Source organism: Pholis gunnellus (genome assembly GCF_910591455.1).
Source record: "Pholis gunnellus genome assembly, chromosome: 8".
Taxonomy (NCBI): domain Eukaryota; kingdom Metazoa; phylum Chordata; class Actinopteri; order Perciformes; family Pholidae; genus Pholis; species Pholis gunnellus.
Genome location: NC_136534.1, coordinates 26,702,454 through 26,846,632, shown reverse-complemented (window position 1 = coordinate 26,846,632; position 144,179 = coordinate 26,702,454). Strand labels below are relative to the sequence as shown.

Here is a 144,179-nt window from a genome sequence, read left to right as displayed (position 1 = left end):
GTCCCCAAAAAATCCTTTTTGACCCTCCCTGATGAACAAGAACCAGAGATACTTGAACTCCCTCTCTGGGGGGGATCAGTCCACCGGGGAACCCCTTGAAACGTTCTTCATCTGCTCGAGGCTTTACCGATCTCTTACTATGTTACTTTATATCAAGAACATAGGACCCGAGGAACAAAGGGACGACCCCTTTGCAATAAGGTTGTTTCCTTTTCGAACATTTCACTAAAACAAACTCCTGCAGGAGGCTGGCAGGACTCTTAAACACTGGCAATCATTTGTGCTATCTACATGGAAGCCGCTCTGTCCCAAGTGAAGGAGCTCAAGTATCTTGTTTACGGGTGAGGCTGACATGGAGCGTGAGATCGGCAGGCGTCGGCAGTATTTACGTGCCGCTGACGGCAAGAGAGAGCTCAGCCGGAGGGCAAAGCTTTCGATTTAGGTTTTCCCCGGAACACTGGTAGGAAGTAAACCCAGAACACGCTGGAGGGATTAGATATCTGGTCTGGAGACGCCTCAGGGTCCTCCAGCAGGAGCTGGAAGACGCTGCTGGGGAGATGGAGGGTCTGGAATGACTTGCTCAGCCTGCTGGCACCACAAACCCAACCCCCCCGATAAGAAGCAGCAAATAGATGGACGTCTCACAGATCTCTTCATGGAGGAAGTCTGGTCTGTCACCAACTTATAAACGCAGTTAGAGCAGATTTCTGCACGGCGTGTCTTTGTAGTTCGATGCACAAATGTGATTTCACACTGTAGCGCGTCGGGCTAGTCAGTTAGCCGATCACAGCTGAACCCTGTGTTTCATCAACACGCGGGTTCATTTCATCTTGTTAAGTACGTCTAAGACCTTAGTGTGAAACCAACGGTAACGTGAGCGACGCCAACGGTAGTGTAGTAGTGACACCAATAGGATGTGAAATACAGTATGCAAACACTGGGCCATACACAGGCATAAATATCCCACAATGCAACGCGATAGCGACGACAGCGTTCATAACAGACGATGACAGCTCTGTAACCTCAGTAACGCTTCGATGTTGGTGTAAAGACTTCACTTTGCTTGGCGTGAAGCAGAAATATATATTTTTGTTGATGTAGTTTAGACTTCACGATTCCCACAAATCATCCTTTGGTCACGTTAGTTTGGCAGCGGTTACCATGGTTACGCATTTTCCAAACGGCGAGGAGGCTCTCAGGAGGCGACGTGGTAATCAAAGCCGAGTGCATCAGGAAAGATACATAATGAGCTTTATTCACACTAAATTACGTTGAGCAGTGAGAGCGGGTTCAAACTAACCAGCTTTGTGTGTGTGTGTGTGTGTGTGTTTGTGTGTGTGTGTGTGTGTGTGTGTGTGTGTGTGTGTGTGAAGAGGCGCAAGTAAACACACTGCTGAGAGTCTCGTGTGTCCTGACTTTGTGTTTGTAGAGAGAAGTTGGAGGTTTTTCCCGCATTCACTTCAATGGAGTCAAGAGTTTGATCACAGAGCAGCACCTAGTGGACGTTAGAGGAACTGCATTTGAGATACACTTCCGCTCTGACGTTAACACTCTTTGCCTGCTTGATACACAGTCTAACAGACTGCGTTCAGTAGCTACAGAGTGTTGGACATCTGTTGTTCTTTGTGAAGGACGTGTCCACCAAGTTTTGGACAGATCGCTTTCCAACTTGTTGAAAAATCTTGCAAAGATACAAACAGATGGTTGAATACTGGGAGGATGGTACATTACAGTGTTTTCTTATCTGTAAATTTAAAGGAAGGATCCTGGAAAGGAGTTTCGTAATACTTTTAGAGATGGAGACAGTGATCAGTTGATGTAATTACAAACATTTTAATAATTTAAAGTATTTCAGTCTGTGCATTCTGTTCAAGAAGAAAATAATTTCCAATAATAAATCAATATTTACTTTTCTTACAAACCTCACAAAACTAACTCACTCAAATATCTGATCTTCTGTCCTTGAAAATATCAAAGTACATCTTATTAATTATAAATGAAATTATTAATAGATTACAATTAAAATACCAGAGAAGTTAGAGAACTATTTCATTTGATAATAGGGCCAAAGTGAACAAGTTACTGACAAAACCACAAAGTCAAACTGTTTTTAAATAACACATTTGTTTAGTTTCACTTTATTTTAGCTCGATTCATCAATGTTTTCAGGCTGGATGACGCTCCTCCATTAGAATGGATATATATATATATATATATATATATATATATATATACGTATATAGATATATAGTCTATATATACATACATACTTTGAGTTTCCATGTTCACACACCTCTGCACACTGAACTGAACCTGAAGTTTTCACAGAGATGTTAGAATTGACATCCAGACCGAAGGCCTGCTAATGTTAGCACGTTAGCTACAAGAAGAAGCGAGGAGCAGTGAGGGCATCGCCGCTCTCTCCACCTCCTCCTGAGGGAGTTCATCAGCTGCTCCTCCTCCTGAGGGAGTTCATCAGCTGCTCCTCCTCCTCTCTGCTCAGGATAAATTGGGGAGCGGGTCAGCAGGTGAAATGGAGGCTCTGGTTTTATTAGCACTGAGCCACTTAAAGCTTCAGCTTCAGAGCACCAGAGAGTCAAGCTGCGGAAACACGACCTCGTTCACTGCATTCAAATAATATCAACATCTTGTTATCACTTTAAAGTGTTTCTGCCCAGTCTATAGAAATGATAGAAAACATGTTTCAAATGAAGCCGTTAGCAAACCGTTAGCAGGTTTAGCTTAGTAGCTGAACTGCACTGGTTATGTTTGGCTAAAAGACCAATCTTGTGTATTTCAGCGACATTAGCGCGAGCTTTGAAACGCACGCTTTAGATTTTATTACAGGAAATTGAACTGAATGTAATATTGAATCACTGACGGTCCAATGAAGCTGCTAGCAAACTATATATCGCTGCTAAACTCCAAAGATTTAGGTTGAAACGGTTCAGTTTAGCAGCTAATGCTGAATTCATTTGGTTCAGGTTAGCGCTCGGTTTAGTTTAGTATCCGTCGTTAACCCGCTTTAAGTTACTCAACAGTTCAGTTTAGTAGTTAAAATAGTGGTTTAGTAGCTAAAGCACATCTGTTAAAGTTAGCTCTTTAGTTTAGCAACTAAACCATCCTGGTTCAGTTTAACAGCTCGACCGCTTTGGTTAAGTTTAGCTAACAGATCTTAGCAGCTAAAGCACTTTGTTTTAGATTCAAATCTTTAGTTTAGCAGCTCAAACTGTTTAGTTCAGGTTAGTTAACGGTTCACAGCAGCTGAAGCACTTTGGTTCAAGTTAGCCAGCGGTTCAGTTCAGTAGTTTATAATATAACCTATAACATACTAAACTAAGAGTTAAAATAAGGTTTTCACAGCGTTTATAGATTAATATTTAATATCATAGTATTTATGGTGTACTTTGCTGCTTTGGCTCCTGCAGAAAGTTGTTAAGATATTTAATTGGATCTTTCGCTCACCTGAGCTGTCGAGTGTCAGACCTCAGGTGTTCGAACACTAATTGAAGGGTTCAGGGAGAGACCAAGTGGTGGAACAGGGAGGGGTGTTTGAGGTGCGTTTAGCAGATTGTTTATTCCTCTTTGTAGCGTGTAAAGCAACGTGAGGTCATTTAAGTTCAGCTAATGTAGATTTTTAATGTATGAATTGTAGTTTGCGCGCATTTAAAATGTAAAGTCAGAGTTACACACCCCCCCGGTGGTTATATGTGGTACGGTCCAGGTCAAAGCCCGGGTCAGGCTATAAGAAGCTTTGTCTTATTTTTTGACTGAAGTCATGTTTGCTGTATGTGTTGAGCGTTACCGTCGGGGGGGAAGAAACTAGATGTGGCGGCTCATCTTCCCACAAGATTAACATTTTTATTTCAGGTCAGTTTCATTAATAAATGAATAAATCCTCTCTTGTCACAGCTGCTTTTTCTTGACAGATCAGCCGTCAGCTGCTACGAGGCCTCGTCGACCTCGTTAACTCCACCTGACGCAGGTGTACACACACACACACACACACACACACACACACACACACACACACACACACAGCTCTGATAATGCAGCTGTGATTGATGAAGTGAGCAAAGCAAACACACATGAGATCAAAGAGATTTTCCATCTCGAGACAATCTGCTGTACAGCAGCAGAGAGGGGATGATGTGCTCCTTAATAAGCTGAATATTATGCTGTTACGCCATTTTATTTCATTTAAACATGAAGTCTCTCCAAGATATTCTTAGATCACAGTATACGGAGAACTTCGGAGATTCAGAGCATTAGTGGCTTTTTCTTTAGCATTAATTTAAACATTAACTTATGAATTATTATTATTAGCATTGAGAAAAGGTGTAAACTCAGAGAACACAGCGTCATCACAAATATGCGTGTTGTTTAGTTCTCAAGCGTTAAAGAGTTCGGAGAGGATCGAGACAACAGGTGTTTCAGTTAAACAAGTGACAGATATTTAAAATTGATTGAAGGCTATTTACAAGGACACTACATTATAAACAGTTTATAAGACTGTTTATAAGAAGTGGACGTTTTCGTGGTGACGTCTCTCGTTGGTTTGTGGAGTTTTTGAAGCCTCGAGTTCAACGGTTTTGCCGCCGCCATCTTGTTTTTTTTGCAACCAGTGAAGAGGAAGTGACCATATCTGGACTGAGGAGGAGTGACGTAGAGACGTCGTATACGTCTCTGGTAGAGACCTGTCAATCACTGTGTAGCCCCGCCCCTAAAGCATCCCCTGCTTTATGGTCTGTTTGACTCTAAATGGACCATCATTTACTAAATGAACATCATGCTGTATTGAAGAAGACTTGAAACTAGAGATTGAGATCATAAACTCATGTTTACAATGTTTACTGAGGTAATAAATCAAGAGAGAAGTAGAGTCATTTTCTCATAGACTTCTATACAACCAGAGGAGTCGCCCCCTGGTGGACACTAGAGAGAATGCAGCTCTGACACTTGAAGCATCGGCTTCACTTTAAAGAACAGGAGGTTACCGCCTGTTTAAAACCGAAACCTTCCTGTTTCTGTCGGCCTTCTTCTTCTTCTGTGGTTGTAGAGTCACAGCTGTAGCGTCTCTGTGGTTGCAGGTTGAAATCCTCCCGGCTCTCTCAGAGTCAGGAGCTGCCGACAGCTCAGCTTGAGTCTTTTTATTATATCTCGCAGATAAAACTCAGAAACGTCTCGGCTCTCCTCAGAGTCACGCTTCCAACCGGGCTTTCACTTTAGTTGCATAGCAACAGAGAGCCGGAAAGAGAGACGACTCGAATCGACTGAAGCTTTTTGGCTGCGAATCAGATTTTCCCAGCAGCCTCTTTGGCTTTCGACAAAGACCCAAAGGTGCGAGCTGTCACTTCCTGTTTGGACTCGTTGATCTGACGGTTTCAGAGACTTGTGACCTTCTGCTGCCTCAGAGTCTGAACACGAGGCGACGACGTCACGGCGTCAGAGGAGCATCAACGCAACGAGTCACGAGGTGACGACGGACCGTCCGACGCCTTAGACTTTACTGTGGACTGTACTACAACTTAGAGGTACATATTGTACTTTATACTACATCTCAGAGGTATATATTGTACTTTTTACTGTACTACATCTTAGAGGTACACATTGTACTTTTTACTGTACTACCTCTCAGAGTTAGTTATTGTACTTTTCCTTCAGTAAGGTATTGAATGTAGTGGAGTACTCTCACAGTGTGGTATTAGTACATCTGAACGGCTGAATAACTGTCCTCTCTGTCTCCCAGCGGGGGGCGTCTGACTCTCCCGTTACATCACAATGAGAGGATGACGAGGGTAGTGATGAAGACGTTTGTCTCACTGTGTTCGTCCTCCGGGGTTCAGTGTCTCTTCTCTCTACATTCTGTCCTCACAGGTTGATCAACACTCTGAGACGTTTAGTTGCTCACTGGGGAGCAGATCTGCCTCTAAGCTCCGCCTCCACGCCGAGCAGATGATGGCAAACAGGAAGTGAATAAATCATCACTTTTGACACAACATGAAGTGGGATGTGAGGTGTTGAGGCTCAGAACGGAGACGCTTTGAGCTCAGTGATGGATCACCCAGCAGCTCGCTGACGGAGCGTTTAGGACGCACACACACACACACACACACACACACACACACACACACACCTTTCTGAAGTCTCAGAGGAGATTCAGGCGACCTCTGACCTCAAATTAGAACCATCTCCAAAATCAAACCAGTCGTCTCTCATCCTGACCTGTAGAACGTCATTCCTGCTTTTATCTTCTCAAGACTCGACCGCTGTGACCCCTCCTCCTCTACTGTGACTCCTCCTCCTCTACTGTGACTCCTCCTCCTCTACTGTGACTCCTCCTCCTCTACTGTGACCCCTCCTCCTCTACTGTGACTCCTCCTCCTCTACTGTGACTCCTCCTCCTCTACTGTGACCCCTCCTCCTCTACTGTGACTCCTCCTCCTCTACTGTGACCCCTCCTCCTCTACTGTGACCCCTCCTCCTCTACTGTGACCCCTCCTCCTCTACTGTGACTCCTCCTCCTCTACTGTGACTCCTCCTCCTCTACTGTGACCCCTCCTCCTCTACTGTGACTCCTCCTCCTCTACTGTGACCCCTCCTCCTCTACTGTGACTCCTCCTCCTCTACTGTGACACCCCTCCTCTACTGTGACTCCTCCTCCTCTACTGTGACCCCTCCTCCTCTACTGTGACTCCTCCTCCTCTACTGTGACTCCTCCTCCTCTACTGTGACTCCTCCTCCTCTACTGTGACCCCTCCTCCTCTACTGTGACTCCTCCTCCTCTACTGTGACCCCTCCTCCTCTACTGTGACTCCTCCTCCTCTACTGTGACCCCTCCTCCTCTACTGTGACTCCTCCTCCTCTACTGTCAAGTACACACGATTCCATCATGAGCAGCACAGTGATGCTTCATTTACATATCAGAGGAAGAAGAAACATCGTTTTAACTCTGTGTCTATTCTGAGAAGCTACAGAATGATATACAAATGTATTATAAGTTTAAGCTATAATAATACATCATCAATATTCTGAATGAAATATAGTAATCAAATAAAAGTATTTATAAAGTATAAATACAAATATTTACCTAAGTATAAAGTATCATCAATTAGAAATACTTAAAATAAAGTACAAGTACCTCAAAATTTCACTTAATTCCTTTCTGTCAATGAAAATTAAACAACCATCCAAACAGGAAACAGCTGTTTTTCACAATAAAACTTCCTCTGGTGGAGTTTCTGAGGAGTTGTGTTTGGGTCACCGAGCAGCTGAGGCCTGTCAGACGGTGAAAAGGGCAGAGGAGACGACTCACCGTCTGTCTGTCTTCCTGTCTGTCTTCCTGACAGACGTGCCCTCGAGCAAACACACCTGAGCTCAGTTCACCTTCATCACGGGTCACATGACTGGATGATGTCATCACGAAACACTGTCTCTGAGACGTTTATATTTATACACCACTCAGAGTATTAATACATCAGAAGGGTTAATACAGTAGTACTGTGAGACAGACAGACAGGGAGACAGACAGAGACAGAGAGACAGAGAGACAGGGAGACAGAGAGACAGGGAGACAGAGAGACAGAGAGACAGGGAGACAGAGAGACAGGGAGACAGACAGACAGGGAGACAGAGAGACAGACAGGAAGCCGTCTGTTGTCATCTCTAACTGAAGCTTCGGCAAATGCTGTCGACTCTCATCCAGAGTCAGACAGCCGGAACACACTTTGTGTGTGTGTGTGTGTGTGTGTGTGTGTGTGTGTGTGTGTGTGTGTGTGTGTGTGTGTGTGTGTGTGTGTGTGTGTGTGTGTGTGTGTTAAACAGTCACCTGATACTGTCGACACGTTTCCAGACTGTGGAAACGTTTACTGAGGTAATAAATCAAGAGAGAAGTAGAGTCATTTTCTCATAGACTTCTATACAACCAGAGGAGTCGCCCCCTGGTGGACACTAGAGAGAATGCAGCTTTATGACCCAGACCCAGAACACCCTGGAGGGGTTATATATATTATATATATATATTATATATAATATATATAATACTAACGTTTCTACTCCGCTACATTAGCGTTAGCTCGCTACACATTCATTATAGGAAGATAATTACATTCTGTGAACTCTTTATTGGACAATAACAACTCATCGTAAATTCATTCTTTAATTCACAGTAATTTAACCTGTTTATATGGATCATACGGAGAGATTTCATTAAGTATTTGGTGAATTAAAAATATAAATGATCTTGATATTTTTGACGTATTATTGTTGTTGCTCAGTAATAAAGAGAATTTATAAAAGTATCAATATAATCCTCATGAAACACGCACATGATGGACTGTTCATTGAATCTTTAAATATCCACTTTACTGTTTGTATCTGATGTTTCTGCATTAATGTGTTCATGTCTTTTAATTCTGCTTCACTGAACTCAGACCAGCCGGATGAGGTCTCGTTGATCAGCGAGTCCACAGGTCGATGCTGCCGCCTGGTGGCTCAGTGCGGAACTGAAGAACACAAGAACTGAGTCTCCAGACAATGCTCGTCACCAGCATGTCACATGACTGAAACTTATACATCAAATATATATATATAGATGTATATATATATATATCTGTGGAAATATATCATGAAAATATATATCATGTCAGACACTTTAAAGGAACATTTCCTAATATTTCCTTCTGAAGATAATTATTATTTAATGTGATATTTTCTTTCTGTCTTCTGGAAACACATCAAGATTCATAATAAATAAATGTGTTTATTGATGAATCTGCTAGTTAATCACAAACATTGATCATCTTTAAAAACGTTTTATATCAAATGTTGTAAAGCTGCAGCTGATGTTCTAATAAAGACCTTCACTGTTGAATATTAAACTTCTAACTTTCCTTTAAGAAATATTTCACTAAACTTCACACAAAACCTTTTATTGTTGTAAGTGATCGTCTGTTCAATGCTGTTTCATATTTGTCTTTGTTTATCATAACTTTATCTTCTTGTTTTAAAAAGACATCATTTATAAACATTTTAATAACTTACATGTTTTAAAATGAAATATATATATATATTATATATAATATATGTATATATTATATATAATATATATATATATATAATATATGTATATATTATATATAATATACATATATTATATATAATATATATCTAATATATGTATATATTATATATAATATATGTATATATTATATATAATATATATATATTATATATAATATATATCTATAATATATGTATATATTATATATAATATATATCTATAATATATGTATATAATATACATATATTATGTATAATATATATCTAATATATGTATATATTATATATAATATATGTATATATTATATATAATATATATATATTATATATAATATATATCTATAATATATGTATATATTATATATAATATATACATCTTTGTTGTAACTGAGGCTTCTGTCCAGCAGGTGGCGACGTTTCATCAGATCAGATTCTTCTGAGCAGCCTGGAAACCTGCAGACAGACTCAAACACCAGCAAGACCACCAGCAAGACCAGGAAGACCACTAACACCAGCAAGACCACCAGCAAGACCAGGAAGACTAGTAACACCAGGAAGACCACCAGCAAGACCACTAACACAAGGAAGACTAGTAACACCAGCAAGACCACCAGCAAGACCAGGAAGACCACTAACACCAGGAAGACCAGTACCACTAGTAAGACCAGGGAGAACAGTAAGACCAGTAACACCAGGAAGCTCATTAAATATGCGGAACCATTTGATTTAGACCCTTCATCAGAAACTTCATCAGAACATCTTTATGACTCATAGAGTCAAAACTGACTTTTAAAAATTTACATTTCAATTATTTTCTCATAATTTAGACTCTGGACTGATAAGTCATAATAATGTTTTGAAGTGAAAACCTTTTTTTACAGAGTTAATTACTTTAATGTTTTGTCCTTCGCTGCTCCTCTTTTCTTTAACTTTCATTCAAACTGAAAGAAATCAGAGCTGCATTCTCTCTAATGTCCACCAGGGGGCGACTCCTCTGGTTGTATAGAAGTCTATGAGAAAATGACTCTACTTCTCTCTTGATTTATTACCTCAGTAAACATTGTAAACATGAATTTATGGTCTCAATCTCTAGTTTCAAGTCTTCTTCAATACAGCATGATGTTCATTTAGTAAATGATGGTCCATTTAGAGTCAAACAGACCATAAAGCAGGGGACGCTTTAGGGGCGGGGCTACACAGTGATTGACAGGTGGAGAATTATTTCTGTTGAGTTTAAATATATGAGTTCTGATATCTCGACAAACATTCGTATCATATCAAGTTGATATTAAAAGGTTCTGTTGATGTGAGAGCAGCAGAGCAGCTGCTGAGTTCAGGAGATGAAGCGGCCTCGAGGGAGAGGCAGCATGACTCATACTTCCCATCATGCATTCCCCTCCTTCAGCCAAACACACACACACACACTCTCTCTCTGTAGTATGTGTGTGTGTGTGTGTGTACTTTTAACAAAGTCTCACCCCTGAAACTTGTGATGTATTTAATACTTCTACATCATAATTCAGTCTATAAAGCATCTATATATATACATATATATATATATATACATCACATTAAATATCAATATTTGCCACGCTCCTTATTTTATTGATATTATTTATTTAATTAGCAATTATTTGCAAGTTTATTGTCTTTTATTTCATTTAATTTCATTTTGTATTTGTTTTATTTAGTTACTTATATGTAGGCCTGTCTGTTAACGAGCCTTGAGTCTGTAATAAAATGACGGTATTACTGATGTGAGATAAAAAGTGTTGAGGGCGTGGCCACGTTGAGTGACATGTGGGCGTGGCCTCGGCGAATTCACAAGCTTGATTAGTGATCAGAGGCAGGTGAGGGGAGTTAGGCTGATGAAGAGGGAGGCAGACAGGTGAGCTGAGTGAGCTCAGTACATCATGAAATATGAAACTGTTATATTAGAGCAACATTACAAATAACCAAAAGACAATGTTAGAAAACTTGGAGGAACTTAATTGATCATTTTGAGGCATTTTTTATTTTTATAGTAACAACTTCAAAACGAGCTCAATGGGCCTGTTTTTCATGAAGTTTATACAAATTCGGATTAAAATTCAAATCAATCTTCAGTGAAAAAATGTCTCCTTTTAGCATCACAATGCTAATATACTGTGTGATTTAAACAGTTATCTCAACAATGTATTCTCATCTCTACCATGTATTTACTGATTTCTTTGTGATTTTTTCATTTTTAGACGTGCTATTTGTAGTGTTTTTGCATTTAAATCGTTTTGTATGAACATGCAGTGTATACACACACACACACACACACACACACACACACACACACGTGTCCCATGAGGACCTTCCTCTGAGTGAAGTCTCTGCACATCAACACTGACTGTAAACACAAGGAGAGCCGTGGTGTTTGTTTCATCCGCTGCGATGATGTATGTTCTCATGACGAGACTGTAAATAAACAGAGTATTTCTGTATTTCTGTGTGAGTCCAACGAACTGGAACACGGAGAGAAATACTGGATGTTCAAACCTGTCGTCAGCATCAGACCGCGCTCTAGTCTCGTGGAAAGAAGCTAAAAAAATCTTGTGAGTTTAACAAAATGTAAAAAAGTGACCACAAAATAGACCGTTAATTTCAGCTTCCTACGATCAAATTAAATACCTTACTGTCATTAAATGTAATACATTAAAGACATATTGAACATCCAATTTCAAATAAAATTGAATAAATTTAAAGACTTTTCTAAGATTTTGCAGGAAAAAGATTTGAATTACCTGATAAAGTTATGAAACACGAAGCGTTGCTTCATTCTTTGTGTTTGGTTCAAACATTAGTGACGGTAAACGCAGAAGGAACAACTAGAACAACTACTGCTGCTGTAAAAGAGACGTTCTTTGCCTTTCTTTGAGACCTCAATATTTAGTTTAAAGATATAAATGTTACGTCACATGTGGAGCTCCACAGGGCTCAACCTTTGGACCCTTGATCTTTCTACTTCTATGTAAATATTACAAATTGGGAGTTTTAACATTAAACAATAAAGTAAAGTAAAGACTAAATCTATTAAATTTGGAATTATATTTGGAGCTATGATTCAAAGCCAAACCACAGTAACATATTTCTGATTTTATAGTGATGTAAATGAATGAAAATTGGTCTAAAGTTACACTACCGTTCAAAAGTTTGGGGTCACTTAGAAATGTCCTTATTTCTCAAAGAAAAGCACTGTTTCTTTCAATGAAGATAACATTAAATTAATCAGAAATACACTCTATGCATTGTTAATGTGGTTAATGACTATTCTAGGTGGAAACATCTGGTTTTTAATGAAATATCTACAGAGGAGTATCTGGAGCATCACATTTGTGGGTTGGATTATACTCTCAACATGGCCAGAAAAAGAGAACTTTCATGTGAAACTCGCCGTCTGTTCTTGTTCTTAGAAATGAAGATATTCCATGAGAGAAATTGCGAAGAAACTGAAAATTGACATGAAATTGTCTGGGTGACCCCAAACTTTTGAACGGTAGTGTATTTTGGATTTATTTTATTTTAACTGCAGCTTTACTCTGGATAAGTGCTAGTTTTAATAATTTTTAAATTACAGGAAAAATGAAGCTCAAATGAAGATATTAAATATTGTTTTGAAAATGTACTCTTTGTATGAGATGATTAAACCTAAACACCTAAATGTAGACGTAAAAGTCTTTATTGTTACATTTTTGGTGACTTGTGTTACATTCCACTGACAGTTTGTTTTATTCTATTTATATTGTCTGTCTTGTGCCAGATTGTGTTATTTATTTTATGCCGGAATCAAAATAAACCCATTTTGGTCACATTTAGTACAAACTTGAAATTAGAGACAGAAATGGTGCAATGAGCTTTTAATTTACAACATGCAACAAAATCACAACTTGTAGTTTAAACACACTTTTAAAAAAAAATTTAGAAAAACAACAACAAGTCAATGTGAGCTCTTTGTGATGTGACTCATAATAATACTACTACTGTGGACTAAAACACAATAAAGCACTTCATTTCTCCACCTCGTGAGCACAAATCTTAAGACACACCTCGCCATTTTAAATATGGTTCCATCGTCTTCAGTTCGTTTCACTCACTGAAACCAAGTCGACCCTTTTAGCTTGCAAATAGCAGATTAATCTGTAGGCCGATCTATACGTCAACGGAACATTAAGGCACTTTGGAGGAAAAACTAAATCATCTGAACTGTAAGGGCGTCTGAGTCCACCTGTTTTCAGGATGATGCTGGAGGTTTTTTATGTTTTAGCTCAGTAGCTAGTAGCGCTGATCCAGAATCGTGAATGGACATCTCACAGAACTCTGACATTTCAGTCACTTTGAGGTTTGTACAATCCGTTGTGGGTAAAATGTTGAAAATACAAACTCACTGGGAGGTTGTTGATCATCTGCACCATCGCTTACTCGCCGAATGGTACACAATGTTATTTTTAAGGTGTTAACAATGATGCTAAATGGGTGTAAAGTACAAAAAAACATGATATACTCTGACTAAGAAAGGTTATAATCAACACAGACTACTGTGTATAAAATCAATCTTGGTTCCACACGGCCCTTATTGACTTTAATGAGACCTTTTTCGGTTTGTTTGTTTTGTTGTATTTTTACGCCCAAAGTTGAGCTTCAAAGTTCAGTCTAGACCTTAAACCTGGATCTCTCGCAGCAGATAGATTTATCCATTCAAACTGTTTCCTCAACGGCTGTTTTTGAAGGTCAAGCATGAACTTTGAAAATTGATGTTCAAGCTACGGACCAGAAGTCCTCACAGTCTTTAGAAGAGATCGGAAGATCGTTTGATCCAATCGAAAGGTCCAGAACAGCAACTGAATGGACCTTGAGGTTGAAATTTTAAGAGTATAAATGTGTGTTATATTAACCCTGAAACATAAAAATGTCTGTTCTAATAAAGTCAATACAAACCAGATGGACTCAAGACAGAAATCCAACGTCGCCTTCAGTTAAACATGGCTTAAGTTACTTTAACGGAGGTGACCTTTGTCTCTCTTTGTTACTTTTAATCTATCTGAAAAGTCTCTGAGCAGATTTCCGTGAAATGTCCTTCACTGATCATAATGTGTCTCATGACAGTACTGGATCAATGCTTAAAAGCCGTCAAACCACAGACCAGTTACCATCCAACTGTATCTACCAAGTGGACAAACAGTCGTACATCAGGTCACTTTGCAACGGTGAGAATAAGAAAATACATGCACGGCAAAATATATAATGTAAACAGTCTGGTTTGTTTTCTTTCGGCCTGAAGTCAGAATGAATCTTTGATGAAAGTCCGACTGACTGACGGACAAATTCACTCTGGTTCCAAACTAAAACCGTCCAGGCAGCACTAGAAAACCCAACTTTAGGGTCAAACAATAAGGGAAAAAAGTGACCCAAATTCGATACCGAAACTGGATGCTGGGCAGATATTGATGGAAAAACTCGGTATATCAAATGTTCATCAATAGAATCTTAAAACAAATCAAAGCTCGCTGACTAAAGCTAAAAGATTATTTTTGTCCAGTAATACTTAACAAATTCCCAAATTTACATTGACATTAGATTTGATCATTTAATTATCAGCAGACCTTTTTATCAGTGCATCTATAATGAAATAAAACCTTCATTTGTAAAACTGGTCCACACCAAAAAGATCAAATACAGTACAGTGAAGCAGCAAATACAAACAGCATGATGTGAAACACCTTGGACCATCACAACAAGTCAAAAATAAACAATGCAGCAATGTTTACTTTGTAGGAAAACAGTTTTTGATTAGTTGTGACTATAATAAGATGTGAAAGAGCCGTATACACTGTGTGATAAAAGCGGACAATCAAAGAGAAGACGTGTTGGAATATTTGGCTTTTAATTCAAAAATGGTGTTTCTCGAAACACACTGTGAGACACGTCGGTGGTTAGCCACCGGTTTGAGATATTTAGGACTGCTGCTGTGAGCTTTCACGGGTCCACAATAACTGGTAAACAAGACCCGACCGTTTACAAATCATAGTCAGTCTAATTTAGTAGCGCAAGTTTCCAATATTTCTCTTCATTACGCTAAATATAGTAAGCTAGCGAGCCGCGTCGAACGGACAATCACATAACCAAACCAGCCTGATTTTAAAGAAAGATGTGACATGAGCGAAACCTCTTAACACCGTAAGTGGAGTTGTTACTGGTGTAATATTATATGCAAATCAAGATGTAGCATGTTTTCTGTTAGTTCAATATACAAATGGTTTATATGAAATAACCACATGGATTTATTTGTTCAATCCTGTGTGAATTAAATACTTAACAAGTGAAAAATAATATGATCTTCTGAGAATATTGAGTTAGAATGTGCTTATTATCAATTATCAATCAATTATCCAGGTGATTGTGCATCGCGATATCTCGATGTATATTTTTCTGGTTAAATAGAAGTCCGAGTAGGGAGAAGGTCAGTGTGGACGAACGGGTCAAAACACGGGACTTTCACCCAGGAGACCGGTGTTTGTGTCCCTCGTAAAAACCAACAGTCAACGTTGAGTTATTTTTAATTTAGTGGGCTACAAATGTAATTATTTTAACCCAAAACCATGAGCTTTTCTTTCCTAACCCTAACCAAGTAGTTTTGTTGCTTAAACCCTAAAAACGTAATTTTGTTGCCGATAAATTGTTTCTCTAGTTTTAGCACGTTCGTGCTATTACCATTAAATGCGCTGTTAAGAGGCCGTGATCATTTCACGTGTTTCTGTTGAATCAAACTATCCTAAAAATAATGGATGGAACATTTTTTGGATTAAGCACCATTGATGGAAAACTTTTAGAAAAAATAGAAAAAAGTAGGTCTTTTTGCTAACGTAAAATATAAACTTACAGTACATTTACAGTAATTTAAGCTTATCACTGGCAGCAGAGACAACCCTAATAAACAGCATGAATTCTACAGCGTAGTTTATGATTTCGATAATTTATTTAAATTACTTAATATATTTTACCTTTTTTTTGTTCTACTTTCATCTGACGTGCTACAACGTTTTTAGATTTTATTCCACGTAGCTCACAGTGGGAAACTGATAGACCGCCGTCATCACACAGTGTGTAGAGCTTTACGAGACGCACCAGAAGTAAGACAATAATCTGTATTTAAACGCGTTGTAATTTTTGCCCGTAAACCGAAACTTCCACACGGTTTATAGTCAGAGTTAAACATTCGATTGTAATCAGATTGGACGAGAATCCTTCAATTCTTCACTCGGAGCAGCTTCAGAGGAAACGTAACACATTCAGTGTAAAACCCCGAAAGCATCGCACTTAAGATTTTTTTTGGCATCTGATCAACAGTAAGGCAGTAATCTGAGGGTTGAACGTCTCTGACGTGAAAGCAGAGTTCAGCTTCACATCATCCAGAGGTTTTTTTTGTTTGAAGAAATGGCAGGAAGGTTTCCCCACTCGATCCCAGGCCGCGCTCGATTTAATTTAAACATGACTTTTTTAATTCTACAAACATTACTCGAGAGAACCACTGCAGCTGCAGAAATAATTTGATTGGTTGAGTTAAACCACAACTTTTCCTTTTAACTGGTGAACTTTAAGAGCATGAAAGAAGTCTAATTCATATTTAAATATGTTTATGGGGCAGCTAACGTCCTCAACTAGATACATGTTAAAATCAGTAGCAGCTGACTTAATAGTAATTCCGTTTAAAAGAAAATTAAGTAAAAATAGTTATCGTGGCTAACAAACAAGCCTGCGTTGATATTATCAACAATGTTAGACTAGAATTAGCTTGTTAGCTAATGCAAGCACAGAATTAAAATGAGTAAAATCATTTTTAACACATATTTCAGTGTTTCAAAGTTGTTGCTAGGTTAGCATATTAACTTCTGTCTTTGTTAAGAGCTTATCAGTCCTTACTATCAATCTTCAATCGATAAAACTTCCCTGTTAATTTGAAGTCAACTAGTTAAATTAGTCAGCTAAACTTGGGGAAACAATTTAATATTATCAAAAATGGAGAACGAGTTATGCTAGCATTAGCTTTGCTAGCTAAATGCTACAACATAACTTAAATTAGCAGGAATAGTTTTAACTCATTCATCACGCTGCTAATGAGCTAACCTACGTCAGAAAACTAACTGTAGGGAGAAAACAAGCTAGCATTAGCTGACTAGCTACTTTTGTTTTTGGATATTAAACCTTTTGTAAGTAACTTGGCATTAAATGTATAAGTCATTATCTTGTTGATTCTGATTAAAGTTACGATCTTTTATTTGGTTGCGTGCTAACATGGCCACTTTTGTTAGCTAACTAGCTATAGCTAACCTGCTAGCTATAGGTTACGTAACATGGTTAGAACCTAATTTTAAAGTCTGCAGCAGTGCGCTTCGTCACTTAGCGATCAAATGTTCAGTCCATCAGAAATGTTTGTAGAACTAAAAGACAAACTGCATTCTAATCACTACTTTGAACCACTTGTGTTCTATTTGTGCTCAGATACTAGAAATCTACGGAGCTGGAGGACCATACGATGCGGAAATCTGTGCACATAGATGAATAAAGTGTTAACGCTCACTAAATAAAGAGCACAAATCAATCAAAGTCAGGCAAATGGGGAAAACACATCAACATGTGTGGATAAAGTGAGATATTTTGTGCTTTAACAGTCAAAGTGACTCTTAATTATTTTCTACGCTGGATATTTACATTTTTTTATTATTTTTCTGACGCCAGTTATTAGTTATTGTGCTTTCATTCAACTGGTATGACAATTAAATAAAGCTTTTTTCAAATCAATTATAGTTTTGCCATTTAATCTGAATGCCAGACGCATACTTCAGTATTTTTTATATTATCTGTGCAGATTTCTTATTAATCTGTAGGCCTATATACATTTAAATGATTCACATATATGTTTAAATTCATCTAGAATTGTTCCACACGTATATTTTATTATTTTTTCACGGTTTATTAATCCATTTGTACATAATCGGTGTGTTGGTTTTATTAATCAGTACATGTGTGTTATTAACTCATGCTTAGGTCTTATTAATCCGTAGGCATGTCTTCATCGTATCTTTATTTATGTTGTTAATAATTAATCTGCACAATGTTTTGTTAAACTGGGTTCAACTTTTATCAATCCGTACATATACATGTATTTACCGTTGTGTACGTTTTAAATAAATACATACATTTTATTAAACTATGTGTGTTTGATAAATCATTAATCCATGTGTACGTATCAATCCATACAAAATCCATGGTTTCTTTATAAATATTGATGTTTTTTTAACAAACTTTATCAATCTGTTCCTGTGTTAAATTAATGAGCGTTAAATTTATTAATCTTTGCAAACAGATTTCCAGTAATTTCTTTTTACCATTTGACCCCCAACTCCATAGAAATCATAACCACATTATTAGTTTAAAGTGGACTCTACTGATGTGCTTTCTCAAAATTCAGATTGAATTTAAATTCAACATTTAACAGTTTTTTGTTACTTTCTGTTTTTAAAGCACCAAGGACAGTCGTGAATGTCCCGTCTGTGAGAAAATCTGCACCGCATGTTGTAGTGAAACTGTAATAAATGGCGTCCTTTGATAATGAACTCATGACTGCTGATTGATTTAATGGAAGTTAATGTGAAGCTTCACACCCAGATAAAGAATATAATGGTACCATTAACATCTCAAATCAATGGTGCACTTTATTTTTAAAAACAGTCATGAAATTACAGTTTGAAGGATATTGTTGGTGTTATTCATTTTTGATATATTTTTATTGTCAACAAATCTCGTGTGCGGATTAAAATCCTCACTACTGTCTTGACTTCCTGTCTCAGCTCAAAGCCCATTGGTTCCTACTGAAGACGTAAATCTTTAACAACACAAATAGTTCCATCAGTTATTTCCTAAAACAGCTGGAGTTTTCAAATCAGACAAACGGGAAGAAATAGCACATTTTTTCAGCGGATTAATCCATATTTAGTGCTCTAGTGAGTATTTTGGTATAAACCTGTTAGCAGATTAATTCATTGTTGGTTTGGTTCTGCACATTTGTTGACAAATAGGAAAAATATTTATTATGACAGCACTTATCTTTAATTACAGACAAATGTTGCATTTTTCCTTGATTTTTGTGTTTGTTTGCATTGTTAGCATGCTAATGTTGACTTTTGTTTCAATTCACAGAATCCGTTAGCATGCTACTGGTTTTATATTTTTTTAGCACACATTAGCCCCTGAGTTATGTCATTAGCATGCAAGTTATTTCCTGTACATTACATTAAACATTAGCTTGGTAATGTTTGTTAGCACACTAGAATAATGACAAGAATATTTTTTGTGTGCTAGCAGAAATTAGCATAGCAGGCTAACAGGGCTTTACTGTGCATCTTGTCATTGGTGGGCATTTAATAAAAAGGATTTTATTAAAGAAGAGATTAATGCGTCCGTGGTCCAGACTGCGTTTAGCTTTAGGAATTTAAAAAGTAGAATAAAAAACGTTGGAATGAATGAAATATTTTATCAGGAATCGAGCAAATCAAGCTAGTAACTGTAAACCACCGAAGAAGAGGCGACTCGCGACTGCGGCTGATTTTGGCGGGAAAATCTTCTTGATTGTTATTTTGTTTTTTTATGGCACACAACAGGAAGAGGGCGCTGTTCTTTTAGAGCTCACGCTGCTTCAACTTGTCTAAAAAAGCTTCTCTAAATACTTGATAAGCAGGAAAATTAAAAACATCATCTGTTGATACACTGATGGTTTAAATGTGACTTCAGAAGTCTGAGAGGGAAAGTAAATGTTTTCTGGAGAAATAACTACTGTTTACTGTAAAGCAACAGCTGGTCCTGGATCAGCTGTTCCATTACCTCTGTAGAATGAGTTATAATCCAATCAGGTTGATTATCCAGGTGGTTGCTAGGCAGAAACCAGGACACAGCAAACTGCCGTCACAGCACAACTGGCTCCTTCATGAAGGATCACTTCTTACACTGCTGCACCTAAAGGGAAGGAGGGAAGGATGGAGGGAGGGTGGAGGGAAGGAAGAATGGGAGGATGGAAAAGAGGGAAGAAGGAAGGGACAAATGAAGAATGGATGGACGAATGAACGAAGGTATGAGGGAAGGATGGAAGGGAGGGAGGAGTTAAGGATGGAAGGAAAGAATAAAGGATTGAGGGAAGGAATGAATGAATGGAGGGAGGTAAGGAATGGAGGATGAAAGGAAGGGAGGAATGAAGGATGTAGGGAGGGAAGGGAGGAGGGGAGAATGTAGGAGAGGGATGAAGGACAAAAAGATAGAAGGATGGAGGGAAGGAAAGAATGAAGGATGGAGAGAAGGAAAGGTGGAGGGTAGAAGGTCAGAAGGAAGGATGGAAGGAAAATAGAAGGTAAGGAGGGGTAGAAGAAGAAAGGAGACAAGATAGGAAGGAATAGAGAAGGGATGGGTGAAAGGAAGGAAAAGGGGAAGGATGGAAGGAAGGAATGGTTGAAGGGTGCAGGAGATAAGGAGGAATGGAGGGAGGAAAACATCACAGAGGAAAAAGTGATGAAGGAATGATTGAGAAGAGAAGGAGACACTAAAGTGTCCTTCTCTTCACTGCAGTAAAAATAATCTCCATCTTGTCTGATGATCACTTCCTGTTATAAAACCCAGATAATCAGATTTTCTGCTTTTCACTTGTTCGTCTCCGTCTCTTTAACGGCTAATAAGCTTTAGCATTGATAGCATTCCTCACTGAAACCAACAGAGTCAACACATTAAATATAAAACATATATTAATAAAACCAGACGTACCGGTCTGATGGGAGCCGCAGGTCACACTGTAAGAAGTCCACAAACTAACGGCCATCAGGAACGTCGCTATGAAGCCAAACACCTGCAGACAGACACACAACAGGTTAGCAATTAGCATGTTAGCATGAACATCACTGTCTACTTTAGACTGAGGGAAGGAAGGGAGGCTGGAGGAAAGGAAAGGAGTGGCAAGGGAAGGAGGGAAAAGAGGGAGGAGTTATGCGGGAAGGAAGGAATTAATGGTGGATGGAGAGAAGGAAGGGAGAAACAAATGAAGGTCAGAGGGAGGGAAGGAAGGAATGAAAGAAGGAGGGAGGGAAAGGAGGAATAAAAGATGGAGGGAAGAAAGGGAGGAGGGAAGAATGGAAGGGAACGAGAAAGGATGGGAGGAAGGATGGAGGGAAGAAAAGAATAAAGGATGGAGATGAAGGGTGGAGGGAAGAATGGAAGGGAGGGAGGAAGGATTGAAGGATGGGGGAAAGGATGAAGGGAAGTAAAGAACAAAGGATGGAGATGAGGAAGGAAAGGAGGGAAAATTGGAAGGAAGGGAGAAAGGAAGGAAGGACACTTAAATAAAGTTATTTTTTGTGTGAGAAAAGTCTTAAAATAAACGTGTTTATAAGAAGTTGACGTAGTCGTCATGACATCACCCTTCTTCGTCGCCATGTTGTTGTTTTGTTTGTAACTAATGAAGAGAGGTGACCATATTTGGACATATTTATACAACCAGAGGAGTCGCCCCCTGATGGACATTAGAGAGAATGCAGCTTTAACACATGAAGCTCTGACTTCCCTTCAAAGAACCGGAGGTTGTCTGATATCTGAAGAATAACGAGTTGTGAGTCAACGTGACTTCCTGTGTAATTAAGAGTTCGGACACACGGACAGAAGCAGGAAGGACGGAGAAACTCCCAACGGGGTTTTATCAGCTTCATCAGCGTGGAGGTCTCACTCTGCCTCTGCTTTCAGGAACCACGAAACGTCAAAACAAATTTGCAATGAGTGAATCGGGATGAAAAAAAAACAACTTAAAATCAAATTTCATTAGTTTGAACTAAATTAGATGAAAGAAAAAAAACGTACTAAACTGAAATGAAATCGGCAACGAAGACGCTTTATACGCAGCTGATGTGTTTCATTTTCACACTGTCATGCAAATATTTCAGAATAAAAGCCTTGTGTTAACAAATGAAGGGTCTCTGTCTACAGAAAGATGCTAGAGTGCTTTTATTTTGAAACATAAACAGTGAGATTTGAGTTAAAAATATATATTATTTTTCCATGTCTGTGACATATTCTACACATAGACTGCACATCAGAATAAGACGTAGACATGGTGACGTCGCTTATTGGTTTGTGGATGTTTTGAAGTCTCTAGTTTGGCATTTTGGCCGTCGCCATCTTGTTTTTTTTTGCAACCAGTGAACAGGAAGTGACCATACCTGGACTGAGGAGGAGTGACGTAGAGACGCCGTATATGTCTCTGGTAGAGACCTGTCAATCACTGTGTAGCCCCGCCCCTAAAGCATCCCCTGCTTTATGGTCTGTTTGACTCTAAATGGACCATCATTTACTAAATGAACATCATGCTGTATTGAAGAAGACTTGAAACTAGAGATTGAGACCATAAACTCATGTTTACAATGTTTACTGAGGTAATAAATCAAGAGAGAAGTAGAGTCATTTTCTCATAGACTTCTATACAACCAGAGGAGTCGCCCCCTGGTGGACACTAGAGAGAATGCAGGTTTTCCTCGTTGTGAGTCTTTTTAACGTACCGATCCGGCCACCAGCGCTGAAACTCCTCCGCACTTCACAGCAGCGACGATGGAGGCGATGACGACGAGGACGGTCCCGACGGAGTAATGAAAGAACTCCTGAAACAGCAGACGAGGGTTTAATCAGAGACTCGGATATATAACAATAACACAATATTTATCTTTAAAATTAAAAAAAGTGTTTCTTCATAAATGTGTTTAAAGGCATAAAAGGCCATTCCCGGACTACGGGAACGAAAACTCTGCCGGTCTAGTTCATAGCGCCGGTTAGCATCATAGCTAAGCTAACAGTTAGCGACGCCTGGAAGGATACATCCAATCAGAGGCAGAGTACGCGCCCAGTGAATCATGTGAATCCTGCCTACATACAGTCACAATGTGAGTCGATATATCCTCAGATTTGAATTAACAATAACAGGAAGTGATACTTCCTTCCTTCTTTAGTTAACTAAAGATAAGTCTTCCTGTTCAGGTACAGAAGTCAGATTGTAAAGGAGATCAACATGCAGACGGTTTCATAAAGAGCTTGACTATGTTTATTCCTGCTCACCGTCAGCGGCCAGTTGATGCACGGCATCTTGGCCTGCAGCCTGAACAGGTGCATGAGGAAGAAGATGAGGAAGGCGATGAGGAACCACAGCGTCACCACCTCGAAGAATTGGAACGCCGCCCAGCTGGGCCAACCGCGAGCACAGTGGACGCAGAGGAAGGCCACGAGCAGAGCGATCTGAGAGGAGACAAATAGTCCGGTTTTATCTCTTCTAACACTTTGAGTCCATTCAACCACCAGAGATCTGAGATCAGAGATTAGAGCTCAAATATCAGAGATCAGAGATCAGAGATCGATCTTTCACTACAACAGAATAAAGATTTGATGCTGAGGGACAGTAACACACTAAGGATGTGGAATACTCTAAATAATGTGTATTTAAACTGTAAAAACAGACATTAGAATATACAAAATGAATATAAATATTGTGAAAGTTAGGACGCGTGTCATATTTAGGAGTGTAACATAGATTTACGATAATATTATGGGATGTTATTTTGGCTCATTAAACATAACTGTTCCTTTGATTCCTGTTTATTTATGGGCTGTGCGACGCAGAGTAAATCACAATATCAACGATAAATCAATATATTATATATATTATATTATATATCAATAGTAGTGTTGAATATTGGTGCTTTCACTAGATATTTATAGATATTTAAAAACAATAAATCATGAACAGTAATGTGGATATAATGCTACGCGAGGAAAGATCATAAATAAGAGCGAGAACAGGAAATGACATCACTTCACTGGAATGCAGCATTTAAAATACATGTACGTGTATATACACACATGTATATACACACACATACACACATGTATATACATGTGTGTATATACATGTGTGTATATACATGTATATACACATATATACACACATGTATATACACACACATACACACATGTATATACACACATGTATATACATGTGTGTATGTGTGTGTATATACATGTGTGTATATATGTGTATATACATGTATATACACACATGTATATACACACATGTATATACATGTGTGTATGTGTGTGTATATACATGTGTGTATATATGTGTATATACATGTATATACACACATGTATATACATGTGTGTATATACATATCAATACATATATATACAAATACATATATTCACATATAGATATACTGTATATGTATATACATAAATGTATTTAATAGTTTTGTACTTGAGTAGATGTACTTCGTTACTCTCCACCGCTGCGCAGCAGTAACGGTATTTACGTCAGTGTGTCACGTGGTTTAAGGTAAACATGAATAAACACCAGACTCCATCCTAATAACCGTGATTTTAACGGTTTACGTGAGCTCCGACCTCCCGGTGGGTCGGCGTGAACACAGTCCGCGTTCCGCTCCGTTATCCCGGGTAACGTCCGGTAACGTGCGGTAACGGTTTTCTCACCATCTGCCCGATCTTCAGCAGTCCCGGGATGGTCCGGGTGTAGCCCAGGTTCAGGACTCCGTCACCGGACGTCCTGGTCGTCGTGGTCGTGGTCGTGATGACGGTGTGCGACATGTTTTGACGGTAGACGGCCTCCGGTAAACAACTCGGGAGTGTTTTCGTATGTTTACACGAGTTAAAGAACTGCAGCAGAACTGGTAACGGCCCGTGTGTCGGTGCGTTACACCCCGTGTCAAGAGAACCCGGATAAACACGGCAACTTCCGGCATGAGGTTTCAGAATAAAAGGCAATCTCAATATTTTGTCTTTTCAATTAAGTGATACATTTAAAGTATGTACAAATAAATAAAGTAATACACTTACTAGATTTCTTCCAAAACTTCATTTGGAAATAAAATATTATATACATTTATAATTATAAAAAAGTAAAAGAAAACATTATTAATACTAATAATAAACAGTATTGCACTTTCAGGTGAAAATCTCAAAAATAAAACAGAATCTATCTGTTATATAACATCAGGAAAACTTCTGTTGTTATTTCAGCTGCAACGTTATTGTCGTATTTTGAAAATACTGCAACTATAAATGTTTCTTTACCATCATCTGGAATTTATATAGTTATCATTTTATTTAACTTGACGGTGTCAAATAATGCAGAAACAAACGTGTCGCCTTGTGTCAGCTGAAGAGTTTTTGAGAACTTGCTTTTTTTAACTACCACTTCAACTCCTTTCAGTGTTTTATCTTCACGTCCTTTAATATCCTCACATTCAGCTTTTACCACATTTACTTACTTACATGTTTTAAAGCCTGTTAAACATTTTTATAGTTCAGTTATCAGATTAAATTAACACTTTTAAATCATAAACATGAAACTTTTCATGAATCAGCTTCAGATTCACACCTTCAAAATAAAACTTTATTGATCTCAGATAAGAAGCCTGTAGAACAGCTTCACTGTCAACCTGACCGCTCGAAGTACATGTTCGTATACATCGAGTGTATTTGAATGGTTGAAATGTAATATGTTGTCATATTTTAACCATACGTGATAATTACAAATGTGTAATTTTCTGATATTAATATTATTATTATTATTTCTGATTTTAATATTATTATGATTTAGTGGGTTTTATTTGTAATCTTGTCCCATGCGTTCTGTGTTTCGTCTACTTTATTTATTCTATTTTATTTATTTTAATTTTAAAAGTGCTGTACAAATAAAGTTAACTATATATTATTATTATCATCATTATTATTATTATTTTATTATTATTATATATTATTATTAACATCATTATTATTATTATTATAGATATGCAAATTAAATGATACAATATTATAAATATACAGTTTATATATGTTTTTCTTACACATAAAGGAATATATATATTCAAAAAATACATTTTAAAACGTTTTTACATTTAACAACACAGCTTCACAGACCGATGCTGTCTTGAATTGTTGTTGTGTTTTCGTGCCTTTATTTTGAAGCACACATCCGGTGTATCCTGGCTTTATTTTGGTGGAATGTGTGAGTGATGACAGCTCTGAGGAGGCGTGGTCTCCGTCAGGAAACACTGCAGCACTGAAAGCTTCCAGAGACCCAAACACACGAATGTTCTCCAAACACAGAGCTGCTGTCAGGACGTTTCTCTACACACACAATGAACACACAATTTATACACAATGAACACACAATTAATACACTATGAACACACAATTTATACACGATGAACACACAATAAACACACAATGAATACACTATTTATACACAATGATTACACAATGAATACATGTTAGTTGAAATTGAATGGAAGTACGTTTTTGGCTTTTCAAACTCTTTGGAAATTGGAAATGATTATCATCGTATTATTATTATGTTATTATTATTATAATATATGATTATTTGATGGTTTGTCAGTGTTTCCTTCACGCTTCCTGATTGAATATTTATTTATTTAAGATGATCTGCTGAAATACGATGAGTCACAGTTGTGAGCAGCTGCATGATTCGTCTGAATGTTTCACTAAAACTGCTCTCGTGAATAATTTACTGACTGAACTGGAGGAGAGAACAGCAAGGCCTCATGGTAGTCGTAGTCACTGAACGCTATCAAAGTCATTTATTTTCTGATAACAAATCAAAAGGTTCAACCTGCAGCGACTCTGAACGTAGAGAGCCACAGCTGCCAGAGACCAACACTTCACACTTCTAACAACATCCTGTGGCCACAAAGTGGTGAAACACACACCACACACCATGCATCACACACAACTATACACACACACACTTACACACACACACACACACACACACCTATACACACACACACACACACACACGCACACACACACACACACACACACACACACACACACACACACACACACACACACACAGGAAGTGAAACCTGCAGCAGTTTCTGAACTAAAACTCGAAGTTGAGCTTCAGCAGAAGAGTTTATAATCAGCAGTACATTTGCTCAAGTACCGTACTTAAGTACACATTCAAGTACCTTACTTGAGTATTTCCATTTTTCTACTACTTTACACTTTACTACACTTCATCTGTAGAGACATCTTGTTCTCCAGAGGACAGTTTTTTATCCCCTTCCTGTCCTCTAACAACATTTAAAGACTTTTACTTCGTTAAGGTTTTGAATGCAGGATTTGTACTAGTAGTGGAGTATTTTCACAGTGTAGCATTAGTACTTTTACTGCAGTACAGGACCTGAATACTTCCCCCTACTCGTGGTGTTCAGGTTGTAGTTTCCGTGTCAGGTGCAGGTTAGTGAGCCGCAGTGAAAGCCTCAGCGCACCGCATGGCGGCTCGCTCACCAAACCACAGAGGCTTTTGGTTTTTTTATTGTTCTGGTTCATCTGAGGAACACAAAGAAGCTGCAGTTCAGAGGAACGCTGTTTCTGTTCAGAGGAACGCTGTTTCTGTTCAGAGGAACGCTGTTTCTGTCCAGAGGAACGCTGTTTCTGTCCAGAGGAATGCTGTTTCTGTCCAGAGGAACGCTGTTTCTGTCCAGAGGAACGCTGTTTCTGTCCAGAGGAACGCTGTTTCTGTCCAGAGGAACGCTGTTTCTGTCCAGAGGAACGCTGTTTCTGTCCAGAGGAACGCTGTTTCTGTCTAGAGGAACGCTGTTTCTGTCCAGAGGAACGCTGTTTCTGTCCAGAGGAACGCTGTTTCTGTCCAGAGGAACGCTGTTTCTGTCCAGAGGAACGCTGTTTCTGTCCAGAGGAACGCTGTTTCTGTCCAGAGGAACGCTGTTTCTGTCCAGAGGAACGCTGTTTCTGTTCAGAGTGAGAACTCTCAGGCAGACGTTCACCTTTGACTTGATCTTTGACCTTTACCTCCAGCATGATCAAAGTACTGTGCTCATTAGTGAACTGCACTGCCACATGTATACTGATCACCCCCTCCATATGAGGTATTACATATTGTATTATTTATATTCTTGTTATTATATATTACGTTAACAATATGGAGTACTTTAGAAATAAATAAATAAAAAACTCTTCTTTTCTCCGTTTTTCCAGTCAAGTTTACGACCCAGTCGACAGAAAGAATGTCAGATTTGTACGTTTCTCCAAACCCACGGGATACGTTGAATGTTGACGTTTCTGAACCCAAAATATGTTTCATAAATACGTTTCATATCAGCCTCGAATCATAATAGTAGAAAATCACAATGCAGTTGGGAAACGATTGGTTTGGTTTAGGCAACAAAACTTCTTAATTATGTTCAAATAAATAATAAAAACAGAACAGAACTACGGAACGGAGCAACGCAACGGGACAACATAACGTAACAATGTAACAACGTAACAACGTAACAACGTAACAACGTAACAAGGTAACAATGGAACAAGGTAACAATGGAACAATGGAACGGAACAACAGAACGGAACAAGGTAACAAGGTAACAATGGAACAATGGAACGGAACAACGGAACAAGGTAACAATGGAACAGAACAACAGAACGGAACAAGGTAACAAGGTAACAATGGAACAAGGTAACAATGGAACAATGGAACGGAACAACAGAACGGAACAAGGTAACAACGGGACGGAACATCAAAAGGTAACAATTTAATGTATAAAACACAACGTATAAAACATAAAGGAACAACGCTGAAACGAACAATGGAACCGCTATTATTGGACTTTGTAACTTACATTACAAGTTTAAGAACGCTGTGTAACGAGTGTAAAATCAACGTGTTTACAACAACATGACATTCTTTGTCGTTGGATTCCGGCATCGATTGGGCTGCAAGTAATAATATTAGTGTACTCTGTAGGAACTAAATAGGTCCTCAGTAACTTAAAGAGTACTCAGTGTACTTAGTCCCTCTGAAACACAAAGTTATATTTCCCTCTTGTATATAATATAAACTACGTAGCGCTGTAATCGGACATGTTTCTGGATCTCTCATTGACAACAGCAACACGTTTAGCTCAGCGCTCAGATGATGGACGTTCCAAAGCGACGTGTTGGTAGAAGGCTCTAGCTGGGGGGGAGCCTGAGCCCGATAGGCCTGTTCTGTAATCCATCCATGGACGAATCATTGTCTGCTGTAGCGTTAAAGTTAAAGAACAATAGTGGAGTATGTGGACAGGAGAGAGAAGCACCAACAGATCATCTGTGGCTCCCTCTGCTGCAGGAAACACAGCAGCTCAACCCCCAAAACACAGACGCAGGAATGAGTCCTAAAACCCTGAAATGACTCAGCTTTTCTTCACTTCCTGTTCCTCGTCTGAAGTCAATGTGAGTTTGGTTAGTTGTCTGAAATCAAGAATCATTGACACATTTATTTTTAATAATTCAATCAAAAGAATCCCATTGGCTGTTTGTGGAGGGAACCAGTGATGACCAAACAAAGTACGTGGTCCTCGCAGCTCCTTATGAAGACAGAACAGAACAGACTGTGATCGACTGTAACTCTGCTGCTCACAGCTACACTCAGTGAAGAACAGCCCACAGCGGTGCACACGGAGTCCAGTCATTAGTTCTGCAGGTATTTGTTCATGAATAGTTTTGGACACATTAACATGTTGACGTGAACGTGAGTGATGAAGCACATGTTTCAGCGGTAGAGCGGGGTCGTCCTTCTATCAGAGGTTCGTCGGTTCGATGTCGACGTGTCCTTGGGCCCCTGTCACCAGTTATGAATGGATGGGTGTGAATGGGTGAATGATGACATGTTGGGTAGTATGTACAAGTTTATATATATATCACAAAAAAAAGAAGATATAGTTCTTACCTCACTCACTGCTAAACGTTCACAGCAGCGTAGAAGATTTCTGAAACAAGGATTCAACCATTAAAATCTGTTTTAATTAGTTTGCAGATAATTATTTACAAGCAAAGAACCTCAGCCTGTCTGTAAGAGGTGGACGTAGTCACTGTGACGCTGCTTATCTTGAGCCTCATTTTCAGCTGTAGCCAACTTGGACTTTTTGAATGTCTGCATTTTGTTTTTTGGCCGCCACCATCTTGGTTTATTGGCCATCTTGGTTGCCGTCTTGATTTGTTGCTGCCAGAAGTGATTTGGTCTCACAAGGTCAGCGTGGGTCAAAGTCAGGAAAACAGGCTGCTTTAAAATGAGGCTAAATTCTCATTTTCACTATCAAATACTGAGTAGAATCACACGACGTCTTCAACAGTCTGACGCTTTAGTGTGATGTGAGAAAAGCAGAAAACCTTTCTGCTCATTACATCATCACCTGAAACTCACCTGATTGCTGCTGCTGCTGGCTTTTGGAGCGAACATGTTGAGCTGTGAACAGAAACACAACCGCCATCAGAAAAGGAGGCTTTGCACAGAACAAAGCAGCCGTCTGAGCCCATTGTCTGTTTGGTTTGCAGCGCGGCTCTGCTGACCTTTGTGCAGCCAATGCTGACCCTGAGCTGAAGTATCAGTGATGAAGAACTGCACTAACTACTGGTACTTGTACTTCACTTGAGTACTAGTATATGTTATGTTATTTTATACTTCTATTCCGCACTTCAGAGGCAAATATTGTACTTTTTACTGCATTCATCTGAGAACGTTAGTTCTATTATTTAAACAAAATGTAATGAACTAATAAATGATGAAGTATTATTATAGATTTAACCACAGCAGTAAATAATGTGATTAAAATGAGCTCCATCTTTACCTGCTGCAACATTAAAGTGATAAACACATTAATGCATCATTTGTTTTAGTACAATATATAATATCATATTTTATTCTGCATAAAGAGTACTTTTAATGTTGATAGTGTATTTTGATGCTGATACTTTTACTTGCAACAGACTATTTCTACACTTTTATTGACATTAAACAGCTCAATACTTCTGATGTAGCCGTACACTGCTAGCAATGTTAGCATTGAAGCTAAGGTGGTTCTGTCTGGTTAATACTGGGAGAACCCTGTTTTTACAGAAACGGCTCTGCGGTTCACGTCCTCTCTAAAATGTATTTATAAATAATTCTCAATGATGATTTGTGTAAAATATCTTTAAATAAAAGCCCAGCAGGAGGACAAACTAATTTATTAAACATTTCAAAAGCTCAAACAGCAAAGTGCTCGAACTGTAACGCTCTCACCGGTTCAGGAGTCACTTTTTACAACTTCCTTTAAAGAAACAGTCTGTTAGATTTATATACAGATATATATATATATATATATATATATATATATATATATATATATATATCTGTATATAAATAAATATATCTGTTTAACAAGCACGTAAACAAAAGTGAAACCTAATTCAATCGGCCGCTCTGTTCACAGAAGTTTACTGTTTATCTGAGTTTGTTCTTTGAATTTCTCTGCTGAGACGAAGCCGAGAGGAGGAATCTGTGTTCTTCTTTATTGATTATTATCATTAATAAAACTCACTCAGGAATGTTATTGATTTAATTACTATGTTGGATTTGTTTCCAGTGAGAAATTGATGACTTTATACGTGACTTTGCTGTCGCTGCTCTAGAAACAATATTTAGTTTTATCTAAATTATAAATAAATCCTGTTTTTAATTTGTATGTTTTTAAAATACATATATATTAAAAGCAAAGAGCACCATAGTTCTCAGACACGCTGGTAACGGGAGGGGTGAGCGGAGGGTCATGTTGTTGCTTGCAATCTGCCACCTCACCACTAGATGTCACTAGATCGGACACGCGGCTCCTTTAAGTGCTAACAGGACTCACAGGAAGCGTCTCTGGTCAGACTGACGGTGGAGTAAACCAGCTGAAGCTCAACGTCGCCCTCAGCGGGACAGTCGGAGCTCTGCAGCCGATGGTTCTCTAGAGACAAAACAACGTGAACACACACAAGAGAATAACGTTTACAGTTTATTTATTCATCTTCTGTCTCCGTAGAGACAAAGACAGCAGAGAGTCGCGTTGTCACAACTCTTCTTCTAAGCGTCTATAAAACGTAAAACCACGTACCTACATCAGCGTTTTCATGAATAGGAGGCGCGTCGGCTCGAGCTGAGGAGGAAGAAATGAAGTTTAAAATACAGTCTTTTTATTCAGTCATGATGTGACTGATAAAACCGTCCGTTTCTCTTTTTTAAATGTGTTTCTCTGTTAAACTGTGAAAGAGGAACAAGATGAGGAGCAGCAGGTCACAGTTCCGTTCTCACTCTTCACAACGTGGCAGTGAGGCTTTCACTGACCTGTGGCAGTATTTTCATAAACTGGAGGCGACCGGACACGAGCTGCAGATGAAAGTTGAGGGAGAAAATACGAAAAATAATGTAATGAAAGGAGCAAATAATTCATTATATTCCAGCACAAACAAACAGTTGAGAGGAGTCCAGACTCTGAATGCTGTGCAGGAAAGTCAGACTTTAGTTAAAAGTTAGCTGAGCTCTCCTCCTCCCTCCTGAGCTCCTGATCTGGGTCTGTCCACGGTGGACCGGTCTCTGCTGGAGGATCTGGGTCTGTCCACGGTGGACCGGTCTCTGCTGGAGTCTGAGCTGAAGGAGGTTCTGGTGAACCTGCATGATGTCATCTGGTTTCACCAGAATCCGACCCGGTGGCTCCGATGACGAGCATCAAGAATAACTCTATAGAAACAGACCATCTTCTCTCTGATGGTCTCTTTACTGATGGAGGTCTGATAGAGGATCAGGACTACCTTGAGACTGGTTCTTACAGAGGATCAGGACTACACTGAGACTGGTTCAGGGTTCACTCAGCAGCTCACCTCTGTTCCTCATGTAGAAGAGGATTCCCGTCGACAGCAGCAGCATCACGATGAGTCCACACACAGTCACAGTTATCATCAGAGCGTTACTTCCTGGATACCTCCGCTCTGCTCCTCCCAGCCTGCTCTCCACCCTGCAGGTGAGCACCTCCTCCTCTGGGTACGGTACGGAGCTGACCAGGTGGTACGGGCCGGTCATGGAGGTCCGGACCTGGTCTCCCAACGGGGCCCCGGAGGCTGACAGCCAGCTGACGGTGGGTAACGGGTGGCCCTCCGCCTCGCACTGCAGCCTCCGGGGGGCGCCGTCTGAACCTCTGGAGCTCGTCTCAACCACAGAGAGGCTGGAGATCTGGGGTTCAACTGTGAAGGAAGCGTCGTGTGTTATGTGATATATTTGTGACTCTGATTGTTAATATCTTACAAAAAATGTGTCTGTCTGAATATTGATTTATCCATTAAAAACATAAAAATCACATTTAAGGCACAAAATGTCTCCACAGTTGAGACTTTTTGGGCTGTTAAAGTTTCAGATTCTGATATAAACCTGAAAAGCTGAAGCTGCTAGCTTGCTGCTAGCCTGCTGTTAGCATGTTGTGTTGTTTGAGTTGTATCGTCCACTCATTTTGTCTGTTCTTGCTAATGACTTTATCATTTTATTATTATTCATTATAAAATGTTGTGTTATTCCTCCAACATGGAAGCATTAACCATTCTAAAGATTAAGATAGTTATTGTTTTACTATTAATAAATTAAATCACACGTTTTATTTCTGCAAACAACAAAAAAGTCAAAAGGGTAAAACGTACATCTTACATTTTCTAGTTTCATATTGAGCTCTTTATTCATTTTATTTTGGTCTCAGTTGGACTGTAAACGATGCAAGCTGAGAAAGCTCAGAAGCTCTTTGCGTCTTCATCAGTGAGACCTCACCTGTAACATAAAGCTGCGTCTCCTTCTGGTCACTGCTCATCCAATACTGCAGCTCCACCCTGCAGAAGTACGTCCCGTTATCCATCAGGTGGACCCTCCTGATGAGGAGCGACAGCTCCCCCCGTCGAGGGTCTCCCTCCAGAGAATATTTGAAATCAGACGACGAGCAGTCGGCGAGTCCTCCGACGGAGTCGTTCTTCACTGAACAGATGAAGAACGGCGGCGCGTCGGATTCTCTGGCGAGCCATTTGACGGTGATGGTCCCGGTGTAGTACCGCTGTCTGGAGTGGGTGAAGGAGCAGCCGAGTACAGCATCCTGTCCTCTGGGGACGAAGACCACCGGAGAGACAGCCATGTTCCAAGAGACCGACAGAGACCCTGAAGAGGAGGAGTTGGTTCTCTGATCCTTTACTGGTTCATTGAAACCAAGAGGACCAGAACTTGCAGACAAATTGGGTCCAGATAATGTTTTGGATCCAGTTTTTGAGGACCATTTACCCACTGTTGCACACCAAGACCACTTTACTGGTCTGTGAAAACATGATATCTCAAAGCTTCATGTGTTAAAGCTGCATTCTCTCTAGTGTCCACCAGGGGGCGACTCCTCTGGTTGTATAGAAGTCTATGAGAAAATGACTCTACTTCTCTCTTGATTTATTACCTCAGTAAACATTGTAAACATGAGTTTATGGTCTCAATCTCTAGTTTCAAGTCTTCTTCAATACAGCATGATGTTCATTTAGTAAATGATGGTCCATTTAGAGTCACACAGACCATAAAGCAGGGGATGCTTTAGGGGCGGGGCTACACAGTGATTGACAGGTCTCTACCAGAGACGTATACGGAAAAGACAATTCTTTGGATTAAAATAAGTTTGTTTGTTACGTAACAACGTTGGTTAATAAGTACTTAAGTTACCTCACAAAACTACGGTAATATAAAATTGCTTTTATATTATCAGAATTTGATTTAAAAATATGTAGAAAGTTTAGAAGAGCTGTATCATTAAATTGTTTTATCTCATCTTGTGTTAGTTGCATTATGGGAAATGTAGTTTCAGAGACTAAAGGGTCTAAAGGTCAGGATATATCAAACATTTCTGTTTTTAATCTGGTTCTTTGGAGTCCTTTCTCTTCGTGTTTTGTTCGTATTATTACCAGGTTTACGTACATATAAGAGTTGGAATAAAATAAACATTTAGAATACACGTTCACAAAAAAGGAGAAAATAATTCTGACTTCATTAAGAACATCAAGGAACATTAATAACATGCGTACGTTTATGTTAGAAACTTTAATGCATTTAGACTCATAACTTATGTGCATTAGCTTATATATCCACCACTGCAACAGTTTTTAATCTTTTTACTTTTGAAAATATTAAGTAAATTCAGAGTTTTCTGTTCGTCAGACAAAAGACAAGTGGTTTTTAATTATTATAGACATACAATCTATATTATGGTTATATTAATAAAGGATCTTACCTGTGATGGTCACAATAAGACAGACACTCTGCTGCCACATCTTCAGGCTGCTCACAACGAAGCTTCACAAAATAAGAGAAACAAAACCACAAAATAGCAAAATTTAGGAAGTGTTGAGAAAGCCGTCATATGACTCTCAACATTTCCTGTCGGCCTGAAGGAAGTGAGCGACGTCCACACAGTTTTATCTTTTATATGTTTTATTATGTTTTCGCTGTGTTTGGTCTTTGAGATCATCTTTTTTGACAATTATGACATGCTAATATAAATGTGGGATAAAAGACTTGAAACTAGAGATTGAGACCATAAACTCATGTTTACAATGTTTACTGAGGTAATAAATCAAGAGAGAAGTAGAGTCATTTTCTCATAGACTTCTATACAACCAGAGGAGTCGCCCCCTGGTGGACACTAGAGAGAATGCAGCTTTAACACATGAAGCTCTGACTTCACTTTTCGGTCAGTGAACACAACACCAGACTCTTCTATAAAATCAGTTAAATGAACTTCTGGTGTGAGACGAGGAGTTAAATCTGTTGGTGTCTGCTGACTATGGAGGCCATAAAGAGACCGAATGACTCACATTTAAATATTTAAACTCCTCTTTGTCTCATAGGGAATGTTGTTGATGTCGTACATGGTTTTTCAAGCAGCATCAGGAAGATGTTTTACATTAGTAGAAAACAACACTTTGTGAAAACATGTTGAACAAACACAGAGTTTACAGATCACACTTTGACTTATGGGTTATAAAAACTCACACAGGAAAACAGAAACCATTCCTGCTGAGCCTTCATTTATGAGTCAGAGTGACTGGTCCTCTGCACATGACATGGAGAGCTTTTTAATATTTAGATGTTTTTCTGTTGAATAATTGAGAAGAAGAACCTGAAGGGGGCCACGTCCACTTCCTGTTGAAATGGCATCGATACACAGAGGAGACAGTTATGAAGACGAGTGGATAAAACATAACCGGAGCTACATGTGGAGGTGAAGAGGCCTTTGGATCAGAGCAAAGCAACAGTGATGTTCGTTGACTCCTTGTTCACAAATGTTTTAAAAAAGGGGAAATTGAAAAATGTCCAAGAAATTTGAAGAAAATGTACAAAAAAATGTGACAAAAATGTGTGAATCGTTGAACATTTACAAGCTATTTAGAAAATGATTTTGTTTTAGTCGCTACATGTTTTATGTGACGTTAAAAGGAAAATCGAAACCTTGAAGGAACAATTCTTTAATTTTTAGATATACACCTTCCTGTGGGTTTTGTAAGGAGCTGGATGTCATGAAGTGGTTAGCCTAGCTTAGCATAAAGACCGGAAGCAGGGGGAAACTTCGAGCGTGTCTCTGTCCAAACTCTAAAGCTCCCCGATGATCACGTTGAATTTAATTTCTTTGATTCGAACACAAACAGAAATGTAAAAACAACAGTTTGAGGGTTTTAGGGGGAGTTAAGTGGTGGAACTATTTCTTGACGATAAACAGCGTATCCATCCGCCCGGTGATTTTGTGCAGCATCTCTACTGGAGCTAAAGATGCGTTTATTGTGAATGTTATCTCCCTAAAATGTAGGAGTCTCTGTCTGTCAGTCTGTCCTTAGATTTTCTCGACAACCGATTCACTCGATCGTCTTCGCATTGTCGTCGACCCGTTCACACTCCGACACTATTCAGTGCTCCTCGGCGTCTAAAAGAACTAAACTAAAAGCAAACGCTGACATTTTGTCACCAGGCAAACACGTTGAGTGATGTATGAGAGCTTGTTCTCAGACTCAGTGCAGCAGATCTATACGTCGTTGAACGTGATCATTACTGCTGTCGAGGATATTCCAGCAACATGCAGAGATTTAGAGTAAAAGGGTCAGTGTTGCCATGGCAGCGACAGCTGTGGACAGAGTATCTGCAGACCTGTGAGTCACAGATTAACTGCAGCACCTGTCTGGCATTCAGCCGGTGTTTTACAGGTGGAGGTGAGGAGAAGAGTGTGTGGATGAGAGCAGATCATCATGTTTGTTTCCATCATGTTTCCATCATGTTTCCATCATGTTTGTTTCCATCATGTTTCCATCATGTTTCCATCATGTTTCCATCATGTTTCCATCATGTTTCCATCATGTTTCCATCATGTCTGTTTCCATCATGTTTGTTTCCATCATGTTTCTATCATGTCGGTTGAATAAAATCCATAATTGATGTTTCACATCGTCGCTCCTGCCGTTGAGATTTCACTCGACACACCAGGAAGTCATCCAGCAGTTCATACTCTTTAATTTTTCATGACTCCCTCCGATGTTTGGCTCCTAATGAAGACATGTTTTTAATTATGATACGTGTATTTAAAGACGGGGAGAAACCAGCTATAAAAAAACTCATGTAAAATTCATGTTTTCACGTGTAATGTAAAAACAAAACACGTACCTGTGTGTAACTTCGTTACATGAGGAATGCTGTTTTGGGATAAACCAATATTTGAAGACTTAAGGTGTGTTCACACCAAACGCGATGGACGCGATTCGCGAATCGCGTTCATCGCGTCATTCGCGCCGCCGGTCTCTCCGGGGACTATTTGTCGCGTGAATCGCGCTGGACGCGCCATCGCAAATTCGCATTCATCGCGTCTGTGCATAGACTTTGTATGTAATCTCACCGTGTGAACACACCTTTACATTTTTAGACTAAATGTCTGAACATGTGCCAAAATGTTCATATTTTATTTATGTGAAAACATATAATAATCCCATACGCTACTTTATTTAAAGAAAAATTATTATTTTAAGCATTATAATTCTCCACTGTAATTTTACTTGTAATTAATTGTAATTTTGAAAAAGAAAATTACCTTTAACTTTCAAAGACTTAACCTAATTGGTCAGAATTAATGTTTTAATTAAAGTCACCTATGGGCTTCCATAAAACATGTTTCACAAGTGATAAACGTTAAAAGAGCGTCTCCTCCTCCTCCTCCTCCTCCTCCTCCTACTCCTCCTCCTCCTCCTCCTCCTCCTCCTCCTCCTCCTCCTCCTCCTCCTCCTCCTACTCCTCCTCCTCCTCCTCCTCCTCCTCCTCCTACTCCAGGAGCAGAGCTTCTCCTCTCTGCTGGAGACCCAGGACGTATCGCTGGACCCGCTGGAGGGAAGGGAGGCACGGGAGAACCAGGACCAGGACTGAGAGGAGCAGACTGTCAGACCTGCTGCAGTAACATGAGAGGTTTTCTTATTAAGAGACTCTGGTGCTCAGAGACACTACAGCTTTAGTCCACAGGGGGCGACAGAATCAACACAACATGAAAACTCCTTTTAGTAGCTTTAACTTGTTTTATTTTAACAACTTTCTGTGATTAAACTAACCCATCAATTGACTAATTGACCCGATCTGTGTTGGAAGCATTCATCCTGCCTGAGTGCCCTTCAGCAACACACTTAAACTCCTGACCTCAGCGATCAGTGATCCACAGAAAATGGCCGGATCGTTATGGTTAATGAATCCTCCCACAGCTGGTGTGTCGCCACAGTTACCCTCTCAGTCTCATGCACAGTCCTGATAATTAGTTTGTGTTGTGATGATGTCATCATTTTACAAAAGCCTTATTACTCTGCACCAGTTTAGTGAGTTTGTAAACAGATGTTTTGATGTTGTTTACTTGATTCTCCGTTTTTACACCGCTTACTGTACATCTCAGTCTTTGTTCAGTCTCTCCAGTATCGCTCTGTTTGTGTGAGGGCTTCATCTGCAGGGTGCACAGAAGTGTGATGTCATGTGTGACATCATAGAAGTAAAACATGTCAGAAATGATGCACATAATGAAAGTAGTAGCAGAATTATTATAGAAACATGTAAAAGCAGCAGCAGTGGATATGGTAGAATAATAATGATATTAAACTTAATAGTAGCAGTAACAGTAAAAGAAATGTGACTATTAATAATATTATTATTTTTTTTAATAAGAGCAAAAACCATGAACACACACACTTTAGTTTATAAATACAAATACCTCACTAGAGCACCACATGTGGATTCATCCGCCCTGAAAATAGTCCCCAACAAATGCTCTGTTTCCTCCCAATATGTCAGGATGATGAGAAATGATATTTGTCTTATTCTAATACCTGTAGTTCCCTACTTGTCCACCAGGTGTCCCCAGAGTCTTCCCCAGAGTCGTCGTCGTCCCCCCCCCCCCCCCCCCCCCCCCCCCCCCCCCCCCCGCAGCATGCTGGTGGTGGTCAGTGAAGCAGCATCGTCATTGATCAGCTGTAGTTTAGGAGCTCCAGTGGATCATTGACATGATGTGATCATCAATAAAGTTTGTTTCTGTGCTGCCTGAATGTTCAGCATGACAGCGAGCTGCTGGACCTTCTGTTTTTAACCATGTGTCAGCATTTCGTTTGTATTGATCTGGAGAGGAAGAGGAAGCAGCCGTGACGGGAACAAGATGACCCTCAACCTGCAGGGATGGAAGATAACGGCGCCATCAAATGTGATGACAGCGAAACATAGAGAGGGCAGGGACTGTTATTAATAATAATAATACATAATGATATGTACACTGAGCTTCTTAATTAATCTAATCTAACTATAATAATAATAATAATAATAATAATAATATAGATAATCTTATATTCTGAAATAAACAACATGCAGCACAAATTGCTTCTCAATAATAGAAAATAGACAAATAATAAACATAAAAACAGACAGAAAATGGAAAAATAAATGGAAACTAAAACACCTGATAATAATAATAATAAAAATATGAAATGAAATACATAGAATAAAATTAAATCCTAAAAGATGTTCTATCTATCAATCTAAAAATACGACTTCCTTATCTCCTATTCCTTCCTTTCCTCTCTCCTCCCTTCCTTCTCTATACATCTCCGTCAATTGTTCCTCTCCCCCCCCCCCCCCCCCCTCCTCCCTCCTCTCTCCTCTCTCCCCGCCCAGTCAAGCCTCATTCACTCATTCACTCATTCAGTCATTCAGCAGCACTGGCTGCGCGTGGATTATTAAACACGGGAGGATGTGAATATTCACCTGTGAGCAGAAAGAAGCTTCTAACCGGATGTAATGATTCTCGGGTTTCCTTTACTGTGAAGTGGAATTATTCATGATGTTGTCATGAATCTCCCTCGTGGTGGCTCATGTGGATTATTACCGTTTAACGCGCTCTTTAGGCTTTTAAACCTGTTTCCAACCACGTGACGTCTTAGGAGTATTCAGCTTGTGTTTGCAAAAAAAATATTTTTGAAACTTTTAAAAACGCGACTTTTCCTGAAGCCGACGTCCTGAAAAGACTGAAATATACATTTTATTTCATTTGTTTTTTACTGTCTTAGTAACAGAACACTCGTCGCGAGGGGAGGCGCGTGCCGGCATGTTTAACAAATGTTTAAAATCAGCTCCAAAGAACTGAACAAAGACCAGGAGGAGGAACCAGGAGCCCGCTGAGGTACAGACGAGGACGGCTCTGTTGATCGATATGTGAGAGCTTCTGACGCGCTGTGTGTGTGTGTGTGTGTGTGTGTGTGTGTGTGTGTGTGTGTGTGTGCGCGTGTGCGCGTGTGTGTGTCCGGAGGGAAGGCATCATGTATGGAGGGTCATTAGTGCCGGCAGGGATTGTACCGTTTGAATATTATTCTGTAAAAATATGAAAAAAAAAAATATTGCCATGCAGCAAAATGAACGATGACGCACATTGTTCTCTTATAACAACTATAACAACAGATTGTTGATGAGAAAAGTGTGTTTTAACGAGCTTTCTCTGTAATATGCTAATGAGAAGCCTCTCAACAGAAAGGTTTCTTGTTAAAATCAAATATATAGTAATAAGATGTTATTATTTTATGATGGATTTAGTATTACATGTACTTGTGTAAAAGAGTCAATAATGTGACGTTTAATAACACACAAGTTTTCAAACTTTTAATGCGATAAATAGTTTGACCGGAAGATGAACTGAAGTATATGAAAATTAAAAGTAGTCCAGTCATTCTAAAAAAAATCAATGAATTGTTAAAACGTTATTGTCCAACTGTAAAATGTCACATATATATATAATAACGTGTATAATAAATAGTGTTTGTGTTATATATATATATATATATATATATATATATATATATATATATATATATATATATATATATATATATATATATATATATATATATATATATATATATCCAGTGTTTCTGAAGGCTGTTCAATAGTTGATGATTTATTGTTGCAGCAGTATTCCGATGTCGTCGTAGGTGCAGGTTTTTTATCTAACGCAATGATTCATATGTTTTTACGAGCTGTAAATCTTTATGAGTAACTATTAACCGCAGCCATCGCAGTGAAATACGCTTCATTTGCAAAAGAATAAATGGTATTTATTAAAGCAGTACTATTATTAAAGTCAAATTCTCACAATCATTGAACACATTTCTTTAACAAATAAAAAATAAAATTCAGATCCAGTTTATTTTTCCAATTCATGAATAAAAAGCACAATGATTTTGAACGTCTGCAGCCTCAAACACCGTCTCTGTGACTCAGTTTAAATGTTTTACTGTTAATGAATATTATGTTGGGGACATTTGACTCTTTGTCACTGCTTCCTGTTTAACGCGGTTAAAACAGGCAGGTGATTGGAATGCGTTAATAATCAGAGGTTGACTTTTATCCCGACGTGTTCCTTGAATGCATCACGTTCACAGTAAACACAAGAGTCTAATGAATGAACGCGTCATCACATCTGTTGTTCTTCTGAAGTGTCTAATGTGGGAGCAGAACACTCCTCACCTCCTGTGCAGTGAGCAGTGTGTGCTGTGTGAGGCGGGCCGGGCTCCCTCCTCTGGGAGGTTTTCTCCCACGACTCAGCAAAAGACTCTCAGGACCGACGTGGATGAAATGCCCAAAGTGGATCGGACCGCGTTGTTAGACTTTAGGAAGGAAGAAGGCGTCGTTCTTCCAGCTCAGGAAACAGGACTTATGTGTTGTTAATTTGTCCCTCGTGTGTGTGTGTGTCTGCAGTTAACTGGAGGATCGATTATTCAGCTCGGACAACCTGCTGGGCTTTGGAGGATGGCCCGCTGGAGGGAGGGCGCCGTCCGCCTGCTGGTTCTGCTGGTCCTGCTGGTTCTGCTGGACCCGCCGCGGCCGGTCGCGGGGCGATCGACCCGACACCGCGGCTCGAGACGCCAAACCCGGGAACACCACCGGCGGCCGCTCCAGAACATCACGCTGGCCGTCATCCTGCCGCAGAGCAACACCGACTACCCGTGGGCGTGGCCTCGCATCGGGCCCGCCCTGGAACGGGCCGTCAAGGTCGTCAACGCCGACCCCACTTTGCTCCCGGACTACCACCTCACCTACGCCTTCAAGAACAGCGAGGACAAGGACGGCATCTGCTCCGAGTCCATCGCGCCGCTCATGGCCGTGGACCTCAAGCTGGCGTACGACCCGTGGGCGTTCATCGGGCCCGGCTGCTCCTACACCTCGTCGCCCGTCGGCCTCTTCACCACCCACTGGGACGTCCCGATGGTCACGGCGGGCGCCCCGGCCGTGGCCTTCTACGGCGGCGTCTACCCGTCCATCACCAACACGGGCCCCACCCACAAGAAGCTGGGGCGGTTCGCCCTGCGGATCTGCGAGCACTTCGGGTGGCGGGAGCACGCCATGCTGGTGTTCAACGACAACAAGGCGGACGATCGGCCGTGCTACTTCGCCGTGGAGGGCCTGTACACGGAGCTGAAGAGCGTCAACATCACCACCGTGGACAAGGTGTTCGAGGAGAACAAGCTGCCGGTCAACTACTCCCAGATCCTCTCCGACATCCAGAACGACGGCCGAGGTGAGTCGGTTCACGTCGTTTTATCGTGCGTCTGGTTTGTGAAATGTTCCCGTTGCGTCTAACAAACGAGATGCTTTCACAAAGTCCACTTGGTTCTGGGTAGCTGAGACCCGACCTGGGGCCCAATATTCAGGCCCTCCACATACAGATTGATTGACATCAGCTGACAGGAAGTAAACATGGACCCAAAGCTGTTCGAAACAGTCTGTAACAGATATTTTTCCCCCTTCCTATTAAAGATCCGGCATGTCGGATCTGGCGCCATCTAGCGGCGAGGTTGCAGATTGCAACCAGTTGAAACCTCTTGTATTGAAAATGTAAACACGTGAATGGCTCTATCTGGAACCAGCTGTTGTGGGCGTGGCTCAGGTCATTTGGTCAGAAAAAGCTTAATAAAACTCTTCTACATGTTCCCTTTTAAAACCTCTGACTGAACACAGAGAGGAGAGGAACATAACTAGTTTAATGTTCATAACAAACATTAGTAGAACGTTGTGAAAGAAGAAAGAAATTCATTTTGCTTGTTTTCTTTTTAATGATGATGTCATCATAACTGTTGTTCTGCACTAAAGACGTGTTGTAGTTCTCTTTGCTTCTGGTCATCGTGGTTGTGTTTGGTAGAGGAGCAGGACTTTTATTTTGAAGGGAACATAGAGGAGATGTGACGGGAGGCTGCTCTGTGGCTCAGAGGGTTGGTGTCTGTGCAGGTCTGCTCTAATGTGCTGCGTCACTGCCGTCTGGCCCGTGGACTCATCGATCCACATGGATCCGGCTCAGGTTTCTGAGCTGTGATCGCTCACAGGACCGACAGAAAAACCACCACGAGTCTGATGAAGAGCTCCGAATATCTGCAGCTGAATCAACAAGAACACACACTGCTGTGTGTGTGTGTGTGTGTGTGTGTGTGTGTGTGTGTGTGTGTGTGTGTGTGTGTGTGTGTGTGTGTGTGTGTGTGTGTGTGTGTGTGTGTGTGTGTGTGTGTGTGTGTGTGTGTGTGTGTGTGTGATAACGGGCTCTATTACTGGATGCTATAAAGATAAAGAGAGACGTGCTGTGTGGGAGTCAGGCTGTTTATTTCTACATGTCAGCTTTCAGGAACTGAACCTCTTCATTCATCTTCATCCTCAGACTGTTTCTAGACCACCAGAGTCTGCAAAGATTCCATCTTCAGTTTGAATGTTGAGTCACTGTTCCACAGAAGAAGAAGAAGAAGAACTGTTGTCGATCACACAGAATTAAACCTGAACGAACAGACGGACTTTGTTCTGAAACGAGGCGGAGCAAAGACTGATAATAAAGTCCTGCTCCTCTATGAAACAGACCATCATGATAGAAGTAGAGAGAACTACAACACGTCTTTAGAGCAGAACAACAGTTATGATGTCATCAGTCATTAAAAAGAAAGAAACACTAGTTGAATTTTTTTGATAATTTATTTTACAAAAATTGGAAAACATTAGAATCTATAAATCCTGAAGTTCAGTCAGAGTTTCTCTCTTGTGGTCACGTGACTGTTGGTCTCAGATGAATCAATAGTTTCACACTTTATTGTTTTTACACCATCATGTTAAAGTGAACTCTTTGTTAGAGGAGACGTTTATAATGAGAACATGAAGAATAAAATGTTTATGATGAAATATCACAACTTTAAGCTCCTTTAGGCTCCTTCTGCGTTGGTCACGCATGATGCGTTTGAGGACCATCGGAAAGATGAAAATCTGATGATAACGTCGTTTTTACAGCTTCTTGATAAACGGTGCCGTTGTGGTGATTGTTTAAAGAAAACATTCATAACAACATATTCACATTCATAACAATGTTCTCTGATAATAAGAAGACAAAGACCTTCAGACAGAAACAAACAGAGACTCTGGTATCGACGTTTAGGATGCATTCACATGTTAAAGGGTTTAAAGGATGAAATAGCATCGAGGAGACACAAAAATATGAAATTAAAAAGAGCAAATCATTCTGAAAGCTTCTCATCACACGGTCCACGAACTACTCAATAAACTGAACAGACGTACTGAAGACGTGTGGAAATGAGTTCTGATTACAAACGAGCAGATTGTTTAATGTTGATAATCATTCATCAATAGACATGAATCAGTTTATCATTAAAGTCAGTTTTCTCTAATTCTAGCTTTTCAATTTGGATGATTTTCTGCTTTTCTTTCTCTTTTGTGAACGTAAAGTGAGTCTATTGAAACGAGACATTTCATGGCATCACTTTGGGACATTTTATTGATAAAACAACGTGAGAATATTCTCAGAATAAAAGCCCGACACTGAAATCTAAGACTTTATTAAATGAGATGTAAAAGTGTTTCGATTTATTCAGATGTATTCAGCAGGATTCATGTCTGGCATGCAAATAGCAAAGCAAGCAGCAGCGTGTGGAAAGCTGACGATGTGTTACAGAATAAAACACAATGAAACTCAAACGTGGTTGAAACACGTTGAAGGAGCAGCAGAACTCCAGCGCTCAGCTCCGGTCATAGAATGCTAATAAGTAAAACAAGATGGAGTAATGGAGTCATAAATCCACCTTCCTCTGTCTGCTGAGGTGCAAACCAGCACAAACAAACCCCGTCCCGTTCCCACAGAGGCATAAAACCTCCCGACCGGGCATTGATTAACAGAGGTCAGGAACCCGAGGCCTTATATGGAAGCACACAGTCGGCCTATCAGATCTGTAGGTATTTCCTGCCAAACAGTCTCGGGCTAATTTTACCTTGTGGTTTCTGCCATTTGTCTCGTTAATCAAACATGCGGTGACTCTGCGACAGACGAGTCAGACTCTGAGCGGCCTTAAGGAGGCCGGTGCTGGTGGATGCAGTACTTTAGCTTCTCCTCACATCACGCGGCAGCTTCTTTACAGATTTGTACGTCTGATTGTCGATTGTTTGTACACAAGATTCAGCAGCTTGAGTCTGAAGAGTTCCTGGAGGAACCAAGAGAAGCTCTCTGTGGTTGAACAGCCCTCCAGCTGATGGAGGACCGACACCTCCCGCCTCTTTTTAAGGGCAACGGCGAACCGACCAATGAGGTCAAGAGGGAGAGGGAGGGAGAGAGACAGACAGACAGACAGACAGACAGACAGACAGAAAAGTAGAAAATATTCCCGTTCAGCCTCAGCGAGAGAAACTTAATTAGAGATCCAGTGATCAACCAATCAGCTCTGACCTCGTTAGCGGAGGTTTAATTAGCTTGTTCTGCGCTATAGCCACTAATTGAGCAGCTTTAATCGACATGAAGTGGTTTCAGTGTTTATCTACACAAACGAACAGGAGGAACATCTGGAACATCTGGCCACTGACCTCATCCACCAACACACCAACTCATCATCCACCAACACACCAACTCACCAACTCACCAACACACCAACTCATCATCCACCAACACACCAACACACCAACTCACCAACTCACCAACACACCAACTCATCATCCACCAACTCATCATCCACCAACACACCAACTCATCATCCACCAACACACCAACTCACCAACACACCAACTCACCAACACACCAACACATCAACACATCATCCACCAACACACCAACTCACCAACTCACCAACACACCAACTCACCAACACACCAACTCACCAACACACCAACTCACCAACACACCAACTCACCAACACACCAACTCACCAACTCACCAACACACCAACTCACCAACACACCAACACACCAACACATCATCCACCAACACACCAACTCACCAACACACCAACTCACCAACACACCAACACACCAACTCACCAACACACCAACTCACCAACACACCAACACATCATCCACCAACACACCAACTCACCAACTCACCAACACACCAACTCACCAACTCACCAACACACCAACACACCAACACACCAACACACCAACTCACCAACTCACCAACACACCAACTCATCATCCACCAACTCATCATCCACCAACACATCATCCACCAACACACCAACTCACCAACTCACCAACACACCAACTCATCATCCACCAACACACCAACTCACCAACTCACCAACACACCAACTCACCAACTCACCAACTCACCAACTCACCAACACACCAACACACCAACACACCAACACACCAACTCACCAACTCACCAACACACCAACTCATCATCCACCAACTCATCATCCACCAACACATCATCCACCAACACACCAACTCACCAACACACCAACTCACCAACTCACCAACACACCAACACACCAACACACCAACACACCAACTCACCAACTCACCAACACACCAACTCATCATCCACCAACTCATCATCCACCAACTCACCAACACACCAACTCACCAACACACCAACACATCATCACATCATCAGTGACAAACGGTTCCGTCAGAAAACAAAAACGAAATGAAGCTTCATGTTGTGATACTTCATCATAAACATTTTATTCTTCATGTTCTCATTATAAATGTTTCCTCTAATGAAGAGTTTACTTTAACATGATGGTGTAAAAACATTAAAGTGTGAAACTATGAAGTCATGATTGATTCATCTGAGACCAACAGTCATGTGACCACAAGAGAGAGACTCTGACTGAACTACAGGAAGTGAACACGGATTTAGTTTTTCTAACATTGGTAACACTGGTTATCAGGCTTATTTCAAACGTATTTGTGGAAATAAGCTTTCGTTGAATGTGAACATCTTATTGGGGTGAACAGGGCTGAGTAGAGGGACGTCTCCACCGGTTTACTTGCTGCCATGGCAGAGAAACCTCAATCTAACATGAGAATGTGTTGTTGTTGTCTCCAGGGTGGAATGAGGATCAGGTGCATAATACTGTGAGACGCGTATCCATGGCGATCCCTCTGAAGAGGCTGATGTTGTGAGATCTCTTCACGGTCACGACTTCGTGTTTCTTACTCTGTAATCTGTGCTGATGAAGGACGAGGCGACTCCGTCGTCACTGATGAAGACGCTTTGTGTGAGAGAGCGTTAAATCACAGCGGGGCGAGAAGCCTCCAGACCGACCACCAGACGCTCACAGTTGAACATTTATCAAACCGTCACTTTGTGCGTTTTGTGTCAAAGACAAAGTGATTATCAAGTTAAAGCTCTGTGAGATCTCAGACGACACGTATGAATAAAATGAAACCGTTAAAGGACAACCAGGAAACAGCGTCTCTGAAAAGGAATTTAACCTTTTGGTAAAAGGTTTAATTCTTCATACAAAGATCCAAGAAGTGTTCTCAGGAATTCTTTTTTTTTTTTTAAATGTAATTTGTTCTCTTCTCAGAAAACTAAAAGTCTTACAAAAGGGATTCCATTATTCTCAACAAATCTATTGAAACTATTTTTAACGATGATGTTTCTGTACTTTCACACCACTGTTGTGTACTGAACGGTCTCGGCACCATTAATGAGGTCGTACATGTTTGTGAACCATTAACCGGTCAAAGCTGTGAGTCTGATCTAGAAAGAGGAAGCTACTCGAGTGAAGACCCAGCATGCCTTTCAGGCTATAATAGAGACCTGTCAATCACTGTGTAGCCCCGCCCCTAAAGCATCCCCTGCTTTATGGTCTGTTTGACTCTAAATGGACCATCATTTACTAAATGAACATCATGCTGTATTGAAGAAGACTTGAAACTAGAGATTGAGACCATAAACTCATGTTTACAATGTTTACTGAGGTAATAAATCAAGAGAGAAGTAGAGTCATTTTCTCATAGACTTCTATACAACCAGAGGAGTCGCCCCCTGGTGGTCACTAGAGAGAATGCTCTATTGCTAGCGGTTTACGGCACTACCAGAATACACACACATAGCTGTCAGTCGCTGCTCTTTGGCTATTGTTTTTTTTATTTTGTATGCTAAGCGGACAGACAATCTTGTTGAGTTTACCTTTTGTGGTTTGGCTCAATGAAACGTGTTCTATTGCATGTAAAACAGAAGCGCATTATATTATGACTTCGAGTCCATTACCTGTTTTTGTGTTGACCTTAAGCCTGTTTGACGGCGCTTTACAACACATGACGACACACCTGATGTCTGAACTCTGCTGAGTTCACCTTTCTAGTCTTTCTTTATGAGGTCCATAAAATGATGGCATTACAATGGTGAAGCTCTAAGCAGCAGAATAACTGTATTTAACCCAACAGGCTATATATATACTTAACAAACTCAGCAAAAATGTGTGAATAAAGAACTGAGTCTGAATATTGGTGTCTATACAGAACCTTTCTTTGCTCAATGCGTCAGAAAAGTATCTGGAAACATCCGATCAGCGAACGAAATGTTCAGCAACAACTTTGCGTAGTCAACGCGTTGTGGTCTGGTCCTATGAAGGATCCACCAGCACTTGTATTCTGGCAGTGTGAACAGCGTTCATGTCGGGGAAATAAGAATTACAAGAAATATAACTGAACAGCTGGCTGAATGAATAAAATACGGGATGCGTCGTTCTTCGACTCGCTGCCTCGGTATTTCTGAAATCCTACGTCCCCTGAAGCCGTCGTTTTTCAAACGGACATCACATTCTCCGGGAAGTCGATCATCCTGAACAAATCTACCCACGAGGCCGTGCTCACAGCCCTCTTTTCCATCTTCCCATCCATCTGGCAGTAGTTAAAGATTAACATGCTGGAATCTGAGAGCCGAGCAGAAGACGGCGGGTTTGATCCAGAGAGAGAGCGTTGATGGCAGACTGGGCTGAGAACCGTTCAGTGGGTCCGAATGGTTTTTATTTTGTCAACCACTTATTTACTCTGTGTCCTCATGTGTCCCACGATGTTTTAAACTAATGTATCATTTCACTCACTTATGTTTAAATCAAGTGGTGCATTTTTCATTATTTAGATTTCTTGTTTTGAAGAAATATTATACTTCTTTGAAAAGTTTACAGTTCGCAACCCCGACTTCTTCTTCTTCTCTGTTTACTGCTGCAGCCACATGTAGCCTGTAGCGCCAACCTCTTACCAAACCGAGTTTATTTGTTCCAAACCAGTTGATGAAAACGAGCCAAATTTGCATTTCTTTGGCAATTAATTGGAAACCCGGCTCCTGTCTAACTGTTTTGTGGTTTTAGAGGGCAGCTGTGTGCTGCTACTAATTCTTTATGACCAGCGGCGTATCCGTCCGTCTGCGGCTAATAGCTCGGTTGCCAGATACCGTCGGTGAGCTCAGCTTTTAGTTTGTAGCAAACCGTAGCAACCTCACTGTGGTGACGAGGCGTCAGGAACGATGGTTACACAAGAAATAGTTCCATTGTGACATAAATGAGACTTTAAAACACTTTAAACTATTAATAAAACAAGATGTAATATGTACCTAAGATAAGATGTGTTGTCAAAGGAAAGTGAAGCCGGATCAGATGTTTATGTATTGAGTAAGAAACTTTTAGCATCGGCAGCGTTGCTCCCAGATGAATGCATGAATGTACATCGAGTCCCTGATAAACGGCTTTGTACCTGAAGTTATGGATTTACACTTACCTCACTCTGAGAGGAAATACAGTGCAGAAACGACTCCTCTTGTGTTTGAGTTCCTGCTTTATTAGATTATAGCCACCGTTAATTAGCACGAGCGTTGAGTATTGTTCAACATTTGTAATACATTTTCATTTTGTGATTTGTACCAAAACCTGCAACACAAAACTATGAGCAGTTCTGCATTCTCAGTTGTACACCATGTGACGGTGAAATGGAGCCGCAGCCACTTCGTCCTCCAAACCTCCTCTGCTTCTCCTCATCCTCAGCTCGGCCTTCTGGTCTTTATTAGAGAGGTTTCTATACTTCAACACGGCGTTGTTGTTGGGTTATTATAAACCTGAGGAACGTATCGGTGTCCACCTCCGGCTCTCCAAACAATCTTCTCGGTCCCGTACATAATTGAACATGCAGACTTCATGCTGTTGCATTAATGTTTCAACACATGACCAAATACAGACAAGGAATGCTAAGAAACGTACATGATGACACCTGCGCCGTCTGCCATGTTGAATCTCCAGCGACCAGTTTTAATGAACTGCAACATTACAGCTTTGCACAGCAAATATGTCCATATTAGGTATGTTTCTGTGGTTCAGCAGCAGACTGTGAGGACCAGAGGTTTTGCTGTTAGTTGGTCAAGTTAAATTATTGTTGTAAAAGTCTACTTAAACCTGCATTAACTGATTTTTTGTCCACTTGGAGGCAGTTGCTTATCTCCATGTCCAGCTGTTACAGAGTAACTTGATGGTATATTTCTCTGAGTCTCACGTAACGCAACAGCGTAACGCAACAATGTAACGCAACAGCGTAACTCAACAGCGTAACGCAACAGCGTAACGCAACAATGTAACGCAACAGTGCAACGCAGTTAGAGTGAACACTTTAAACTCACTATTAAGATCTGTAAAGCCGAAAGAAGCCGTATTTATCGGCTCCGATTGGCAGTGATGGAAACATGACACCTGGGTGGACAAGAATATGGCCAATTATTATAATTTGTTAACGTACAAAACATACAGTGAATATGCTCTCCTCAAAACCACCAGACTCCAGTCAGAAAACTGTTATTTTATCTTTCAGATCATCGAAGTGTTGTATGATAAACACGTAATCCTCAAAAGTAGTACATTTTCACCGAACAAGATGTTCAACATGCATTGTCCCTGAGATTAGTAATGAGACAAATATACATGGGAAGATTGGGTGGTTTCGCAGCACGCATACATTTTTTGGGGGAAAAGCACCATTCTAACTAAATTACAAAAATATGTTATCAATAAGTTCTTTAAGTATACTTTGATGCTGATACTTTTGTACTTTCTGCAGAACTTGTACAGTTTTTCTTCTACTTTATTGCTTGAACGTCACAGACAACTTCATCCCAGCTGATTAGTTAGAGAGTGTGTGTGTTCAGTGAGAGCTTTAATGAGTTACAGTCTGATAATGAGGCCGAGGTGCTGGTGGTGACGAAGGTGTTCCAGCTCAGCGGGTCGTCTCTCCGCCGTCGACCTCCCGCTCTGATTAGGCCGAGTGAAGGAAGAGGAAGCTGACAGCCTCCTCTAATTAAAGAGCCGGAGAAAAAGGAACCCGAAGCAGCATCCGGCGGGGCGTTTTCTGTTCGGGAACATGACGGGTTTGCAGAACCAATTAGCAGCGTCAGCCGTGCGTGAGGGAAATAAATAGACGTGAAGGCAAACGCTTCTTATTAAGATGTAACAGTTTGGAGAAGAGACTTGTTCCACAAAGAGAGAGGAGAGCTGTTTCCAAATGTTCCACAGTTCCCTTCAGTCGGTCAATAAGTGATTCAATGTCTAAGTGGGTCTCTGGGTCCGTCCTCCATCCTGTATATCTGTCTTCAGTAATCAATGTTACTGCTGATGGAAGGAAGTGCATATATTTATATATATATATATATATATATATATATATATATATATATATATATATATGGAGAGAGCGAGAGCTCAGTGGCTCTGTTCCAGCTGTGTCAGCAGTGGAGCATCATGACCACTTCCTGTTGTGTAAACAGCCTTTAATGGACCTGATGCAGGTTCAAACCTTTCAGACTTGATCCTCCTGCTGAACCGAAGTCCAAGTTTTTCTCTCCGATAGAAAATAATGATGTTTGAATGAAGCAGTGAGTCAGTTTGAGTTCAAGTAGAAAAAGCACTTTTTTTGTTCAATGAGTAATTGTTGGTAGTTTAAGTCTTATTTGTGCTGGGAAGGTTATTTTAACACCTGGACAACTGTTTTGAAGTGATTAATAAATGATACTTCTCTTTTTTTGCAAAGCAAACCTTCCTCTTGTTTTAATGTGACCTGCGTAGTGTTTTTGCTGCACAGATCATTCCTGCAAACTCCTCACCGTTCAGAAATGAAATCAATTGAATGAAAACATTTTCAGTGTTTTTCCTCAAGTGAAATCAGAGATTTGATGTCGTGTCCTTCTTCACCACACATTGAGATACTTACTGGCCAGAAATGCAAACTGAACGTAGCTTTTCTTTTCAGGTGCTGCAACTTCAAATCTTTCTGTATCATTCAAATGAAAACTAAATGTCAAAGTTGAGCTAACTGTAGCTTTGGTCGTCCTGTGTTTGAACGTGGTGTGAATCCAAGTGATTCCCTCCTTGTTGTGTCTCCTTGTTGCGTCCCCTTGTTGGGTCTCCTTGTTGCGTCTCCTTGTTGGGTCTCCTTGTTGCGTCTCCTTGTTGCCTCTCCTTGATGCGTCTCCTTGTTGCGTCCCCTTGTTGCGTCCCCTTGTTGCGTCCCCTTGTTGCGTCTCCTTGTTGCGTCCCCTTGTTGCGTCCCCTTGTTGCGTCTCCTTGTTGGGTCTCCTTGTTGCGTCTCCTTGTTGGGTCTCCTTGTTGCGTCTCCTTGTTGGGTCTCCTTGTTGTGTCTCCTTGTTGCGTCCCCTTGTTGCGTCCCCTTGTTGCGTCTCCTTGTTGCGTCTCCTTGTTGCGTCTCCTTGTTGGGTCTCCTTGTTGTGTCTCCTTGTTGCGTCTCCTTGTTGCCTCTCCTTGTTGCGTCTCCTTGTTGCCTCTCCTTGATGCGTCTCCTTGTTGCGTCCCCTTGTTGCGTCCCCTTGTTGGGTCTCCTTGTTGCGTCTCCTTGTTGCGTCCCCTTGTTGCGTCCCCTTGTTGCGTCTCCTTGTTGCGTCCCCTTGTTGCGTCCCCTTGTTGCGTCTCCTTGTTGCGTCTCCTTGTTGCGTCTCCTTGTTGGGTCTCCTTGTTGCGTCTCCTTGTTGCCTCTCCTTGATGCGTCTCCTTGTTGCGTCCCCTTGTTGCGTCCCCTTGTTGGGTCTCCTTGTTGCGTCTCCTTGTTGCGTCTCCTTGTTGCGTCTCCTTGTTGCGTCCCCTTGTTGCGTCCCCTTGTTGGGTCTCCTTGTTGCGTCTCCTTGTTGCGTCCCCTTGTTGCGTCCCCTTGTTGCGTCTCCTTGTTGCGTCCCCTTGTTGCCTCTCCTTGATGCGTCTCCTTGTTGCGTCCCCTTGTTGCGTCTCCTTGTTTCGTCTCCTTGTTGCGTCTCCTTGTTGCGTCTCCTTGTTGCGTCCCCTTGTTGCGTCCCCTTGTTGCGTCCCCTTGTTGCGTCCCCTTGTTTCGTCTCCTTGTTGCGTCTCCTTGTTGCGTCTCCTTGTTGCGTCCCCTTGTTCCGTCCCCTTGTTGCGTCCCCTTGTTTCGTCTCCTTGTTGCGTCTCCTTGTTGCGTCCCCTTGTTGCGTCCCCTTGTTGCGTCCCCTTGTTTCGTCCCCTTGTTGCCTCTCCTTGATGCGTCTCCTTGTTGCGTCCCCTTGTTGCGTCCCCTTGTTGCGTCTCCTTGTTGCGTCCCCTTGTTGCGTCCCCTTGTTGCGTCCCCTTGTTTCGTCTCCTTGTTTCGTCTCCTTGTTGCGTCTCCTTGTTGCGTCCCCTTGTTGCGTCCCCTTGTTGCGTCCCCTTGTTTCGTCTCCTTGTTGCGTCTCCTTGTTGCGTCTCCTTGTTGCGTCTCCTTGTTGCGTCCCCTTGTTGCGTCCCCTTGTTGCGTCCCCTTGTTGCGTCTCCTTGTTGCGTCCCCTTGTTGCGTCTCCTTGTTGCGTCTCCTTGTTGCGTCCCCTTGTTGGGTTTGGTTTGTTGCCTTAACCTAACCAATCTTTTCACAACGTAAACCGTGTAGCATCACGTGTTTCTACAAACGTGATACGAGGTTGAAATGAAATGGCTGAACGTATCCTGTGGTTTGCAGAAGCATACAAGGCAACATTTAGTTTTACTCAGAATGACAAACATTCAACTGAACCAACATGACTAATATTTATAGTAAAATAATGATCCGGGTACCGGAGGCCCGTCCATGGCGACCCGGGTCAGGGTTCTGACCGGAGGTCCGTGTGTGATTTCTGCAGTTAGATCATTCAAATCAATACTCTGACATTTCATTGAGCGGCTTCTAATGATCCTGAGATTGTTAATTGTTTTTCCTTCCAATCAAATCAAATAGCAGAGAACCGAATGTACCAACATCGAACAGATCAGCGCATCTCATTAGGGCTTTCTATCGGTCACCATGGTAACGCACGAGTAGAGGTCACAAGAGGCGATGTTTCTCATGACCTTTACTTTTCCTGGTTCTGTGGCAGCAGAGACACTTCACACCTCGAAGCATGAGGGTTTATGTAAATGAGTCGATACAATACAGCTGATCGATCGATCGCTGAATTACACACCTACTGTGATAATTGATGAATTTCAGGTAAAAACTTCAAACATATTCTGGTTCAAACTCCGCCATTATGATGATTTTCTGCTGTTTTATGACATCGGAACTTAAACCTCAGAGATTAGGTTTTTCTGATGGAGTCAAATGATTTAATTGTGATTACTATATTTGAGGTTATTTGTGTCTTTGCGTTCTAGTATTTCTAATCAATCACACTCTTTGCGGTCCTGTTTCCTTTTCTATGTGCTGAGAAAGTCATTAAGAAAACAGGTTTCTGTTAGAAACAAAGAAAAATAAAAACATTTCTTCTCAGAAAAAACAAAAAAAACAGGAAGTGTTAAATATTTGACGCATTTATTACAAAATATAAAGATTGTGTTTTGTCTTGGCAGTCGTGATCTTCTCTGGGACGGTTTTCGGTCTTTCCTTTAAAAACAAAACTAAAAGTTGAAACTTAATGGAAGCGTTAAGACCTGAGATGAAAGAGTGGAAGAGGAAGAAGAAGGTACAAAAAGGAGATTAAGAAGAGAAGAACATCCTCTTTCCCGCATGACCTTTGCTTTTGTTCTCCGTCACCTCTCGCATGAAGAAAGTGCAGCTCTGTGACGGCTTCATTCTGTGACTTTTAGCTGGATGTCTCTCCGGATTACTGCAGTCAGAGAGGATCCCTGAAAGCTTCTTTCTTCACTCTGTGGATGATTAAAGCATTGTGTGACGTTCAGGGTCCTGGTTCATCCTGCTCTTTACGAAAATCCTTTCATCTCCAGATCTGTCACACTGAAGGTGGGAAGTGGAAGCCGGCCTCCTTTTCATCTCAGCACATCTGTGTGAGTCAGGAAGTGTGCAGGGGTCAGAGGTCAGAGGGAGGTTGAGGCTCCTCCTGCAGGACCTTCAGAGCTCTTCCTGGTTTTCAGGGTGTTGTCTCTGACCTTTGGGACTGAGTCCACCTGACACATCTTCACATAACGTGAGCCTATATTAGCTTATTACAGCTACATCCATGTTAGTGTAGAGAAAATGTCAGAAATGTTTGAGGTCAGAGTCATAAAAGTATGTTAAAGTGTGTGTTTTGCAAAAACTAAGATCCAAGTGGGTCGACCCGCTCTCCTCAGAATTAAAAAACATTCATTATTTTGCACATTTTTGGAGGAAAAAGTAATTGCTGGGCATTTTTTGAACAGTGGCAAAGCATTCTGCATCCCGCGTGTCTAAGCTACTAAAAGACTTTAACTGAGAGTTCTTTCAGTGAAATATGAAATGAATAAACATGCACTGCTGGATGGACTGTGGACTTTCTTTTCTCTGAATTGGGCCTTAAGTTCAAAGAACGTATTAAGTATTTCACAAGTAGTTTAGTTGTCTCAACCTAACTAAGTAGTTTAGTTGTCTCAACCTAACTAAGTAGTTTAGTTGTCTCAACCTAACGAAGTAGTTTAGTTGTCTCAACCTAACTAAGTAGTTTCCTGTGAAGGTGAAAGTTTATTTTGAAAAACGAGCAGAAATTGACACGTGTTGCAGGACTTTTAGGAAAACCTTTTCAAATATCATACGTACCGTTGAATGAGGATATGTGTGTGTGTGTGTGTGTTTGTGTGTGTGTGTGTGTGTGTGTGTGTGTGTGTGTTTGTGATGTGGTGCGTGACTAAAGTTTCTTGATATTTGGTAACTAAATGAGAGTCAGAGAGGTCAGAATGTGCAGAGTGAGTATTTTTAGATCAGGTAGAGGAGAACAACGTTCAGCGGTTTGGGTTTCAGTGAAGTCCTGCCGGCTCGGTGTCAGTTTTTGGAAAGCTTTCAGTCCCGCGTGGCTTCTGTGGTTTCACCCTTCACTTCCTGCACAGAGGTTATTAAAGCCTGAAACAATAGAGGAGGTGGGACAGGAACGGAGACTTCCTGAAGCTCCGACACAGAGACTCAGTGGTGAACTAGAGCTGAAGTCAAACTCTAACTCCTAAAGAAGTACTTCACCGCTGGAACGATGCTTTTTGTAATTAACGGGCTGTCGATGCAGTATAGAGAGGTGAACATCGGTGTGAGAAAACCTACAACACCCAGAATGCACTTGGCTTGTTGCGGTCGAGTACGTTACATTACTTATTTCGATACTCAGACGTTGTTGTTTTCTAGTTTAATACGTGTAATAAGAAGTTCTCTCAATGGTTCTCTCAAAACTTCGCTGTCGCCAGGAGTGACGTAGAGACGCCGTCTATGTCACTGGTAGAGACCTGTCAATCACTGTGTAGCCCCGCCCTAAAGCATCCCCTGCTTTATGGTCTGTTTGACTCTAAATGGACCATCATTTACTAAATGAACATCGTGCTGTATTGAAGAAGACTTGAAACTAGAGATTGAGACCATAAACTCATGTTTACAATGTTTACTGAGGTAATAAATCAAGAGAGAAGTAGAGTCATTTTCTCATAGACTTCTATACAACCAGAGGAGTCGCCCCCTGGTGGTCATTAGAGAGAATGCAGGTTTAACACGTGAAGCTTTGACTTCACTCTTCAGAACTGAAAGTTGTCAAATCTGGAAAATCTGCAGGAGTAGACGGATTCATGAGCAGAAATATCTGTAAACCATTTAATTAATTATAAACTTTGTGTCGCATTTCATCTGATTAATTAATAGCGCTATAGAAATACAGTTTCTAGTTATCATGATAATATTCTGATCAAATAAAAATAAAAAAGTCTGCATTTTCATATTGATTCTGTCTGAGTCTCGATAGAAAGTATCAGTTACTGACGACTCACAGGCTGCATGGATTTATCTCAGTGTGAACACACACACACACACACACACACACACACACACACACACACACTGTGGGTGTCCTCCATGTTGTTATTGATTATTCTTCCTCTCACAGTACGAACGATCAACAGCATCCATTCACAAACACCGAGGACTCGGCTCCTCGGTGGATCTTTACTCAGATTTTTGGTCTGTTTTTCCTCCATAACTCGTCTTCTTTCAGACTCGAGGAAAGAAAACATTTATTTTATACTTTGTCTGTTTGTGTCTGTAGATTTCTCCTAAATTCACCAAAAGTTACCGTTAGATAATGCTTCATTTGCATATTTAAACATAACATTTCAGAAAAAAATGTTTTGTTCTTAGACTCTGATGATAAATCTCACTTCAGCAGCTCTTACATACACCAAACTTTACATTCCTCTCTATGTGCTGAAGGTTCACACAGCACTCACACACTCATTTATACATTTAGTGATAAAAACATTGTGTTTTTATGTCTGTTGACAGTTTCTGATTTATGAAGTGATAAAAAGAGAAATCATAAACTCTCTCTGTTAAAACCTTTGACTCTAATATGTTTACTGCATGAAACAAGAATTTTGAAATTTTTAAAATTTTCAGATATATGTTCTCGAAATGTATGAAAATGAACATATATATAATTAGATGAGGCCTTGTTTGCATAATTAAACGTAATATTTCACGTCTCCATAGAGAGCTGAAATAGTGATGTGATATTCCTTTTCTACAATATAAATCCTTGTGTTTCTCCCTTCTTCCCTCACAGTGATGTTTGTCTGCTGCTCCCCCGACATCTTCAGGAAGTTGATGGTTGAGTTCCGTCGGGCGGATCTTCCCCACGAGCAGTACGTCTTCTTCTACATCGACGTGTTCGGGGAAAGTCTGAACTCCAAACACGGGCAGCCGTGGGCCCGCGGGGACGAGGACGACGCCGTCGCCAGGGAGGCCTTCCAGGTACCGAGATCTGCTTCTCACCAATTAATTATGGGCACAAATCTGACCCCAAGTTTCATGTAACTTTAAACACTTGAGGCCTTTTTAAGTCACGTTTCAGCTCAATATCACACAGTAGACTTTACAGACTCAAGAAGAACAGCAGCAGTAGTCCTCATCAGAAGAACAGCAGCAGTAGTCCTCATCAGAAGAACAGCAGCAGTAGTCCTCATCAGAAGAACAGCAGCAGTAGTCCTCATCAGAAGAACAGCAGCAGTAGTCCTCATCAGAAGAACAGCAGCAGTAGACCTCATCAGAAGAACAGCAGCAGTAGACCTCATCAGAAGAACAGCAGCAGTAGTCCTCATCAGAAGAACAGCAGCAGAGTCCTCATCAGAAGAACAGCAGCAGTAGACCTCATCAGAAGAACAGCAGCAGAGTCCTCATCAGAAGAACAGCAGCAGTAGTCCTCATCAGAAGAACAGCAGCAGTTGTCCTCATCAGAAGAACAGCAGCAGTAGACCTCATCAGAAGAACAGCAGCAGTAGTCCTCATCAGAAGAACAGCAGCAGTAGTCCTCATCAGAAGAACAGCAGCAGTAGACCTCATCAGAAGAACAGCAGCAGAGTCCTCATCACTGTTCACCAGAGAACCCTTCAACCAGACCACAAATGATCTTCTCATGCTAGCCGTCACACAATGAGAGTTAATTAGTGAGTGCTGATGAAAATCTGCTGCTGGAGACGTGAGCTCTGGTTCTGAGCGCCTGACACCTCCAGATGTCACACAGCAGCTCTCTGATAATAGAATAAAGAGAGGGAGCACAGATGAGGTTCCCCTGGTGACAAAACAAGAAACCAGATCCAGATTGAATCAATGAGGTCATTGCTTTGAGAATCACGTGCACGCTGCGCACGGGATTGAAATCAGGGGACGTTAAAACCAGCAGAAGTATTAAAACTTCTCCAGTCAAACCAATCGATCCTTTTAGAGAAGACGATCCGTCTGCAGCCGATCACCTCCAGCTGGTGGTCGCTGCAGAGGGTGAAGCCGGCTCTGCTGAACAAAGAGTTCTACGAAGGAGGAGCTGTGATGAGGATCACTGGTCAGCAGGACGAGAGACAAACAGAAGAGCTGCACTCAAACAACATCAGTGTGTTTAGAGAGACAACATGCAGGAGGACGGTTCAGCTGGTTCCTCGCTCTGAAGGAATTCAGGACATACGGGGAAACGACGCGTCATCATCTAACCTGCTCAGCTCTGTGAGCGGCTAACCTTCAATGAATACACGTCATGTGATGCTGCAGGGAGGACGAGGAGGCAGCGAGAATAACAACGGACTGTTATTGTGAAGAATCTATCAGAAATAAAATGTGATTAACTTTGAATCTCTTCTTGTTGCTTTCTGTCTCTTTGTAGAAGTTGTGTAGACACTACAGGTAAATATGCATATGAGGCATTATCTAATTGTAACTTTTGGTGAATTTAGGAGAAATAAACAGACAAAGTAGTCAAATAAATGTTTTCTCTCCACTAAAAATAGACCAAAATGAGTTCCTCCTCTCATCTCTCTCTTCCTGTTTTCAGAGTGTGAAGATCTTGACGTACCGAGAGCCGCAGAACCACGAGTACAGAGAGTTTGTCAAGAACCTGAAGACCGACGCCAGGAGCATGTTCAACTACACCGTCGAGGACTCGCTGGTGAGACGCGCACTAAACTAAATAACATCTATTCCTAAAGTATCAGAGACTAAGCTCTGAGGTAGCAAATCATCACTTTAAACAGTCGTGTATTTCATACGATGTTGCTTTAATTATCTTTAAATAAAGGAAAATGTACACAAGAGTCAATTAAAGAAGGTTTGCTCGGGTTCATCCTCTGGAAACCATGAATACGATTTGATGGAAGTGTCGCCCTGAGGCCTCACTGCTGCCAGACGAAGACAAATAGGACTCAATAGAAACAGAGGAAATTAGGTTATTAAACACGATGCACCTGACAATCTCCACGCTGGAAGGCGTCAGCGATGTGCAGATGAAAAACGACAGCGTTGTGCAAATGTGTAATTAGTGTCGCTGGAGCCGTCAGTGCAGCTGGACGGCTCAGTTTAGAGACGCTAATTCAGTCTGCTGATGTTATCCTTCTGGGTTGAGCATCTCTCACACACACACACACACACACACATGAAACAAAAGCCAGACGAAAACAATGCTGCTGGTGTTATCGTAGCTCATATTAAAGATGACGTGTTGAATCATAACAGCTAAAGAGAGGAGGAGACACGAGATATCAATTCTCTCAAATACTGCGTAGCTCTCTTACAGCTAACGAGCTAGCTAGCCCGACCACATCTACCGGCATCAAAACAGGAAGTTTAGTGGTAAAGTAGTAAAGACCGCCTCTTGCTTGATTTGATTGGCTAACGCCGGGGCCACAGTGTGACGTTGACATTTTTGCAGCGATGCGTTTCTAGCGACGCGTCGTTGGCGCTGTACATTTCTAGTGACGTGTTTTCTAGCGACGCCGTTCCACAACGCAACGCGTCTCTAGTGACGCATTTCTAACGACGAATTTCTTACTACCTCGTTTCTAGCGGAGCATCTCTCGCGACCAATTTCTTGGGACGCGAATTTCAAGCGACGCATCGCATCTCTAGCCGACATCGAGCAAAGTCTAGCGCATTTCTTGCTACTCGTCTCTAGCGACGCGTTTCTAGCGTGTTTGTTTGCGTTTCTAGCAACACATCTTGTTTCTAGCGAAGCTTGTTTCTCTGTGTGATCGGGGCCAAATCTGCTGTAATCTGCTCAAATGTATGAAACAGCTCCAGTTTGTCCCTCATCAGCCACCATATGTGTGTGTGTGTGTGTGTGTGTGTGTGTGTGTGTGTGTGTGTGTGTGATTGTTATCTGGCAGCTTTGTGAAGCCAGTTTATCGGCAGCAGACAGACGGCTGAGGGACGCTAATGTCGTTAACAGACACAGAGCTCGATACCACACACACACACACACACACACACACACACACACATAAGAAGATGACAGAGATCCCTGTTGGAGAAACAGGATCCTTCGAATAATCAAACAGACGACCTTTGACACGATCATCAGAGTCGTTTGCTCACCCTCACAGAAGTTCAACTCAAGAATATTTATTTCTACTTTTTGGAAAATAAATGTGGAAATGATCTTTTTGGGGTTCTTGTCTGTGTTTTTCGGATGTTTTTCCGTCTCCAGCGTTCGCTCCGGAGAACCCTCATTAATTGTAATCAGGCAGAAGGCGATGAAATAACCTGCATGACTTCTGTCATTTCCAGTCTTTTATGTTTGTTTTTCACCATTCACCGGGCTTTCACCGGCCAACAGCGGTGGATTATAAATACTGTGTTTAGCGTCATCAGCCGGTTATTTTAACTAGAGCCGATGTCACGGGGTCAGATCTGACCTCCAGAGTCTTCAGAGGAAAGTCGATGGTTTCTGTGAAAAATCTGCTAACTTTGGTAGAATAATTGGTTCCATCTTCAATGTGTCATTAACCCTTAACATCCATTAAAACGCTACAGAGGAGCCAGATACACTGTCTGTTTGTTTCCGTGGCGCCGCTGATGTTAAATCACACCGAAGACGCCATTTTGTAAAGTAGCTGCAGCAAAACATCAGATGGAGAAAGTAAAGAAAGATGACGTATACAGCAGTTCATACTGTGGTATTTTATTTTGGAAATAGCCGGCAAGCTAGCTACAAACAAACAAAAGCTGCATTCTCTCTAGTGTCCACCAGGGGGCGACTCCTCTGGTTGTATAGAAGTCTATGAGAAAATGACTCTACTTCTCTCTTGATTTATTACCTCAGTAAACATTGTAAACATGAGTTTATGGTCTCAATCTCTAGTTTCAAGTCTTCTTCAATACAGCATGATGTTCATTTAGTAAATGATGGTCCATTTAGAGTCAAACAGACCATAAAGCAGATGAGATCACAGGAGTTGTTGGTCCACCGCTGCCTCCATCTGTTAGTTTGTTCATGTTATTGTTTGGTGTTTTAGTTCAGATTCACCAAAGTCTCCCAATGAAACAAACTAAATATACATGAGATCACTGTTTGTGTGACTGGAGTCTGGTGTGTTTGAAAAGATCAACGATAACAGCTCGAATTAAAGAGGAGAAAATCTCTAAATATAGCGTTCATTTCAACTAATAATGATTCTTTTTCGGAGTCTAAAAAACGTCCACAGCAGAACATTAGTTTGCTCCATGTACTGTAGTAATACACTGAAGAACCTCATCACACTACACCTCTAAGCGTCATGACTTTAATGATCGACGATCATCTACGGAGAGACTTCTATGTGAATATAACTGGTCGGGATCGAAGCTTTTGTTCCTCAAACAATCAGACCCCAAATCATTACAGGTAACAGAGAGCATTGTGGGTAATCACGCATTGATTTTACTCTTCAGATGATGGAGGCAATTAGTTTTTTTTTCCAGTGGAGCCGTTTAAAAAGTGATTCAAACGCAATCAGAGTCTGTTTGTGATCACAGAGGTGAGATGTGGTGAATTCAGCAGAGAGACCGTTAGAGCGAGGAATCGTCTTTACAATGAAAACGTCTTTTTTTTCCTTCGACATTTAAAAAGTTAAAGAACAGAAAGTTGTTCACAATAAAACGGAGACATAAATACTCCGAAGTGGGAGAAAGAGTGACTGAAAGTGAGAACCATCAGAATGAAGTAGACGGCGTTTGCTTCTTCTTCGTGCAGATGAACATCATCGCCGGAGGATTCTACGACGGCTTGATGCTCTACACTCACGCCCTGAACGAGACCATGACGGCGTCCGCCGGCCGGCCTCCGGGAACGGTGGTCACCAAGAGGATGTGGAATCGAACCTTCCACGGTCAGTGCATCGTTTCCACACATTGTCTCTGATTTTTTATTGTCTTTTGTGTAGTTTTGACCACAGAGGGAGAGATTTTCATTTTGTCACCGCTGCGTCTTGGATTTCATGACTGTGAACTGAAAACTCCTCCCGCTCACTGTCAGATATTTAGTGACGTTTCTCTACATCCACCATCATCAGGTCTCATCATCAGTATCATTACAATATGAGAAAACTTGAGATTTAGTTGATTTAAACTCTTACTGTGCTGTGAAGGAAATCTAACGTAACGACGTTCATAAAACGTTATCGTCCACTGCAGATAAAGTGACGCCAAGAACAACACACATGAGTAAGAATCACTCAGTGCGTCTGTTGTTTCTCTCTTCACGTCCTCGGGTTTGTACTTAATGAACGGGGACCTTCAACCTGCTTCTGTTGGTTTGTCGTCGTGTTGTGTTTCCCTCTTCTGCACAGAGAGCTTCTCAGAGAGCTGCACACTCAGCTGAGGCCAGTTTTCTACGCAACCTCTGAAGAATGTACAGAATGTTCTGCTCTGATACGAGAGCACGGCAGGAAATAAAAAGCGTTGGACTCAGAGAAGGTCTGAGGGAACGGATTTCAGGCAACAACCAGAACCAGCAGCGCTCCGACTTCACGTGTTAAAGCTGCATTCTCTCTAGTGTCCACCAGGGGGCGACTCCTCTGGTTGTATAGAAGTCTATGAGAAAATGACTCTACTTCTCTCTTGATTTATTACCTCAGTAAACATTGTAAACATGAGTTTATGGTCTCAATCTCTAGTTTCAAGTCTTCTTCAATACAGCATGATGTTCATTTAGTACATGATGGTCCATTTAGAGTCACACAGACCATAAAGCAGGGGATGCTGACGTCAACATGTTGTTTTCAACAAATATCAGATATTTCTGAAATAATAGTTCTCAGATATCAAAGAAAAGAAAACATGAAGGACTATAAACGTTTCCTATGTGACGAGTAAACGATCTGTTGGACGTTTAGTTGAATTAACTCATGATTTTAAGTTGTGAAAGTGATTAAAAACAACAAGTGCATCTAATGAAATAAAAGTTGATTTAATAGAACCTTTCGGGAGATTTTACCGCTCAAAGGACGAAGTAAACACGGAGTTAAAGATCCAAAGTCATCAGGACTGACACTGGCTGGTTTTGTTTTGCTTTAAATACTTTATTTTTCTACGACCTATCAAGATATTTCTGCAGCGTTTTGTTAAAAATCTTTCATCATCATCATCATCATCATCATCATCCCACATCATACAAATTCCTTGTGTGTGCAACATACATCGGCGTCGCTTCTCGTGCAGACGTCTCGTGTTTCCTCACAGCAAAGATTCACGTTTTACCTCCAAAAGAACCCGTTTATCTTGAGGAGCGCTGACCTCTGACCTCTGACCTCTGACCTCCACCCAGAGGAGGAAATACCGACGCTGCAGACAGCAAAGAGGAGCTGGACGAAAAATGCGCCGTCCATCACCGCTTCATTCATTCAACGCCAACGTGACAACAAAGATAAATAATGAGAACGCCGAGTCCTGCTTTGCTCTTTCACAATAAGAGCCATAAATAAGGCCGGAGAGGTGGAGTGATGCGCCCTCACCTCCTCACCTCCTCACCTCCTCACCTCCTCACCACTCAGTCAACACAACACGCTTCTTCTTTCGCTGTCGACTGAACGTGGAGCTTCTCTGGAACGCTTTTTTTCTCAACAAGTTGATTAAAAATGCAGAAATGTTACGATTCTCTGCAGAAATGTATTTTACAAGCCCACGAATGAACACGAGAGCTCATGTTTATTAATGAAAAGTGATTAATTTGTCCGTTCATAATCAACTTTATTGATTTGTTTGAGAAATCGTGAACAATATCTTGCCTCTATATTTATTCAGCAGGTCTGCATCACATGTGAACATATACTTCATGTCTATAGAATGTATATATCTACACAGTATATATGTATATAGAATGTGTATATATATATATTTATATATATATATATATATGTGTGTAGAAGCCACCAACGCTGCAGCCTCTTGTCCTCTTTGTTTTCAGAGATCTTCAGATGATCTGAAGATCTTTTTGCTTCCTGAAACCAATTTCGATTCTTTATTTGTGCGCCGCTCCGATGCGTTCAAACACAAATAGATCTCATTGTGTAACGCTCTGGATGTGATTATGATTGCTATCGTTTTAATTACTCACTCAGGTTTCCACCGTAATATACAGTTTATTGCTAAATGGCCGACGTTACGCTCTCCTCTGAGCGTGCGCACCTCTCCACAGCCGCGATGCGGCTTCTCGTGGACGAGCAGACGTCTCCTCTTCGTCTCCTCTTCAGGGTCCAGGAGAGGAGACGAAGAGAGAGAACATGGCGACGCTCGGCCTCCTCGTCTCAGGGATCAGTTCAGCTCTCGCTCTCTCTCACGCTGCCTGAGATGTCACGGGGGGAATTGTTTCCACGTCGTTCAGGAGTCTGTTAATAAGATGCAGGTGGGAGGAGACGCGTGGATCCGTCCGTGCTGCCGGAGGCTCAACTCGTTCAGTTCAAACTGTTGTTGTCGGGATGAAGAGGAGGTTTCTGTTGATCCAGTTGATGAATGACACGAAGCTCCACCAACTTCCTCTGTTGTAAACGAGTCCAAAGCACACAAACGTTGTTAAAACACACACTGGTTCTTGGTCGATGGAGATCAACAGCTGTTGGAGCTGAGTAAGTCGGTGCCGTTTGAAACACTGCAGACTGTCCCAAACCTCAATAACCTCAATAACCTCAATAACCTCAATAACCTCAATAACCTCAATAACCTCAATAACCTCAATAACCTCAATAACCTCAATAACCTCATAATGATGCAGAGTCGTGTCACAGCTTCCTGTTTGAGTAACACTCAGTATGAGGAAGCACTTAGAGTAAATGAATCATGAAAGCATTATTAATATGTTTCTAAAGCATCATATGTATACATGTACAGTTGAATGATTTATCTATTATTTACTTACACTTTATAAATGATCTTATTAATCATTAACAACTCTTAAAGAATTAGATTTTAATAGATATAATACTTTATTTACGAACACATTGTGTCAGTAGATACACGACCGAGCGCCACAACCACAACATCAGATTTAGGAAAAGATCTTCGTTAATAATAACGACTGAAATATGAAAGACATCTGGTTTCACACGGGGAGCGAACACACACCGAACTACCCGTCAGCCCTTTATACCAAAACCATGAGTCCATTCAGCAGCATGTGGGCGTCACCAACGCGCTGAAGTAATTTTTATGTTTGTGGGCTCAGGAATGTGAACTTCAGAGCAAAGGTCTGCACCATATATAGTATACATATATAGTATACATGGTATATATTATATACCATGTATACTCGTGTGGTCCTGGGGGACGTCTGTCTGGACTTGAAGGAGAAGAGTCGAGGTTTCTTTGGAAAGAAGATGGAGGACAGACGGACCGATGAAGTAAATGAAAAAGAAAATGCTCGACAAGGAGACGAAACAGAAAGAGGAGAAGGAGGCGGAGTCAGGGTTCTTCAGCCGGATGTTTAAGAGGACGACGGCAACGAAAAGGTTCCTCAGCTCTCCTCCTCCTCCCTCCTCCATCTCCTTCATTATTTTCAGGTATAATAATTGAATTATCACCAGACAGCTGTGAACTATAAAACATGTTTTCTTACTACGTCCACTTCTGATATAAGAACCGGTCGTTAACGTGTTCACGTCTTCATCTCCATGAGCGACTTGACGCTCCGACGCAGACGTTGGTTGTGACGCTGGACGATGTCCAGACATCCAAACCTGAGCAGACCTTTGATTGACCGCTGTGCGCTCCGAACAACTGGACCACAGAACTACGACGTGCAATATTCACTTCGTACGACTTTTTCAATAACATGGACAATCTCTCTTGATGTGCTCGATGTTACTTATCAGGCTCTGGTGTTGTTGTTCTGTTGTACTTTTTATATTTTACTTTACATTTTGTACTTTATTTATTGCTATTGTGCTCTGCACTGGTGTAATACGTGTCATTCTATTGTTCATATATCTTTATTTTTGCATTCTTTTGTAATCTTTAATGAAACTCCACAATATGCCACACCGACACAGACGTTTTATCCAACATGAATGTGATTAACTGGCTCTTTTTGGGGACAATTGATAAAGTTTGTCTCATCGTTTAACAAAGTGAGCTCAAGTCAAAGAAACAAAACACGAAGAGAACAAGATGGAAATATGACATTTCCGTTGGTTTCTTGTATTAATGTGCTTAATCTCTGAACACACATCTTGTGTCTCTTTTTTATTGCACTTTGTTGCATTTTGACTTCTATCTCCACCTCAGCCCAAAACATTTCCGTCGACTTTTCTTTTTCCGATTTGCAGCGTTTAGTTTTTCAGCACGGTGTCCCGTCACCGTGTGAAGCTTCAGTCCTCGTGTAAACACCGGAGGTCACGTGTGTGTACGCAGCTTTATTTGTCCTGCTCTGCACCTCTTTAGTTTCTCCTCCGCTAGCGTCTCCGCTGTCGACGCTCGGCGTGACCTCCGGGGTTAAAGAAACCGCCGTCAACACGAGCTGTGGAGAGCTGGACGTCAAAGCTCCGATACGTTGCTTCATGCAGTGTGAAGCGTGAATACGTCAGAAGGAACCGTCCCTGTGGTCCACGTCTTAAAACGCAACGTCAAGAGTTCATTCAAATAAGCTGCTGTGTGTTCATAGAGGACAGAATGAGGACGCTTTGTTTTACAAGATCCATCATTTCAGAATCATTTACGTGCAAAAATGTGAAACTTTTCTACATTTAAAAAGTTTTCAATAATAAATAATGAATCCATGTTTATTTTAAATTAAAAGGACATTGTCTTTCATGCACATTCCACCGATAATGAGCATTTAATTAAAGGTACAGCGTTGTTATCTCTAGCAGCGCTATGGATCAGTGTAGTTTTCGTGGGTTCGCACTAACACTTATACCGTGTTCACACCAAAGACAAAGACAATTTTAGCCTCACGTTACTCGCAGCAGTTTACCGGCGCGATCATTTGTGTTTGATCACATTCAAACGTTTCATCAACCACGGCCAACTATGGCTTCACATGCTGGAATCCATTTACATCGGAAAACCCAAACGCTGTTGCCTCAACCGGAGGGTGAATTTCATCGAGCTGTGCGTCTTCACTGTATCTTGCGGCCCACGCCGGTCTACTGCAGCTGTAGGAACCAAAAAATAAACCGATTTAAATTGCAACACACGGATCAGAAGGGATGCTGAAATAACGACTGTAATGATGTTGATTTGTAAAAAGTCTGAATTCATGATTTGTCTGGTCTGTGAGCAAGACGACAAGCAAACAACTTTTAAAATGCTTGTTTTGTGAATGGAGTTTGGTTCGATCGGTGCTACGCTAAGCTAACATTGTAGCGGCTCCATCGACACTCAACATAACGTCATCTTGGCGTAAATACGGCTCAAATATTTGTGAACGACGCGTCCGTTAGTGTCTTTGCATTTACTTTTGTAGATAGAAATTTCAGCTGTAGCTCCTTCACGCTATGCATAGATCGACACAGAACACACTGTGTGTACAGATATTTAACAGAATTTAAACTAAATAAAACAATGAATGCAGTTACTTCTAGATGTAGCGCTTCATTCACTCGATAAAACATTGCGTCTGAATGTAATCCACGCAACGATTCTAATGTTATCTGATGATAATTGAGTGAAACAGTTTTATAGCTAAACTCTCGTGATCTTATTCCAACAGCAGAGTCTGCAACTGTGAAACGCTTCAAGTCGTTCAAACTAAAACGCATTTGGATTAAATTTAGAATACTTTTGGTAGAACTTTTATTTTGAAGGTTCCAGTTTCTAATAATTAGAACAACTAGATATTCCCTTCATGGTGTAATCTCCAACAGTCCAAATGTTTTTACAGGAGAAACAACTGAATCCATCAAAATAGATGTTTTGGTGTGAAATGTTTCCTTCACTTCGTCATCAGCCTTCTGTGTTGAAGATAAATCTTCTTCACGTCCTGTCAGAAGCCCCTGTTAGACCCCTCCCATGAATAGCCCTGAAATGTAATTGTGTGAAAGCAGAGCCTCCTCGTCTCCTCCGGTCCTTGTTTCTCCTCCTTATCTCTGCCGGCCTGTGGTCGTCCGTCACTCGCGTGGCCTTCACTCGGCCTCTGTTAGCGTCGCTGCAGCTCCTCCATGTCTGCAGCTGTGAGGGCTGATAACACAGTTACACAGCAGTTTGTGAAATAGTGAGGAAATGTAAATCTATCGATCTGTGTCATTTATCTGTAAACTAATTCAGAGGTACAACAACGAGGTTGAGCAGCTGCCACTTTGAGGCGTTGAATCAGCATTTCAACAAACAACTTTAATCATATTTGACAGACAAAATCAAAGCAATATAACAACAGAGAGCCCAACAAAATCAAGACAAACTACAAGTTTAAGCACTGATAAATCAGGACAACAGATGAAACAATAAAACCAATCGACACGATAAGAACAAGCACAGTAGTAGTGAATCTTGAGAATCTCTAATCTGAGTTAAACCTCAGTCGCTCAGAGAGTCGGGCTCCTTTCTTCAGAAATGACTCTGTGGTTCGCCTGAAATGAAAGAAAAGGAACGAGCTGGAGGGGAAGCAGACAGACACTTATGTAATGTGCTTTATGTCTCCTCCTGGCTGCCGTAGATTATCCTCTGTGTGTGTGTGTGTGTGTGTGTGTGTGTGTGTGTGTGTGTGTGTGTGTGTGTGCGCGCGCGCACACCGAGTGTGTCCTGACGGCGTGCGTCGGAGGAGGAGCACGGACGATGTAATGAGATTTGTCAGCCTTTTTTTTTCTAATGTTTGATTTATAAGCCGATTATTATAAACACCAGGATGAGGTGATCCTGGTTGCTAGGCAACAGGTTTTCCAGGATCAAAACAGAAGCGAGTTTTTAAAGTAAATAGCGTGAAACAGACGCGGCAGCGAGCAACGGGTTCCGCAGATGTTGTGAAAAAGAAACCAGCGTCCAGAAGACTTTCTAGGACGCAACTTGTTTCACCTAAAGGTGGTGCAGGAGAGGAGGCGTTTAATGAGTTGACGTTTGTACCTCGTGTTCTAGTAAAAGTCTGTAAACTGATGTAAAGTTCAGCTCTCGACACAATCCAAACAAAAATGTTTTTTGCTGACCTAACTGTTGGTGTTGTTGTGTAAAGCTAACTGTTGGTGTTGTTGTCTAAACCTAACTGTTGGTGTTGTTGTGTAAACCTAACTGTTGGTGTTGTTGTCTAAACCTAACTGTTGGCGAACGATGCGTCGCCACGGCAACAGCGTTCAACGAAAACTCACAATATTTATGGTGATTCTTCGTCAATGTCTTAAGGCTATCCTTACCAAATTTGAGACTAATCGGGTCACCTGGCTAGGAGGAATAAATACAAGTATAAAATAAAACATTTCCTTTAGCCAGTAGGCGGCGCTATGAGAAATTGAATGTTTTTCCATTCAAGTATGTTCAAGCTTGAAGTGGCATCATGCATAAGACGTTTTGTGCGGATTGGATAATGTACCTTGGAGTTATAACAACTTATTTCTTCATAAACAATGAGGCAAAATGGCCGCCACGCCACGTCAAGGTTCTTCCACAAAAACTCTAGCTTTTGATAATTTTTAATCACAAAGGTCTTAAGAGCATCCTGAGCAAATTTGAAGTCAATCGCATAAATTCTCTAGGAGGAGTTCGTTAAAGTACGAAGGCTGAAAAATGCAAAAAGGGACAAAAATAACAACTTCGCAGGTTTACTGTAGCGCCCCCTAGAGGTTGAATGCCAAAAACGTCCAGCCGGCTCCTCCGCCGGCTTGTCCGCCGGCTCGTTCAGCCGGCTCGTCAGCTTGGAGATTCAAGGTCTTATATTATCCGGCTCATCAGCCGGTTCGTCAGCCGGCTCGTCCAGCCATCTTGGTTTTGAATGACGCCATCTTGGTTTTTGGCTGTCACCATCTTAGTTTTTGGCCGTTAATATAATAGCAGATTTCTCTCTCTCTCGCTCTCTCTCTCTCTCTCTCTTTCTCTCTCTCTCTCTCTTTCTCTCTCTCTCTCTCTCTCTCTCTCTCTCTCTCTCTCTCTCTCTGTTCACTAGTGAAAGCAGAAGTCAAAGATTCAGATGAATGATTTATTTTTTCTGTTGTAACTATCAACCTTCACTCTTCTTTTGTTTGTTTACCACACACACACACACATTGCTGGAAAGTGATGCATCCCTTACCAGTAACACATACAATTCACAGGTCAATGATAAGGGCATCCCATAGTTCAATGTGTGTGCGTGTGTGTGTGTGTGTGTGTGTGTGTGTGTGCCCTCGTAAATGTCATTCTGCGACATAAAGACCCCTCCCTGCCGCTCTTCACGTCATCATCTGACCCCGCCCCCTCCTGACGTCACTATTTAACACATCATGAGAACAAAAGCAGCTCATGCGTTATGAATATCCATCTCTCCGATCGCTTCAGTTATAAACTTTCTTAATGTGTCACAGTTTATTTGCTATTTATATCAGCTGACAGGAAGTAAACGCCGTCATGCAAGAAAGAGTTCAACAGTGAAATGCAGTCGTAGACGTCTTTATTCTACACACATGAACATGTGTGAATACAATAACGGAGTTAAACGGAGGAATAAAAAAGAGAAATAAAATAGAACAAGGAGACACTGACTATAGAAACACTGAAGGAAGAAACAAAATAAAAAGACACAATATTTACAAAGAAGAAAACATAGATTTCCGTATATATTTACAGTATAGATGGTTTTCACTGGGTTATGGCAAAATGAAAATAGGATACATGTCGTCTCCTTTGTCTTCTTCAAGCTTCAAATAAAGTGGACTGATTGATTCATTAAGTTTAAACCGTGTGGAACTTTGTTTAGTGATGCTTTCAAATCCAAAAATGATATTCTGCAGAACACAGCTGATGTGTTTTAAACACATGTTTATTCATATTTACATCATATTTAGAGTTTACTGCATCATTTGACCTGAGGAGTCAATATGTAAAGCTTAATCCATATGAGAAGAACTCGTGAATTTATCGCTTATTATTTTCAAACCTGGCGGGTTGTTAAACGGCGTTTTTCCTCCGTACTTTGACACGTGTTGGTTGTAGTCAGCTTCCATAGATTTTAAACACAGTTCTATATATTCCATCTCTACCTCCTCTCCCACCTGCTTCAGGTTGTGTTGTTGGTCCTTCATTTAGTTCCTGAAACAAGATTCAAAATGTGATCTTTTATTGCCAAAAAGAAATAAGAACAATTATTATATCTTATACTCTAACTTCAGCTTACATTGCTTAATTACATTGTTTGATTGTATTGCACATATGGTGTATTATGTGTTATTACATACATTCACACATTGAACATGTGTGAACTGATCACTTCCTGCTCCATGCTGATCTCTACTTTGCCTTGTTTCCATGGAGACAAGTTGTCTGCCCCCCCCCCCTCAAATTGACTGTAATTAACCTCTTATGACTATTTAGATTTTTTTCCGAGGTGCAGTCGACCCCTATCGCCCCCCTGCCCACCTTCTTCCTGTCTCTGTTCTCTCTTTTCAGATTGTACAGGTTTAAGATCTGTTCATTCTGACCGTCTGTTGCCTCTTAAGATGCATCCAGCATCAAACAGCAGCCGAGGAAGTATTCAGATCCTTCACTGCAGTAAATGTACTAATACTACAGAGTGAAAATACTCTGTTACAGTAAAACCTAGTTAAAGTATTCAAACTGTATTATTACTAATGCATGCATGTTAAAGCAGGATTTTAATAGTGAGAAATGGCTTCAAAATTACACAGAGCCCAAAGTGACACCTTCACTGTTTGTTAGGTCCAAACCTCAACATCATTACTCATACATTATAACCATTATTACTGATGTATTAACATCATTACTCATACATTATAACCATTATTACTGATGTATTAACATCATTACTCATACATTATAACCATTATTACTGATGTATTAACATCATTACTCGTACATTATAACCATTATTACTAATGTATTAACATCATTACTCATACATTATAACCATTATTACTAATGTATTAACATCATTACTCGTACATTATAACCATTATTACTGATGTATTAACATCATTACTCGTACATTATAACCATTATTACTAATGTATTAACATCATTACTCGTACATTATAACCATTATTACTGATGTATTAACATCATTACTCGTACATTATAACCATTATTACTGATGTATTAACATCATTACTCGTACATTATAACCATTATTACTAATGTATTAACATCATTACTCGTACATTATAACCATTATTACTAATGTATTAACATCATTACTCGTACATTATAACCATTATTACTGATGTATTAACATCATTACTCGTACATTATAACCATTATTACTGATGTATTAACATCATTACTCGTACATTATAACCATTATTACTAATGTATTAACATCATTACTCATACATTATAACCATTATTACTAATGTATTAACATCATTACTCATACATTATAACCATTATTACTGGTGTATTAACATCATTACTCATACATTATAACCATTATTACTAATGTATTAACATCATTACTCATACATTATAACCATTATTACTGATGTATTAACGTCATTACTCATACATTATAACCATTATTACTGATGTATTAACGTCATTACTCATACATTATAACCATTATTACTGATGTATTAACGTCATTACTCATACATTATAACCATTATTACTGATGTATTAACGTCATTACTCATACATTATAACCATTATTACTGATGTATTAACGTCATTACTCATACATTATAACCATTATTACTAATGTATTAACGTCATTACTCATACATTATAACCATTATTACTGATGTATTAACATCATTACTCATACATTATAACCATTATTACTGATGTATTAACATCATTACTCATACATTATAACCATTATTACTAATGTATTAACATAATTACTCATACATTATAACCATTATTACTGTGCATTAACAATATTAACATCATTACTCATACATTATAACAATTATTACCGTGCATTAACAGTATTAACATCATTATAACCATTATTACTGTGCATTAACATTATTACTCATACATTATAACCATTATTACTGTGCATTAACAGTATTAACATTATTACTCATACATTATAACAATTATTACTGTGCATTAACAGTATTAACATTATTACTCATACATTATAACCATTATTACTGTGCATTAACAGTATTAACATTATTACTCATACATTATAACAAGTATTACCGTGCATTAACAGTATTAACATCATTATAACCATTATTACTGTGCATTAACATTATTACTCATACATTATAACCATTACTACTATGCATTAACAATATTAACATTATTACTGATTTAATAACATTATTAACATTATTACTAATACATTAACACAATTAACATTATAATTTACACATTAACATTTTTAAGAGTATTACTAATATATTAAAAGCCTTTTGAGATAATAGAATGTCTCAAAATCTGTACATCATTTGACAAAAACATGATATAAAAATCAGAGCTTTCATCCTACTCTGCTGTCTTCATCATAACATTGTCACTCCTGCCACCTCAAACGAGGCAACACATTGTCTGATGTTAGTATGTTTCAGTTGCATAAAACACAGATACTGTAGGACTTAAGCGTGAACAGCATTTTGTACTCAACCTTCCAGGTTTGAGAACCTTCAGTCCAGATTATAAATGTAGTCACTTTACAGCTGCGTCTGTCTCAGAGCAGTTCAGTAATTTAATTACTGTCACAGCTGCAGACACAAACACTGTCAGAGAAAATGATTTCTGAAAATGAATCTCATCCGCTAACTCATATTTGTGCGTGTTTGTGTGTGTGTGTGTTTGTGTGTGTGTGTGTGTGTGTGTTGATATTGGTTATTTTTAATGGAAGCTGCTCCTATCTTTATTCCTACTTGTCTCTCCCTCTCTGTCTCTCTTGATGTTATTGATGCTTCATTTCCATGCACAGAATGATGGTGAACTATGCTGCACATTGATTCATATTCGAAGCTGATTTGTTGTTACTCTGAATTTGCAGTTTGTGTCTCATACACATATTTTCGTTGTGTAATTAAATCAGAGAGAACGACATCATCACAACATCTGAAAACCAACAAGCATCGTTTTTATATTTAATATTTGTACTTTTGTATTTGTATTGCTTTGCTTTAAATGTTCCCTGTACCTATAAATGCTGCTGTAGCAAAAACATTTCCCCTTGTGGGATTAATAGAGTAACTATCCATCTATCTATCTCTACATTCATATTATATTCAATGCATAACAATACACAATAGAAGCACAGAACAACTGATAAACTGTACAATGTTTCCAAAATAGTGAAAACAATAATTGCAGGAAGTTTGTTTGATGTCTGTGTCTGAAGAACAACTTGCATTTTATACGTAATAGTGCAATTAATTTATTTTTATTTTAGTTTAGTTTTGGTCAACGAGTCTGTAACAATCTATAATACACATTCTTTACTATAAACAGTTTAATTATATTTTAAAAAACGAAATGAATAATTTCTTGTTTTTCCAAAGTGTTTTTTGGACAGATATGTAATGATGATTGTAATATGAATGTTAATATCGTCCAATGCCATCTCTCCTTTTGAGGAGTTGGTAACATTACACAGGTTGTCTTGAGACACAGTGTGTATTGGTTATATATTATATTATATTTATAATATATATCCGTGTCATTCTTGTCCCTCAGGTGTGACGGGACTCGTCCACCTGGACGAGAACGGAGACAGAGAGACGGACTTCGCTCTGTGGGACATGATCGACACCAACACCAGCACATTCCAGGTGAACGGTGATACTTGTTTTTATGATTATTTATTTAAACGCTCGACCAAGACTTCACACCTCCATCACACCTTCTCTTTCATTAGCCTCATCACACCTTCTCTTTCATTAGCCTCCATCACACCTTCTCTTTCATTAGCCTCCGTCACACCTTCTCTTTTCATTAGCCTCCATCACACCTTCTCTTTTCATTAGCCTCCATCACACCTTCTCTTTCATTAGCCTCCATCACACCTCTTTTCATTAGCCTCCATCACACCTTCTCTTTCATTAGCCTCCATCACACCTTCTCTTTCATTAGCCTCATCACACCTTCTCTTTCATTAGCCTCATCACACCTTCTCTTTCATTAGCCTCCATCACACCTCTTTTCATTAGCCTCCATCACACCTTCTCTTTCATTAGCCTCCATCACACCTTCTCTTTCATTAGCCTCCATCACACCTCTTTTCATTAGCCTCCATCACACCTTCTCTTTCATTAGCCTCCATCACACCTTCTCTTTCATTAGCCTCCATCACACCTTCTCTTTCATTAGCCTCATCACACCTTCTCTTTCATTAGCCTCCATCACACCTCTTTTCATTAGCCTCCATCACACCTTCTCTTTCATTAGCCTCCATCACACCTTCTCTTTCATTAGCCTCATCACACCTTCTCTTTCATTAGCCTCCATCACACCTTCTCTTTCATTAGCCTCCATCACACCTTCTCTTTCATTAGCCTCATCACACCTTCTCTTTCATTAGCCTCCATCACACCTTCTCTTTCATTAGCCTCATCACACCTTCTCTTTCATTAGCCTCCATCACACCTTCTCTTTCATTAGCCTCCATCACACCTTCTCTTTCATTAGCCTCATCACACCTTCTCTTTCATTAGCCTCCATCACACCTTCTCTTTCATTAGCCTCATCACACCTTCTCTTTCATTAGCCTCCATCACACCTTCTCTTTCATTAGCCTCATCACACCTTCTCTTTCATTAGCCTCCATCACACCTTCTCTTTCATTAGCCTCATCACACCTTCTCTTTCATTAGCCTCCATCACACCTTCTCTTTCATTAGCCTCCATCACACCTTCTCTTTCATTAGCCTCCATCACACCTTCTCTTTCATTAGCCTCCATCACACCTTCTCTTTCATTAGCCTCCATCACACCTTCTCTTTCATTAGCCTCCATCACACCTTCTCTTTCATTAGCCTCATCACACCTTCTCTTTCATTAGCCTCTTGCATAAATCTAAACAATCAACAATTTAACCAAAAAATAACACAAAAACTAATTATTTGGTATCGTAATCTCAAAAGTAATTATAACTGTAGTGCAGTAGAAAGTAGTGTCATAGACATCACGAGACAGAATCACGAATGCGAACTCGTCCGCCTGGTGTAGATGGCCAATCACAGCACAGTAATACCAGCCAATCAGCACATTAGGGGCGGGGCTTGGCCTGAGTGATGGAAAAATGTAAACGAACTACAGCGAGCAGAGATGAGCTGATTATGTCAAACACACGTTTGTTCTCAAGAAAAAAGATTTACATGCAGTTCTTCTTTTTAAGCATAAATATCCCGTCCAGTTCCTTCATGACTGACTCAGCGGCTTCAACAGGAAGTTCCACATTGCAGGACTTTTACTTGCAGTAGAGTCATTTAGTTTAGTAGAAGACCTGAATACGTCCCACCAGTGCACATTGACATGTGCTTTAATACCGCAGGACTTGCGTCCCTTATCTTCCATTGATTTATTTCTTACTTGTTATACCTTTTACTTAATGTTCAAATGTCTCCTCGACTGTTTGCAAAGAACTTAAAGGTTCTTTTGGGAGAATTTTGGACGTTACTTAGGAATAGGCCAACTGCACATATATCAGAGATTAAAACATGGATATGCATGAGCTATTTGATACGACCACAGAGCTTAGCATGAGAAATGATTATTAAAAAGGCAAAGAAGCGTGTCATCTGCATACACTCTGACTTCCATGAACTCAAGTCCTAAAACCTAACAGCTTATGTCGTCTTACTCTTGGTCTCGTTTGTTTTATTCCAGATAGTTTTGGTGTACAACAGCTCAGAGGAGCAGCTGACTGCCACACCTGGAACAACGCTGCACTGGCCGGGTGGAGTTATTCCTCCAGATGTTCCCGTCTGTGGCTTCAAGAATGACAACCCGGCCTGCCTCACAAGTCAGTGCAGAAAACAAGTTAATGTTCGTCAATCGTTGTGTAGTTTAGAATGTTTTCAGTTCAGTTGTTTTCTGTGAGCCTTGACCTTTTTCAACGCCTTCAATACTTTAATATTCATTCATGGCTGGTAACATATGTATTAGTGATGTGAACCACGGATTAATAACACGGTTTATCGTTAACCATCACAGTGTAAATAAAGTTGTACTGACTCAGTAGAACTTGTCTCTGATCATGTTTCACTGTAAACAACCGACAGGAGGAGAGCTAGTAACGTTAGCAGCACCGCTGTGCTGAAATGATTTTTGGGACGGTGGCAAAAAATAATAATAAATCTTCTGTAGACCAGCTGCTATAATCAAACAATAAAGGGATCTGTATCTGTTAATATGGATCGTCAATGATCCGTAATTATTATTGGCGGTAAAAACATGTGATCAGTGATCTAAAAGTTATATTTTCCCCGTATTTTATTTTGTGCTGATGATCCGTGACACCTCCAGTATGTATGTTCTGTGATCAGTGTATTCAGTTCAGGTATTTCTCCGTACAGAGTTCAGTTCACAGGTTGTTAGATCGTTTCTCTCTTTCTCTCTCCGAACAGAGACGGTCACCATCCACCAGATGGTTTCCATCGTGGTCTTCTTCATCTTCACGATGACCCTCACCGTCACCATCTTCATCTACAGGTTCAAACATTTACCTTCACTACGCCGAGACATTTGTAGGTCTCGTCAGGTTTTGTCTTCACCGTTTCATTCGTGTTATTTTGATATTTTGCCGGCGAAAAACACTTTAAATCCACAAATGTAAAAATGTGGCTGTTTAACAGGCAGGGAGGGGCCAATGAAAGACCGTTGCATTATGGGAAATGTATGACCCAATGTTTTTGGTGTTTGAACCATAGAGACTAAAAGTCAGGATGTCTCCGCCTCTCCTGCTTTTAATTATTATTATTATTATCATTATTATCATTATTATTATTATTATTGTCTCTCTCTGTCTCTGTCTCTCTCTCTCTCTCTCTCTCTCTCTCTCTCTCTGTCTCTCTGCAGGAAGATGAAGTTAGAGAAGGAGCTGGTGGCTCAGCTCTGGAGGATGTCCTGGGACGACATCCAGATGAGTAACCTGGACAAGGTGCTGCGCAGCGGCAGCAGGATCACACTGTCACTGGTCAGCACACACACCTACACACACACATACACACACTCACACACACACACACTTACACACACACACACACACACACACACACACACACACACACACACACCTACACACACACACACACACACACTGACCCTGTGTCTGTCTCCAGAGAGGCTCAACCTACGGCTCTCTGATGACTGGAGACGGGAACCTGCAGGTTTTTGCAAAGACCGGATACTACAAGGTCAGAGTGATTCCTGTTCCCTTCAGTTGTTTCTCTTAAACATGTATTTAGTCGCTCCATTTGAACAGAAGTAAATACATATTTCTGTGCTGATGTTTGGACTGAACCCTCAGATCTTTATCATCTACAGATGAAAGATAAAACAATAATAAAAAGCTTTTAGGTTTTAAACTCTTTGTGTTCTTTCAGGGAAACATCGTCGCCATTAAATACACCAACAAGAAACGCATCGAGCTGAACAGGACGGTGCTGTTTGAGCTCAAACACGTGAGTGTCTGATGCGTCACGTCTTCTCATTCAGAGCACGGAGACGGTAGCTTTTATTCATTTTTACAGGAGAAGGTAAAGAATATAATTCTAAACAATAAAAGCGCTCACAAACATCGGTCGAGTAACGTGTTTGGTAAAGCGATGTATTGTGTCTGCAGCTGAAATGAATTCTTTCTGTTGTGTTTGTGGAGATGAGAGACGTTCAGAACGAACATCTGACCCGGTTCATCGGAGCCTGCATCGACCCTCCAGACACCTGTATCATCACAGAGTACTGTCCCAGAGGGAGTCTGCAGGTACACCTGTCTGTCTGACTGTCTGACTGACTGTCTGTCTGTCTGTCTGTCTGTCTGTGTGTCTGTTAACAGTCTGTCTCTCTGTCTTCAGGACATCCTGGAGAACGACAGCATCACTCTGGACTGGATGTTCAAATATTCTCTCATCAACGACATCGTCAAGGTTCTTTAGTTCATGTTTCGTCTTCCTCATCCTACGCTGCTAATGTTTGCAGTATATATTTATATTTATATATATAAATATCTAGTTATGAGCCCCTCTCTCTCTACAGGGCATGGTGTTCCTCCACAACAGCGTCATCGTGTCTCACGGTAAACTCAAGTCGTCTAACTGTGTCGTGGACAACCGCTTCGTCCTGAAGATCACCGACTACGGTTTGTCCAGCTTCAGATCCCAGAGCGACTCTGGAAAAGACGCTCACGCCTACTACGCCCGTGAGTCTCCATCTTTACTGCAACTACTACAATGGAGTAAAAAATAAGAAAAGCTAAAGCATCCCCTGCTTTATGGTCTGTTTGACTCTAAATGGACCATCATTTACTAAATGAACATCATGCTGTATTGAAGAAGACTTGAAACTAGAGATTGAGACCATAAACTCATGTTTACAATGTTTACTGAGGTAATAAATCAAGAGAGAAGTAGAGTCATTTTCTCATAGACTTCTATACAACCAGAGGAGTCGCCCCCTGGTGGACACTAGAGAGAATGCAGCTTTAACACTTTTTTTACCGATGGCTGACGTCTGGTTTTTACTCGACAATGCTAGCTCACCTAGCATCCCTGAGCTATCTAACGTTACGGTTCAGCCTGTTTACGTCTTACTTACTTATACTAGTTTTGATTTATTTACATAAAAAGATGAAGTTATTAGTTGCAAATTAATTTTTTCGGGTAGAAAGCGTTACGTAGTTTATACAAAGACTGATCTTTGTGGATCTGCAGAATAATATGATGCAAGAAGTTTTTTAAAGTAGATTACATAAGATATTATTTCATCTTTTTCTGGAAAGACACATTCGTGTTGACTTTTTAATGGTAATTGTAATTTTAAGCCGAGTGCCGTCTAGTTCCATTATATTTGAGAGAAGGCAGACACAGATCAGCAACACTAATCTATTGATTAGACTGATAAATAGAACTACAAGTAAGAGAAATTTATATCAAATGTATATTTTAGATCTTTGGGTGAACAGTCCTTTTAAATGTCTCCAAAGCTGCTGTACAAGAACTTCACCATAAATAAAATGCAGCGTCTAAAACTGGTACAAAATATTACCAAAATTACCAAAATATTACCAAAAAGATGTTACGCAACATAATCATAAGCCGTTGTAACTTGATAGAAACGGTCTCTTCTCCTGCAGAGAGGTTGTGGATGGCTCCGGAGCTGCTCAGGATGGAGTCTCCTCCTCCTCAGGGGACTCAGAAAGGAGACGTCCACAGCTTCGGCATCGTCCTCCAGGAGGTGGCGCTGCGCCGAGGAGCCTTCTACCTCGAGGGATACCCACTCAGCCCCAAAGGTAGGACGGAGGACACAAGGTGTGAGGACACTTGGTCTGTGAAGTCCACTTTAAACGGACCGTTCTCTTCAAAGTTAGTATCAAAGAACTTTCAGTTAGTGTTGATTCTGTCGCCCCCTGTGGACTAAAGTGGTAGTGTCTCTCATGTTACTGCAGCAAAACACTCAAAGATGAACTGTGACCCAACAACAAAAACAACAAACACATTTTTTGGCAATAACTCAAGAATTTTGTATGTTATTTGTTACAATTACGCACAAAAAGGATCAAATGATAAAGTGTCATTTTGGACTGACGTGGATGTAAAGGTTCGTTACAAAGTTACATATTATTTATTGTAAATTTCTATTTTATTTTTGTGATTCTACTTCCTTAGAACTCTTTTATCGTGATCGTTATGCGTCAAAGCACCAAGACACATGTAATGAAACCAGTTGTGAAAGATTATTGTCAGTATTTATAATACTAGAATATAGAATACTTCATTATATTTTCTCTCATAATCTTTATGGAATTAATTAAAGTCTGTTTTTTGTGGCAATTACAAAAAGGGAGAAAGCGACTTTATTATTTCTGTCCACATTAGTTATTATTAGTTATTATAATTAATATCTTTCTACTTTCTTTTAGCAGCTTCATCCATTAAAGTTTCTCCTCCTCGGTCCAGTTTGGCTTCTTTTCTTCACACTCAGTTTAATTAATAACCACCCATCCGTGTATTTGTGGTCGCTTCCCCCAAACCCCCGTAAGAACCTCTGAACCATCTCACCCCCCTCCTCTGCAGAGATCGTGGACCGGGTGGTCCTGGGCGAGTGGCCCTGCCTCAGACCGACCGTCGACCCCCAGAGTCACAGCCCCGAGCTGGGTCAGCTGATGCAGCGCTGCTGGGCCGAGGAGCCGACGGAGAGACCGGAGTTCAGCCACATCTGCCTGCTGCTGCGCAAACAGAACAAGTGAGAACGAGGCGAGGTTAGAACACGGGACACTAGTGGAGCATCTGAACGTGAACGAGCCGGAGAGTTCCAGTGTTACGTCGTCTCAGTGAAACCTGGTCTGGACTTTAACTTCCATCAAACATTTAGAGCATTTTAACAAGAGACATATCGAATGAAAGTAAAGAAACATGCTTCATCATGAGATGAGGTTATGGTTAAGATATGATACGATAAGATTGCACAATGTTTCTTGTACTAAATAAACAAACCATGTATCTTTAAAAACACCTCAAAAAGATGATGTTTTTATTTAAAAGTGTATTTGCCTTAAACAGCGAAGGACAGTTTATATGGGATCAAAAATTAACTCTGTGTGTGTGTGTGTGTGTGCGTGTGCGTGTGTGCGTGTGTGCGTGTGCGTGTGCGTGTGTGCGTGTGTGCGTGCGCGCGTGCGCGCGTGCGCGTGTGCGTGTGTGTGTGTGTTCAGGGAGTCGAGGACCAACATCCTGGACAACCTGCTGTCCCGTATGGAGCAATACGCCAACAACCTGGAGGAGCTGGTGGAGGAGCGAACACAAGCGTACCACGAGGAGAAACGCAAGGCTGAAGCACTACTCTACCAGATACTACCACAGTGAGGAGTACTTCTACTACTACAGTACTACTGCATGGAATACACTAGTTACAAGAATAGTATAGTATAGTATGTGTTTAAAATGTCATAGTATAGTATGTCCTAAAATATTTCTAAAATAACAGTATAGTGCGTCAGAAGAAATGTTCAATATAGTGACAGATGATAAAAAGGTACAAATATACCACAGTATCTCATTAAGTATTGAAAAAGGTCATAGTATAGTATTTCAGAGTGTAATATGTCATAAAGTCTAGAAAGTTGACGTATATCATGTCATTAAAACAGCTCAGTAGCGGAGCAGCTGAAGCGAGGTGAGACGGTTCAGGCCGAGGCCTTTGACTCCGTCACCATCTACTTCAGCGACATCGTCGGTTTCACCGCCATCTCTGCAGAGAGCACACCGATGCAGGTGAGTCACACACACACACACACACACACACACACACACACACACACACACACCTGCTCCATCTGAACATCTGGATGGATGACTAACAGCTGTTGTGACTCTGCAGGTGGTGACTCTGCTCAACGATCTCTACACCTGTTTCGACGCCATCATCGACAACTTTGATGTTTATAAGGTGACGAATCTGCAGATTAAATACTTGTTTATATATAATATATAATATATACTATATAATATATACTATATACTATATATAGTATATAGTATATAGAATATAGAATTATCAGACAAAAGGAACCAGTATGTGTTAAAAGAACATTACAATCTAAATGGAATTAAAACTAAATTGTGAGCTTGAACGGCTGAAGAAACTCACAACGTGAACATCAACCTGTTTATAAATGTATAAATATACATCCCCCCCCCCCCCGCAGGTGGAGACCATCGGCGACGCCTACATGGTGGTGTCGGGGCTGCCGGTGAGGAACGGGATGCAGCACGGCAGAGAGATCGCCCGCATGGCGCTCGCCCTGCTGGACGCCGTCCGCTCCTTCAAGATCTGCCACCGATCAGAGCAGCAGCTGAAGCTGAGGATCGGCATCCACAGCGGTGAGAGTACACACCATGTGTACAAGTACACACCAGCGCGTACAAGTAAACACCACCGTGTACGAGTACATTAACCGTGTACAAGTACACACAGCGTGTACGAGTACACACATACATTTGACTTTGAGAGTGAACAGGAGCGGATCAGTGGACACACACAGTATATACACACAGTATACACACACACAGTATACACACACACAGTATACACACACACAGTACACACACACAGTATACACACACACAGTATACACACACACAGTATACACACACACAGTATACACACACACAGTGTACACACACACAGTACACACACACAGTACACACACACAGTATACACACACACAGTATACACACACAGTATACACACACACAGTACACACATACAGTACACACACACAGTACACACACACAGTATACACACACACAGTATACACACACACAGTGTACACACACACAGTACACACACACAGTACACACACACAGTATACACACACACAGTATACACACACAGTATACACACACACAGTACACACACACAGTGTACACACACACAGTACACACACACAGTATACACACACACAGTGTACACACACACAGTACACACACACAGTGTACACACACACAGTGTACACACACACAGTACACACACACAGTGTACACACACAGTGTACACACACAGAGTACACACACACAGTGTACACACACACACAGAGTACACACACACAGTGTACACACACAGAGTACACACACACAGTGTACACACACACAGTACACACACACAGTATACACACACACAGTATACACACACAGTATACACACACACAGTACACACACACAGTGTACACACACACAGTACACACACACAGTATACACACACAGTGTACACACACACAGTACACACACACAGTGTACACACACACAGTGTACACACACACAGTACACACACACAGTGTACACACACAGTGTACACACACAGAGTACACACACACAGTGTACACACACACACAGAGTACACACACACAGTGTACACACACAGAGTACACACACACAGTGTACACACACACAGTACACACACACAGAGTACACACACAGTGTACACACACAGAGTACACACACACAGTATACACACACACAGTGTACACACACACAGTACACACACACAGTATACACACACACAGTGTACACACACACAGTACACACACACAGTATATACACACAGTACACACACACAGAGTACACACACACAGTGTACACACACACAGTATACACACACACAGTGTACACACACACAGTACACACACACAGTATATACACACAGTACACACACACACAGTATACACACACACAGTGTACACACACACAGTACACACACACAGTACACACACACAGTATACACACACACAGTATACACACACAGTATACACACACACAGTACACACACACAGTACACACACACAGTACACACACACAGTATACACACACACAGTATACACACACAGTGTACACACACACAGTACACACACACAGTACACACACACAGTATACACACACACAGTATACACACACAGTATACACACACACAGTACACACACACAGTGTACACACACACAGTACACACACACAGTATACACACACACAGTGTACACACACACAGTGTACACACACAGTACACACACACAGTGTACACACACAGTGTACACACACAGAGTACACACACACAGTGTACACACACACACAGAGTACACACACACAGTGTACACACACAGAGTACACACACACAGTGTACACACACACAGTACACACACACAGTATACACACACACAGTATACACACACAGTATACACACACACAGTACACACACACAGTGTACACACACACAGTACACACACACAGTATACACACACAGTGTACACACACACAGTACACACACACAGTGTACACACACACAGTGTACACACACACAGTACACACACACAGTGTACACACACAGTGTACACACACAGAGTACACACACACAGTGTACACACACACACAGAGTACACACACACAGTGTACACACACAGAGTACACACACACAGTGTACACACACACAGTACACACACACAGAGTACACACACAGTGTACACACACAGAGTACACACACACAGTATACACACACACAGTGTACACACACACAGTACACACACACAGTATACACACACACAGTGTACACACACACAGTACACACACACAGTATATACACACAGTACACACACACAGAGTACACACACACAGTGTACACACACACAGTATACACACACACAGTGTACACACACACAGTACACACACACAGTATATACACACAGTACACACACACAGAGTACACACACACAGTGTACACACACACAGTACACACACACACAGTGTATACACACACACAGTACACACACACAGTGTATACACGTGTATCCTTTGTGTTACAGGTCCGGTGTGTGCCGGCGTGGTCGGGCTGAAGATGCCTCGTTACTGTTTGTTCGGCGACACCGTCAACACGTCGTCTCGTATGGAGTCCAGCGGAGAAGGTTCGTACACGAGACAAAGGACTCAATAAACAGTGAACCATGAATCAGATTCACTCTTCTGCAGAACACTGATGATGATTTCACTGTTTCACGTCTTTTATTTCGTCCGTGCAGCGCTGAAGATTCACGTGTCGGCGGCGACTCGCGACGTCCTGCTGGAGTTCAACTGCTTCCAGCTGGAGCCGAGAGGAGACATCGAGGTCAAGGGCAAAGGGAAGATGACCACCTATTGGCTGCTGGGAGAGAGCGACAGCCAATGAGAAGACAGACGAGGAGGAGGACAGAGGGGACGAGGGGACGAGGAGAAGACATTCACCATGCACATCTATGGGAAGAAAAGATCCGCTAAAGTGTGCGAGTAAACGACAAAACACGGAAGTGGAACCATGACGGGAGGAAATGACAACAAGCTGGTCTGGATCCTGCAGGATCAGGACTCACACTGAATGAATGAAGAAACTAGAATATTGACTTTATATCGTCTGTTCCAGATTCAACATGTTTTCTGTTTGTAAGATGTTCAGCTGAAGCTTCTTTACGTGCTGACGGTCCGGGATCAGGACTCATTCAGAGGCTCTTTAACGGACCACAACTATAAACTTCATCACCTTCAAACAAACCCTGTGAAGAAAACGAGTATTAAATGTGTTATAAAGAAACAAAGGTTGAATCCTGTAAACGCTTTGATTTAAATATTTACTCACGTGTAGATTTTTAAGACTTAAAAGAGTTTTAATCGGTGAATATTAGATATTAGTGACGTCTGAAACAGACTTTCTTTAAGTCCACAATTCTGCAGTCCTGTTACCCACAATGCATAGCGTTGTGACGTTAAACAACAGGGTTACCAGTGTGGACACCTGGAGCCAAAACAATGTACAAATAAATAAATCAGAAGGTAGAGACCCCCCCCCCCCCCCCCCCCGTTAAGAAGCAGCATGAAGACGTTTCTTATTTAAATTTCAGCGTTTTAGTCGCTGAACTCACTAAATGACGGTTCGCTCTTGTAAACGTTTGAAGCTCTTTTGGAAATAAAAAGTTGTAAATACGCAAAGTTTTTGGGGTTTTGAAGTAAATGATTCAAATCCAGCAGTTTGTGTTCAGACTGTTCGTCTGTACCGACCTCAACGTTCTGATCGGAGACCTTTGTTTGGACCGGCTCGGATTCTGGTGAAACCAGATGAACTCATGCAGGTTCACCAGAACCTCCTTCAGCTCAGACTCCAGCATAGACCTGGTCCACCGTGGACAGACCCAGATCCTCCAGCAGAGACCGGTCCACCGTGGACAGACCCAGATCCTCCGGCAGAGACCTGGTCCACCGTGGACAGACCCAGATCCTCCAGCAGAGACCGGTCCACCGTGGACAGACCCAGATCCTCCGGCAGAGACCTGGTCCACCGTGGACAGACCCAGATCCTCCGACAGAGACCGGTCCACCGTGGACAGACTCAGATCCAGAAGCACCGGAGGGAGGAGGAGAGCTCAGCTCCCGGCAGCAGCAACAGCATCTCAGTTGTCTCCTCCTCCTCCTCCTCCTCCAGGAGCAGAGCTTCTCCTCTCTGCTGGAGACCCAGGACGTGTTGCTGGACCCGCTGGAGGGAAGGGAGGCACGGGAGAACCAGAACCAGGACTGAGAGGGGCAGACTGTCAGACCTGCTGCAGTAGAATGAGAGGTTTACTAAAGAGACTCTGGTGCTCAGAGACACTACCACTTTAGTCCACAGGGGGCGACAGAATCAAGAAAATACTTTTGAGTATTTCTATTTTCTACTCCAGTACATTTATTTGATAAAACTAAATATAAACTAATAAATGGTGAATTATTACAGATTAATGTACCAGCATTATATAAAGTCATTAAAATGATGAACACATTAATGCATAATTTATTACAATACACAAATATAATATACATTATTTTGCATAATGAGTACTTTTAAGTCAATTTTGATGCCGAAACTTTTGCAGAAGTAACATTTAAGTTTCGTTTCGGTTGATTTTTCCTAAGTGTTACACATGATGCGTTCAAGGACCATCTGAAAGATGAAAGTCTGATGATTAGAACAGTTTTTACAGCTAGTGTTGTGATAAATGGTGCAGTTTTGGAGATTGTTAAAAGAAAACGTGCTTCTCCATCCTGCCGGCTGTTTGTGGGTTAAAACAACAACAACAACAACAACAAAACATGTAGATGTTTGTTCATCTTGAGAGTGAAGAAGAACTTCTGGATGTTTGACAGTTCAACGTTTTAAAGTGTTTCACTTTTCTTCACAGAAATAAAACAAGTTTAAAAAGAAGAATTTAAGATGTTTAAGTGTCTCGAATCTATTTAAAATTCACATTTTCCATAAATATGAATTCATATTTAATAAATAGTATTTTTCTACTATGTGTCAACTGAAGAAAAAAAGAAATCACAAAAAGGCAACAAATCAAGTGATCACAAAACCGTTTTTAAATGAAATCAGAGATTTATTTTCTCTGATTTGTTGTGACTAAAGATTTGTGAGCATTTTATTTGATTGTTTACACGAGGAGCAAAGATGTCGACCGTCGTAGTTTCATTAAATTCATTTTTAATCGTCGATGTTTTCACAGGAAGAGAAAAGTGAAACCACGTCGAGACCATTTAGTTAAAAAAAGGTTCTTTTATTCATCAGGTAAATTATTCAACACGTTTTAAATTGTAAATTAATGTTTGAAAGAGAAACATAATGAGTTAATCAAAAATAGTTTCAGCTAATTAGAAACATTATGTACAAATCTAAAAGACTTTCTTCACAAAGAAAAACTAATCCGAGCTTCTGGAAAATGTCTTTTTCATAAATCGGACAGAAAACGTGAAACTTGTTGACGACGAACTATAATCTGAAATCTATACACGAGATACAAAATAACACAACAAGATACACAATAACAGAACAAGATACACAATAACAGAACAAGATACACAATAACAGAACAAGATACACAATAACAGAACAGGATACACAATAACAGAACAAGATACACAATAACAGAACAAGATACACAATAACAGAACAAGATACACAATAACAGAACAAGATACACAATAACAGAACAAGATACACAATAACAGAACAATGGAGGAAACTGAAACGAATAAAAAGAAGGTTTCGTTTTCTGGGACGTTGAACTTCTTCAGATCTTCATGTGATCAGCTGTGAGGAAACAATAATATGTATTACAATAACAACAACAACAACAACAACTACAGCCCTGTTCATTAATCAATGTGTTTATTTTATGAAATGTCAGAAAGTTGTCAAACAATATTTAAGAGTTGTTTTTTATCCAACTAATCATTTAAACTCTGAAGTCAGTAAAACGTCAAAAATACTGAAAATTATACTTTTACTTTGTTTTAGTAATTTATTTATAGTGTTTGTTTTCTTCATGAAAACACACAATTCAAATGATTAGTAAATAATATATTATCCTTATTATTACTGAATTAAATAATGTAATATAATAATGTGTTTAGAGCTCGTGTTATGAAGTTAATCATAATTCATCTCTAATATCTATTTAATATTCATGTGAAAACATCTTCAAACTACTGGATTTATTCTAGTTCATCACCAAAACTACATTTTACAGATTACATGTGAACACATCATGATAACGTTATAATGTACCTTCAGCCAGTACTCATGTTCACTGAGCAGAGCCTGAAGGCATCACGATGTCACTGAAGTGAACCTCGTTGGTTAGCCGTTAGCGGTGCTGCTAACGTTACTAGCTCTCCTCTGATTGGTTGTTTACAATGAAACATGATCAGAGATCAGAGACTAGAAACACAAGTTCTACTGAGTCAGTAAAACTTTATTTACACTCTGATGGTTAACGTTTAAACTTTATTTACACTCTGATGGTTAACGTTTAAACTTTATTTACTCTCTGATGGTTAACGTTTAAACTTTATTTACACTCTGATGGTTAACGGTAAAACTTTATTTACACTCTGATGGTTAACGTCTAAACTTTATTTACACTCTGATGGTTAACGTCTAAACTTTATTTACACTCTGATGGTTAACGTTAAACTTTATTTACACTCTGATGGTTAACGTTTAAACTTTATTTACTCTCTGATGGTTAACGTTAAACTTTATTTACACTCTGATGGTTAACGTTTAAACTTTATTTACTCTCTGATGGTTAACGTTAAACTTTATTTACACTCTGATGGTTAACGTCTAAACTTTATTTACACTCTGATGGTTAACGTCTAAACTTTATTTACTCTCTGATGGTTAACGTTAAACTTTATTTACACTCTGATGGTTAACGTTTAAACTTTATTTACACTCTGATGGTTAACGTCTAAACTTTATTTACACTCTGATGGTTAACGTCTAAACTTTATTTACACTCTGATGGTTAACGTTAAACTTTATTTACTCTCTGATGGTTAACGTCTAAACTTTATTTACACTCTGATGGTTAACGTTTAAACTTTATTTACACTCTGATGGTTAACGTCTAAACTTTATTTACACTCTGATGGTTAACGTCTAAACTTTATTTACACTCTGATGGTTAACGTCTAAACTTTATTTACACTCTGATGGTTAACGTTTAAACTTTATTTACTCTCTGATGGTTAACGTCTAAACTTTATTTACACTCTGATGGTTAACGTCTAAACTTTATTTACACTCTGATGGTTAACGTTTAAACTTTATTTACACTCTGATGGTTAACGTTTAAACTTTATTTACACTCTGATGGTTAACGTCTAAACTTTATTTACACTCTGATGGTTAACGTTTAAACTTTATTTACACTCTGATGGTTAACGTTTAAACTTTATTTACACTCTGATGGTTAACGTCTAAACTTTATTTACACTCTGATGGTTAACGTTTAAACTTTATTTACACTCTGATGGTTAACGTCTAAACTTTATTTACTCTCTGATGGTTAACGTCTAAACTTTATTTACACTCTGATGGTTAACGTCTAAACTTTATTTACTCTCTGATGGTTAACGTCTAAACTTTATTTACACTCTGATGGTTAACGTTTAAACTTTATTTACACTCTGATGGTTAACGTTTAAACTTTATTTACACTCTGATGGTTAACGTCTAAACTTTATTTACACTCTGATGGTTAACGTTTAAACTTTATTTACACTCTGATGGTTAACGTCTAAACTTTATTTACTCTGATGGTTAACGTCTAAACTTTATTTACTCTCTGATGGTTAACGGTAGACTGTCATTAATCAGTACGGATCAATAACAGTCTTTATTTATTCTTTTGGGTTAGATGTCGTCACTCAGCTCTTTACTTTCTGTTCTCTTCACTTCTATCTGAAGGTTGACTTTGTTTCTTCTCCTTTAGCGCCCTCTGCTGGAGAACAGCAGGAACCTGGTGCACAATTTCTCAACTAAATAGTTTTCTTTATCTATGCATTAGATTTGTTTTCTAATCAAGTAACTAAACAGTTTCCTAAAGCTTCAGAAAAGGTCTCGTTTCATCAGACCAACGATCCAAATAGTTGTAATTGATTAATGACGTTATCGTTAACCACCAGTGTAAATAAAGTTTTACTGTTAACCATCACAGTGTAAATAAAGTTTTACTGTTAACCACCACAGTGTAAATAAAGTTTTACTGTTAACCACCACAGTGTGAATAAAGTTTTACTGTTAACCACCACAGTATGAATAAAGTTTTACTGTTAACCACCACAGTGTAAATAAAGTTTTACTGTTAACCACCACAGTGTAAATAAAGTTCACATGTAGTCTGTAAAATGTAGTTTTGGTGATGAACTAGAATAAATCCAGTAGTTTGAAGATGTTTTCACATGAATATTAAATAGATATTAGAGATGAATTATGATTAACTTCTAACACGAGCTGTAAGAATATTATTATACTTCATTAGTGTGTGTGTGTGTGTGTGTGTGTGTGTGTGTGTGTGTGCGTGCTCACAGCTTTGACGGTCTGTTTGATGTAGTCCTTCTTGCTGCTCAGGTCGTGGTCTGGGTAAGTGTCAAACACCTAAAAACACAAGAACAGATTCATTATGAAGATTATAAAACAGCACATGATGGAGTAACATCTCCCCCTCCTCACCCTCTCCTCACCTCCCCTCACCCTCTCCTCTCCTCTCCTCTCCCCCTCCTCACCCCCTCCTCACCCTCTGACAGATCCTCTTCATGGTCATCTCCTCCAGGTCGGCCTCCTTCAGCAGACTCTTCACCGTCTCCTTCAGCTGCTCGTCACTCGGAGACTTCTTGATCATCTTGATGAGCGGCTCGTCATCGTCTGAACTGTCGTCTGCTGCAGGAAGAGACACACACACACACACACACACACACACACACACACACACACACACACACACACACACACACACACACACACACACACACACACACACACACACACACACACACACACACACACACTTGAAGGCAGGCGGATGGTGACTCACTGAACTCGGTCACGTGATGCTCGATCAGCCCTCATGGAGCTAACCGTCCTGAGGACCTCACCTGTGTTGGTGTTGGTCTTGCTGTTGCTGCTGCTGTCGGCCTTCTTGGTTTTGGCGGCAGGTTTGGCCGGAGCCGGTTTCTTCTTTTTGGGCTGTAAAATAATAAGAGAATAAAAACACAATCAGCTCAACAACATCACAAGACTTCTGAGAGACAAACAAAGCTCTGGAGTTACTGCAGCGAGCTTTCATTTAGTGGTGCTTCTGTCGCCCCCTGTGGACTAAAGTGGTAGTGTCTCTGAGCACCAGAGTCCCTTTAGAAAACCGATCTGGGTCTGTCCACAGTGGACCGGTCTCTGCTGGACTCTGAGCTGAAGGAGGTTCTGGTGAACCCGCATGATGTCATCTGGTTTCACCAGAATCCGACCCGGTGGCTCCGATGACGAGCATCAAGAATAACTCTATAGAAACAGACCATCTTCTCTCTGATGGTCTCTTTACTGATGGAGGTCTGATAGAGGATCAGGACTACACTGAGACTGGTTCATATAGAGGATCAGGACTACACTGAGACTGGTTCATATAGAGGATCAGGACTACACTGAGACTGTGTTCAGATAGAGGATCAGGACTACACTGAGACTGGTCCAGGACCAGTTAGAAGTTCCTCACAGTCACTTTAAAGTAAGGAGAGGAAACACAGGCTGTAATAAAGTCAATGGAAACGTGTCATGTGACCTTTTTAAAACCGTTAGCTTCACCTTCTCGTCAGCTTCGCTGTCGGCGTCGGACTCCGACTCGTCTGAAACGTCCTTCTTCGCTCTCTTTTTAGGAGGACCCGTCTTCTTCGCTGGTGTCCTCGCTCTTTTCACCGGCGCACTTTTCTTGGAAGCAGACTTTGATTTGGGAGACTGGAACAGAGAAAAAGTGTTAAAAAAACAAACAAAGAAAACCTGAAATGAAAGCCGCCTGTCTGCGCTTCGTCAGTAACCCTCTGGTTCGTGTTGAACAGTTTATTTGGGGAGATATTTATAAACTTATTTTGATGAAATATCACCGTTTTAAAACTTTGATTTCCTTTTTTTTCCTGACGGAAGCGTTCGTCAAACACGATGCGTTCAAGGACAGTCGGAAAGTCGAAAGTCGGGCGATAACATCCGTTTAAACAGCTTCTGGCTCTGATGAACTTTTGCCGATTCAGAGTTTTGTGTTCAGTAATAATTTATATTTTCTGTTGACTAATCGATTCTTCATCATTTCTGCTCCAGTTGATTTATTTGGAGATTTATCAGAAAGATGTCGTGCTCAGCCTCGACAACCTCACCTCCTCATCTTCCTCCTCCTCCTCCTCCTCCTCCTCCTCGTCTACAGACTCCTCCTTGTCAGACCGGTCCTCCTCTTTCTCCGACGGTTTGTCCTCGGCATCCGATCCCTCGGCCTCGGCCGAAGCCCCCCCCGCCTTCTCTTCTTCCTCGTCTTCGTCGCTGCTGGAGTCCATGACGATGGCTTTGGACTTGCTTCCCGCTTTGGACTTCTTGGGGCTGGACGAGGAGGAGCTGCTGGGTTTGGGTTTGCTCTTCTTCTTCTTCTTGGCGCTGGACAGCGAGTCGTCACCAGACAGCTTCTTCTTTGATCTCCTCTTCTTCTTCACGGGGAGACGCTGCCGAAGGAGAGGAGAGGTTAACGTCAGGGTCTCAGGCTTCTGTTAGAACTAGTTCAACCACCTCTAAGGAGATCATCTGGCCTGATGCTGGTGATACTTCAGGACCGTTAGATGAACTCAAGTTTAAGTCTGAACTCTGCGCTCACCTTCCCGCTGTTTCTCGGCGCGATGAGGAAAGCCAGGATCCTGTCGACCAGGTCAGAGTGAGTTCCTTTCTTCTCCAGGTCCAGAACTCCACAGACCGCTTTCAGCTTGCTGTTAGAGTTCCTGCAGTGAACAAAAGAGAACAGGACACTCGTAATTATGTGTGTGTGTGTGTGTGTGTGTGTGTGTGCGTCTGTATCTCGTTGAAGAACACAAACGTACTTGAGGAGTTTCTCTCGTTTCTTGGTGTAATGTTCGCTGCCGGAGTCAAAAGCAAAGCCGTTGAACAGACGCAGGTTCTTCTTCAGCGTGGCCATCTGAGAAAACAACGTCAGACATTAAACTCACCACAAAGGCAGAGCTGGTGACTAAAGGAAGGAGAACACAGACTCCCTCACTGTTCACCCTCCACACGTTCGTACCTTCCCCGGCCTGTCGAACAGGATGGCGTGCAGCGGTCTCAGGTCGGCCACCTTCATCTTGGTGATCTGGTGACCGGTGCGTGGAATGTCTCCCAGTTTATCTCCACTACCTGAAGAGAACACAAGCAGACACACTTAACACACACACACGTCCACATCACCGTTAAAGAGCCGACACTACGAGATGCTTCAAAGTAAAAGGTTCGATATTCACCGTCTCCGATCCGGAGCTTCTCTTTCTGCTTCGGAGCCTGAAAGTCGAGCCTCTCGACCGTCTTCTTTGCCCGCTTGCCCTCGACGATGTCACCGGCTGCTGCAACGAGACAGACACAAAGAAATCAGCTTCGTTTAGTCTCCGGTCACATTCTACTTCATGTTCCCTTCAAAATAAAAGTCCAAGAAAAAACACAAGTTGAATTTCTTTGATTATTGGAATCATCAGAAGTCTAGAAAGCCGTTTGATCAACGGAGTGAACGAGGTGCACCTTCTGTTCTTCTGTCCTGTTTAAGACACACGAGACGTACTCTTTAATAAAATAAACTCCTTTCATGCTGATTTATTTTGGCTGATAACTATGAAACACAGAATGTTGTGTTTGAGTCCGAGCGGTGAAACAACTTGAACTGAATGAAATGTTTGTCCACTGCAGCTGTTTCTCTGTTGTCTGATGAACCAATGAGTGTCCACACGTTATGTGCATGACATTAAAACACAAAAACACAACACACACACACTTTATACACAGGAAAGGAAGCTGTGACTAAATGACTGAAGGACTGAAGGAGGAACAGAGGAAGTGAACCCTCTCCTTGACTCTACCAGATGTCTTGGAGCTGCTCTTGTTGGGACTCGACTGGTCCTCCTGTGACGTCTCCTGCTGCTCGTCCACTTCTTCCTCTGAAGCCGCGGAGCCGTCCATCGCTGCCTCAGTGTGTCCGAGTATCGATCCGTCCTGTCGGGAGAAAGACGGACACGTCACCGCGATCCCTCCACGCTGGTCTGGTAATGAATGCGTTATACACGCACAATCTTTAACACACACACACACACACACACACACACACACACACACACACACACACACACACACACACACACACACACACACACACACACACACACACACACACACACACACACACACACACACAGGTGTTCATGAGGAAATAAATCTTAATTTATGTGAGTAAAGTCTTACATTCAAGGGTCTGTAATCATTTGGCTGAATAAGTAAAACATCCCCACACACTGAATGTCACAAAGCTGCAGCATCTGTATGGTTCAACCTGTAGGATTGATGAGGTCTATCAAAACTCACATTATTGCTCTTTAGTTAATATAGTTTGACTTATAAGATGCATGCTGATCCGTAAGGTCATCTAACAGTAATGTGTTATTTCTATGAAGTTTAACCAGGAAGGAGCTTTAGTGCTTTAAAACGACAGATTCATTAATGATGTCTGATGCTTCAAGTTAACCTTTATTAACCATTTTGTCCTCAAACAAAAACAAAGCTTAGTGTTTGCTCGTCCACACAGCTAGCTGCTGCCCGCTAACACCAGCCGTTAGCTCAGACACTTATATGTTAGTGCGCCTCTACGCTGACATTCACGGTAAACACGTTCAAACGGTACGGATCGGGAGCGAGCGAAGGACACTTTGCAAAGTTAGCGGAAAGATTAACATGACAACATCCGGCTTTCAGAAGTGGGACAACATCCGGTTTTCAAGTTAAGATGCCAACAAAGTGTGTAAACATTTTGCATATATGGAAATAAGATTAAATGAATTATATTCACCATAAGTATAAAACATGTTACCTGCAGCTCGTGAGTTAAAGGGAAAATACAACTAAATTGTGGCTGACGTATCTATTATTTGATTTGAGGGTTGCCGATAGGATATTATATAATTTAGTGTAATAATACTTTCCCTTTAACTCACGATATGCAGGTAACATGTTTTACATTTAATGTGAATATAATTCATTTTGAAACTCTTATTTCGAAAACAGGATGTTGTCTCAAGTTAATCTTTCCGCTAACTTTCCAAAGTCCTTCGCTCGCGCCCGATCTGTGCAGTTTGAATGCGTTTACCGTGAATCTCAGCATAGAGGCGCACTACAATGCAAGTGTCTGCTGAGTTGAGCGCAGTGTTAGCTACCGTAATGTTACGTTCGCGCGCGGCTAAGAAGAGTAATAACGATATGAACCGTTTACATTGCGCGGCAACAAACTCCCCAAAAAGGTCCCAACATGTTCAAACTGTCACTTAGCTCGCGTTAGCTAAGAAGCTATGAAAAGTTTACCTCGTAGTGGAGCAGCGGGCTGTGTTCATCTGTCAGTTTCCGGATTTTAACTTCATGATGGCGGTTTATCTGGGGGGCGGGGACTATTGCAGCGCCCACTCCACTGATTGGATGAAGGACTGATGACGTAGCTCTTCTTCTTCTTCTTCTTCTTCTTCAAGTTGGATAAATGATGTATCCAACACACTAATGGCGCATCACCGCCCCCTGCCGTCTTATTTCAAGTTACAAATCTTATAAAATAAAATAAAATAAAATCTTATAAAATCTAATAAAATAAAATCTTTTAAAATCTTATAAAATAAAATCTTTTAAAATCTTATAAAATCTTATAAAATCTTATAAAATCAAATCTTATAAAATCTTATAAAATAATATATAAAATAAAATAAAATAAAATAAAAAGAGAGATACATTTAAAGACATTATCTGCTCAACACCAGCGTCCATTAAACCAGTAACACCTCTTTAATGTTCCTTTTGTATTTCTTCTTATCTGTTGGTGTACAGCTTTTATAGAAATATGAACAAAGGCAATGTTTAACTTTTTTTCATGTTGGGGTCATTCTAGGAAAAGTCATTGAATTTTAAGTTGAAAAAAGACCATTAAGGGCGTTTCCTATGCTGTTAAACATAGTGGTGGGTCATTTCTGACCCCTAAGACCCCCAAGAGGGTTGGAGAACACAGGAAGTTATTTAAATTGCAGAAATATGAGAAATATCTTGCTGTAGCAGTTCAAAACAGACTTTTCATTTCTTTTGAACGTCATGATATTGTCTGTTCGTTGATTATAAAACACATAATAATATTTTCTTGGTTATCTTCGAGGTCCAAGAGCGGAAATTCAACAGAGAAATGTCTCAGCAATGAACCGCGTCACAGCAGAGGACGGGGTCCCGGCTGAGGACGGGGTCCCGGCAGAGGACGGGGTCCCGGCAGAGGACGGGGTCCCGGCTGAACAGAAGCTGTTCTCAGTTCGGACTCAATTTATCATCAGAGTGTCGCTTCAGGACGAGTCAGAGTCGGTCCTTGTTTCAGTCACTAGATGGAGACGCTTCACTGACGGACAAAGAAGATGCAGCTGCAGAATCAGGCGGATGTGAAGGAAAGATTAGAAACCTGATACATTTACTGATTTGTTAGACAGGAAAGCATCTTCTTAGCTCTGAGCTCATTTACATCAGTAGTGCCCTGGGCAGGAAAATCAACACCGTGGTATAAAAACACAATTACAAGACAGTAAATATTCACTACACTACAGCAACATTAAGACAAGTCACGTGTTTGCATTCGTAACCTTTAATCTGGATTGTAGGAGGGACGACGTGGAGTCTCCGTCAGACAAAGACCCTCTTCAGTTAAACCAGGTCAGGTGCAGCTGGTCTGTTTTACCTGCTGTGTTTCAGTCATCTGATCATCATCTCAAGTCAATGCAGATATATTACAGCTCTCGACTATTAAGTCCAATAAAATCCATCAGTGAGATGTTTATGAATCAGTTATATGAGAATTTAATTAATTTTATTAGATGAGGGAAAAACTCTCAGCAGGAAGAAACATTTTAGAGACAAAAATCATGAAAATAAAAAGTGAGGCATGTTTCCTAAAAGAATTTTGTTTTTCAAAATTTCCAGCACAGACTGATAATTTAAACCTAAAAGTATTTAAATTAAAAATAAATAAATGTGTGATTCCCTTCAGCAAAAGAAGGAAAATGTATTTCCTGTCTTGTCGTCAGTGTTTCTTTGTTCGTCAGCTCTTATAATAAACCTCTGCACATGGATTTGTTTCTATACACAGAAACAATATCACAAAGTAACTGAACGTGATTTTCTGAACTGGAGTCCAGTTAATTTCCCAGAGTCCACCCATTCATTCTCAGCAGAAGAACTACAAGAACTACAGTCGGTATCATGTAAATCACCTCAGACGCTGAATGTTAGTTGGAGTCCTGATGGGCAGGTGGCTCCTTGCATGGTAGCCCCTCCCATCAGTGTGAATGTGTGAATGATGACATGCAGCGTTAAAGAGCTTTGAGCGGTCAGAAGACTAGAAAAGAGAAATAAAAGTATTTAGTCCATTTACCGTTTATGGACTGAGGAGTGACGTAGAGACGCCGTATACGTCTCTGGTAGAGACCTGTCAATCACTGTGTAGCCCCGCCCCTAAAGCATCCCCTGCTTTATGGTCTGTGTGACTCTAAATGGACCATCATTTACTAAATGAACATCATGCTGTATTGAAGAAGACTTGAAACTAGAGATTGAGACCATAAACTCATGTTTACAATGTTCAGCCCGCTTAGGGAGGCGAGAGCCAGGATAACTTAATACCACCAGCCACCGTCGGCTCACTTATTTCAGGCTAAAAACGTCGGACTACCGGATATCAACGGATTTAGGTGTGTGTGTGTAATAGGTGTGGGAGGACTGGATGTACTCCAGGGTGGACCCACTCTGAAGGGAACCCTGTGTGGTTGGGAACCTCACTCGGTTGTTAAGGGCAACGCCCAAACACCTCTACTAATTTAGATACCAATCTAATCCCTATTGCTTCCTAACACACCTCAACTAATGTCTAAACATTATTAAGTAGCAGTGATGTCATCACATGTCTAATAAATGTACTACTGTCAGCCTTTCCCAGGGGAAGAGCTGTCTGACCTTGAGGAGACTACGAGGGCCCCACCAGAGACGAGCAACACTGGACTTTGGTTGGATTGCACAAAATACAATCCAGTTTTATTTGGTTTTTACAAAAAGTTTAGAAAAAAGGTTACAAAAATGAATGATAAAAATGAAATAAAAGATCATACAAAATGTCAAAAGCACTAAGTTCACAAGGAACCAAGTTTTCCCAAAGACCCCAAAAGAGTTTAACTCAAAGTTCACTTATTTCATTAGCCTTCACCTACAGTCAACATTACAATCACGTATGATTACATTTTGATAAATGATAGGAAGTCACACATTAAAGCTATTTAATGATTGAACCGTCTTCTAAGCAATCGTCCATGCTTTACGAGGTACCGCTAACCTGATTCGTTGAGGTCCGATGTCCTGACCTTTAACTACTCAAAGGTCTCTGCCTCAACCAGCTACGCAGAGCGGGTCTTGCCAAAAAATGCAGCGGGATTCAAAATTACGCTCTCCAGCTGCTTCCATTGCCGAATTAGGTCCAGAAGGGCGCCACCTGGTGGAGGCTGACGAATGTGGTAAAGCTTCCCTAACTTAAACTTAACAACTTAACATGCAGTTGTCCCCATTTTGTCCCACTGAAAAAGGCGAGTCCCCACAATGTAACTATCAGCGTTATGTCCCCACAATGTAACTATCAGCGTTATGTCCCCACAATGTAACTATCAGCGTTATGTCCCCACAATGTAACTATCAGCCTTATGTCCCCACACGACCGGTAAAACACTCCCAAACACTCGTGCCATTTGTGCCGGCGGAGGTGAGATGACGGCTTCAGGTGTCGTCTGATGAGGAAAACAAAAAAGATTCGTCAGTGAACATCCTCCGTCGGTCCAGCAGAGCTTCAATCCTCTGAGCTGCTTGTGTTTGTTATATAATTATATATATATATATATATAATTATAATTATATAACACGACCTCTTCATAAGCACTTTCAGTCCTGACAGGACGCTCCGAGGCAGCACGTCCTCTTCTTCTCTGCTTAGCATTGAATACTGAATCATTTACACTTTTATTTCAGGCTGTCAGCTGATGGAGCGAATCACTATCCAGATCTGAGGCGTTGCAGGAACCTTTGTTTCTGTTTTGCCTTTGTATTATGTGTTATATCTGTTTTACATCAGAAGCTGCTTTATTGGCCAAATATGTTTGCAGAATTATACAGAGATAGAGATAAAAGCTGCACTTATAAACGGTAAAGAAAAGGACAGTTATGTACGCGAGTAGTGAACAATAGAATGTTGATTGAAAATGTGATTGAAATTACGTATTATTTTGTGTTGAAAAAGGATACAACTCTTCATTATTACTCGTCATCAGTCTCTTCTTGTTGGATCGAGACTCATTTTTATTTTTTTCCTCCTTAAATGACTAAAATGCAAATGTGATGTTCCAGTTTTGTTTTTTTCTCGCTGTGCAGCCGGAGGCGTCAAACGCTGAATTCAGGTCAGTTGTGAAGGCAGCAAGTCATGAGAAATGAATAAGAAAGAGGGAGACCAGGGGTCTGTACCACATACCCAGCTTATCTTCTGCTTATCTGGCTTAACTAACCTGAACTGCTAAGCGGTGAGCTAAAATGTTTGGACAAATACGAAGAGTGTTTAAATGAACCGATTTATAGTTTCACAGCTTCATCAAAAGCACGATATAATGTTGAAATAATGTGTTGATTTGATGCATTCTGATGTGCATGATAATATTTTAGGCTTTCTGCTGCTACCTCGGAGGTATTTTGGCGGGAATATAAAAACATATTTTTTGTTATAATCACACGCAGCAAAGATTAAAAGTCTGTTAAAGAAGCGACAAAGAAGCTCCACCATACAGCAGCGACGCCCCCTAGTGGAAACCAGGGAAATACAAATAAATGAAATGTTTGCTGATGAAGTGAAGGAGAATGTAATAAAATCTAAACAGAGTCGCCATGTTTCTATGTTAAACTCATGGAACATGAAGTGAGTCAGAGACTCTTAAACATCCATTCAGTGTTTGTTTTCAGGCCGTGTGACGATCACAGTCTCTGCTTGTCATAACAGTTTACCTTTCAGCTGTGTTAATGCCCTCTAGTGTTTCTTCTTCTTCTTCTTCTTCTTCTGCACTGACCCGAGCTGCTGTGATTGAATCTCTGCCAAAACAAAAGACAGACTCTTCAACTGAAGTGAACTCCAAAAACCAGACGCTCCGCTCACATTACCAGCTTCAGTCTTCTTAGTCAACGTGTTTTTAATTTTACATTAATATATTTATTACTACATCAGATACTAATGCGTGTTCAGGTCAGATAGATATTGAAATGGTGATAATACAGAAAGTATTATTATGTCAGTAAAATGACAGGTCAAAGTGGATATTTCCATTTCATCCGTACTGAAGTGACATCACTTCTGTAGTTATTTAAACCCAAACGTTGACTGATTTGTCACGTTACAGTGACGCTGTGTCTTTAAAGCCCGTCAGCGTTGAGATGCTCCTCCTGTCATCACTGACGTCCTGCTGTTGTTGAATCAGGAAACAGATCCTGTATCCGTCTGTGTTCAGAGCTCTACGATCCCTCATATCAGTAGAGACCGGACCAAACTATGTGTATTAATGTGTGTGTGTGTGTAAACCATATGGTACAAACGATGAGTAACACAATGAGAAAATTAGCTTTGTGTTTGGTGTGAACGCACCTTAAGGCTGAAAAATTTGAATGAGGCATGAGTATTTGAGTATTTCGCATGTAATCTGCGTGTTTGGTGTGAACGACTCTCTAACACGACTGTGATCCCCCACCTGTGCCTGCGTTTGTGTTGACGGATCCAGTGCTGCTGCCTGTGATGTTGGGGGCCATGATAACACTTCCACTCTGGGCAATAAATGTGGGTCCAGCAGCAGGAGTCCAACCAGAGGAGGAGGAGGAGGAGGAAGGTGTTGGAGGGGGGTTTTGTGCAGCTGTTGATGAAAGACACAATTTATTATTTTAAATTTATTATTTCCTGAAGTACATCAGAGTTCTTTCTAACACCACTCTGATCCCCCACCTGGGCCTGCGTTCTGTAACTTCTCCGCCTCGTTGTTGAGGTTCATCCTCTTCAGGATTTCAACCGTCACGTCCACAGCCGACTCAAAAGAAATGAAAAGTCTGTTTTGAACTGCTACAGCAAGCTATTTCTCACATTTCTGCAATGAAAATAACTTCCCGTGTTCTCCTTAAAGAAAAAGGATAGAATGGATACATATATATATATATATATATACAGTATATTATATGTATGTATTGTGCCCAGTAGTGTTCCATGTCAGTAGTGGTGTAAAGGACCATTGTTGATCTGTAGAAATATACAATCAGGACATCATCATTTATGCTTTCTGTTCTCTGATCTCTGGTAATGTTACATGTAAACAACAAATCCATGTTGAAATTGAAATGAGGAGAGCTAGTAACGTTAGCCGCACCGCTAACGGCTAACGTACGGAGGTTCCATTCCGTTCCATTATGATGCGTTCAGGCTCTGTTCAGGTAAAATGATGACGTGTTCGTGATGTGTTCAAATGTATCATCAATCATTTGAATTGTGTGAAAGGATCAAATTGAAACATGTTGATGTTTACTCTGACTTCAGAGCGGTTGAATAGATGTATTTGGACGGTGGAGTCTTGTAGACCAGCTGCTATAACAAAACAAACAACAATCTGCCAACATGGATCATCTATGATCGGTAATCTGCAGCAGATAAATGTGATCAGGGATCTCTAAACGTTATATTTGCTCCTTTCTTCTGTTGTGCTGATCAGATCCGTGACTCCGATCTGAACCGTGAGCTTTATGATCCGTTGCACCCGTACATGAAGGCAAGTTCATTTATTGAGCTCATTTCAGCAAGAATTCAAAGCACTTCACATAAAACAGCAAAAGCCCAAAATGCAAAAAAGACATTATAAAAAGACATTTAAATACAATAAAGATCCAAAATAAAATCAAGCTAAAATAGCATAAAACGGGGATAAAATACACTAATTAAAGTTACAGCACAGTGTTTAATGAACAGGAAAGTCTTCAGCCTTCATTTGACAGAAGAGAGCTGCAGCTGTCCTGCATTTTGTTCCAGATATACGGATCATAAAGACTGCAGCCTAAATAAAGAATGATATGAGATGTGGAGCTCCCTGAATGTTCTGTTCTACTCTCGTCCATCACTGGGTGTCTGATCGTCTTTACCTTCCAGTATTACGTCACTCTCCCAGACTGCGTTCCTCTCTTCGTCTAGGACCGACAAAGTCACTCTCTCCGTGTTGGGGGTCAGGAAAACTTCAAATGTCGGATGGAAATTCGGTCCATAACTCGTGTCAAATTGTTTACCCTGAAAACAAGAACCAGAAGTCACAATGTGTATCTGCTTCCTCCCTGATTGTGAATCGTAGTATAGCGTCTCTTTCTGGACGGTCTCTGTGGATCCCTTCATCCCAGCGTTTCATCAAAGAAACACTCCGAGACGTTTGTTTTGTTTCTATGACAATATCTTGACAACATTTCACCACTCTAGCCACCATTGTATGATCCACTAGCATCGCCCCTTTGCTTTTTATTATCTATTTGGGCTTCTATCTATTGGTTTGACTTTGTTTTTCATCATGAGCACCATTATACTTTGTATAGATGAGCTGGAGAATGCTCAATCTGTCGGCCGTAACGTTAAGAAACGAGGAAGACGATCCGTCAGAGACGACGTGTACGGTGATAAAATCACTCACAAGCTATAATCTGTGTTTAAAGTTCAGGACAGACAGACAGACAAAACAAGCTTCTCTTTCATGTTCTACAGTGACGTCACCAGCATCACCAGTTCAGAGGTTTTTAACTTCAAGCACCCGGAGCGGCCGCTCAAAAAAGGCAGATTGTCAAAATAAAAAAGATTTCATTGGGAACGAATGAAAATAGACGCTGGCACTCAGGAAAAGATGCTATGTGGACACAGGCCACTACACACTACTCTGAGGCTGGAGACACAGTGGAGGAATAACAGTTGGTGTGTTTAGCTAACAGAACTACCAGGACTGCTGAGTACCTCTCGATCGCTGCTCTACAGCTCACTGTTATGGACGGTGTGTTTGGCTAACAGCTAACAGCTAACAGCTAACAGCCAACAGCCAACAGCCAACAGCTAACAGCTAACAGCTAAGGGAACTACCACAGACACAAAGTGAAAAAAGATGCTGGTGCTCAGGAATAAAACTGAATGTGGACACAGACTCTTAGAAGTGTAGAAGTGACCTGACTCACCTTAGGCTGTATATGGAATCCCTCAGGTTCACAGTGGACATGGTACCTTTTACCAACGTCCAGCAGACATTCGGAGATGGTCTGGATGTACTTCGCATTCGCAGATTGTTGTTTTGTGGCAACCTTCGTTAACGGGACATTTTTATTAGTTTAGTTTAAGCTCAGATAGTTAGGGTAATGTTATGTGTAGAGAACATCTAAACATAAGAATTACAGTCAATTAAAACGATTATGAGGATAAACTAAGTAAATGAATAAAAGTGTAGAATAAATGTTTCTCGATAAAAAACAAACAAATGCTACAGCACTGCAAACAAACAGGTCATGTCTTCATGGTGACTATTAAAAGGCTAAAGAAAAGAGATGAGTTATCAAATGTTCATCTTCATCATTTGAATTCAGAGTGCTGTTTCCCATTTCTATTGAACCAGAACATCATCGTTATTTAACTTTAAGGAAGATTAAAAGTTTGAATTTTGTTCAGCAACCGTCCCTTTCTTAGTCCTCTCTACAGATCCACTGAACTGTGACCAGATGGATTCAAATATCTGTAAAAGTGTGCTGCTGGAAACAGGGAGGAATCCCTCAATTGTTGGAAAGTCACTAGTATTTCATCATCATACAGATCATCAATAACTGACACAAGTTCATTTTACTAACGTTCACTCTGCCTATAAAGCCTCTCAGTTGAGTGATCATCTCAGCAAATCTTTTTCCATTGTTTCTGTGTTGTGTTTACTATTCATGCCATCTGGTAGAAGTATCACGAATGTTAGTGGCAGATGGAAATACATGCTGAGAGAGAATCAAAAAAACTACAAAAAACAAAACAATCTGAAGATTTACAGTTCAGATACATTTGATTCTGAGCACAGCACGAGGAGCAACGTGTGAATCGTCTTTGTGGAAACAGCTGTGGCTTAAAACAAGAGTTTAAGTTGCTGGTGAGCACATAAGACAGATAGCTTTACCTCATCCACATCGATGTTGTCCTCCAGCAGCAACACATTGAGAATTTGAACTGTGACCTGTGGGGGTCGGAGGAACAGCAGAACTTGGCCCTTTATTGGCAGCGAGATGTCCCGAAACCTCCTGAGGAAATCCCAGGCGAGGCCAAACAAGGAGAGGTTCGGGACCTTCACCACCACATGAGTATCCGTGATCTCCAGCGGCTCCAGGATTGTCATTCCATCATCAGTGATGTGGACGACGGACAACAGGCCGTCAAAGACCAACGCTGTGGGAGCAAAGAGCTGTTAAACCTTTATTTATTATTGATTAAACAGGTTCATCCCAACCTAATTCATTTCTGACCACTTGAGTTCAATTCATCATTTTTTTCTCCACCAGGAGAATCATGCGATTGGTCTCATGCGTGCCTGTGATTGAGTGAGTGTGCACCTCTGTGTCTGTCCACGGCTAATCTCACCTTCTGCTACAGCTGACTGCATCATATTTCAGTTATGGCTGCATTCTCAAGGACCTCTTGTGGTTGCAGTGACTCACACTTCCTCAAAACAACTGTTCTTGCCTGTTTCATACAAACCCCCGGTCCCTAGTGATACCCCAGCTGAGTGCATCACCGACCCCCCAAATAACTACTATGAGGCAAGAGACACAGCGGAGGAACAGTTTGCGTTGTGTTTGGCCTGACGGCTAACGGAATGGACGATGAGTTTGGCAGCTAACGAAGCTACCAGTACACACTCTGCTGAGTACCTCTCTGCAGCTGCTCTGTGGCTCACTGTCATTGTTTTAGTCAGTGTGGTTGGCTAACCGCTAACAGCTAACGGAAGATTGAGCTGATTTCCTGCTTACATCACCGCTTGTTTTTGAGTTTGCATGAAGTGTGTTCGCCAATTGACTCTGGAGCCTCCCACTCCGCCCCTATCCTTTAACTATTATTTTTTAATTCATTATTATTTTCCCACATGTGATCTGTCTGGATCTGTGCATTTAGTGTTACCACCATTAAAATATATTTGTTTGCATGTCACCAGATGCAGCTAGTTTTACGCATTAATACTCTTTGTAGTTTTGGTGATTTATTCCTGAACACTGAAGACAGCCATGTCTTTACCGTGCTTTGTTTCACAGTGTGGGAGGTGGAGCTGACGGACTGCAGCATCCTCAGAACTCTTGATGTTGAACAGCGGCCCTGCAGCCTTCTTGCCAGCTGGTTGGAGGAGGCCCTCATCCCATTGGACAGTCCTGTACAGCAGCTCTGCCTCTTGAGCCATAACAAACACCAGTCCAGTCAAAGAACACTGGAACACACCTGGACCAGGACACCTGAACCTGTAGGACACGGAGAGGACGAATTAATATAAGAAGCATCTATTGGCCTGTGAGTCACATGATCTGTTTTCACTCACAGGTGTCCATGTGCAGCACAGGGAAACTGATCGTAGTGTAAAGCGTGACGACACCCAGAGGACACCTCCACTCTGATTTAGGGCGTTTTCAGACCCATAGTTTGTTTGCTTTGTCGTCGATTCAGAGACTAACTTCGTACAGTGGTTGCATTTGCCCCTCGGTTTGTGTTCACACAGCGAAGTTCAAGACTAATGCCATGTGAGAGAAAGCTGTTCTGTCATTGGTCAGACACGTTACCGGGAAGATTCTTCTTGATTATGAGCATCAGCAGCATGTATTACTTTCGTGAACATACTCGCAAGACAATTGTTCTTGAGATGTTGTTCCACTTCCCTCATCCCTGCCCACCTCCTCACCTGCATCTCATTCCCTCATCAACCTCTCTATTCATATATCGGCCCAGACTCTTTGTTCTTCTGTCAGTTCGTCATCGTTTCAATGTCGTCTTTTGTGTTCAAAGCCACCTGAACCAGGACCTGAACCGTGAATGAATGCATGCACAGTTTTATTAATCTGATTCTTGTTTTTTATATGGATTCTCCACAGTTTTATAAATACGGTCCAGGTCCTGCTTTGACTTGCTCCCCACAGACAACAGACCTTCGTTTAGAATCACAACTTGATGAACCATGAAAGAAGCTGGAATAGTGTATTTCATAGGATTACCTGTATGAAGATTCAGCTGTGTGTTCAGGTGAGAATGAGAATGGAGCCTGGAATGAAGAAGGCACAAAGTTAGTGATTTCAATAGAAATCAAGTAACAAGCCACAGTTCTCTGCCCTCTGTTCCCCTGGTACACAATAATTACATTTACTCAGCAGAGAAACCTCAATAAATAAACTTCACGCTCTTCAGCTGCTGCTCCCTCACCTCTTTGTCGGGCACATTTGTTTTCTCATCCAGTTTGCCGTCGGCGTCACCTGATGGAGAGAAGAAGAGAAAGAGAAACATCAGCAGACAAAGTTCTTCAAACAGCTCGAACAGAATTGAAAAATACTTTTTGTTACGATGAGGCTCATTAAGATCAGATTTTAATGTAGAATAGCTTGAATGGGGACATTCTTTCAATACTCACATTGTTTGTGTTTCTTAGTGATCAACCTGTCATTCAACCTGTCGGGAGGAACACAATCCCAAAAGTTATGATCAAGTTTTAAATAGTTGTTCATTCTTTGAGTTAGCCAGCTTCATAGTCCTGATATGAAGCAACTAATCTGCTTTTTGATCTCGTCTCATTCATGTTGTGAGCGTGCATTAGAGGAAATAGCAGTCTAGATGCAGAAAAACATCACAGGAGAACAAAACCAACTACCTTTATTCACTCTACTGTGAAATCCCACGACTTCTACAAACCTGCTTGTCTTTGCTTTGTCAGCTTTTATTTTATTGTTTGTGGAGAAATTAAAGAAAAGAAACATCAGAGGAACTGCACTCGATGGTAAAATCTCTGATTCTTTGGTCTTGAAGGGAGAAAAAGGAGGGAAACCCTCACTGTGAGTAAACCGCCCTGTGTTTTATTAACAACACTTATGAACCAGCACGGACTGACTCGGACCCCCTCACTGACCTCAGAGTCTCCAGTCTGCAGTCTGGACTCTCCAGAAGGTCACACAGCAGCTTCACTCCTGAATCCTTCAGGTTGTTGTAACTCAGGTCCAGATCTCTCAGAGGTGACGAGTTGGACTTCAGAGCTGAGGCCAGAGAAGAGCAGCTGACCTCTGACAACTTGCAGAACTCCAGACTGAATGAAGGATAAATGATTCAGATAAACATCCATTTATAATCCAATCAGATGTGTTCAGGTTTTAAATGTGGAGCTGACTTCATCATTCTGTTACTGCAGATCTTCATCATGATATCCGCCCTCTATTTTATTATTAGTAGAAACACACACCACAATAAATAGTTCCACTTCAGAGAGTAAACTTTATCAAGTTAAATATGAGTTCAGATGATCTTCTGTGTACAGATTACCGTTTACCAAACATGTGATGTACTTTAACAGCTAACGTTGGACATTTTCTGCAGTTTCTTTACGAGGCGGTTGACTTTTGTGACTGCAGACTAAAAGCTTAGTTTAAACTCGCCACAGTGAAGCCGGCACGCTCCACAACAATGATGTAATCACGGCCTGCGAGTCCTGCACGAAGGCTCCACAAGTGGTGGCGCCGCTTGGTCGTGCACCTCTGAATCTTTGCTACGACGAGGCACAAATAGTTTACTGATAAAAGCACTATTTAGATGTCTGACACATTGTTTTAGATGCTTTAGAAACAGGAGGTCTGAAAAATCTACATTTGAGTAAATATTTAACAGCCAAATCAAATAGTTTACAGCATATTCAACCTTTGTTTCTTTATAACACATTTAATACTTGACTTGTTTACAGGGTTTGTATGAAGGTAATAAAGTCTCCATGAATATGAGATATGAGTTTACAGATGATAACAGTTCCTCCTCTTGGTTGTGGAGGTTGGTTTATGGCGTTACACTGGTTGTCTTCCTGATTCTTCACAGTTCATTTAGTTTGTTCGTCCTCTGGTGTTTCAGAGAATAATGCAATTAAAAGCACGTTGAGTATAAAACCTTTTGTTCATGCTCGGAGCTCACACGCCATCAGAAGCTCACGCTACGGTGCCACGCCCAGGTGAACAAAACGTACATTTAGTCCAGGAAAAATAAAATATGAAGAAAAGAAATTCACAACTTTATGGGTGTAAGTTATGTTTGTACATAAATGAGGTTAAATGGTTGATTAAACAAATAGGAATAGTATAGATTGATCTTCTTTAGCTCGTTCAGGAACAGCATCAACAGATGTACTGGTCTTTCTCTAGAGTTCTGTGGGAGATTAGTGGACCTGGTTCTTGTGTTCATGGTGCATGCAGCCGAGGGTTAGTCCACTTTATTACACTTTAAAGTCAAGTGTTTGGAGCTAATTCAGCCTGTGAGGGATGCAGGTTTTGAACTAATTGAATTGTGGCTTTATTATAATCAGCATTTGGTTTGAATAATATTTTGGTTGAGCGTTTTGTATTTATCTGCTGCATACACGTGTTTAGCCTCATTTTAAGTGTGAGAATATTATCAGTGTAGAAATGTGCCACATTTTAATGTTGAAGTCTTATTTCTGTTATAGAACCACATTCACACCCACAAACGTAGAGGAAGAATAATATGTAGTAAAGATTCATCCGTGGAGCTGAAGCGTGGACTGACCTCAGAGTCTCCAGTCTGCAGTCTGGACTCTCCAGAAGGTCACACAGCAGCTTCACTCCTGAATCCTTCAGGTCGTTTCCACTCAGGTCCAGAACTCTCAGAGGTGACGAGTTGGACTTCAGAGCTGAGGCCAGAGAAGAACAGCTGACCTCTGACAACCTGCAGAACTCCAGACTGAATGAAGGATAAATGATGTAAGTTTAGAGGACAATGTTCATTCAGTGTCAGGCGTTTAGAACGGAGACGTTTAGAAAATGGAAACTCCAAACACATGAGCTGAATGCAGGTTAAAAACTGTGAGGCACAAGAAGTGAATAAGAGCTCTCATTAATACTAATGACAACGTGCTGCTGCTTCAATAAAGACCAAGTGACTTCACTTGAACTCTGCCAGCTCCATCTAAACTCATGTCAGCCCAACACAAAGACATAAAAACACAGAAACTCATTGAAGATTCCACTCAAGAACACAAAGTTAACAAAGATACCAAATGTGTCAGGAGGACATTTTAGGACAATATGTGAACAAAAGTTATGTATTTTAGGAATAGTGGAGTCATAACATCAAAGCAGCTTCAGTTTAAGCATCAAATAGATTCATAAAAATGATGAAAAAGCAAAATACTGAAAACATTTGTTGTTGTGTGATAGAGAGATATTTATTCATTGTGTTTAGTAACTTTTATCATTTACTGAAGAAAACCTGATGAGAATACAAGATGAAAATCAAGAATATATTCTATTTATGTAAAATAAATAATAATATTAACAAATATTTGTTGGTAGTCTACCGATTTATGAACATTGTTCTGTAACTCTTGGTTTATTCAGGCTTTTATTAATAACAAAAAGCTCAACTTTGTTGTTTTTTACAGAATCTGTGTTTTCCAAAGTTGTGTATTTTTACGATGATAAAAACTGAATATGGTTCAGAGGATTATGTTGAATATGATCATATGTCATCTGGTATTTTACCTTCGACTGTTGAAACTATCTTGGTCTAGATTGTAGAAGAAGAAAAGCCGATCCGTCCGATGTGTTCTCTAAACCAGTGGTCCCCAACCACCGGGCCGCGGACCGGTACCGGGCCGCACAGAAAGAATAAATATTATATTATTCCCGTTTTATTGATTTTATTTTTTATGTTTTATTTTGAAAAATGACCGGATTCTCTCGCAATTTCATCCGCCTGAGTCTCTTGACACTTGGCAAGACGCTTGTCTCGGTCACGTGATACGTTACCTCAAAAGTGAAGCCCACAAACTAGCGAAAATGAGTAAAACACTTCTGGAGAGCTTCTTTGCAGAGAGGAAAAGGCCACTAAGGAGACAGAAGAAGAGCCGACCAGGTCCGTGTACGTTTTAGTCATCTGTTTCACCGTTAATTCGAAAAAAACTAAATACGGGAATACCATGGTATTCTCGTTTTTCGTTTCAAACCAAAAACGGGAAAACGGAAATGGAAGGTAGTATTTCCGTTTCTGGTTCTGAATTAAAAAACGGAAAAACCAAAGAACCAAAGTCAAATAACGAGCCGTATTTCGTTTTTGCAAATCCCTTTTTTGTTTTTTCCTTTAAAACGAGACTCAGAGCACAACAGGTATCCCGGAAACAAGAATATTTCAAAATAAAAGTGAAGGCAATATAATGACCGTATGCAAGAAATTAATAAATAAATAAATAAATCTCGGCCGATGGGAGTGTGTTAGCATCACTAGTTGACTACATGCTGTTTAATATTCATTTATCAATGCACACAGCAATAATCAACTGTTCCATTAATCGGTGCATTGTTTGATGCAACACAGTTCGTGATATAGTTTAATCAAAGTCATGTTTGTGTTCACAGAGATGTTGCTGTTGCACTGATAGTTGTGCTTCCACTGTGTTGTGCTGTTGATTCAGTGAACGCAGAGTGTAGCCTGTAAGGACACACAAAGTAAGTGTTTCTTTCTCCCACTAGGTGGCAGTATAAGTGTATTTAAACCATAGATTTAGTCATATTCACCTGTGCCTTTGTTAATTATCTAGTTTATTGATACAGATGTATTTAATGCTGATTATTTCATCTGATATTTGATGTTTATGGTTAATTTGCATTAGTTGTATACATCATGTATTTACTTGTTATATTTGTGTCATTTAAGAACTAAACATACCTACATGGAAGAGTGAGCATGTGTTGATCACGAGGCAATAAATAATGACAATTGAAAAAATAAAGATGTTCGGTTTATTCTTATTGAACATTAAGCCTAATTTACCTACCTCATTGATTTAATTGTCACACTTAAATCCTGATTTGAATGGTTAAACAGAAGAGGTCAAAGGTCAAGATGAGAAGACATAATGTTGGTCAAATGCTGTGGTCCAAATAAAATGACTTCAGTTTTATTCCCATTGAGTAACAGAAAGTTTGACTCTAGAATATTTAAAAAATGTTCCCTAATCTCACAAAACAAGAGCAAAAACCAGATTACTTGGTTCTCTTTTCTTCTTTGCTGCCATGTTACCGGTCTCGTGACCCCTCAGATTGATCTCTGGAGCTGTGGGGGGGGCAGACCGTCAGGCTGAATTGAGTTGGGAACCAATGCAACAGACTACCAGCTCTTTAGCATGTTGGACACACCAGCACGACACTGTCTCGTAAAATGAAGTTCCCAATAACACTGGTCTGCAGAAGACTGCTGTGGGACGAGGGCTGTTGAAAACTGTTGAAAACTGCGACCGAGAGCACAAGCCAAACACTCCCCTAAAAGCAGAAACCTTCAGAATTAGTGCTGGCATTCTTCTCCCAGTGGTTCTAAACTGGTCTGGCTGTGGGACCCACCATCACCCCTTAATGACAAGCCGCGACCCGAATGTTCAACTTCTCAGATGTATTTAATGTAAAGATGGAGCAGTTTGAACCTGAGCTGAAAATGTCCTCTGCAGTCGTAGTGTAGGAGCTCTCTTGTGCAGAGAAATTGTTCCTGTAAGTCCCCGTCCCACATGTTTCACGTAAACGAGTAAAACAGCTTCATGCTTTCTTGTGCCAGAACCTCGCTGCACAAAACACACTGAGGTTTTTGTCCTCTATGTAAGAAAATCCATACCTCAGGTAGTCGGTGTCGTACTTGCGTTTCGCTCATTTAGGATGAAAACAAACTTTGTGGGTGTTCTTCTATACTGTGAAATGGCGGGTGTATATTAGCATTACAAGGCATTAACACCAAATACTGTTAAGGAGTGTGAATAACTCCTGCATAAAAAATCCCCTTCAAAATAAAAGCACAGGATTTTGGGGATTTTTCCCCAGTCAAAGGTCCGTGACCCACTTTTGGGTCGCGACCCACCAGTTGAGAATCACTGCTCTAAACGATATAAACAACGAGCTCCATTGTGTTTTCTACTCTCCTTTTTCACCGTGAACACTGCGATGCTTTGTTTGGTAAGTCAAACATAGATTTTATAAATATGGATGATGCACAAAGACTGAGATGGCTGTTTAAAAGTGGAACATATAACTTAGCCAGGTATCTGCAGAACGTCTGGAAGAAGAGGAAAACAATAGCTCTTTACCAAGTTTTAGTTTTTATTTTCTTCTACATGTTTTGTATTTTCAAGACCAGAAGATGTCTGGAAAAAAGTGTTGTCTTGTAATCCCATGTGGGATGGAGCAAATGTTAGGCAATAAATGAATAAATATGTTTTATTTAAATCTATAGCTCAACGTTTCTCTGCCACAGTTAATGAACTTTTACTACCGCTGAGGCTTTAAGATCCTTTAAGATCAGTATAATATCAGCTTTATGTCTGCACAGGAGGAAAGAATGTTGGACTGACCTCAGAGTCTCCAGTCTGCAGTCTGGACTCTCCAGAAGGTCACACAGCAGCTTCACTCCTGAATCCTTCAGGTCGTTTAAACTCAGGTCCAGAACTCTCAGAAGTGACGGGTTGGACTTCAGAGCTGAGACCAGAGAAGAGCAGCTGACCTCTGACAACCCGCAGTCCTCCAGTCTGAATGAAGGATAAATGATGTAAGTTTAGAGGACAATGTTCATTCAGTGTCAGGCGTTTAGAACGGAGACGTTTAGAAAATGGAAACTCCAAACACATGAGCTGAATGCAGGTTAAAAACTGTGAGGGACAAGAAGTGAATAAGAGCTCTCATTAATACTAATGACAACGTGCTGCTGCTTCAATAAAGACCAAGTGACTTCACTTGAACTCTGCCAGCTCCATCTAAACTCATATCAGCCCAACACAAAGACATAAAAACACAGAAACTCATTGAAGATTCCACTCAAGAACACAAAGTTAACAAAGATACCAAATGTGTCAGGAGGACATTTTAGGACAATATGTGAACAAAAGTTATGTATTTTAGGAATAGTGGAGTCATAACATCAAAGCAGCTTCAGTTTAAGCATCAAATAGATTCATAAAAATGATGAAAAAGCAAAATACTGAAAACATTTGTTGTTGTGTGATAGAGAGATATTTATTCATTGTGTTTAGTAACTTTTATCATTTACTGAAGAAAACCTGATGAGAATACAAGATGAAAATCAAGAATATATTCTATTTATGTAAAATAAATAATAATATTAACAAATATTTGTTGGTAGTCTAATGATTTATGAACATTGTTCTGTAACTCTTGGTTTATTCAGGCTTTTATTAATAACAAAAAGCTCAACTTTGTTGTTTTTTACAGAATCTGTGTTTTCCAAAGTTGTGTATTTTTACGATGATAAAAACTGAATATGGTTCAGAGAATTATGTTGAATATGATCATATGTCATCTGGTATTTTACCTTCGACTGTTGAAACTATCTTGGTCTAGATTGTAGAAGAAGAAAAGACGATCCGTCCGATGTGTTCTCTAAACCAGTGGTCCCCAACCACCGGGCCGCGGACCGGTACCGGGCCGCACAGAAAGAATAAATATTATATTATTCCCGTTTTATTGATTTTATTTTTTATGTTTTATTTTGAAAAATGACCGGATTCTCTCGCAATTTCATCCGCCTGAGTCTCTTGACACTTGGCAAGACGCTTGTCTCGGTCACGTGATACGTTACCTCAAAAGTGAAGCCCACAAACTAGCGAAAATGAGTAAAACACTTCTGGAGAGCTTCTTTGCAGAGAGGAAAAGGCCACTAAGGAGACAGAAGAAGAGCCGACCAGGTCCGTGTACGTTTTAGTCATCTGTTTCACCGTTAATTCGAAAAAAACTAAATACGGGAATACCATGGTATTCTCGTTTTTCGTTTCAAACCAAAAACGGGAAAACGGAAATGGAAGGTAGTATTTCCGTTTCTGGTTCTGAATTAAAAAACGGAAAAACCAAAGAACCAAAGTCAAATAACGAGCCGTATTTCGTTTTTGCAAATCCCTTTTTTGTTTTTTCCTTTAAAACGAGACTCAGAGCACAACAGGTATCCCGGAAACAAGAATATTTCAAAATAAAAGTGAAGGCAATATAATGACCGTATGCAAGAAATTAATAAATAAATAAATAAATCTCGGCCGATGGGAGTGTGTTAGCATCACTAGTTGACTACATGCTGTTTAATATTCATTTATCAATGCACACAGCAATAATCAACTGTTCCATTAATCGGTGCATTGTTTGATGCAACACAGTTCATGATGTAGTTTAATCAAAGTCATGTTTGTGTTCACAGAGATGTTGCTGTTGCACTGATAGTTGTGCTTCCACTGTGTTGTGCTGTTGATTCAGTGAACGCAGAGTGTACCCTGTAAGGACACACAAAGTAAGTGTTTCTTTCTCCCACTAGGTGGCAGTATAAGTGTATTTAAACCATAGATTCAGTCATATTCACCTGTGCCTTTGTTAATTATCTAGTTTATTGATACAGATGTATTTAATGCTGATTATTTCATCTGATATTTGATGTTCATGGTTAATTTGCATTACTTGTATACATCATGTATTTACTTGTTATATTTGTGTCATTTAAGAACTAAACATACCTACATGGAAGAGTGAGCATGTGTTGATCACGAGGCAATAAATAATGACAATTTAAAAAATAAAGATGTTCGGTTTATTCTTATTGAACATTAAGCCTAATTTACCTACCTCATTGATTTAATTGTCACACTTAAATCCTGATTTGAATGGTTAAACAGAAGAGGTCAAAGGTCAAGATGAGAAGACATAATGTTGGTCAAATGCTGTGGTCCAAATAAAATGACTTCAGTTTTATTCCCATTGAGTAACAGAAAGTTTGACTCTAGAATATTTAAAAAATGTTCCCTAATCTCACAAAACAAGAGCAAAAACCAGATTACTTGGTTCTCTTTTCTTCTTTGCTGCCATGTTACCGGTCTCGTGACCCCTCAGATTGATCTCTGGAGCTGTGGGGGGGGCAGACCGTCAGGCTGAATTGAGTTGGGAACCAATGCAACAGACTACCAGCTCTTTAGCATGTTGGACACACCAGCACGACACTGTCTCGTAAAATGAAGTTCCCAATAACACTGGTCTGCAGAAGACTGCTGTGGGACGAGGGCTGTTGAAAACTGTTGAAAACTGCGACCGAGAAAAAAAATATGTCAAGCACAAGCCAAACACTCCCCTAAAAGCAGAAACCTTCAGAATTAGTGCTGGCATTCTTCTCCCAGTGGTTCTAAACTGGTCTGGCTGTGGGACCCACCATCACCCCTTAATGACAAGCCGCGACCCGAATGTTCAACTTCTCAGATGAATTTAATGTAAAGATGGAGCAGTTTGAACCTGAGCTGAAAATGTCCTCTGCAGTCGTAGTGTAGGAGCTCTCTTGTGCAGAGAAATTGTTCCTGTAAGTCCCCGTCCCACATGTTTCACGTAAACGAGTAAAACAGCTTCATGCTTTCTTGTGCCAGAACCTCGCTGCACAAAACACACTGAGGTTTTTGTCCTCAATGTAAGAAAATCCATACCTCAGGTAGTCGGTGTCGTACTTGCGTTTCTCTCATTTAGGATGAAAACAAACGTTGTGGGTGTTCTTCTATACTGTGAAATGGCGGGTGTATATTAGCATTACAAGGCATTAACACCAAATACTGTTAAGAAGTGTGAATAACTCCTGCATAAAAAATCCCCTTCAAAATAAAAGCACAGGATTTTGGGGATTTTTCCCCAGTCAAAGGTCCGTGACCCACTTTTGGGTCGCGACCCACCAGTTGAGAATCACTGTTCTAAACGATATAAACAACGAGTTCCATTGTGTTTTCTACTCTCCTTTTTCACCGTGAACACTGCGATGCTTTGTTTGGTAAGTCAAACATAGATTTTATAAATATGGATGATGCACAAAGACTGAGATGGCTGTTTAAAAGTGGAACATATAACTTAGCCAGGTATCTGCAGAACGTCTGGAAGAAGAGGAAAACAATAGCTCTTTACCAAGTTTTAGTTTTTATTTTCTTCTACATGTTTTGTATTTTCAAGACCAGAAGATGTCTGGAAAAAAGTGGTGTCTTGTAATCCCATGTGGGATGGAGCAAATGTTAGGCAATAAATGAATAAATATGTTTTATTTAAATCTATAGCTCAACGTTTCTCTGCCACAGTTAATGAACTTTTACTACCGCTGAGGCTTTAAGATCCTTTAAGATCAGTATAATATCAGCTTTATGTCTGCACAGGAGGAAAGAATGTTGGACTGACCTCAGAGTCTCCAGTCTGCAGTCTGGACTCTCCAGAAGGTCACACAGCAGCTTCACTCCTGAATCCTTCAGGTCGTTGTAACTCAGGTCCAGAACTCTCAGAGGTGACGAGTTGGACTTCAGAGCTGAGGCCAGAGAAGAGCAGCTGACCTCTGACAACCTGCAGTCCTTCAGACTGAATGAAGGATAAATGATTTAAGTTTAGAGGACAATGTTCATTCAGTGTCAGGCGTTTAGAACGGAGACGTTTAGAAAATGGAAACTCCAAACACATGAGCTGAATGCAGGTTAAAAACTGTGAGGGACAAGAAGTGAATAAGAGCTCTCATTAATACTAATGACAACGTGCTGCTGCTTCAATAAAGACCAAGTGACTTCACTTGAACTCTGCCAGCTCCATCTAAACTCATGTCAGCCCAACACAAAGACATAAAAACACAGAAACTCATTGAAGATTCCACTCAAGAACACAAAGTTAACAAAGATACCAAATGTGTCAGGAGGACATTTTAGGACAATATGTGAACAAAAGTTATGTATTTTAGGAATAGTGGAGTCATAACATCAAAGCAGCTTCAGTTTAAGCATCAAATAGCTTCATAAAAATGATGAAAAAGCAAAATACTGAAAACATTTGTTGTTGTGTGATAGAGAGATATTTATTCATTGTGTTTAGTAACTTTTATCATTTACTGAAGAAAACCTGATGAGAATACAAGATGAACATCAAGTATATATTATATTTATGTAAAATAAATAATAATATAAACAAATATTTGTTCGTGGTCTAACGATTTATGAACATTGTTCTACAACTCTTGGTTTATTGAGGCTTTTATTAATAACAAAAAGCTCAACTTTGTTGTTTTTTACAGAATCTGTGTTTTCCAAAGTTGTGTATTTTTACGATGATAAAAACTGAATATGGTTCAGAGAATTATGTTGAATATGATCATATGTCATCTGGTATTTTACCTTCGACTGTTGAAACTATCTTCGTCTAGATTGTAGAAGAAGAAAAGCCGATCCGTCCGATGTGTTCTCTAAACGATATAAACAACGAGTTCCATTGTGTTTTCTACTCTCCTTTTTCACCGTGAACACTGCGATGCTTTGTTTGGTAAGTCAAACATAGATTTTATAAATATGGATGATGCACAAAGACTGAGATGGCTGTTTAAAAGTGGAACATATAACTTAGCCAGGTATCTGCAGAACGTCTGGAAGAAGAGGAAAACAATAGCTCTTTACCAAGTTTTAGTTTTTATTTTCTTCTACATGTTTTGTATTTTCAAGACCAGATGATGTCTGGAAAAAAGTGTTGTCTTGTAATCCCATGTGGGATGGAGCAAATGTTAGGCAATAAATGAATAAATATGTTTTATTTAAATCTATAGCTCAACGTTTCTCTGCCACAGTTAATGAACTTTTACTACCGCTGAGGCTTTAAGATCCTTTAAGATCAGTATAATATCAGCTTTATGTCTGCACAGGAGGAAAGAATGTTGGACTGACCTCAGAGTCTCCAGTCTGCAGTCTGGACTCTCCAGAAGGTCACACAGCAGCTTCACTCCTGAATCCTTCAGGATGTTTCCTCTCAGGTCCAGATCTCTCAGAGGTGACGAGTTGGACTTCAGAGCTGAGGCCAGAGAAGAGCAGCTGACCTCTGACAACCCGCAGTCCTTCAGACTGAATGAAGGATAAATGATGTAAGTTTAGAGGACAATGTTCATTCAGTGTCAGGCGTTTAGAACGGAGACGTTTAGAAAATGGAAACTCCAAACACATGAGCTGAATGCAGGTTAAAAACTGTGAGGGACAAGAAGTGAATAAGAGCTCTCATTAATACTAATGACAACGTGCTGCTGCTTCAATAAAGACCAAGTGACTTCACTTGAACTCTGCCAGCTCCATCTAAACTCATGTCAGCCCAACACAAAGACATAAAAACACAGAAACTCATTGAAGATTCCACTCAAGAACACAAAGTTAACAAAGATACCAAATGTGTCAGGAGGACATTTTAGGACAATATGTGAACAAAAGTTATGTATTTTAGGAATAGTGGAGTCATAACATCAAAGCAGCTTCAGTTTAAGCATCAAATAGCTTCATAAAAATGAGGAAAAACGTGAGTCTGTGGACATTCACTGCTTCTACTTGTTGTTTTGTTCAGACATTTGGAACAGCAGACACATTTCTTTGTGCTCAGAAAAATCTATGAACCAAAAATGTGAACCCCACAGACTGTAGATAAGAAGTGGACGTAGTCGTCATGACATCACCCATTGGTTGGTGGACGGATGTTTTGAAGCCTTGATTTCACCATCTTGGATTTTTTTTGCAATCAGTGAACAGGAAGTGACCATATTTGGAATAAGGAAGAGTGACGTAGAGACGCGTGACGTAGAGACGCGTATACAGGTAGAGACCTGTCATTCACAAGGTAGCCCCGCCCTAAAGCATGCCCTGCTTTATGGTCTGTTTCAGTGATTTTCAACCGCTGTGCAGCGGCACACCAGTGTGCCATGAGAGATCATCAGGTGTGCTGTGGGAAAATGTCCAATTTCACTTAATCAGTCCCAAAAATTATTATTTAGTTGCACTGCAAATACTAGTTTGCCATTGTTGAGCGTCTGAGCTGCAATATAGTGGCTGGCTAAGTAATAAATACTCTTCCATGCCAGTGGGTGGCAGTAGGTAGCTCAATAATGACTCTGAACTGGGCCCTGGACAACATTCTAACCCAGAAGAAAAGACTCGTAAGGATCAACAAATTCAGACACGTGTCATTAAATTGTCAGCATATATCCGGCCCTCGGTACAATTATATCCGGCCCGCGAGAAAATATCATATGTCTATCATAACTGGCCCTCCACACCACAGAGCTGCGGGATGAAATATATAACGAAGCATCTCACTGCGCTAAACCTCCAGCTGCAGGGACGTGTGACCACAGACATGTATGACCACAGACATGTGTGACCACAGACATGTATGACCACAGACATGTGTGATCACAGATATGTGTGACCACAGACATGTATGACCACAGACATGTGTGACCACAGACATGTATGACGCAGTGAGAGCTTTTCAAGCCAAGCTGCGCCTGTGGGAGACTCAGATGCAGAGAGGAAACTTGGGTCACTGTCCGTGTTGCCAAAGCGTGTCTCCTCCGCTGTGTTCCCGACTGCACATTGTGCTGATAAACTGGGCGCACTTGGCACAAGAGTTCACTCTGCAATTTGGCGACTTTGCAGCTCAGAAATTTAAATTTGAACTGCTCAGCAATCCGTTTGCTATGAAAGCCCATTCCTGCCAGCAAGAAAAAGAGAAATCCACCAAAAAAAAGATTTATATTTATTTTTCTGACCAACACTTTTGGTGCATCCATCTGTAACCATAACACTGGATGTTTCCAGTTGCTATATTTAGTCGAAATTATGAGATAGAAAGTCAAAATGATGACATACTTTAACGCAGCAGTCATAGAAGCAGCTCTTCACAGGTTACTCTACATTTGACATATAAATGGATTGTGAGTACATTGAAGACTTCTAAACATGGCTTTACAACAGATGAAATACTTCAATTGCTTGATGTAAAAAAAAGAAAAAATAATCAGTTTTTTTGCCTTCCCCAAAAAATGTGAAATCTTTTTGGGGTGTGTTTATTTTTATTTCTTTTTTGTTGCCTTTCTTTTTTTTGCTGTCAGGAATGGGCTTCCATAGCTGCAGTTGACGTGGAAAGAGCACCTGTGCACAATAGAATGGAGCTGATAGACCTCCAGTGTAACGACACACTGAAGGCAAAGTGTGACTCTGTGGGCGCTGCACAGTTTCCAAGATTCAAACCCCTGAAACGATGCCTCAACTCAGCCTACATGCTGCTCAAACGCTCTGAATGTGTGGATGCACTTACCTGTGTGAGCAGCTTTTCTCTGTGATGAAGAGGAACAAAAACCCACACAGGAGTCGTCTCACTGATGCACACCTTCACTCCATCTTGAGGGTTTCCACAGCACAGAACCTAACCCCAGATATTAATGAACTGGCAGCCAAGAGAAGATGCCATATGCATAAAATAATGTAGCCTACTTATTTTTTCACTTTGTCCAATAACCATTATATCCTGTTTATTAAATGTTGACCCTAATTGGCCCTCAACGAAGTTCCAATTTTAAATGTTGGCCCTCTATGTGATTGAGTTTGACACCATGGCATATATGCTGTATTATGCTGAAAGGTGTCACTTTGTAACTTTTCTGGTTTTTAATGTAAAAAATGTGCCGCGGCTCAGAAAAGTTTGAAAAACACTGGTCTATTTGACTCTAAATGGACCATCATTTACTAAATGAACATCATGCTATATTGAAGAAGACTTGAAACTAGAGATTGAGACCATAAACTCATGTTTACAATGTTTACTGAGGTAATAAATCAAGAGAGAAGTAGAGTCATTTTCTCATAGACTTCTATACAACCAGAGGAGTCGCCCCCTGGTGGACACTAGAGAGAATGCAGCTTTAACACATGAAGCGTTGGCTTCACATTTAGGAACTGGAGGTTGCTCCTTGGGGAAACCTCAGTCAAGGATTTGAAGATATACAAAAACAACGAGACCATGTACAGTCAGTGAACTGACCTCAGTGTCTTCAGTCTACAGTGTGGACTCTCCAGTCCAGCACACAGCAGCTCCACTCCTGAATCCTGCAGGGCGTTTTTACTCAGGTCCAGCTCTCTCAGATGTGACGGGTTGGACTTCAGAGCTGAGGCAATGACTTCACAGTGAGTCTCCGAAAGTCCACAGTACTGAAGTCTGTCATGGCACAAATATTTGTTAGATGTAATGATGAAAGAGGACACTTTATATTTACTTTATGCATTTGATGACAATGACAAAATAATTTCTCGTATTAGATTTTTAATATTACAACTAATTACAAAAATTGGAGGAAAAAAGTCGTCACCAAGAGCTCTACATCAGTGGTCCCCAACCACTCCCACTGATTCAGTGTTATTGTGATTTGTATTTATTTATGCATTTTATATTTGTTTTCATGCCGGTCGTATCATTTTATTTCGTCGTGTTTATCCGCCACACCTTGAATGCCGGTCCGTGAAAATATTGTCTAACATGAAACCGGTCCGTCGTGCAAAAAAGGTTGTGGACCTCTGCTCTACATTATCTCAAAGCAGACAGAAATGTGAATAAATATATTAATGTATGTGTATAATACACAGACTATAGCTGCTGCTATAATGTTAGCATAGCCTAGCACGAATCAAACTGAACTCCATTCAGAAAACAAGCATTTAAAAAGTTGTTTTCCTGTCGTAATGCTGCAAGACCTAACAAGGCATGAATTCAGACTTTTTACAAATCAACATCATTATTAGGGGTGGGGAAATAATCGATACAGCATAGTATCACGATATTGTATCGATACACGAAAGCCAAGCATCGACCTTTTATTATATAAACTATACACTTTTTGGTACTAGAAAAATAAAATCAATTGCTTTTTCAGTCCACTAGATGGTGCCGAGTTGTTTTCTGGTGAGGTCAGCAGAGCTCCCGGGTCAGTGTGATTGGTAGGAAGATGGTCAAAACAAAGATAGAGACATCAATCGGAGAAAGAAATGTGAAATGCGCCGTCCGCGTTACAATCAGACGTCTGGACTTATTTTGGATTTGATAACAAGGAAGGGAAGAAGGACATGAATAGGACACATGGATATGACTCCGTCACGGCGTTTCTTCACAGACACAGCCGTGCCCAAGCTCTACAGAGAAGTGCAGCTTAAAGTGGAGGAATCTTTGAGTACAGCAGAAAGAGTTGCATTAACTTGCGATGCGTTGACGTCAAGCGCAGTGGATTCCTCTGTGACTATAACAGCACAATATCTCACAGAGGACTGGCGACTGCTGTCTCACGTTCTCCAAACTAGAGCAGTACACGTAAGTCACACCGGGGCAAACATGACAGACCTGCTGAATGCAGCACTAGAATGGGGGATTGCCGACAAAGACCTGGTGGTTGTAACCGACAACGCTTCTAACGTGGGCGTTGCCGTTCAGTTAGCGGGATTCCTGCATGTGAAGTGTTTCACTCACACGCTCAATCTGGCCTCACAACGGGCGTTAAATCTGCCAACAGCAGCCAGGCTCATGGGGAGAGTGCAGCGCATAACCGTCTCTCTGCCCTCGACGTCCACGCATCGCAAGTTATACTGAGTTATATAACTCTTATATCGTACTTATATAAGTTATAGACATGTTTGCATTCAGTTAAGTTAGACTATGTAGACTGTAATACAAACAGTTCAGTTTGTCAGGTGCAACATTTATGACAGGTTTTTATGACAGCGTTGGTCAGTCTGTCTGCTTGACAATCCCATTTTGCTGCAATAAAAATGATCGAAGTGAGATGAACAGACTGAAAACGTTATCTTATTCGATAAAACATGTTGACAAAGTTTTCCTTTGGGGACATCATTTGTGGTTGAAAAAAGTAAAAAATCGCAATATACAGGACTGTCTCAGAAAATTAGAATATTGTGATAATCCCCATACGTGTGATTTAGTTTACTGAACCAAGCTGAGTGTTTTTCAAGGCTCAGGAAACCCTTGCAGGTGTTTCGAGTTAATTAGACGATTCAAGTGATTAGTTGAATACCCTACTAGTATACTTTTTCATGATATTCTAATATTTAGAGATAGGATATTTGAGTTTTCTTAAGCTGTAAGCCATAATCAGCAATATTAAAAGAATAAAAGGCTTGCAATATTTCAGTTGATTTGTAATGAATCCAGAATGCATGACATTTTTGTTCTTTTAATTGCATTACACAAAATAAAGAACTTTATCACAATATTCTAATTTTCTGAGACAGTCCTGTATGTTATCGCAATACTCAGTATCGTGATAATATCGTATCGCGGGACCTCTGGTGATTCCCACCCCTAATCATTATGTTGTTATTTTGGCATCGTTGTTATCTGGTTATTGTGAATGAATTTCAGTTAAATCTGTTTATTTTGAGTTCACACAGCTGTAGTAAACCAGGCAACATGTGTCTTGCTAGATACAGTGAATACGTTCACCGAGCACCGCCGGATGATGTTATGAACACAACGGCGTTTGGTTTCCCGCCATATCTGGGAGAAGGGGTCTAGATCAGCGCTGACTAAATATCTTGTAAAAAAGCTTAGTAATAGTGTAATAGATTTATTTTTGGTTTAGAGGTTATGATTTAAAAATGGTGTCATATTTAATCTCATTATGTACCCAAGATCTTCCTCATTGCCAGTTTTTTGGTTCATTTTGTAAAAAAGAAGTACGGTTTACATTTTGTATTATCTTGTCATTTGCAATCACCTTCATCTTTTCAAGTGTGTTTCAAGTGTGCATTGGTGTGATAGTTTGTATATTTGAAGATTTAAACTACTTATCTAAACTGATTTATTAAGTTAATCGCATCTGGACTTACACAGCTTTCCTGCAGTTCCTCACAGCTGGAATGAGTCTCTGTCGACCCTCTTCTGAGGTGTTGTACTTCTTCAGGTCCAACTCATCCAGAACCTCCTCTGACATCTGCAGCATGTAGGCCAGAGCTGAGCAGTGGATCTGTGAGAGTTCTTTCTCCGATCGGTTCTCCGACTTCAGGAACTCTTGGATCTCCTGATGCACCGAGTGGTCGTTCATCTCTGTCAGACAGTGGAAGATGTTGATGCTTCTGTCAGGAGAGATTTCATAACTGTTCATCTCCTTCAGGTTGTTGATGGCTCTCTGGATGATTTCTGGACTGTTGTCCGTCCGACCCAGCAGGCCTCCTAAGAGTCTCTGGTTGGACTCCAGAGCGAGGCCATGAAGGAAGCGGACAAAGAGGTCCAGGTGGCCATTTTCACTTTTGAGGGATTTCTCCATGGCTCTCCTCAGGAAGACATCCAGAGATGTGTAATCATCCCTCCCCATGAAGTCCTTCAGTACCTCTGTCTTCCTGTTTGTGAAACAGTGGAACATGTAGACTGCAGCCAGAAACTCTTGAACACTCAGATGAACAAAGCAGTAGACAGTTTTCCCGAAGATCACACTCTCTCTTTTGAAGATCTCTGTACAAACTCCTGAGAACACCGAGGCCTCCGTGACATCAAGACCACACTGCTCCAGGTCTTCTTGGTAGAACATGATGTTTCCTTTCTCCAGATGTTCAAACGCCAGCCTCCCCAGCTTCAGAAGAACTTCCCTGTCAGCCTCCGTCAGCTCCTGAGGACTCGTCTCATGTCCCTCATGGTACTTCTGCTTCTTCCTCTTTGTCTGGACCAGCAGGAAGTGTGAGTACATGTCAGTCAGGGTCTTGGGCAGCTCTCCTCTCTGGTCTGTAGTCCACATGTGGTCCAGAACTGTAGCAGTGATCCAGCAGAAGACTGGGATTAGACACATGATGTGGAGGCTCCTGGATGTCTTGATGTGTGAGATGATTCTGCTGGACAGCTCTTCATCACTGAACCTCTTCCTGAAGTACTCGTCCTTCTGGGGGTCGGTGAAGCCTCGTACTTCTGTTACCCTGTCAACATGTGAAGGAGGGATCTGATTGGCTGCTGCAGGTCTGGAAGTTATCCAGACGAGAGCCGAGGGAAGCAGCTTCCCCTCGATGAGGTTCTTCAGCAGCACGTTGACCGATGCCTTCTGTGTGACATCAGACACGACCTCATTGTTGATGAAATCCAATGAAAGTCTGGTTTCATCCAGACCATCAAAGATGAACAGAACTTTACAGACAGAGAGCTTCTCTGCTGTGATCTTCTGTAATGTTGGATGGAAAACATGGAGCAGCTCGAGAAGACTGTACTGCTCATCTTTGATCAAGTTCAGCTCCCTGAACGAAAGCAGAACCACCAGACTGACATCTTGGTTTTCCGAACCCTCGGCCCAGTCCAGAGTGAACTTCTGCACCAAGAAGGTTTTTCCAACGCCGGCGACGCCGTTCGTCAGAACGACTCTGATGGGTCTCTGTTGGTCTGGTGAGTCTTTAAAGATGTCGTGGCACTTGATCGGAGTGTCATGGAGGCTCTTCTTCTTGGAAGCCGACTCAAGCTGCCTCACCTCATGTTGGGTGTTCACCTCTTCACTCTGTCCCTCTGTGATGTAGAGCTCAGTGTAGATCCTGTTAAGGGGGGTTCCACTTCCTGTTTCATCAGTTCCTTCAGTCACATGTTCACAGCTCCTCCTCAGACTGATCTTGTGTTCATCTAAAACCTCCTGTAGACCACTATCTCCTGAACGACAAGGAGAAATGTGAGACAATCAAATGCTCGGACAAAACAAGGACAGAAAATCAGGTATCTGTGGCTGTCTGTTAAATGGCCTCTCTACCTACCTTCCTGTCTGTTTATCTAACTGCCTGCTTGTCTACCTGCCTGCCAACCTACTTACCTGTCTTTCTAACTGCCTACCTGTTTATCTACCTGCTGGTCTACCTATCTACCTGTTTACCTACTTGCCCCTCATGTATGTAAAATCGTGGTGTCTTGTAATCCCATGAGGGCCATAAACTAATACATGTATTAATAAAAATGGTTGAAGCCACATCTATGAATCATTTCTTGGTGTCTCCATGCAGCAGAGAGACATCTTACTTTGCACAGTGCTGGTCCCAATGGCTGTCTGCAGTCTAGATCTTTCTCCACACTGAGGACAGGAGGAGTCCCCCGATGGAGCAGACTGGTCCCAGTACGAGGTGATACACCGTCTGCAGAACCAGTGTCCACAGCTGGTAGAGACTGGATCCTTCAGGACGTCCCGACACAAAGCACAGTGGGACGGCTGCTCCTCCCCGGGGTCATGAGCCTTCTTCCTGTCTCAGTGGAGACCAACACATTCTTTATAACACATTTTATATTCATCATGAGGTGTTTGAAGTCACTTTAGAATACAATTTTAGTATTTTTTAAAATTTGAATCATTCCCCGAGACAATATCTTAAATAATTAGAACAAAATCAAATCACAGACCTCTACCGTGTCACTACATAAAGGTTTATTACCGTTGTGGAAGCATCGTCTGTGGTCACTTCTGTGAGCAGTCTCTGTAGTAAAGCTGACAAAAGCTCTCCAGATTTGCTGACATCATCAAACCGTTTGCCACTAAAGTTCTGATGACGGGTTGTTATGACACATGTCGCCCGTGGGTGTAAAGTAATATGGCCGCCAGAGACCGTGTTTTCTGCTGCTGAGCTTTACGGGAGATTTCTGGCAAAACCTTTAAACTCCGTTGACGAGAGAATTTCTGTAAACACATAAGAAGAAATACAAAAGGAACATTAAAGAAGTGTTACTGGTTTAATGGACGCTGGTGTTGGTGGGTCACAACTTCAACTTCACCACATTCATGACTGTGCCACCCCGGTGTTTGATGCTTCAAGTTAACCTTTATTAACTATTTTGTCCTCAAACAAAACAAAGCTTAATGTTTGCTAGTCCACACAGCTAGCTACTGCCTGCTAACACTGCCGTTAGCTACAATGTTACTATGAAGACAAATCACTGTCAAAGTCTGAGCGCGCAAATGAGATCCACACGCACGCTTTTTTTAAAAAGTACTTTTACAATCAAACCAAATATGACATATACTGTATATATATATATGAATATACTGTGTATATATATATATATATATACGTCTGGTTTTTAATGAAATATCTACATAGGAGTATCTGGAGCATCACATTTGTGGGTTGGATTATACTCTCAACATGGCCAGAAAAAGAGAACTTTCATGTGAAACTCGCCGTCTGTTCTTGTTCTTAGAAATGAAGCTATTCCATGAGAGGAATTGCGAAGAAACTGAAAATTGACACGAAATTGTCTGGGTGACCCCAAACCTTTGAACGGTAGTGTGTATAGAATTTATATTTTAAATGAAAATGGAAAGAGCAGGGTTGTCATATTTAGTTTGATTGTAAAAATACTTTAAAGTAATAAAAACAGATTAACCTCATTAGACCAGTTGAGGTGGTGATGTTATCAAGTACCTGCTGTTCTACTGTCAGAATGACTGAACTCGTGTCCTCCCGTCTAAAGTACACGAGTCTGTACTTGGTATTGAGAAAGATCCAGAAAGTGATTTGCTTTCATATGTTACGTTCACTCGCGGCTAAGAGAGTAACACCGATATGAACCGTTTACATTGCGCGGCAACAAACTCCCCAAAAAGGTCCCAACATGTTCAAACTGTCACTTAGCTCGCGTTAGCTGAGAAGCTATGAAAAGTTTACCTCGTAGTGGAGCAGCGGGCTGTGTTCATCTGACACTTTCCTCACTTTAACTTCCTGGTAGAAGTTTATCTGAAGGGCGGGGACTAAATGAACGTGACTGAACTTGTTTGTCTCTCTAACAGTCCGTTGATGCTCCACTCCCTCCTGTATCTACCACTCCTTCAGTCTTTCTCTTTCCACACTGAACTTCCTCTCTATCAGCTCATGTTCAACACTTTACAGCTGATATCTCACATTAATCCCACTCTGTCTTTGTCATGATATATATATATACATCATTAAGATCTTTTTACAGTTGAAGTGCAATATTTAGAGGAAAAGTGTAACGTTAATGTTTTAAGAATTAAAGAATTAAAACTAAACCTTTTTTCTCTCAATGCACTGATGTCATTCTCACATCAGGACTTTTTCTTTTACAGTTTCTTTCCACTTGTCAAGAGACAAAAACTGGTGATTGAAAAGTAACTAACTCATGTTTCTACTGAGCAGTTCTGCTTTACTCACTAAAACACACTTTTCACTAATAACTACACACAGTTCTCTCCATTACACTCATCATTACAAACTAAAGAAACATGAGAAACCTGTGAAAACACCTGTAACCATGAAGATCACGTAGAAACCACAGCTTGAAGCTGTAAACAGCATGCAGCTTTGCTCTTTGGTGTGCACAACAATGGAGGCGTGTTAATGAGAATAAACACGCTGCGTTTGTGTTCATAGTTATTGTGGAAGGTTCCAGTGTGTTACAATTATTGTTCCTGTTGTTTAGCAGCCAATCAGGAGCTGAAGCTGAGCAGGTGTGTGGACAGGTGGAGCTGGAACACAAACACGAGTCAGCTGCTGTGGACTGAAGGTGTCCTCTGTGTTCTGCTGTCACACTGCCCTCTAGTGGAACCACGCAGTCACTACACTGCAGAGGGTTCAACAGTACAAACAGCCAAGGCCTCTTCACACGTCTCACTACAGAGAGAATACTAAACAATATACAGAAATAAAACGAAAAAATAAATGAAATACAACAGCAGGGCTATCTTATTTAACATAAAGCTATGAAGTAAAGAACCCACTTTAGAGCGTTCTTGTCTTTAACAAGTTTCAGTGACTGACTGAAGAGTTTGAATTCTTTCCTAACGGATCAAACTGGGTTTAGTCTTCAAGTATCTGATTCTATGTATAGAGAACGGTCTTCACACACTGCAGAGTTTTTAAATGTGAACATGATGTAAACCAGCTGCTTCATTAAGGGAAACATCCAGAGCCAGTTTCACTTGATGGACCGACATGTTCAAACTGTGGGACATTTGAAATACCTCGGTGTAGTTCTGGACTCTGAAGGTGAAGATCTCTGAAGATACAGAGTATATTTTCAAGAGATGCTCACAGAGACTTTTTAGTACAAGTGTACACAACTTGTCGTGATGTTCTCTTCAAAATAAAAGTCCTGCTCCTCTATGAAACAGAACCATCATGACTAGAAGTAGAGAGAAATAGACATTGATATCTTTTTAAAATATCAATGTCCAATTTTAAAAACACGAGAGAAAAACAACTTGAATATGGTTGTGATCAGGATTAAAGGAAACACAGAACACAGCAGCTGATTATGAATATATGGAATAAACCATCATTAGAATGACCAAACAGGTAAAAGCAGGCGGTGAGAGATATCTGTGTTCTGGTGAAGCTCTTATCGTGTGGCTCCAGTAATTAGACGCTTCCTCTGCTGAAGGAGGATTGTAATTATCTGTAAACTCATATCTCATATTCATGAACTACTTTATTACCTTCATACAAACCCCGTAAAGCAATAAGTATTAAATGTCTACAGGTCCTCTAACAGGAAGTGAGTGTTTCTTTGACTTCCTGTTTATTCTCTGAAGGCTGAAAACGCCCCTGCTGCTTCCGCATTATCTCTACTTTCCAGGCGAGAAGCAGTTCATCTGTAAAGTTAAATTAACCTTTATTAACTTTATTAATTCATATTTTTCTTTTCTCCCAGATGTTTTGGAGCTGCGTTTACCGTGATTCTCAGCATAGAGGCGCACTAACATGTAAGTGTCTGCTGAGTTGAGCGCAGTGTTAGTTACCGTAATGTTACGTTCGCGCGCGGCTAAGAGAGTAACACCGATATGAACCGTTTACATTGCGCGGCAACAAACTCCCCAAAAAGGTCCCAACATGTTCAAACTGTCACTTAGCTCGCGTTAGCTGAGAAGCTCTGAAAAGTTTACCTCGTAGTGGAGCAGCGGGCTGTGTTCATCTGACCGTTTCCTCACTTTAACTTCCTGGTAGAAGTTTATCTGAAGGGCGGGGACTAAATGAACGTGACTGAACTTGTTTGTCTCTCTAACAGTCCGTTGATGCTCCACTCCCTCCTGTATCTACCACTCCTTCAGTCTTTCTCTTTGCACACTGAACTTCCTCTCTATCAGCTCATGTTCAACACTTTACAGCTGATATCTCACATTAATCCCACTCTGTCTTTGGCATGATGTGTATATATATATATATATATATATATATATATATATATATACACATGTATGTATGTATGTATGTATGTGTATATATATATATATATACACATGTATTTATGTATGTATGCATGTGTATATATATATATCCATATCTTTTACAGTTGAAGTGCAATATTTAGAGGGAAAAGTGTAACGTTACTGTTTTAAGAATTAAAGAATTAAAACTAAACCTTTTTTCTCTCAATGCACTGACGTCATTCTCACATCAGGACTTTTTCTTTTACAGATTCTTTCCACTTGTCAAGAGACAAAAACTGGTGATTGAAAAGTAACTAACTCATGTTTCTACTGAGCAGTTCTGCTTTACTCACTAAAACACACTTTTTACTAATAACTACACACAGTTCTCTCCATTACACTCATCATTACAAACTAAAGAAACATGAGAAACCTGTGAAAACACCTGTAACCATGAAGATCGCGTAGAAACCACAGCTTGAAGCTGTAAACAGCATGCAGCTTTGCTCTTTGGTGTGCACAACAATGGAGGCGTGTTAATGAGAATAAACACGCTGCGTTTGTGGTCATAGTTATTGTGGAAGGTTCCAGTGTGTTACAATTATTGTTCCTATTGTTTAGCAGCCAATCAGGAGCTGAAGCTGAGCAGGTGTGTGGACAGGTGGAGCTGGAACACAAACACGAGTCAGCTGCTGTGGACTGAAGGTGTCCTCTGTGTTCTGCTGTCACACTGCCCTCTAGTGGAACCACGCAGTCACTACACTGCAGAGGGTTCAACAGTACAAACAGCCAAGGCCTCTTCACACGTCTCACTACAGAGAGAATACTAAACAATATACAGAAATAAAACGAAAAAATAAATGAAATACAACAGCAGGGCTATCTTATTTAACATAAAGCTATGAAGTAAAGAACCCACTTTAGAGCGTTCTTGTCTTTAACAAGTTTCAGTGACTGACTGAAGAGTTTGAATTCTTTCCTAACGGATCAAACTGGGTTTAGTCTTCAAGTATCTGATTCTATGTATAGAGAACGGTCTTCACACACTGCAGAGTTTTTAAATGTGAACATGATGTAAACCAGCTGCTTCATTAAGGGAAACATCCAGAGCCAGTTTCACTTGATGGACCGACATGTTCAAACTGTGGGACATTTGAAATACCTCGGTGTAGTTCTGGACTCTGAAGGTGAAGATCTCTGAAGATACAGAGTATATTTTCAAGAGATGCTCACAGAGACTTTTTAGTACAAGTGTACACAACTTGTCGTGATGTTCTCTTCAAAATAAAAGTCCTGCTCCTCTATGAAACAGAACCATCATGACTAGAAGTAGAGAGACATTGACATTGATATCTTTTTAAAATATCAATGTCCAATTTTAAAAACACGAGAGAAAAACAACTTGAATATGGTTGTGATCAGGATTAAAGGAAACACAGAACACAGCAGCTGATTATGAATATATGGAATAAACCATCATTAGAATGACCAAACAGGTAAAAGCAGGCGGTGAGAGATATCTGTGTTCTGGTGAAGCTCTTATCGTGTGGCTCCAGTAATTAGACGCTTCCTCTACTGAAGGAGGATTGTAATTATCTGTAAACTCATATCTCATATTCATGAACTACTTTATTACCTTCATACAAACCCCGTAAAGCAATAAGTATTAAATGTCTACAGGTCCTCTAACAGGAAGTGAGTGTTTCTTTGACTTCCTGTTAGTGATGGGTCCGGCAACACCGATGCGTCGGCGCATGTGTGGAGCTCATAGAGCGAAACCCCGTGTCGGTGCGCGTATCGCTTTAAGAAAGTCACGTGACCGATACAGCTGCTGTTTCGCCTGTCACTGAGGCGCCAAACTGTGTTTATAAGGAAGCGCATCTGTCAACGAGATGCATCTCTGCCAAAAGAATCACAGATCTTTTGAAGCGCAATTCTTCCCTTCAAGCCATGGAGCCCGAAAGAAAAAGAAAGGTTTCCGTCGTGTGGGACCATTTTGATCTAATATTGGCAAATAAGGTATTTGTTTTTATTTCCTTGTTGTTTCATCCTGTTCCTCTCAGTTTCCGCTTGATCTATCAGAATTCAAATCAATCCGTTTCAAAGTGACTCATACTTGAAATGATTCATTTTATTTTCTGCAGGTTAAATGTCGTATTTGTTCGACAGAACTGTCCTACATTAATAAAAGCACCTCGTCGATGCTGAGGCATTACAGAGCGAGGCATGAAAATGAGGAGGTCACAAATACACCAAGAATAAACACAGGTATACAGACATTTTACAACTTCCTCATGGTCACTTTATTGATAATTAATTCATATTATTTTTTGATTACTTCATTTTTGACCATCAAGCTTCCAGGAAGCATGCGTTGGACCAGGCAGTTCTCAATATCATTCTCAAGGACTGCCAACCCCTCAGCATTGTTGAGAGTGAGGGGTTCAGGGAAGTGCTTCAGGTCCTTGAGCCTGAATGCCAAGACATTGGAACAACTTATTTTTTTGAATAAAAATGTATAAAAAAAATCCCCACACAATATACAATATAAAATACAATAACTTTAATTATATTATTGTATATACTAGGTCATTAAATCAGTATGTCAGTTGAGCCTGTCAACTAGGTTGCCTGTAATGATTTTTAAGATCCAGCAGGTGTCAGTATTGAGCAACACAGTGACACAGCACCGACACAGTATCAATACAGTTTGGGTAATGTGCCGCAACGCTTCATGAGGCCTCATCTACCCATCACCACTTCCTGTTTATTCTCTGAAGGCTGAAAACGCCCCTGCTGCTTCCGCATTATCTCTAATTTCCAGGCGAGAAGCAGTTTATCTGGAAAGTTAAATTAACCTTTATTAATTCATTTAAAAAAATTCTACCAGATGTTTTGGAGCTGTGTTTACCGTAATTCTCAGCATAGAGGCGCACTAACATGTAAGTGTCTGCTGAGTTGAGCGCAGTGTTAGTTACCGTAATGTTACGTTCGCGCGCGGCTAAGAGAGTAACACCGATATGAACCGTTTACATTGCGCGGCAACAAACTCCCCAAAAGGTCCCAACATGTTCAAACTGTCACTTAGCTCGCGTTAGCTGAGAAGATATGAAAAGTTTACCTCGTAGTGGAGCAGCGGGCTGTGTTCATCTGACCGTTTCCTCACTTTAACTTCCTGGTAGAAGTTTATCTGAAGGGCGGGGACTAAATGAACGTGACTGAACTTGTTTGTCTCTCTAACAGTCCGTTGATGCTCCACTCCCTCCTGTTTCTACCACTCCTTCAGTCTTTCTCTTTGCATACTGAACTTCCTCCTCTCTATCAGCTCATGTTCAACACTTTACAGCTGATATCTCCCATTAATCCCACTCTGTCTTTGGCATGATGTATATACAGTGGCTTGCCGTGCATTTTATAGCTGGGCCTTCACTGCTGTCTTACCACCTAATAACCTCATGATGGCGCCACAGCTACGGATATTTGTTTCTAGGGGTGTGACATCACGTATTCGTATTAAACCGTTCGGTACGAGGCTTACAAACCGAACAATACGTTTGAATAATAGTAGTGCATTTGGAAAAGGCAGAAGCTTAAATTGTGGTAAATATAATGTTTTCGGTGGAGACAATGGTCTGTGTGTCTGTTTAGTTTCCGACCCGGAAGCAAAACAAAACACAACTGTGTGTTCTGCGAGGCTAAACTAGGTTAGTAAGGAAAACAACACACTCACGCTACACTCTCCCCGCAGCGTTCAGCTGTTCCTACTGATTCAAACAGGGCTAAGCAATCGCCACACAATCCCCATTTCTACAGACCATAATTCTTGCTTTGTAAAAGAAAACAGCCCAAACAGATTCAGTTATCCGGACCCTAAACCCACGAACGGTATGCTTCGTAATTAACGGACAATGCATATAGTCAAAATCTATGAAATTAACACAATGACAAGAGCGAACTCACAAGAACCAGTCACATTTATTTACAACAAAGCAACAAAACAATCCAGCAGCACTCACACTAAAGAGCGAGGGCCGTTCAAACAGTACTTACATCAGGGAACAATATCCATAAACGACACGATAGGCAAAATTAACACACTGCAGATGTAAAGAAAATAAAAGCAGTTTCACTTACCAAATGCTGTTCTATTTAAATACAAAGTCCATCCTCCTGTCTTTGTTTACACAGAGTTCAAAACGCGGCTGTGCAGAACATCCCTGAGAACTTGTTCGTTGATCTGGAGATCCACTCGGGTCCCTCCAAACGTGTTCAAGAGCACCGTGGCTTGTACGTGTCCCGCCGTACTTTGGTGTCGTGAAGCGGCCTTGCTCAGGCAGCTCAGGTTACGAGATCCAGCATGGCTCCATACACCGAGACGTTCAGTCGCAAATAACAGGCATTCCCAGCAATACAATACAATTTACAACTCTTCTCCGACCCTGTCAGCCAGGAATACCGTTCATAGTTTGCGGACTGAAAAAGGTGCACAAATCCTTTTCCTGGCTGGTCAGGGCTGCTAGCTGTGGGGTTGCCCGGCCGTTTCTTACGATGTCCAGTTTGTCCGGAAATGCCGGAAATGTCGCCACTAAATCAGTTTCTCCTCCTTCCGCCATTTGATGTTAAAAAAACAAAGCTAGGTAAAAAAAAACTAAAAATGTTATAATTTCTTCCATATCTTTCCACTTGAACTCTGACTGCTACAACCTAAGTTCTGCTAGCAAGCATAAGTTCACTTTAGTCACGTGCTCGCCCACTGACCAATCACAGCACACTCTGCACCTCGCGCAGAGCTGCAGTAATGCTGACGTAGCTGTAGGCCTGCAGGCCGCTCTGGTACGTCAAAGAATGTTAAACTAAAGATCTGATTGGTTGAAGACTATGACAATCAACAATATCGTCCCCATTCACTTAACCTGCACATGGATTCACTGGTGAGTCTGCAGGCTGGGGCCTCTCTTCTACCTAGAGACACAGAGGTGAACTCTGATTGGATAAAAGCTCTACTTAAAACAAGCTGCACTGAAGCAGAGCAACTGAGGAGCACAGTAGCTGTGCAATGAGAAAATAAGATAATGGGGAAAATATTTATATAAATTATAATACATGCAGTGTAAAAAAAATTAGAAAATTATAAAATAGCTATAACTTTGTGATTCTGTTTAGGCCAGCAGAGAAGGCTTTGCTTTGTTAATGAGAATAAACACGCTGCGTTTGTGTTCATAGTTATTGTGGAAGGTTCCAGTGTGTTACAATTATTGTTCCTATTGTTTAGCAGAGATGGGCAAAAATACATCAAAATGTATTTTGATACAAAATACAAAATACCCCCAAATAAATGTATTACAACAAAATACAAAATACTGGTGCCAGAAAATGTAACAAAATACATGTATTTTGTATTACAAGACAACAACTTCATTGATTATATATATATATATATATATATATATATATTTGTATTAATGGGACTTAACAGCCCATAAACTTTGGTTTTGTATCAACAAGAACATATTCATCACATATGACATACAAGCTCCCAACCTCCCTCTTCCTATAGCTAGCTACTCGACTGATAAGCTAACTTGCTAAACACTGACTATGCACTAGCCTAGACAGCATGCTAGCGTCATTAGCATGTTAGCATCGATCGCTAGCTTGATATTATAACCATCACCATGTATAAACAATAGGCTATGTAGCCAGACCCAGACATGAGTTATACATCAAGCTAGTTGACATCTGTCACTCAGATACAATATTTACCTTGACAGACAATCAGCTGAACCTGAAGATCTGAAGACTGAACTCGTGAACTGTTTTTTGATTCGTGGAGAAAGTATTTTGAGTATTTTAAATACAAAATTACTCCACTCTAAAGTATTTTGTTACAAATTACGTTAGATTTTGAATCGGCCCTATCAAATACAAATTACAAAATACTAAAAGTAATTGAAATACGTATTTCAATTACAAGTAATAGAAATACTGCCCATCTCTGTTGTTTAGCAGCCAATCAGGAGCTGAAGCTGAGCAGGTGTGTGGACAGGTGGAGCTGGAACACAAACACGAGTCAGCTGCTGTGGACTGAAGGTGTCCTCTGTGTTCTGCTGTGACCCGTCTATGTATCGAGCCTGGTGGACGATAATAAAATGTTTTAAAGTGTAACATTATCTAATTAACTCACGTTAGATAGCATTCTCACTCGGCTATGTTATTAGTGTGAGAACATCCTCTTACTAAACACACAGACGTCTAGTTTCAGAGAGAAACGTCGCTTCAGACACTTCTTGGTGTGTGGTTTATAATAACGTATTTTCATTCTGATACTTTAACAGTTTTACAACAAAATGAGACTTTCTTAACCTGCAAAATTATCTTTTAAATCAACAAATTCATGTGTAATTCCTGGTAGACTTTAACTGGGATCAGAACAGTATTTGTTATTTGCCTCTCTCTACATGATGAAGGCTCTCCACTCATGACCATAATAACCACTGGTTCACTCGCTGATTCAGTTATTAGTGCGAATGAACCAGAGCGGTGCTGCTGGTTCTTTCTTCAGTCACAAGAATCAAAGAGCAGCTTCTTGTTGCTGCTGTCTGCAGTGCGTTTTCTTCTTCCGGAGACTAAATATACGACCGATGTGATGTGAGCGCTCGCACAGCTTCTGTTTTTATCTTTCGTTGGTGCTCTGGTTGCATCACGGATGCAGTGGAGCTGCCTGAAGAACAAAAGCTGCCGCCCACAAAGACAAAGAGCTCATCACACTCAAAGTGTTTTAGTCTCACATCCGGACTCCGGTCCTCCCACTGCAGTCCCCCTCTATTTCAGACGTGATCCACATTCAGGGTCAGAAACGGATTAATTCAAAGCCTCGCTCTTCCTTTACTTTGTGGAAAAGCTCCTGTTAAACGCTCCTTCAGTGATTAAACACCCCGGTTGCTTATTATGAAGGCTTCACCTGCAGCTCCGGAGGGAGGAGGAGAGCTCAGCTCCCGGCAGCAGCAGCAGCAGCTCCTCCTCCTCCTCCTCCTCCTCCTCCTCCTCCTCCTCCTCCTCCTCCAGGAGCAGAGCTTCTCCTCTCTGCTGGAGACCCAGGACGTATCGCTGGACCCGCTGGAGGGAAGGGAGGCACGGGAGAACCAGGACCAGGACTGAGAGGAGCAGACTGTCAGACCTGCTGCAGTAACATGAGAGGTTTCCTAAAGAGTCTGGTGCTCAGAGACACTACCACTGTAGACCACAGGGGGCGACAGAATCAACACAACATGAAAGTATCTTGCTACAGTAGTAAGTAAAAGTACTGGTACCCCACAGTATTACTGATACACTAAAATTATTCAAAGTAAAAGCAGCAAACCATCTAATAAGTTGATTAATTCTGTTGACTCATCGATTCATGGACTAATCTGTTCTGCTGTACTTGTACATTAAAACATAACAGCACTGAAGCTGATTTATTGAGCTCAGAGTTCATCTGAACTTCTGAACTAACTCACACACACGCATGTTTCAGAATGGAGAAAAAAACTGAACACAGCATTTCTTAAACACCGCCACAGACGTTCAGCTCATAAAACTGCAAATATACAAACATTGTAATACTTTGTGGGCCAGAGGCTCATTCACCGTTGTGATATCTCCTTTACGTTAGACAGTGACCGTTAGAACAGACCTTTATTAGAATTAAAATCTTTTTTAATCTATGATGAATGAGAGCAGAGATTCACAGCGTCTCCTGTGAGACGTGCTGCTGCTTCTCTTTGTAAGACGAATATATTTTGGACAGTTGGTGAAACAAAACAAGACGTCTGCAGACGGACAGTTTTACTAGTCTTGACTTAAATATTAGAAAATAACACACGACTCTGTTCCCCTTTTCCGTCCTGTGCTTAATGCGAAGCACAGACTGTTGTTGTATTGCGTATGCGATGACAGCGAGATAGCCTTTCTATCTGCACAGTAACGAGCATTATTGTTGGAGGTGAATCCTGACGTGTGGAGCAAAATACGACTTCCTTCAGTGCAGCGGTGACACCTGGAGTGTGTGTGTGTGTGTGAGTGTGAGTGTGAGTGTGAGTGTGAGCAGCAGAGGGAGCTGACAGCAGCACAGAGGACTCCGGCTTGGACGGCCGCTCCGCCTCTGGAGCAAAACATGTTGTTCACCGGTGGAGTCATGCTGTGTGTGTGTGTGTGGGGGGGGGGGGGGGGGGGGGTATTTATAGGCTGATAATGAGCGCGTGTCCTTCAAGACCACGCTGTCCACGCTCACAAAACACAAGAGGCCAAATGTAGAGCAAAGACAGAGACTCTGCAGGAGGTTTTGGAAAAACAGAAAATGAGTTTTATTAAGACAACAAAAAAAAAAATAAGGCCTGAATACTCAGGAACAGGATCAGATGCTTCGGTACGAAGCAGGCGTGGTGACTTTTCTTTACACAGAGAAGAAACAAAATACAAAAAACAGATCACAACTCCTCACACGGAATCCCCAAAAAGGTTGAGAGAGCACCACAGAAGTGTGTTCACGTGACGACCTCCCCAAAAAAACCACGACAGACACACATCAACCCCCCCCCCCCCCCCCCGTGTTAACGCTCCTCTTCCATTAACAACAACAGTCTAGAAGAGAAACACGCTGCAGCTGCTGACAGAGGAGCAGAATGAGTCTGAGGAGGTCAGCGTTAGACTGTAAACAGAAGGTCTACTCAGACCATCAGAGTCTGGTCCGCCACAGCAGGGACCGGCTCACCATGAGGACCCCCCCCCCCCCCCCAAAACAACACATGAACGAGTTCCCGGATGTAGTGGTAAATAAGAAATGAATGAGCATCGACTTCCTGTCTCTGTTCATGACTCAATCACTGATCAGCCCCATTGTTCTCACGCACACACACACAGTCCCGTGTGAAGTGGGGTTTTGGTGTTAAAATCACACGAGAATCGCTTTTTTTTTGGGTGAAATAAACTCTTGTCCAATGAAACGTTGGTTTAAAGGTGGTGGTGGTTCAACCCCCCCCCCCCCCCCCCCCTCCTCTCCTCCTCCTCCCCAACAGGAGCCATTCAAACATCAACAGCGCGGCTCATTGGCCGGCTGGAGTAACAAACAAACGGATGAAATTAGGAAAAAAAACAAACGTAGCTACCAGTTCTGTGAATTTTTAAATCTAAAAAAGCAGTCCGCGCGTGTGTGAGTCCACCGGCCCCGGTATCAGCACGGCACACCGTCCGCCGCGGTGACACAGTCCGCTGCTGCGGAGAACTGGAGCCTCTTCACGGCCTCTTTGATCAGGTTCCCCGATAGAATCAGCTCCTGCAGCAGCCGGTGCGGATCGTCGTCGTCCTCCTCCGCGTCTCTCCTCTTCTTGTTGTTCCACGGTTTGATTCGGTGGTCCCATTCCTGGATGCTGTACGGGTTCGCCCGGTGGTTCCGGTTCCGGAGCCGCATACAGCAGCCGTGGCGGCGTTTCTGCGCCGGGGCTCCCGTGTCGCCGCCGCCGCTTCCTCCGCTGATCATGGCCGCCGGTTTGACGCCGCCGCCGCCGCCGCCGGTCGTGTTGCCGCCGTGCAGACAGGACACGGACACGGACACCGTCTTCTTCTTCTGGTGCCCGCCGCCGCCGCTGTGGTTGTGGAGCTGCAGCGCTTCGCCGATTTTCGTCACCAGCGCGTCCACTTCTTTGGAGTCGACGGTGACGGACTGTTCCAGAAAGATGTAGTTCTCCTTCCGACACGGCATGCTGGCGGGTGTGTGGTGTCCGCGGGGTTCGGGGTGTGTTGTTTGTCGGTATGACTGAGAGCCGCTCCTCGCTCTCAACACGCCGCTCGGTAAGGAACCAACAACCAGGGTTTGATTTGTAAACAATGGATGACGCGTTTTTGGACCGTACCATGTTCTCTCGCAAGGGGGAGGGGCGTTTTCTTTTTTTTTAAACCAAAATAAACTACACGGTTACACGTGACCCACGCGATGAATCATCGAGTTAAAATGTCATACATTTAAAATATCAGCGACAATTTCAAACCATTAAAAAATCAACTATAACGCTCGTTTGCGCTATTTTCTTATTACCGGGGATCCGGTTTCCCGCCTCGAACCCGACCACGCTGCTCCGTTGGTCCGCTCCGTTCAAACGCACATTACATAACTCATAACTGTCTGCTGCTGTCTGTCCAAAACAAACAAAGCACGGGTTTATTCCACGAGGCCTAATTCACCTCGGGTCTGCGCTCCACCTCTCGTGGTCTTATTTAAATGTGCAAACGTGCACGAGCGCGAGCTGCATTCATAATTCGTGTTGATGATCATCACAATGACATCAAACACAGTGCTGCACCAAAGTCTGTGACGAGAAAGCAGGAGTTTCAGCCATAATACCGCGAAAAATATACTTTATCACATATTATTATGGTGTCTCCGTGGTATCAATCACATGGTAACAAGCTGTCGAATATATGTATAAATGCTCACACATTTTG

General features: G+C 40.9%; 6 protein-coding genes across 13 annotated transcripts; 1 reads left to right on the top strand and 5 right to left on the bottom strand.

Moving 5' to 3' along the window:
- Nucleotides 1–19,991: 19,991 nt before the first annotated feature.
- cmtm7 (CKLF-like MARVEL transmembrane domain containing 7) lies at nucleotides 19,992–24,835 on the bottom strand. Its single transcript, XM_079165181.1, has 5 exons — nucleotides 24,643–24,835; nucleotides 23,218–23,394; nucleotides 22,668–22,766; nucleotides 20,890–20,971; nucleotides 19,992–20,094 (listed from the first exon to the last, which is right to left on the bottom strand). The coding sequence occupies exons 1-5, from the start codon at nucleotides 24,754–24,756 to the stop codon at nucleotides 20,081–20,083; spliced, it is 486 nt and encodes a 161-aa protein (XP_079021307.1). The 5' UTR covers nucleotides 24,757–24,835; the 3' UTR covers nucleotides 19,992–20,080.
- A 4,830-nt stretch (nucleotides 24,836–29,665) lies between these two features.
- On the bottom strand, nucleotides 29,666–34,157 carry siglec15l (sialic acid binding Ig-like lectin 15, like; the record flags this gene model as incomplete). Its single annotated transcript, XM_079164841.1, has 8 exons — nucleotides 29,666–29,815; nucleotides 29,924–29,963; nucleotides 30,398–30,439; nucleotides 31,866–31,961; nucleotides 32,109–32,150; nucleotides 32,339–32,380; nucleotides 32,872–33,231; nucleotides 33,803–34,157. The coding sequence occupies 7 exons, from the start codon at nucleotides 34,155–34,157 to the stop codon at nucleotides 29,935–29,937; spliced, it is 966 nt and encodes a 321-aa protein (XP_079020967.1). The 3' UTR covers nucleotides 29,666–29,815; nucleotides 29,924–29,934.
- Nucleotides 34,158–42,349: 8,192 nt separating this feature from the next.
- LOC306700395 (atrial natriuretic peptide receptor 1-like) lies at nucleotides 42,350–88,593 on the top strand (the record flags this gene model as incomplete). Its single annotated transcript, XM_079165404.1, has 21 exons — nucleotides 42,350–43,118; nucleotides 58,821–59,008; nucleotides 60,576–60,689; nucleotides 63,747–63,882; nucleotides 76,763–76,857; nucleotides 78,914–79,049; nucleotides 79,654–79,738; nucleotides 80,105–80,222; nucleotides 80,368–80,442; nucleotides 80,632–80,709; nucleotides 80,904–81,008; nucleotides 81,100–81,171; nucleotides 81,281–81,443; nucleotides 82,377–82,532; nucleotides 83,317–83,485; nucleotides 83,955–84,101; nucleotides 84,390–84,513; nucleotides 84,620–84,688; nucleotides 84,948–85,122; nucleotides 87,588–87,686; nucleotides 87,801–88,593. The coding sequence occupies 21 exons, from the start codon at nucleotides 42,350–42,352 to the stop codon at nucleotides 87,944–87,946; spliced, it is 3,219 nt and encodes a 1,072-aa protein (XP_079021530.1). The 3' UTR covers nucleotides 87,947–88,593.
- Nucleotides 88,594–90,323: 1,730 nt separating this feature from the next.
- Nucleotides 90,324–98,758, bottom strand: dek (DEK proto-oncogene). Of its 4 annotated transcripts, none has more exons than XM_079165154.1 (12): nucleotides 98,702–98,758; nucleotides 97,213–97,422; nucleotides 96,607–96,705; nucleotides 96,393–96,502; nucleotides 96,193–96,287; nucleotides 95,973–96,093; nucleotides 95,488–95,823; nucleotides 94,925–95,074; nucleotides 94,225–94,315; nucleotides 93,867–94,009; nucleotides 93,659–93,727; nucleotides 90,324–90,871 (listed from the first exon to the last, which is right to left on the bottom strand). In XM_079165154.1, the coding sequence occupies exons 2-12, from the start codon at nucleotides 97,310–97,312 to the stop codon at nucleotides 90,860–90,862; spliced, it is 1,326 nt and encodes a 441-aa protein (XP_079021280.1). In that variant the 5' UTR covers nucleotides 97,313–97,422; nucleotides 98,702–98,758; the 3' UTR covers nucleotides 90,324–90,859. The 4 variants fall into 4 exon arrangements, with proteins under 4 accessions (XP_079021280.1, XP_079021283.1, XP_079021281.1 ...); XM_079165157.1 differs by having other exon boundaries at nucleotides 93,867–94,006; XM_079165155.1 differs by having other exon boundaries at nucleotides 97,213–97,345; nucleotides 98,702–98,743.
- Nucleotides 98,759–101,417: 2,659 nt separating this feature from the next.
- On the bottom strand, nucleotides 101,418–133,501 carry LOC306699625 (NLR family CARD domain-containing protein 3-like). Of its 5 annotated transcripts, none has more exons than XM_079164308.1 (20): nucleotides 133,437–133,501; nucleotides 129,973–130,214; nucleotides 129,566–129,783; nucleotides 127,417–129,205; nucleotides 124,568–124,741; nucleotides 121,435–121,608; nucleotides 119,921–120,094; nucleotides 116,083–116,256; nucleotides 112,260–112,433; nucleotides 110,608–110,781; nucleotides 110,116–110,153; nucleotides 109,911–109,960; nucleotides 109,706–109,752; nucleotides 108,744–108,961; nucleotides 107,635–107,900; nucleotides 106,664–106,786; nucleotides 105,602–105,743; nucleotides 104,176–104,334; nucleotides 103,442–103,525; nucleotides 101,418–102,183 (listed from the first exon to the last, which is right to left on the bottom strand). In XM_079164308.1, exons 2-19 carry the CDS (start codon nucleotides 129,984–129,986, stop codon nucleotides 103,464–103,466), a joined length of 4,170 nt encoding a protein of 1,389 aa, XP_079020434.1. In that variant the 5' UTR covers nucleotides 129,987–130,214; nucleotides 133,437–133,501; the 3' UTR covers nucleotides 101,418–102,183; nucleotides 103,442–103,463. The 5 variants fall into 5 exon arrangements, 4 of the variants coding, with proteins under 4 accessions (XP_079020434.1, XP_079020433.1, XP_079020435.1 ...); XM_079164307.1 differs by lacking the exon at nucleotides 133,437–133,501 and adding an exon at nucleotides 131,203–131,337; XM_079164309.1 differs by lacking the exons at nucleotides 121,435–121,608; nucleotides 133,437–133,501 and adding an exon at nucleotides 131,203–131,337.
- An 8,976-nt stretch (nucleotides 133,502–142,477) lies between these two features.
- Nucleotides 142,478–143,556, bottom strand: gbp (glycogen synthase kinase binding protein). The gene has a single exon (XM_079164098.1). The coding sequence runs from the start codon at nucleotides 143,437–143,439 to the stop codon at nucleotides 142,912–142,914; it is 528 nt and encodes a 175-aa protein (XP_079020224.1). The 5' UTR covers nucleotides 143,440–143,556; the 3' UTR covers nucleotides 142,478–142,911.
- Between the last annotated feature and the right edge of the window lie 623 nt (nucleotides 143,557–144,179).

What these genes read in the sequence shown, in the direction of transcription:
- cmtm7 (XM_079165181.1), bottom strand. Translation starts at nt 24,756, where the DNA reads ATGTCGCACACCGTCATCACGACCACGACCACGACGACCAGGACGTCC. An exon ending in GCATCAACTGGCCGCTGACG is followed by an intron (nt 22,767 to 23,217) that starts GTGAGCAGGAAT and finishes CTGCTGTTTCAG; the next exon opens with GAGTTCTTTCATTACTCCGT. An exon ending in CAGCGCTGGTGGCCGGATCG is followed by an intron (nt 20,972 to 22,667) that starts GTACGTTAAAAA and finishes GTCTGTCTGCAG; the next exon opens with GTGTTTGGCTTCATAGCGAC.
- dek (XM_079165154.1), bottom strand. Translation starts at nt 97,312, where the DNA reads ATGGACGGCTCCGCGGCTTCAGAGGAAGAAGTGGACGAGCAGCAGGAG. An exon ending in GAGCAGCTCCAAGACATCTG is followed by an intron (nt 96,706 to 97,212) that starts GTAGAGTCAAGG and finishes GTCTCGTTGCAG; the next exon opens with CAGCCGGTGACATCGTCGAG. An exon ending in GAAGCTCCGGATCGGAGACG is followed by an intron (nt 96,503 to 96,606) that starts GTGAATATCGAA and finishes TGTTCTCTTCAG; the next exon opens with GTAGTGGAGATAAACTGGGA.
- LOC306699625 (XM_079164308.1), bottom strand. An exon ending in TGCAGACTGGAGACTCTGAG is followed by an intron (nt 110,154 to 110,607) that starts GTCAGTGAGGGG and finishes TCCTCCCGACAG; the next exon opens with GTTGAATGACAGGTTGATCA. An exon ending in CACTAAGAAACACAAACAAT is followed by an intron (nt 109,961 to 110,115) that starts GTGAGTATTGAA and finishes TCTCTCCATCAG; the next exon opens with GTGACGCCGACGGCAAACTG.
- gbp (XM_079164098.1), bottom strand. Translation starts at nt 143,439, where the DNA reads ATGCCGTGTCGGAAGGAGAACTACATCTTTCTGGAACAGTCCGTCACC.